Source organism: Hemiscyllium ocellatum, chromosome 26 (assembly GCF_020745735.1).
Source record: "Hemiscyllium ocellatum isolate sHemOce1 chromosome 26, sHemOce1.pat.X.cur, whole genome shotgun sequence".
Classification (NCBI taxonomy): domain Eukaryota; kingdom Metazoa; phylum Chordata; class Chondrichthyes; order Orectolobiformes; family Hemiscylliidae; genus Hemiscyllium; species Hemiscyllium ocellatum.
Window position 1 is genome coordinate 48,170,145 of NC_083426.1, and position 144,179 is coordinate 48,314,323.

General features: G+C 41.1%; 1 protein-coding gene across 1 annotated transcript; it reads left to right on the plus strand.

Annotated features, from left to right (window-relative positions):
• The first annotated feature begins 10,148 nt into the window (after window positions 1-10,148).
• On the plus strand, window positions 10,149-100,358 carry LOC132828233 (bile acid receptor-like). The gene is made up of 10 exons (XM_060845193.1): window positions 10,149-10,245; window positions 42,027-42,389; window positions 43,964-44,104; window positions 51,515-51,654; window positions 56,481-56,585; window positions 65,979-66,078; window positions 69,650-69,778; window positions 73,606-73,734; window positions 89,523-89,636; window positions 100,120-100,358. Exons 1-10 carry the CDS (start codon window positions 10,149-10,151, stop codon window positions 100,356-100,358), a joined length of 1,557 nt encoding a protein of 518 aa, XP_060701176.1.
• The last annotated feature ends 43,821 nt before the right edge of the window (window positions 100,359-144,179 follow it).

The window sequence follows — 144,179 nt, forward strand, 5'->3', positions numbered from 1 at the left end:
GGAAAGGCACCGGGCCCAGATGGTTTTCAAGCTGAATTCTATAAAGAATTTACAGAAATATTGGCTGATCCACTTATGGACATGTATAACTATGCATATAGTCAGGGCTGTCTCCCGCCTTCGCTGAAAGAGGCAAATATCTCTCTTATCCTTAAAAAAATAAAAGATCCAGAAGACTGTACATCATATAGACCAATATCCTTGCTAAATGTAGATTTTAAAATCCTCTCTAAAATGTTAGCACTGAGATTAGAAAGGGTACTGCCATATATTACAAAGGAGGATCAGACGGGATTTATTAAGGGCCGTAGATCATCCAATAATATTAGAAGGGTTTTGAACATGATCCAAGCCTGCCATCAGGGAAAGATACCAGGAGTAGTAGTCTCATTAGACGCGGAAAAGGCATTCGATAGGGTTGAATGGTCATATTTGTTTTACACATTGGAAAGGTTTGGCATTGGACAGGTGTTTACCAAATGGGTCTCAACATTGTATAGTGATCCCAAAGCAGTTGTGGTTACCAATGGATTAGGTTCTGATAGCTTCAATGTGGGTAGGGGCTGCCGTCAAGGATGTCCTCTCTCGCCATTGTTATTTACGCTAATAATTGAACCACTAGCAGAAGCTATATGGACTGATCCTAATATAACGGCCCCGAGGATTGGTACAGGTAAACACAAAATTACCCTTTATGCAGATGATGTTCTTTTATTCCTCAATAATCCTCTGATGTCCGTACCTCGTCTAATTCAAGTTATTAATGCATTTAGTGCATTCTCAGGCTATAAAATTAATTTTTCAAAATCGGAGGCTATGCCAATGGGTGGCCTGGTTATGACACCCCACTTAGTGAACGGATCCCTTTTTCCCTTTCGTTGGTCCCTGGAGGGTTTCTTATATTTAGGTATTTTTATTACTCCAGTATTTGGTCAGTTGTATAAGGCGAATTTTGTGCAATTACTGGAAAGGATAAGGCAGGACCTCCAGCGATGGGAGACCTTCCAATTTCCTGGTTGGGTAGAATAGCACTAATTAAAATGAATGTTCTGCCCTGTCTCCTATATCCTATGAGAATGCTCCCGGTGATGCTGCCAAGGATGGCCCTACGTAAATTATATGGCTGGCTGGGTTCCTTTATTTGGAATCATAGACGGCCCCTCATTAAGCTGAAGAAGCTACAGCTTCCACAGGCAAGGGGAGGATTGGACTTCCCAGACTTTAGGAAATATCAGTTAAGTTCCCTATTAAGTTACATAGCTGATTGGGTCTTGTTCGACCCACAATCAATCTGGCTGGACATTGAGGCCTCTCAAGTAAAATACCCACTTATTAACCTTTTATTTTCAGACAAGAGGAAAATCATTACAGATCACTGTAAAAACCCCATAATACTAAACACAATTAAGGCCTGGAATATAATGCGGCAAAATGAGGGTAATTTACATAAAACATCCCCCTATGCACCGATAGTAGGGGCATGGGGATTCCAACCAGGGTTTACAGATGCCACTTTTAAACTCTGGAGATCCAGAGGTATCTCATGTTTAGGGGACCTATTTAAAGATGGGGTCCTGATGTCTTTTGAACAGCTGCGTCAGAAATTCGGATTACCCAATAGAGACCTCTTTCGATACTTCCAAATTCGAGATTATATACAGAAGAAGACTACGTTAATAGATAGTCTTTATAAATCAGATAGAGAATGTAATGTCCTACGACCAGTGGGGGTATCCTCCGTCAGTACTATTTATCATTTACTACATGATGAACTATCGGGAGATATGGACAATCTGCTTAAAACATGGGATCAAGATTTGGGACTAGAAATCTCTATAGAAATGTGGAATGATATTTGGGAAAATGCTAGAAGAATTACTATCTGTAACAGAACCCAGGCTATCCAGCTGATGATACTTCATAGGGCCCTTATAGCACCGGCTCGATTGGCAAAATTTAAGGCAGGAGCATCTCCAATGTGTCCCAAATGCAAAATAGAGGTGGGCACTCTTGTACATTGCCTATGGACTTGTCATAAGATCCGTAGATATTGGATTAAAGTAGCAAGTACCCTGACAGAAATTTTAGGAACAGAAATTAGAGTGGACCCTGTATCTCTCCTTTTGGGCTTTTCGAACTTTTCCTCCCTGGATACGCACGGGAAGAGACTAATTTCTATTCTCTCTTTCTGTGCAAGGAAAAATATTTTGGTGAACTGGGTGGCTGAGGGCCCCCCTGGACTTTCAAATTGGCACAGATTAATGATGGAATGTATTCCCCTTGACTTCCTTACAAATATGGTGCACCGAAAGACTGAATTATTTTATAAAATATGGCAGCCCTTTTTGAATTACATAAATGCAGATATTTCGGCCATCCTAACAAGGGCTTTTATTTAATGAAGATCACAAACCTGGCTGGTCCGGGGCCCCTTGGGAGAGGAATCCCGCACGAATACGGGTTTTATTACATTTGATGTTATTACATTCTGAGCATGTAAGAGACTTAAGTATGCACTCTGGTTAGTTATAGGTTAGATTAGTAGAAAGTTGAGTTTTGTTTTTTTTTTATTTTTGTAATTTTTTCTTTTCCTTTGTTAAATTTTTATTGTATATTTGATTTAATTGTACATCAATGTTTGTATTTGAGAGTTTTGTTTATTTTTGTAAACTTGTAAAAATTTTAAATTTCTAATAAAAATATCTTTAAAAGAAAAGACATTTAGATAAGTACATGATTAAGAAATGTTTGGAAGGACATAGGTCAATTGCAGGCAGGTGGGACTAGTTTATATTGGGATTATGGCTGGTATAGACTGTTGGACCGCAGGGTCTGTTTCCGTCCTGTATGGCTGTATGATAGTGGAGGTGAATCTGTGTGACAGGTAGTGGGGATGGCACTTCACTATGAGATATTGTAGGTCTGGGGAACAGTAACTTGCCAAGGTTGCCATGTCTGAGGACCAGGAGGTGTTGATTCAGAGGCAGATCCCACCTTACCCAAGGAGCAGTGTGTGAGGTTAGTGGTGCAGTTAATGGGATATGAAAATATATTCATCAACCTTGGCAACTTACGTGCTATCACTAGACTTTTTGTATCCAGTATCCAGGTTCTAGGCTGCTCAGGTTAATTACTGCAGTTCTCTGGGCCCATTGTATTTTCAAAATTTATCTGAAAGGCCCTTGGATAGATGATATTCCTCTGTTCTTTAACCCCCATAGCAAAGTTTTCAATGTGGTACAGGAAAATCTTGTGGCCTACTCTCTGCCATGTTATGCAATTACTGTTTCCCATATCAGATTCATAACTTCCAGAATCTGCTTCAGCCACAAAGCACCTCTCCCAGAAGAGGTGAGGACTGCCTTTAAGTTGTACTGGTTAGCGATAGTTCATTCCAGCCTCTCACATTCTGCACCCTCTGTTTAGGCGTATAACCACTGAACAGCACACTTATCACTGGCTGCATACTGCTATCATTTAAATTGTGTGTTCCTTCTTCCACACAAACAGAGATAGCATCTTTTAAAAAAAAACTATTACCATTACTTGAGTAAACAGTTGAACTCTGTCTTCTAGATTCTCTCCAAGAAAGGACAAGGAACTGAATTAAAATAACTCAATAACTCATCTATTAAGTATGTCCAGAGAATTTGGTTCTACTCCACAGTAAAAAATATTTAACCATTATTCTCTGAAACATGTTTACAATATTACTTTTTGAAAAGCCTTTTGGGGCTTTAAAAGTTCAAGATTTTCTGAAAAAATAGGGATCATAACTTTTTCAGAAATAGTTTTGACAGAGTTGATTGCAGCCTGATGTGCTGATCACTAAAACCGCGACGCCTAGAAAATAGGAGGAGGAATAGGCCATTTGGCCCTTTGTGCCTATCTTGCTCTTCAATGTGATCATAGATTATCATTCTATTTGGCAACCTGTTCCCACTTTCTCCCCATACAATTTGGTCTCTTTAGCTCTAAGAACAATAACTAATTTTTTTTTTAAAGTATTCAATATTTTGCCCTCAACCACGTTCTGTGACAGAGAATTCCCCATTCTCACCGTTATCTGGGTGAAGAAGTTTCTCCTCATCTCACTCCTAAATGGCTTACTACCATATTCATAGACTGTGACCCCTGGTTCAGGACTCCCCAGAAATCAGGAATGTCCTTCCTCATTTACCCTGTCCAGTCCTGTTAGAATTTTACAGGTTTCTATGAGATTCCTTCCCTTCACTTCGCAGTGAATATAAGTCCTAGCTGATCCAGTCCTAGCTGATCCAGTCCTAGCTGATCCAGTCCCTCTCCATACGTCGGTCCTGCCATCCCAGAAATCAGTCTGGTAAATCTTCATTACATTCCCTCCACAGCTGAACATCCTTCCTCAGAGAAGGAGACCAAAATGCACACAATACTTCAGGTGTGCTCTCACCAAGGCCCTGTGCAATTACAGCAAGACAACACTGCTCCTGTACTTGAATCCTCTCTCCATGAAGTCCAACATACCATTTGCCTTCTTCACTGCCTACTGCACCTACAATTATTTTAATGGACTGGTGCACAAGGATACCCAGGCCTTGCTGCACCTCCCATCCCCAGTCCCCAGTCCCTCGCCATTCAGATAATAATCTGCCTTCCTGTTTTTGCTAAAAATTTCATTTAATGGTGTCACCAGGAAATATAACGAGCCAGTGCAGATAATTTAATTTGAAATTCTTGACATAAATATGCAATCCATACAGCTTTTTCAATTTATTATTATTGATTCCAGTGGCTGGATAGTGGGATGAGTTTGTATATTGTTCATTCATTTAGTTCTGTAACCTGGCATGAAAGGTCGTTGGCATTCTCAGTCATGTGTATGTGTCAATGGGTATTAACCCACAACACAAAGGCGTTTCTAATTTTCCTTACCTACTCCTAAGTGGCATTCAGAGGCATAAAGGAAATAAATATGATGGCAAGTGTGGAAAACAAAAATATCACACTGGTACATCAATCTGTGCTGCTCTCAAACAGGATAATGAAAAGCTTGTACTGTACCTGACCTGACTGAGTGAGAAAAGAAATAGTTTTATTTATACAATTCCCATCAATGTTATCTATCACTATAATGAGGACAAAAATATAAATTTAGGAATGAACAGAGGGCATTTTGGGTGTAGTACTGGAACTGAGGACATTTATCACTGTGAGATTGTGAAATATAAACAGGGTCACTGGAGTAAGTAAGCAGAGTCCAGAAATAATTCTCAGTATCCTTTAGGGATTAATTAGTGCAATGCTTCAACTTTGCATAACAGTATCATGATTAGTGAATAATTGATCATTTCTGCACATAAACAGCTGAAGATATGCTTATGTGAGTGTCAAAGGGAGAATAAGAAACAGTAGGCTCCTTTTATGGCTGTTATTACAAGTAGTACAAGTGGTTAACATAGACCATGGGGAGAACTTGGATAGCAGAGGCTTAGCTGGTTAAACTGGGGAGCAGGAAGCAATGGATAGTTTTAATACATGCTCAGTATCTGACTTCAAAAGTACAGATAAATAATGCAGAAGGTTACTGTGCATACTGATGCAACTCACTGATAAAGATGACTTAAGTTTTAGGTCGCCCTGCTCCTGGAAATATTTCTCAGATAGGTGTTGAAAGGATGAGAGGCATGTGAGACAATCAGGAAGGCTGATCTGCAGATGGTGGGAGGTAATCAGAAGAGGATGGCAGGGGGACTGGGAGGAGGTAGCAAGAATGTAAGATGTACGATATGACCAGGAAGGCTGTGGATCCAGAAGGCATGCTGTTGCACCATTAAGACTCACATTCACGTATTCCTAGCTGTACCCTTGTGGAATTACTACAGATAGTTTGGTTATCCTGAATATAGCTGACCTGGAGTTCAGAGCAGCCTGCTTTCAGGAAATGGATTTGAAGCAGACATGGGGCCCCATATGTATAGATATCTATTCCAGGAATAAACTCTAGTGATCTTAAATTTTTCCCATATGACGTGCAGTGCATGACCAGTGCCCAATCAGATTGGACAGCTAAATATTTACTTTGCACCTGTAGAATGAAGTTATCATTAAAACAAATCCATGAGTTAACTGATCTCAGCTGAAGGGACAGGAGAAATATTACAACTGAATTGGTTCCACTTGATTAGAGGGGAAAAAAATTGACAATATTCAATCATCAGCAAAGGAGTGGAAAATATTGGTGACAAAGCAGCACTTTGGAATAGCATGTTTAAAAATGCTCCAATGGTTCCAACAGGACTTTGTTGTAGTCTTGGTATGAACATGGACAGAGATATGACTGTCTTCGACACCAAGACAGCATTTGACCTAGTGTGGCATTAAGGAAGCCTAGTAAAATTAAAGTCAGTGAAAATTGGAGAAAAGTTCTTCACTGCTTGGACTAACACAAAGGAATGTTTGAGGTTGCTAAATGATAATCATCAGTTTGGATACTGCAACAGGAGTGGCAATTTCCCAATATAAACCATTTCCATATACTCATTATAAGTTTAGAAATGTGGATATTTGCTGATGATTGGACAATATTCAGTTATATTCAGAATTACTTGGAGAATAAAGCAATGGGGCATATGGCGGGGTGTTAGCAACATTCATTTTGAGCTGAGGAATGGCCAGTAGCATTCATGCTACACAAGTTCCAGGTCACAACCATCTCCATCTAACAGAATTTCTTTTACATGCAATAATGTTATGCGTCAAATCTCATATACTTGTGCTTGTGGAGTCTACTATTAACTATAAATATAACTGCACCAGTCACATAAATAGTTTGACTAGAGAGCAGGTAAGAGACTGGGTATTCTGCCAGAATTGATTCACATACCTACTGCTCAAAGCCTGTCCGCCAACTACAAGGCACAAATCGGGGCACAATGGATACTTTACATGTGTCTAGACAATAAGATCATCAGAAATATGAGTTGTTTGGTCTATCAAAACTGTTCTATGATTCAACAAGATCAGGCTGTCCTGTTTGTAGCTTTAATTTCACTGAATTGCCTGTCTCCCATAACATCTAACTCGTTCATCAGTCAAAAACCCAGCCTTCAATGCATTCAATAAGTCAACCTTTATTGGTCTCTATGGACACGATGGACATCCAGTCCCTGTACACCTCTATCCCCCATCACAAAGGACTCAAAGCCCTCCGGTTCTTCCTTTCCCGCCATACCAACCAGTATCCTTCCACTGTCACCCTCCTTCGACTGACTGAACTGGTCCTCACCCTGAAAAACTTCTCTTTCCAATCCTCCCACTTCCTCCAAACTAAAGGAGTTGCCATGGGCACCCGCATGGGCCCCAGCTATGCCTGTCTCTTCGTAGGATATGTGGAACAGTCCATCTTCCGCAACTACACTGGCACCACCCCCCACCTTTTTCTCTGCTACATTGATGACTGTATCGGCGCTGCCTCGTGCTCCCACGAGGAGGTTGAACAGTTCATCAACTTTACTAACACCTTCCATCCCGACCTCAAATTCACCTGGACTGTCTCAGACTCCTCCCTTCCCTTCCTAGACCTTTCCATTTCTATCTCGGGCGACTGAATCAACACAGACATCTACTATAAACTGACTGACTCCCACAGCTACCTAGACTACACCTCCTCCCATCCTGCCCCCTGTAAAAACGCCATCCCATATTCCCAATTCCTTTGTCTCCGCCGCATCTGCTCCCAGGAGGACCAGTTCCAACACCGCACAGCCCAGATGGCCTCCTTCTTCAAGGACCACAGATTCTCCCCAGATGTGATCAACGATGCCCTCCACCGCATCTCCTCCACTTCCCGCTCCTCCGCCCTTGAGCCCCGCCCCTCTAACCACCACCAGGACAGAACCCCACTGGTTCTCACCTACCACCCCACCAACCTCCGTATACAATGTATCATCCGCTGTCATTTCCGCCACCTCCAAACGGACCCCACCACCAGGGATATATTTCCCTCCCCTCCTCTATCAGCGTTCCGAAAAGACCACTCCCTCCGTGACTCCCTTGTTAGGTCCACACCCCCCCACCAACCCAACCTCCACTCCCGGCACCTTCCCCTGCAACCGCAAGAAATGCAAAACTTGCGCCCACACCTCCTCCCTTACTTCTCTCCAAGGCCCCAAGGGATCCTTTCATATCCGCCACAAATTCACCTGCACCTCCACACACATCATCTATTGCATCCGGTGCACCCGATGTGGCCTCCTCTATATTGGGGAGACAGGCCGCCTACTTGCGGAACGCTTCAGAGAACACCTCTGGGACACCCGGACCAACCAACCCAACCACCCCGTGGCTCAGCACTTTAACTCCCCCTCCCACTCCACCAAGGACATGCAGGTCCTTGGACTCCTCCAGAACATAACAACATGACGGTTGGAGGAAGAGCGTCTCATCTTCTGCCTGGGAACCCTCCAACCACAAGGGATGAACTCAGATTTCTCCAGTTTCCTCATTTCCCCTCCCCTCACCTTGTCTCAGTCGATTCCCTCGAACTCAGCACCGCCCTCCTTCCTGATCATACTATGATTTTCTAAATGTCCTGCTGCAATCTCCCTAGTAATGGATGAGTTCAACTCCAACAAAACTCAAGAAGCTTGAGACCACTCAAGTCAGGTCTGGTGGCACCTCTGGAGATATATATATATATATATATACACACACACACATATATATATATATATAGAGAGAGAGAGAGAGAGAGAGAGAATTAATGTTTCAAATCTGATATGACCCTTCTTTAGAGCAGTTCTGATAAAGAGTCATACTGGGCTCAAAACATTAGCTTTATTTCCTGTTAATTTGCTGAGTTTCTCCATCATTATCTTTTTATTTACTTCAGATTTCAAGCATCCACAGTATCTGCTTTTATCATTCAAGGCAGAGCAGCCTGCTTAAGCAACAACCAGTCTACCACCTTAAACACTCCCTCCCTCCATCATTGACACACAGTTGCAGCATCAACAAGATGAACTGCAGCTACTTACAAATGCACCTCAAACAACACTCTGCAAACCCTTGACCACGGTAACCAAGGAGGGTAAGGGCAGCAAGAGCACCACCACCTGCAAATTCCCTTTGATGTCATGATCTGTTCTGATGTTGAACTACCTTACCATTTCTTCACTGTCATGAGATCAAAATCCTGGAATTCTCTCCCTAACAGTGGTGTGATTGTTGCTACGCACCACATGTTTGAAGCAATTCATGAAGTGGATCACCAAAATCTTCTGTAGAGTAATTAGGGGTGGCTATTAATTGCTGGTCTTGCAAGAACCCTCACATCCTGTGAATTGGTATGTTTTTTAAATACATTCCATGTTATAACTTGTGGTATTTTTATGGTGACCATGTCAAATTGGAATGTAACCAAATCCGTAATCAGTTAGAAGTACAAAATAAAGAAGACTGTTTACTTGTAAAAGTATGGAGCTGTACAAAACACATGGAAAATATAAATAGGAAAAAGTAAATCTAATCTGATTATTGCAATGGTTAAAATTCGCCATTGAGAGGAAACACAAAATGATTCATAATTATGAATGTAATAAATTGATAGATTTACATACAGCGATAGGAGAAAGTGAGGACTTCAGATGCTGGAGATCAGAGCTGAAAATGTGTTGCTGGAAAAGTGCAGCAGGTCAGGCAGCATCTAAGGAGCAGGAGAATTGATGTTTCGGGCATGAGCCCTTCTTCAGGAATCCTGAAGTTTCCTGAAGAAGGGCTCATGCCCGAAACGTTGATTCTCCTGCTCCTTGCATGCTGCCTGACCTGCTGTGCTTTTCCAGCAACACATTTTCAGCTACATACAGCGTTATTTTGTTTTAGTCGAATAATTTCTGATGAAAGATATGCTTCATTATGTTATGTTTTTATTTGTAGGTTCGGAGAATAAGAAGGTACAACTATTACTAATTTCTTACTACTGTGTGCCACTTACATCTAGGTAAGTATGGAGCAGGTATACAGCCTGAACCTTTTTTGATGATAATGCTCATATCTTTATTGTTGCCATATTTCATACTTGTATAATTAACTTTTGTTATGACTGATATTCTTTTTTATTCAGCCCATTTCAAGGAATTTGTTTTCAAACTCAAACAATAAACGGTACACGAATGAAACACTGGACAGGGTCAGAGGCCAACATGGCTGCACACAACCACTTAGCTCTCTCAGATGGATACTGCCTTGCAGAGCCACCCCAGCTTTATGGTATGTATAAATTCATCATTGTTTGACTATACATCTTATAAATGGAAGGTAGGAGGTCAGATAGGTCCATCAAGGGGTACATAATATACCTGTTTAAACCAATTCTCCTGAATATTTTTAGACAAAATTCCTGCAACCGAATTCTTTTGTTGTTGAGGACACACTAATGTTAAAAAACAGTAGGAGAAAAGACTGGCATCTATCATAATTAGTAATGAAAAGCAAGAAGTGTCCTTTATTTATACTAATAAACAGTTTGAAGTCAGCTTTAGGTGCACTCTCCAAGACTGAGTTTCCCTCAGACAGCCATTTCCATCATTGTCACCAAGTGGGACTCAGGGTTATCTAGCCTGGAGATTGCCTGTCAACCAAAAACCTATGTAACTCCATTGAATATGGTGCTAGGAGGTGCAGAAATGTTCCCCCCATTTAACCACTCTCCCAATCAGTGTGGCTCCTAAGCCCTGAACTTTTATCCAGTGAATTACTCCCCATTTTGAGTCTAATTCCAACCCTTGTAACTCCAAACTCCTAAAATGATTGCTACCTCTGAGCCCCACTGCACTAGGCTTCGTACTTGCTTCTGACTCCAGCAGTTCCAGGCCCTCCAACCAGATTACAACCTCTTTCACCTATCAAGCCACATCCCTCATCCCAAGCATGACTCCTTTTGGGAGGTAGTCAGATTTCCACTATGATGGGAATAATAGAAGAGCAGAATATTATTTAAATGGAGAGAGTCTGCAGAATTCTGTGGAACAGAGGAATCTGGGTCTCCTTATATGTGAATCATAAAAGGTAAGCATGAATGTAAAACAAGGAATTAGGAAGACAATTGGAATGTAGACATCTATGGCAAGAGGAGTGAAGTTTAAAAGTAAGAAGGTCTTGCTGCAATTATACAGGGCAACATTCAGAGTACTGTGTACAATTTTCTTCTCCTTACTTCAGGAAGGATATACTTGCATTGGAAATTGTGCTTACAAGATTCACTAGGTTCATTTGAGGATTGAAGGCATTGTCTTATGAGGAAAGACTGAGTAGGTTGGATCTGTAAGCATTGGATTTCAAAGAATGAAAGTTGGTCTTATTAAAACATGCAAGATTCTGAGGGGCCTGGTTGCTGAGGGGCCTGAAGGGTGGTTGCTGAGATTATTTCCCCTCATGTAGTAAGCTGGAACTGGGGTTCACTGTTTATAATGGAGGCTTTCCATTTAAGATGGAGATGAGGAGGAATTTCTTCCCTGAAGGTCAAGAAATGTCTACCCTGGGGAGCAATGAAAACTGGTTATTGAATGTATTTAAGACTGAGTTAATTGGATTATTTGATCTACATGGGTGTCAAGATCAATGTGGGGGAAGACAAGAAAATGGAGTTAAGGCTACAATCAGATAAGCAATGAATGGCCAAAAAGATTCAAAGGGTCAATTGGCATGTTCCTGTCCTTATTTCTAATGTTCTTTTGAAATACTTATTAATTCCTGACTGATCTTTCTTCTGCTGGAACTAGCAACAAGGCTATGAAATGAAGGAGAGGCCAACTTCACAAAACTTTGCAACATCAACCTCTAGCCATGGGCGCACCTCAGGCATTAATTTTGATGGCATCATAAAATTGGTGTAATAATGAATTGTCGTTACTTTCTAACATTAACAATAAATTAAGTACAGTACAAATGTGCTAACACAATGAAAGATCTTTTCACTAAGATTTTGTTTGAATACAGAGTGCTTTGTCTTTTAAAATGCATTTTCATACTTCAACAAGTAAGGCCCTCATTCACAGTCATTATTTTTCAAACATACCAGTCCTGCAGTTTGTGAGAAAAGAGTAGCTTCTGACAGCAACTTGGAAAAACTGAGAGAATTTGCAGCATCAGTTAAGTCCATTTTTGGATAACTTGGCATTCTAACAGAAACCATTGCATTTACCAACTCCCCTATTGTTGTAAGCAAAAGTCATGCGTGGTCAGTTGATTGCAACAAGTTTAAATTAAAAAGGATCCCTTCTTTTGTGAAGACTTTCTTCGAGACCAAAATTAACCAACTTAACCAGGCTTTCTTGAATGAACAAAAAAAAGTGAATCCAATGACTAAATATAAGATGAATTAGTATGCAACATATGCACACAGATTAGAAATAAGAGGTGAGTCCAAATAGATAAAACTTAATAAGCCAGACATACAAATCAGTTTCTGAGTTATTCACAAAGAGTGAATAGTTGAATATTGCGAACATTGCAGTGGAGGGTACCTGTAGCGTGACATTGATAGTTGAACAGCCATTCTTTTTTACGATTCTGGAATTTGTAGTCATTTTGAAGTTCCTTTGTTCCATTTCCTTGTTCTAACTGGATTACAGCACTTAGAGTGAGAGAGAGCATTTCCTGGCAACACAGGAGTAACTGGGCAATAACTCTTTGACTGTGATGTTTACAGCAGGTTAATACTTCAATCCAGGTTGGTACAGGGAAACACAAATTATGTCTGAAGTCTGGAAGATAATCCAAGGGGGTTGACTTGCTACTGAACAGGAAATGGTCAAACCCTCCTTATCTTTGTAGTCAGAAGAGATCACAATTCTGTCAGTTGGAAGCATTTTTGAAACTTTGAAGTATTGTATCCCAATACTCACTACCAGAGTATTTTTAGTATTTTCATTATATTCCCCACAGCGGACTTCTTAATAAAATCATATGAATTGAATTGAATTTATTGTCATGTGTACTGAGGCACAGTGAAAAGCTTTATCTTGCGAGCAATACAAGCAGATCACATAGTTAAGTAGCATAGATAAGTAAATAGTAGGTAAACAGTGGCAAAAAAAAACACAGGTACAGGCAAATGTTAAGAGTTTTTGAGTCCATTCGGTATTCTAACAACAGCAGGGTAGAAACTGTTTTGAAACCGGCTGGTGCATGTTCAGGCTTCTGTACCTTCTCCCCGATGGTAGAGGTTATAGAGAAACATCGTCAGGGTGGGATGAATCTTTGAGAATGCTGGCGGCCTTTCCTTGACAGCGGGCCTAGTAGATGGATTCTATAGATGGGAGGTTGGCCTTTGTGATTGTCCGGGCTGAGTTCACTACTTTCTGCAACCATCTCCAGTCTTCAATGATACAGTTGCCTACCAGGTTATGATACATCCAGACAGAATGCTCTCAATGGTGCACCTATAAACATTGGCAAGGATACTCACTGTCATGCCAAATTTCCTCAGCTGCCTTTGTAACCAGTGCGTCCACATGAAGAGTCCAAGAAAGCTTGTTGTTGATGACCACTCCCAGGACCTTGACACTCTCCACTTGTTCCACCTCTGTGCTGTTAATGTGTAGGGGGGCATGAGTAACATCCGCCGAAAGTCAATAATGAATTCCTTGGTTTTGCCGGCATTGAGAGCCACGTTGCTCTCAGTGCACCATTTTCCAGGTCTTCCACCTCCCGACTTTCGTCACCACCTGAGATTCGTCCGACTATATTGGTGTCATCAGCGAACTTGTAGTGTGGTTTGGAATTAAGGGCTAAAAACGCCTGACATATTTGGGTTCCAACCAGATGTGATAACATTTGCCCTGCCAGACAAAGTAAATGAGAGTCACACACACACAAATTCATTCTCTTAGACTCGGTCAATATTAAATGTTCAGTTCAAATTGAGTCTCTTTAAGTTCTGGACAGGATATCCTCAATTACCTTTGTTTTCCTGGCAATGTGTTTTTTAAATGGTATAGTTCAAGGAACAAACTCCAACAGATTAACCTGATTTTCTGGTTGTTAAATGTTTCCACAAAAACTAATGCGCTGTCATCAGTGTAAAGTATAGTCTTTCTATATCCATATTGATCATATATCTCAATGCGTTTGAGGTCCAGTAATAAACCAAGAGTTTTCTTCTCTGTGGTAGAGTACCATCTTAGATCAAAAGAGAAAATGCTAGAAAATCTCAGCAGGTCTGGCAGCATCTGTAAGGAGAGGAAAGGGCTGATATTTCGAGCCGAGCTTTGACAAAGGGTCAGTTAGACTCGAAACATCAGCTCTTTTCTCTCCATACAGATGCTGCCAGACCTGCTGAGATTTTCCAGCAGTTTCTCTTTTGGTTTCAGATTCCAGCATCTGCAGTAATTTGTTTTTATTTTGTACCATCTTAGATGTTTGTTTAACTTTTTTGAGAAGTACCAAGTTGGACTCTCCATTCCAGATTCATCTCCTGAAGGAGAATAGCCCCTACCCAATGTCACTCACATTGATATCTACTTTAAATGTTTGTAGAAGGTTTTAAGCTGTAAGAACAGACTTGAGTGACTGAAATTGTCTTCAGCTTTTCTGAAGCAGTTTGGCATTTGTCAGTTAAAATTACTTCTGCTTTTTACTGTATTAGCTGTGTTAGCAGCTCAGCTATACAGCTGTAGTTTGCAACAAACTTTCAGGAGCACACATATATGCCCAAGAATATCATGCTTTCCTGTTTTGTTGTGTGAATGAGTAACTGTGCTACTGTTTCTACCTTTGCTGCGCTACACCGTACTTTTCCTTGCCCGAATTCCATGTCCTAGGTAAATCATTTGGGTCTTAGAAATTCTCTTTTTGTGAGATTAACCAACCAGTCAGTTGACTGTATTTTCTATGAGAAATTTCCATTTACTCGAAATGCAGTTCCCAGGTGTCTCTGTCCACTCAGAGGTTAATGAGATACATTACGCAATGAGATGGACCAGTTGTAATCTGGATCATCGGCTTTTGAAGTGTGGCTGGGGCATTTCAGAGTCCAAATAGTATTACAAGAAATCATATATCACTGGGAAAACCAGTTTGGAGTTACAAAGCAGAGACTTCCTTCATTTGGGGAGTCAAGGGAATCTTCCAGCATCCATTGAATAAATCTATGTTGGAAATAAAGTTGGTTTACCTGCCCTATCTAAGCAATTTTCCAGCTGAGGTATTAGGTAGGAATCTGTTCTGGTCACTACATCAACTACTCAGGCAGTAAAATAGATCCTTGTGGAAGTGTCCAGCTTGGAGACAAGCAGCATTGAATGGCACAAGCTGGGCGCAATATTAATCCATGGTACCTCAGTATCGCAGTCTGCTTCTCATCTGTAAGACTGTGAGGGGGGCTTTACATTTGCTCCTCAGCACCTTTTTAATACAGAAGCATCTGGGGACTGCTCAGTCTCAGTTGCAGTGTGAACAGTCTGAACTAAGCTTTTTACCACTAGGCTACTTGATGGCTTGCTACAATTGCCTCCTTGGGTGTCTTCAATGCTCATTGAAAAAGGTTAAAGGTAACTAAACCAGAGAGTCTTCAACTTGCCATGTCACCTTAGCCTCCACAAGCTAAGCTTGTATGGTTGTGGACCAAGTGAGCCCACAGTCAGGGAAAAGGTCACACACACTTTCTCCAGTAGCTGTTTAGCCCTCCTGGCCTCAGTGAGCGTCTCAGAAACTACTGGAGATGCACAAAGCCATTTGCACTTTTGATAATCATTTTACTCCCTTAGAATCAGTGGCATTTTCTTCAGGAAAGTGCCTTTCTCCAAATGCTTACCATGCAATAAAAAGATCCAATATTGGACTGGTCACTTCAACTGCGTTGCAACTTATTGTAAAGACATAAAGAAAACTTTTATATCTGCTTCTTGAAACTTAAGAACGAAATGAGCAAACCAGTTGCCCCCACGCTTAAATCTGAACCAGCGCTCAGACCTAAGAGTGGAGGCAACTGTTTGCTCATTTAATTCATCATTGGAAATAGTAAGGTACTTATTCCTCAGCTCAAACCATCTTGCTTCAAATTCCTTTTCCTTCAGTTTTCATAAAAGCTTTTCTCTCCACTAATTGCTCTTTCTCTTTCCCATTGCGCTCTGTCTCTTTCTCATTGCTTTTCCTGACAGTCTATTTTCCACCATTAAGTTTCACTTACTAAGGAAGCCTTAATTTTGCTAGAAATGCACTTGCATCAAATGCAGAAATTTCTACGCAATAACAATGCAAATTCAAAAATGTCTTTTGCAGATTTTCTTTAAAATTGGTTACAAAGTGACAATTTACCCAGTCTAGTTCTTATGTTTTGTCTGTGGGTTCAAATCATGGCAAGAGTCTACAGTTTATTACAAGCAATCTCTAGGTGAAATCCCCAATTAATTAGCATTCCATTCAGGATACCCTGAACTGTTAGGCTGCCGAGTGAGGAGGGATAAACTGCCCCCCCTTTTTTCACTCATCTTCTTTGGTTAGTTGCAATAACATTAATTTAAAAGGGGTATTGTAAAGGATATGATTACCGTTGGCATTTTTTTCAGTGTCATGTAATCATATTCAGAAACAAGGAAGTCATATGACAACTGTACAGGGTCTTGATGAAGCCACACTTGGAATATTGTGTGTAATTATGATCGTCTTACCTAAGAAAATATAAACTCACTATCGAGGGAGTGCAGTGAAGGTTCACCAGACTGATTCCTGGCATGGCTGTTCTATTTTAATGAGGAGAGATTGGGTCGATTAGTCGTGTGTTCGCTAGAGTTTAGAAGAATGATCAGGATTTCATTGACACATACGAAATTCAGACAGGCCTGAACAGACTGTATGTAGGGCTGATGTTTCTCCAACCCAAGCAGGAAACCCAAAACAAATGGTCAATGCCTCGGGATAAAGGGTAGGACATTCTGAGATGAGGAGAAATGTCTTCACTCACAGAGTGGGGAATCTAGGGAATTCTCTAGCACAGAAGGTTGTGGAGATAAAGTCTCTGAGTATATTTAAGAAACAATTAAATAGATTTCTAGAAGGTGAAGGTATCAAGGGATATGGAAAGAGAGTGGGAGCATGGCAATTACACAAAGGGTCAACCATGATCATGCTGAATGGTGGTGCAGGCACAAAGTCCTACTATTGACATTATTGTCTTTGTTTTTTTTTGTTTGTTTCAAAGAGCTTTTTTTTCCTGTATTTTTGATTGTGGACTGAAATGGGAAATGAACTGTTTTAAAAAATAAGGAATGTTGAAGGAATGTTGCATTTTTATTGTAAGTAATGTCCATACAGCAATTTGTTTCAAGCAGTAGTGGAAACCTGGTTTGCAGCTGAGCTGGTCCAAGAGGTGTGCACAAATGGAGCTTTGTCTGACAAAAACTAGCTGATTGGTCTGTGGCCTAGTGATCAGTTATTAATGACAGATGTTGTGCCTGCCAACAACTTTGTGATTGGCTCCCAGGTAGCTGAACACAGCTGGGGGCTGTGAACGTTTTGGCAGAAACCACCGGAGCTCTAAAGGAGGAGGAGCTGTTTTCGCTCTGCAGTGAAAAACATTTCAAACCTAAAGACAGCCAGTTTATTTCCCCTTTACAGTTGCTGTAAGCTCTGACTTTTAATTGGTAATTACAGAAGTGTTATGACACAGAAGAAAGTTTTTGGCCCATTTTTGTCTGCAACAACTCTCAAACAAGCATTACCTGCTGCCAATTTCCTGCTTTTTCCTCATACATTTGGACATTATTTCCATCCAAATTATCAACCAGCGCATCATACAGATCAATATCCTTGCTAAATGTAGATTTTAAAATCCTTTCTAAAACGTTAGCATTGAGACTAGAAAAGGTATTGCCACATATCATAAAGGAGGATCAGACGGGGTTTATTAAGGGCCGTAGATCATCCAATAATATTAGAAGGGTTTTGAATATGATTCAAGCCTGTCATCAGGGAAAGATACCAGGAGTAGTAGTCTCATTAGATGCGGAATTTGACAGGGTTGAATGGTCATATTTGTTTTACACATTGGAAAGGTTTGGCATTGGAAAGGTGTTTACCAAATGGGTCTCAACATTGTATAGTGATCCCAAAGCAGTTGTGGTTACCAATGGATTAGGTTCGGACAGCTTCAGTGTGGGTAGGGGCTGCTGTCAGAGATGTCCTCTCTTGCCATTGTTATTTACGCTAATAATTGAACCACTAGCAGAAGCTATATGGGCTGATCCAAATATAACAGCCCCGAGGATTGGTACAGGTAAACATAAAATCACCCTTTGTGCAGATGATGTTCTTCGATTCCTCAGTAATCCTCTGATGTCCGTGCCTCACTTAATCCAAGTTATTAATACATTTAGTGCATTCTCAGGCTATAAAATTAATTCCTCAAAATCGGAGGCTATACCAATGGGTGGCCTTGCTATGATACCCCACTTAGTGGACGGATCCCATTTTCCCTCTCGGTGGTCCCTGGAGGGTTTCTTATATTTAGGCATTTTTATTACCCCAGTATTTGGTCAGTTATACAAGGCTAACTTTGTGCATTTACTGGAAAGGGTAAGGCAGGACCTCCAGCGATGGGGAGACCTTCCAATTTCCTGGCTGGGTAGGATAGCAGTAATTAAAATGAATGTTCTGCCCCGTCTCCTATACCCTATGAGAATGCTCCTGGTGAGGCTGGCATTACGTAAATTATATGGCTGGTTGGGTTCCTTTATCTGGAAATCATAGATGGCCCCTCATTAAGCTGAAGAAGCTACAGCTTCCACAGGCAAGGGGAGGATTGGACTTCCCAGATTTTAGGAAATATCAGTTAAGTTCCCTATTAAGTTACATAGCTGATTGGGTCTTGTCTGACCCGCAATCAATCTGGCTGGACATCGAGGCTTCTTAAGTAAAATGCCCACTTATTTACCTTTTATTTTCAGACAAGAGGAAAATCATTGCGGATCACTGTAAAAACCCTGTAATACTAAACACAATTAAAGCTTGGAATATAATGTGGCAAAATGAGGGCAACTCACATAAAACATCCCCCTATGCTCCAATAGTGGGAGCATGGGGATTTCAACCAGGGTTTACAGATGCCACTTTTAAACTCTGGAGATCCAGGGGTATCTTATGTATAGGGGACCTATTTAAAGAAGGGGTCCTGATGTTTTTTGAACAGCTGTGTCAGAAATTCGGATTACCTCATGGAGACCTCTTTCGATACTTCCAAATTCGAGATTACGTATAGAAGAAGACTATGTTATTAGATAGTCTTTATAAATCAGATAGAGAATGTAGACTGCTACGGCCAATGGGGGTATCTTCCGTCAGTACTATTTATCATTTACTACATGACAAAGTATCGGGAGATATGGACAATCTGCTTAAAACATGGAATCAGGATTTGTGACTAGAAATCTCTATAGAAACGTGGAATGAGATTTGGGAAAACGCTAGAAGAATCACCATCTGCAACAGAACTCAGGCTATCCAGCTGAAGATACTCTATAGGGCCCATATAGCACCGGATCGATTGGCAAAATTTAAGGCCAGAGCATCTCCAATGTGTCTCAAGTGTAAAATAGAGGTGAGCACTCTTGTACATTGCCTATGGACTTGTCATAAGATCCGTAGATACTGGGCTAAAGTAGCAAGTACCCCGACAGAAATTTTAGGAACGGAAATTAAAGTGGACCCTATATCTCTCCTTTTGGGCTTTTCGAACTTACCCTCCCTGGATATACACGGGAATAGACTATTTTCTATTCTCTCTTTCTGTGCAAGGAAAAATATTTTGGTAAACTGGGTGGCTGAGGGCCCCCCCGGACTTTCAAATTGGCACAGATTAATGATGGAATGTATTCCCCTTGACTTCCTTACAAATATGGCGCACTATTTCATAAAATATGGCAGCCCTTCTTGAATTATACAAATACAGATATTTTGGCCATCCTAACAAGGGCTTTTATTTAATTGAAATGGCGAACCTGGCTAGTCCGAGGCCCCTTGGGAGAGGAATCCCGCACGAATACGGGTTTTGTTACATTTGATGTTCACACATTCCGAGCATGTATCTCACTACCCAATTTCTGTGTTATCTATTGGTTTTTTTTTCTCTTATTTGAATAATGTAAGAGACTTAATTATACTCTCTGGTTAGTTGTAAGTTAGATTAGTAGTTAGTTGAGTTTTGTTGTTTTGTCTCTTGGTATTTTTCTTTTGTTAAATTTTGGTTATTATTTATGTAAGATTTAATTGTATATCATTGTTTGTACTTGAGAGTTTTGTTTATTTTTGTAAATTTGTAAAAATGTTAAATTTCCAATAAAAATATCTATGAAAAAAGTCTGTGAGAAGTTTTGGAGCTCGGGTGCTCGTTGTTGTGGTTCTGTTCGCCGAGCTGGGAATTTGTGTTGCAGACGTTTCGTCCCCTGTCTAGGTGACATCCTCAGTGCTTGGGAGCCTCCTGTGAGCACTTCTGTGATCTTTCCTCCGGTATTTGTAGTGGTTTGAATCTGCCGCTTCTGGTTGTCAGTTCCAGTTGTCCTCTGCAGTGGTGGGTATATTGGGTCCAGGTCAATGTGCTTATTGATTGAATCTGTGGATGAGTGCCATGCCTCATGGCATAGAGAGATGGCACTCATCCACAGATTCAATCAATAAGCACATTGACCTGGACCCAATATACCGGCCACTGCAGCGGACAACTGGAACTGACAACTGGAAGCGACAGTTCCAAATCACTATAAATGCCGGAGGAAAGATCACAGAAGTGCTTCACAGGAGGCTCCCAAGCACTGAGGATGTCACCTAGACAGGGGACGAAATGTCTGCAACACAAATTCTCAGCTCGGCGAACAGAACCACAACATCTATTAAAAAAATTTCCGGACTGTTTAGATGGAGCTTGTTGTTACAGCCATTCAGTTTGTAAATTGTGCATGTGGCAGGACAAGAAAAGGTGATTGCCGTTGCTTTGTCAAGACTGGGATGATATATGGAGACGTTCGGTGGCAGGAGTAAATGGACTGAAGCAGAATGTAGTAGAGAATGTTTGCATGTTTATAGTCAATGTAATGTATATGTGTGTTGTAGTGTACTAACAATTTATGATTAAGGGGTGTTAAAATGAAGCCATCTTTGGATATCGATAGGTTTTTTTAGGGGGATGTGTGATGATGCTGCTCTTTTAACCAGGTTAGCTGTTCTTGGTGTTTCTTTCAGAGCGGCCATAAAGGCAGTGGTTTTCTTATGTTTGGGTTTATCTACTTGAAGAAGCTTTTTAGTGTTTTTTTTAAACACTTTAGATTAGATTAGATTACTTACAGTGTGGAAACAGGCCCTTCGGCCCAACAAGTCCACACCGACCCGTCGAAGCGCAATCCACCTATACCCCTACATTTACCCCTTACCTAACACTACGGGCAATTTAGCATGGCCAATTCACCTGACCCGCACATCTTTGGACTGTGGGAGGAAACCAACGCAGACACGGGGAGAACGTGCAAACTCCACACAGTCAGTCGCCTGAGTCGGGAATTGAACCCTGGTCTCAGGCACTGTGAGGCAGCAGTGCTAATCACTGTGCCACCGTGCCACCCACACTTGTGCAATGAAAGGGGAGTGGCCAGTTCTCCCAGTTCAGGCTTTGGTTTGGTTTTAGCAGTCTCTTTTGTTTGCAGACACTGGTCAGGTTTTAGCTGGGGACCCAGAGAAGCAGTTCCATGCTGATCCTCTAGCTCTCTGACATCTCTCCTGTGTTTGAAATTACGTTTTTGCCAAGGGGCTGTTTATGAGGATGTTGCAAGTATTTAGAACAGCATCATTAAGTTGTGATGGAGTCAATTGGATTTTCAGAAAAGTTATGTTAATCTATATTCTGTTCTCTTTTTCTCTTGTGTTAATATATTGTGTTTTGTTTAAAACTAAGCTGCATTACTCCTGGCGTGTCCATTTCACACCTGCTTAAAATAACTGGAAAGTTAGGGTCTGGGCTACTTTCTTAAAATATTTTGAGGGGTTTGGTCTGGTCCATAACAGCAACTTGACGGTAATGACATTCCCATGTATCTGCTGCCCTTTTGCTTTGAGATAGAAATGGTCATAGGTTTGGAAGGTGCTGTTGAAGGATCGTTGGTGAATTTCTGCAGTGCATCTTGTAGATAGCATATACTGCTACTACTCAGATTGTTGGTGGAGTGTGTGGGTGCTTGTGGGTGTGGTGTCAATCAAGCGAGCTGCTTTATCCTAAATGGTGTCAAGTTTCTTGAGTGTTGTTGGAGCTGCACCCACCCAGTGATGTGGGGAGTACGCCATTGAATCTTATTGTGTGCCTTGCAGATTGGTGGATAGGCGCTGGGGAGTCGGGAGCTGAGTTACTTGCCACAGTTTTACTAGTTTCTGATCTGCTCTTGTAGTCACTGTGTATATGTGGTGAATCCATTTCAGTTTCTGGTGAATAGTAACTGCCAGGATGTTGATCATGGGGGATTCAGTGATGGTAACATCATTGAATATCACGTGGTTAGATTCTCTTTTAATGGTGGTGTCATAGTCTGGCCTTTGTTTGGCAAGAATGTTCGAGTAAAAGGTGAGGTCTGCAGATGCTGGAGATCAGAGCTGAAAATGTGTTGCTGGTTAAAGCACAGCAGGTTAGGCAGCATCCAAGGAACAGGAAATTCGACGTTTCGGGCCAGAGCCCTTCATCAGCCCTTCAGCATTCCTGATGAAGGGCTCTGGCCTGAAACGTCGAATTTCCTGTTCCTTGGATGCTGCCTAACCTGCTGTGCTTTAACCAGCAACACATTTTCAGCTCTTGGCAAGAATGTTACTTGCCACATATCAGGCCAATCCTAGATATTGTCCAGATCTTGCTGCATTTGAACATGCAATGTGTCAGTGTTTGAGGAGTCACGAATGGTGCTGAACATTATGCATTTATCGGTGACCCATCCCCACTTCTGACCTTATGATGGAGGGAAGATCGTTGATGAATCAGCTGAAGGTGGTTAGACCCAGGATGCTGCCCTGTGGAGCACCTACAGAGATGTCCTGAAGGTGAGATGACTGACGGCCAGCAACTGCAACTATCTTCCTGTGTCAAGTATGACTCTAACCACCACGGAGTTTTCCTCCTGATACCCATTCACTTCATTTTTGCTAGGGCTAGATGATGCCACACTCGGTTGAATAGACCTTTCTTGTCAAGGGCTGTCACTCTCACCTCACCACTGGAATTCAGCTCCTTTGTCCAAGTTTGAATGAAGGCTGTAATGAAATCGGGAGCTGAGTGTCATTGGCAGAACCCACATTGTGCATCACTGAACAGGTTATTGCTGAGCAGGTGCTACTTGGTATCACTTTACTAACAATCAAGAGGAGACATTTAGGGCAGTAATTGGCTGTTTTGGATTTGTCCTGCTTTTTATGCACAGGTTATACTTGGTTATATTTGTGGAGCCTTCTCCTCCAGTGAGTTGTTTAACTGTCCACCACCATTCACGACTGGAGGTGGCAAGACTGCGGATTTTAAATCTAATCCAAAAACAGAAATTGCTAGAAAAGCTCTGCAAGTCTGGCAGTATCTGTGAAGGGAAATCAGTTTTAACGTGTCAGGTCCGGTGACCCTTTTTCAGAACTTAGATCCTTAGACCTGATCCATTTGTTTTGGGTTCACTTAGCTTTGTTCATCACTTGCTGCTCATGGTGTTTGGTACACAAGTTGTCATATCTGGTGGCTTCACTAGGTTGACAGCTTATCTTCAGGTATGCTACTTCTGGCAAGCTGTCCTGCACTGTCCATTGAACCAGGGTTGATCCCCTGGATTGATGGTAATGATTGAGTGGGGGATATGTTGGGCCATAAGCACAATTGTGCCAGGGTTCAGTTCTCCTGGAGTTGATGGCCCACAGCCTCTCATGGATGCCCAGTTATGAGTTGCTAGAAGTCTTCTGTTCAAAGTCTATCCCATTTAGCACAGTTACAGTGCCATGCAACACAATGGAGGTTATTCTCAATGTATTATTAATAGCCACAGATATGGTGCGAGAAGAGTAAAATTTTGCTAACTTGGTGCCACTATTTAAGAAAGGTGGTAAGGAACAGCAAAGAAACTATAAACCAGTGAGCCTGACATCAGTAGTGAGAAAGTTGTTGTGGTTCTGTTCGCCGAGCTGGAAGTTTTTGTTGCAAACGTTTCGTCCCCTGGCTAGGCGACATCATCAGTGCTCTGGAGCCTCCAGCGAAGCGCTTCTTTGATGTTTCTTCCGGTATTTATAGTGGTCTGTCCTTGCTGTTTCAGGGTCGATGTGTTTGTTGATGGAGTTTGTGGATGAATGCCATGCCTCTAGGAATTCCCTGGTTGTTCCCTGTCTGGCTTGCCCTATGATAGTAGTGTTTTTCCAGTCGAATTCATGTTGCTTGTTGTCTGCGTGTGTGGCTACTAGGGATAGCTGGTCGTGTCGTTTTGTGGCTAGTTGAAACATTTGCAACAAAAATTTCCAGCTAGGCGAACAGAACCACAACAACGTGCACCTGAGCTACAAATCTTCGCACAAACCTTGAAGTGAGAAAGTTGTTGGAGGGAATCCTGAGGGACAGGATGGACATATATTTGGAAGGGAAAGGACTGATTAGGGATAATCAACATGGCTTTGCATTTGGCAAATCGTGTCTCGCGAATTTGCTTGAGTTTTTTGAAGAGGATTGATGAGGGCAGAGTGGTAGACATCATCTATATGGACCTCAGTAAGGCATTCAACAAGATTCCTCATAGTAGACTGGTTAGCAAGGCTAGATCACATGGAATACAGGAAGAATTAGCCATTTGGATACAGAACTGGCTGATAGATAGAAAGTAGAGGGTGGTGGTGGAGGGTTGTTTTTCAGATTGTGACCAGCAGGGTGTGGCAAGGATCGATACTGGGTCCATTGCTTTTCATCATTTATATAAATGATTTGAATATGAACATAGATGGTATGGTTCGTAGGTTTGCAAATGACACTAAAACTGGAGGTGCATCCAAGGAGCAGCGAAATCGACGTTTCGGTCAAAAGCCCTTGATGAAGGGCTTTTGCCCGAAACGTCAATTTCGCTGCTCCTTGGATGCTGCTTGAACTGCTGTGCTCTTCCAGCACCACTAATCCAGAATCTGGTTTCCAGCATTTGCAGTCATTGTTTTTACCAAAATTGGAGGTGCAGTGGTCAGCAAAGAAGGTTACCTCAAAGTACAAGGAACTTAATCAGATGGGCAAATGGGCTGAGAAGTGGCAGATAGAGTTTAATTTAGACAAATGTGAGGTGTTGTGTTTTGATAAGACAAATCAGGGCATGACCTATACATGGGATAGGTCCTGGGGAGTGTTGCTAAACAAAGAGACCTTGGAGTGCAGGTTCATAGTTTCTGAAAGTGGAGTTGCAGGTAGACAAGATAGTGAAAAAATTATTTGGTCTGCTTGCCTTTTTGGTCAGTGGATTGAATATAGAAGTTGGGAGGCCATGTTGCGACTGTACTGTACATTGGTTAGGCCACTTCACTGCATGAAATTCTGGTCACCCTGCTATAGGATGGATGTTGTGAAACGTGAAAAGAAATTCATTAAAAAATTACAAGTATGCTGCCAGGGTTGGAGGGATTGAGCTATAGGGAGAGACTGAAAAGGCTGGGGCTGTTTTCCCTGGAGCATCAGAGGCTGAGGGTTGACATTCTCGAGGTTTACAAAACATGAGGGGCATGGATAGGGTAAATTGACAAGGTCTTTTCCCTGGGTTGGGCAAGTCCAGAACATTGGTTTAGGATGAGATGGGAAAAAGTTGAAAGGGACCTAAGGGGCAATTTATTCATACAGAGGGTGGTGCATGTATGGAATGGGTTGCCAGAGGAAGTGGTGGAACCTGGTACAATTAAAACATTTAAAAGGCACCTGGGTGGGTATTTTAATAGGAAGAGTTTAGAGGGATATAGGTTTAGATCAAAGTGGTGCTGGAAAAGCACAACAGGTTAGGCAACATCTGAGGAGCAGGAAAATCGACATTTCTGGCAAAAGCCCTTCATGTGGAATAGAGGCAGGAAGCCTCTAGGGTGGAGAGATTCTCCACCCCGGAGGCTTCCTGCCTCTATTCCTGATGAAGGACTTATTCCCAAAATGTCGATTTTCCTGCTCCTCGGATGCTGCCTGACCTGCTGTGCTTTTCCAGCACCACTTTGATCTAAACTCTGGTTTCCAGCATCTGCAGTCCTCACTTTTGCCTTAGACGGATATGGGCCAAATGCTGGCAAATGGGACTAGAGTTATTTAGGCTACAAGAGATATACAAGATAATGAGAGGAATGGATAGAGTTAATAGCCAGAGACTTTTCCCCAGGGCAGGATTGATTGGCACGAAGGGTCATAGTTTTAAGGTATTAGGAGAAAGTTATAGAGGGCATGTTAAAGGTAGGTTCTTTATGCAGAGATTTGTGAATGCATGGAATGCGTTGCCAGCGGTGGAGATGGAAGCAGAGTCAATAGGGACATTTAAGGGACTGCTGGACATGCACATGGATAGCAGTGAATTGAAGGGTACATAGGTTAAGTTATTTTATTTTACTTTCGGATTAATCCTCAGCACAACATTGTGGGCCAACAGGCTTGTCCTGTGCTGTACTTTAATATGTTCTATGTTCTGTGTTCGATGTTTTATAACTGGTTGGCATGGATGAGTTGGACCGAAGGTCTGTTTCCATGCTGTATATCTCTGTGACTCTGTGGCTATGACTACAGAAGCTTGGCCTTTGAGTATTTCAAGTGGAGATTGATAGATCTCCGATAACCAGTGACATGCAGGTTTATGGGGATGGCATAAGTAAAGGGCATTGTCGTGTTTGATCAGCCATGATTGTATTGCATGGCAGGCTGGCTCGATGGGCTGAATAGTCCTATCATTAAGAATTTTAATTTGAAAGATTATTACTGCCCCAAAATTAATCTATTTTAATTGAAACAATATTTATTCAGTGTTCTCACATTGTGAGGCTCAGTAATTTAACCAGCTAATGACTCCATGTTATCATCAAAACTAAACTTAAAATTATTTCTGATGACTCAAGCTGTCTTTTCAGTAATTTAATTTGAAGTGTTTTATTTTGTTTGTCAAAAATTGTTGAAATTATTTCAGTATATCATTTTTCCAAGCACTGCTTTCTTTTAAAATGAATAGTATTTTGGCAGGCTGCTACGCTACAAATTGAATTTGTTTTGAAGGGTAGGGCTAGATGCTTATCCTGTTTATACAGCAGGAATGCCATTCTTGAAGGCTAATGTGCAATTATTGGCTTTAGAAACAATCAGATGAGTGGGTTCTTCAGCTTATAGCCAAACAGTCATCACAGGGATCTGTAGAGAAGCGTCCAAAGAAGGAACCGACTTGGACCCCACCGGAGGGCCACTGTCCTGGGCTCGACATGTATGCTCAAACCGTCAGGAAATATATAAATGCCAGATTCATCAGCCGTACCCTCAAGGTAGAGCAAAACATCACCCGTTCACAGCGCAATACCATCCAGGCTCTCAAAACCAATCACAACATTGTCATCAAACCAGCAGATAAAGGAGGAGCTATCGTCATTCAGAATAGAACAGATTACTGCAAGGAAGTGTACTGATAACTGAACAGCCAGGAACACTACAGGCATCTACCAGGTAATCCAATCAAACAGCATACCTGTGAACTGAACACATTGATCAGGACTTTGGATCCAGTCCTTCAGAGTTCCCTACACACCCTTATCCCATGTACTTCTCATGTAGATGAATTCTACTGCCTTCCAAAGATACTCAAAGCCAATACACCAAGACATCCCATCATATCAGGCAATGGACCCTATCTGAGAACATCTCTGACTATGTTGAAGGCATCTTGAAACCCATTGTACAGGGGATCCCCAGCTTCTATCACAATACTATGGACCAAGCAAATTGGGAACATTCCTTGTCACAACAGACGTTTCCGCACTCTACACCAGCATCCCCCACAATGATGGCATCATGGCAACAGCCTCAGTACTCAACACCAACACCTGCCAATCTCCAAACACCATCCTAAAACTCATCTGCTTTGTCCTCGATCACAACGTCTTCACCTTTGACAACCAGTTCTTCATCCAGATGCATGGACCAAATTTTCACCCCAATATGCCAACATCTTTATGCACAGGTTCGAACAGGACTTCTTCTCTATGCAGGATCTCCAACCAACATTATACACCAGGTACATTGATGACATTTTCTTCCTCTGGACCCAGGGCGAGGAGTCACTAATAAAACGACACAGTGATGTCAACAAGTTTCATCCCACCATCAAAATCACCATGGACTACTCTCTACTATCTGTCTAATTCTTGGACACATGCATCTCCATCAAGGATGGAGCACCACACTCTACCGCAAACCCACAGACAACCTCACAATGCTACACTTCTCCAGCCTCCACCCAAAACATATCAAAAACAGCTTTCCCCAATGGACAAGCCCTACGCGTACACCGAATGTATTCAGATGAGGAGGAACGTGACGGGCACCTGGAAGTACTTAGGAATGCCCTCATAAGAATGGGGTATGATGTTCAACTCATCGACCGCTAGTTCCAACATGCCACAGCAAGGAACCGTAATGACCTCTTCAGGAGACACACAGGAGCTGCAACCGACAGGGTATCCTTCATTGTTCAGTACTTCCCAGGAGCCCGAAACACTACACCATGTTCTTCACAGCCTGCAACACATTATCAATGAGGATGAGCACTTCGCCAAGACCTTACCCACACCTCCACTGCTTTCCTTTAAAAATCCACCAAACCTCAAACAGATCATTGTTCATTGCAAGCTGCCCGGCTCTCAGGACAACTCCATGCAACTGTGTTACAGTAGGCGCTGCAAGACATGTCAGAGTGTGGACATGGATACCACCATTACACATGGGGACACCTTCCATCATGTACGTGGCAGGTACTCATGTGACTCAGCCAACATTGTCTAACTCATATGCTGCAAGCAAGGATACCCTGAGGCATTGTACATTGGTGAAACTGATCAGAGGTTACGGCAATGGGTGAGTGGGCACCGCACAACAATCAACAGACAGGAGTGTTCCCTCCCAGTTAGAGAACACTTCAGCGGTCCAGGACATTCGACCTGGACCTTTGGGTGACCATCCTCCAAGGCAGACTCCAGGACAGGCAGCAGTGAAAAGTGGCCAAGCAGAGGCTGATAGCTAAGTTTGGTACCCATAGGGAGGGCCTCAACTGGAACCTTGGAATTCATGTCACACTACAGGTGACCATCATTGCATTATACCCACACACAGACACTCCTACACACATGCACATACACATACACACACAGACACAGGCACTCCCATACACAGACACGCACATAGACACTCTCTCACATGCCTACAGACACACACTTTCCCACACTCACACATGCACCCTCTCACAGACTTAGACTGCTTTACATTCACACATGCACATAAACACTCTCTCTCACAGACACTCACAACCCCCCCACCCCACACGTGCACACATACACATATATGTTTGTGGGGTGATTTTGTACTTGCAGAGTTACATTGTACTTTGCTCAAAAACTGCATGAATCCATGTAAGACCCTGTTGACTCATTTTTTAGATTAGAATCAGTCTAAACAGTATAGCACAGAACAGTATAGCATAGACAACAGCACACAGGGGGCTTAACACCTTCAACATATTATCTAGGCTGACACCAATTGTTAAAGTTAACCTAAGAATGTAACTAAAAAAAGTTTTGTGATTTACATTTGAAATGAAACTAACATGGTCACTCTAACAAATGAGAGACTTAACAAGCAATCAAGGTATTTTTAAATGTATAATTTCAGTTACATCATAGTGTAAACTTTTGCTGTAAATTCTGTGTCTTACAATTGTGTACTCCACAACCACCCGATGAAGGAGCAGCACTCCGAAAGCGAGTGCTTCCAATTAAACCACCAGGACTATAACCTGGTGTTGTGTGATTTTTAACCAAACAGCTGTTATTATAAAGGGCCTGTGAAAAGTTTTCTCTCACCTCCCAGCATGTGTCCAAGACATAAGGAGCCGACATGAGCTGACTGTGAATCATTACTTTTATCCTATAACTCAGAAAGTTTTCCCAATTCAAAAGCTTCTGAACATTCACTTTAAGCTAAATAGGCAATATTGGAAGATTGCTAATATTTACAAAACTTGTATTTAAAAACGGGTTGAATTTTACCAAACATCAGCTAAGTATCAATGTCAAAGGAGTCTCATGGAGAATTTCCCTCTGATAAATTTTCTTATGAAATTTTATACTACTTATCTTGTCATGTGTGTATCACACCTCTACCAGTGGAAGTACTCACCACTAATGGAACTTTCTGGCATTCCTGTTGGTAGCAGGATATTTAAAGCCCAGCTGTGCAGCAGGTCACTTGCTGACAACCAGGAACTTCACTTGACAATACACAAAGTGTGAGGGAAGCAAAAATCTTCTGATAGGAAGTAGGTGGCATAGGTGACGCTGTGTTGGAAGTACAAGCTCACATTCATAAATGTATTGCCTCTTTACATCATTACCTGTCTGAGTGACTGACATAGTAATTGCAGCTTCAAGCATTAAGCTACCAAAGCTACCCATACCTTGTACAATATTATGTTATAAGCCGTGTAAATTCTTCTCAAATAATCAATTACAATAGGGTGTAAAAAGCAAGGGATTCTTCAAGGCTAAAGAATAGAGATACTATGATCACGAATTAAGAACTTAAATTAAAAGTACAATAGTGATGGTAGGATGAGTGAGGGATTGCTGCTGCAACATATGGGAACCACTAGACAAAGATAGACACAAGGTATGATATGATACACGACAAGCTATCCTTAGTAGCCACACACACAGACGACAAACAACATGAATTTGACTGGGACAACACTACTATTATAACGCAAGCCAAACAGAGAACAGCCAGGGAATTCCTAGAGGCATAGCACTCATCCACTGATTCTATCAACAAACACATCGACCTGGACCCAATATACCGGCCACTGCAGCAGACAGCAACTGACAACTGGAAGCGGCAGAGACAAGCGACTATAAATGTCGAAGGAAACATGACAGAAGCGCTTCACAGGAGGCTCCCAAGCACTGAGGATGTCACCTAGAAAGGGGATGAAACGTTTGCAACAAGAACTCCCAGCTTGGCGAACAGAACCACAACAACGAGCACCCGAGCTACAAATCTTCTCCCAAACTTTGAGGTATGATATAAGATACACACAAGGTGTGATGCATGATTAATCTTCACAACAACCTCAATAGAAACAACAGCTATAGGTACTTAGTTAGTGTCTTCAGTGGAATAAATGTTCGAAGTTACTTCGAAGTGGTACTGCAAAAGAAGATATAACACCAAGCCACAAAAGCAGATATTAAGGAAAATGGATTCAAAGCTTTAAGAGGTGGACTTAACGGACCATCTTCAAGCAAGAAAGTGTAGTGAAGAGACAGAAAAGTGGAGAGAGGAAATTCAATAATTTAGAGTCTAGGATAGTTAGAAGTACAACCAAAATACTGGAATAACTTAAACAGAGGATGCTCGGGAGGCTGGAATATAGGATGCAGATATTTCAGAGGGTTGTCGAGTCAGAGGAGATTTGAAGAGCGAGTGAAAAAGGGGTCTTTTGAGGGAATAAGAAAACAAAGATTAAATTATTAAAATAGAGGCATTGCTTTATTGGCAGACATGTAGTTCAACAAGCACAGGAACACAAGAGTGTACTGTATTTGATGCAGTGGGGCACAGGCAGCAATTTGGATGACCTCGAGTTCATACAGAATTGAATGTGGAAGTTGATCAGGAATGCAGTTGAATGGTCAAGTGTAGAGCTAAGAAAGCATGGATAAGAGTTCCAGCAGAAAAGGAGCTGAGGCAAGTTCAGACTTGGGCAATGTTACAGAAATGAAGATAGATGGTATTAATGATGATGCAGATACTTGGCTGTAAACTTAACTTGGGGGTCAAATATTACACAGCATTCAGATAGTATAGCTCAGTCTGTAACAGTTGTCAAGGAGGTGAGTGGAACTAATGGTGTCACGAAGCTGGTCCTTTTTTCTAAAAGCTGTTCCTTTTCTCAAGAATATTGTGTCCTCGATTTTTTTCAGAGGGTCATAAAACACTCTGGGCTCCAGAATGGCTGGGCTTGGTACAGACATGAAAGGACTTTTTGTTTATATGAAAACAGATGAGCCTTTAGGCCAAAGTTTTTATGGTTTTAGAAGCAACTTGTATAAATCAAGGGGGCATGGCCAACTCTCTAGCTGAGCAGTTTAGTCCAGAACTAGTTAGAGAGTTCAGCTGTGGGCTATGTGGAATCAGGCTGCTAAACTCTCTCTCCTTCTGCCCTTCTAACATCAACCTGTAAACCTTTGTTTCATTTTACTGTATTTAAGGGAGTTTGTTTATTGGGACTGTTGTCTGCATTCAGAACAATTTGGATAGATTGGGTTCTGTAGATATTCTATGTTCTGTTCTTTGTGTTTCATTGTGTAATTTTGTGAATACATTTTTGTCTGTTTTAAAACCTGGTAGTCAACCTAGTTAACTTAATCCAGCTAACTTTCACTGTACACTTACTGAAACAAATTGCAAAGTTAAAGTTTGGGCAGCCTGCTTAAGAATGTTTTGAGTGGTCTGGACTAGTCCATAACAGACTGGGGGCTCTTTGCAGGATTTTAAACAGTGAGTGGTAGGTGCTTGTGTCTTTATTTCAGGTGTTGGTTTGGTTAGGTTGACAAAGCTTGGGATAGTAATGGCTCTTTCAGTCACCAAAAGCTTTCTGGAAGTGGATGCAGTGACTTTGGAAGTTTTTCAAAAGGTGAATAAGACCAAGCTGCAGGAATTAGCAGACAAGCTGGATTTGGAGCTGGCTCCTGCTGTAGGAAAGGAGAGATAACTTCAGCAGTGGCTCAGCATTTAAACTTGCTGGAAACACCACCAGAATCTGTGGAAATGGTAAAAATTCAATTGCAAATGAAGCAGCTTGAGTTAGAGGCAAAAGATAAGGAAAGGGCAGCAGAAATGAAACAGTTTGAATTACAGTTAAAAGCAGAAGAGAAAGTAAAAGAGAGAGCTTTTGAACTCCAGAAATTGACCCTTGCTTGTGAAATTCTCTAGCACAGGAAAAGTTGAAGCCTAAACATCAAATATTTTCAAGAAAGAGTTAGCTATAGTTCTTAGGACTAAATGGCTTGGAAGTGGGAAAAATAACAGATTGAAAACAATAGTCTCAGTTTTTCCAATAGTTAGTTGCAAGAAAGTTTTGCTGATTTACTATTAGATGTTGGACAAACAACCTGAGAAGTTATAACAGTGATGGAGTCAAGAGAGGTGGTGGTGAGGTAAAGCCCAGAGTCATCAGCGTACATATGTTAACCAACTTCAGGTGATGTCACTGATGGAAAAACGTGCAGATCAGGCATGGTAGATGATCAATAAAAAAACCTTTGCTTCAACCACAATTAATTATGCAGGTTTCACAGGAACAAAATACCATAGGAAGATGAGATGCATATTTGACCCCTCAATCTGGTTCCAAATGAGTGGGATATCAATGGACCAAATGAGTTTTCACACAGTTTTTTGAGGTTTCAATCCTGCTATGTAAGATAGAATTAAAACAGTTGTCAAAATGCATGAACACAGAACTATCATAGGAGAGCCTTGGGCAGATAGGTTGATGATATCCATGATTTCAGTATTGCAAATTCAGCCATCAAGCTAACTAAAAAATTGAGAAGAAATGAGCAAACAACTGGCTTTCAAAAAATGATTGTCATTTTTATTATGTTCACTCAAGAGAGATAATCATTGTTGGTAAGACCAGTATCTGTTGCCCACCCATAACTGTCCTTGAGAAAGTGATGGAGAGCCAATTCCTTAAACTGACAAGACAATGTGATGTAGATCAGCATAAAATATTGTTAGGAAGTGAATTCTAGATTGTTCACCTAGCAACACTGAAGGAACAGTGATGTATTTGAAAGTCTAGATATTTACTGGCTTGGAGGGAAACTTGCAGGTGCTGATGTGCCCATATATCTGCAGTACTTGTCCTTCCAGATATTAGACGCTGCAGTTTGGAATTAACTGTGAAAGGAGCCTTGGTGGGTTCTTGCATTTTATTGATGCTACACACTGCTGCTGATAGTGGGGAGAGTGAATATTTCACGTATTGGAAATGGCTACTGATCACTCTGGCTGCTGTGTCCTGGATGATGTTGAGCTTCTTGAATTTTGTTAGAGTTGCACTCATCTAGGCATGTAAAACATATTCCATGACCCCCAACCTATGCATTGGAGATGGTGGACAGGCACTGGTGAGACAGGAGAAGAGTGATTGCTGCAGTATTTCCAGCTTCTGACCTACACAGTAGGTGCAATATTTATCTGGTTGATAGAGGTCAGTTTCTAATCAATGCGAACACAAAGTATGCTGATGGTGGAAGAAATCAGTCATTAATATGCCAGTGAATGTTCAAGGCAAATGGGGTTAGATTTTCTCTTGGAGATGATCAATTGTGGGCGGCATAGTGGCACAGTGGTTAGCACTGCTGCCTCACAGCGCCTGAGACCCTGGTTCAATTCCCGACTCAGACGACTGACCGTGTGGAGTTTGCACGTTCTCCCCGTGTCTGCGTGGGTTTCCTCCGGGTATTCCGGTTTCCTCGACAGTCCAAAGATGTGCGGGTCAGGTGAATTGGCCATCTAAATTGTCCGTAGTGTTAGGTAAGGGGTAAATGTAGGGGTATGGGTGGGTTGCGCTTCAGCGGGTCGGTGTGGACTTGTTGGGCCGAAGGGCCTGTTTCCACACTGTAAGTAATCTAATCTAATTCCTGGCTCTGTGCAACATGAGTATTACTCAACTCAAGCAAATCTTGTTCAATCTCTTGTGAGGTATTCTTACAATGTTGTCTTGGATTATTTTTGATCTGTCATATTAATGTTTGTGTGGAGTCACATCAGGCTACATCAAGTAAAGATAGGAGGTTTTCTTTTCAGATTCATTTTCCCATTCCTGTAATTTGTTTTTATTTAGTGATCAAAGAGGTGATGGCCTAGCAGTATTACTGCTAGGTTCTTAATCCAGAAACTCAGCTAATGTTCTAGGGAGCTGCATTTGAATCCCATGAGGGCAGATGATGGAATTTGAATTCAATAAAAAAAAAGCCAGAATTATGATGACCATGAAACCATTGTCGATTGTCAGAAAACCTATCTGGCTCATTAACGTCCTCCAAGAAATAAAATCTGCCTCACCTTGTTTGGCTTTCATGTGACGTAAGCAGCAAGTGATAGACAGAGCAAAGTGATGTCACAACCAACAGATCTAAGCCCTGCAGTCCTGCCACATCCAGCCATGAATTGTGATAAACAATTAAAAAGCTTACTGGAGGAGTCAGAGCCAATTTCCAGGCTTGTGATGACAAGTTGCAAGTAACATTCACACCATACAAATGCCTCGCCATCTCCATTAAGAGACAATCTAACCCCTGTCCCTTGATATTCAATTGTGTTACCGTCACTGAAATCCCCCACTATTAACTTCCTAGGGTTATCATTGACCAGAAAATCAACTGGACACACCATACAAATACAGTGACTATAACAGCAGGTCAGAGGCTGAGAATGCTGCAGCCAGTAAGTCACCTCCTGACTTACCAAAGCCAGTCCAGCATTGACAAACTGAAAATGTGTTGCTGGTTAAAGCACAGCAGGTCAGGCAGCATCCAAGGAACAGGAAATTCGACGTTTCGGGCCAGAGCCTGATGAAGGGCTCTGGCCCGAAACGTCGAATTTCCTGTTCCTTGGATGCTGCCTGACCTGCTGTGCTTTAACCAGCAACACATTTTCAGCTCTGATCTCCAGCATCTGCAGACCTCACTTTTTACTCCAGCATTGACAAAGCACAAGCCAGGAATATGATGGAATACTCCTGAATTTCCTGTATCAGTGCAGCTCCAGCAACATAGAGCTTGACACTATCCAGGATAAAGCAACTCACTTGATTGGCATCACATCCACAAATAGAACATAGAACATAGAACATAGAAAAATACAGCGCAGTACAGGCCCTTTGGCCCTCGATGTTGCGCCGACCAAAGCCTACCTAACCTACACTAGCCCAATAACCTCCATATGCTTATCCAATGCCCGCTTAAATGACCATAAAGAGGGAGAGTCCACCACTGCTACTGGCAGGGCATTCCATGAACTCACAACCCGCTGAGTAAAGAATCTACCTCTAACATCTGTTCTATACCTACCACCCTTTAATTTAAAGCTGTGTCCCCTAGTAACAGCTGACTCCATTAGCGGAAAAAGGTTCTCACTGTCAACCCTATCTAAACCCCTAACCATCTTGTACACCTCTATCAAATCTCCCCTAAACCTTCTTTTCTCCAATGAGAACAGCCCCAAGTGCCTCAGCCTTTCCTCATACGATCTTCCTACCATGCCAGGCAACATCCTGGTAAACCTCCTCTGCACTCGTTCCAATGCCTCCACATCCTTCCTATAGTATGGCGACCAAAACTGCACACAATACTCCAGATGAGGCCGCACCAGAGTCTTATACAACTGCAACATGACCTCAGGACTCCGGAACTCAGTTCCTCTACCAATAAAGCTCAGTACACCATATGCCTTCCTCACAGCACTATTTACCTGGGTGGCAACTTTCAGAGATCTGTGTACATGGACACCAAGATCCCTCTGCTCATCCACACTACCAAGTAGCCTACCATTAGCCCAGTACTCCATCTTCTTGTTAGTCCTACCAAAGTGAATGACTTCACACTTAGCTACATTGAACTCCACTTTCTCCCTTACCCTAAGTCTTCCACCAAAGTTCAATAGCAGCAGTGAGTACCATTTATAAGATGTACTACAGAAATACACCAAAGATGCATAGACAGCCCTTTCCACACCTATAACCACTTCCATGTATAAGGACAAGGGCAGCATATACATGGGGACACCACCTACAAGCTATTCACCATCCTGACTTGGAAATATATCACTTCAGTGTCACTGGGTCAAGATCCTAGAATTTTCTCCCTCAAGGTGTTGTGAGTAACTACAGCACAGAACCTACAGTGGTTCAAGAAGGCAGCTCACCACCCCCTTCTCAACAATAAATAAATGCTGGCCAGCCAACAATGTCCATGTGCCACAAAAAAAATTGAAGAATACGATAGATTTTATATCTCATGCAAGAAATTAAACCATTAGGAATTATTGACAATTAAAGATGAACATTTAACATAAATGAATTTACTCTGCTATTTTATTGATACATATTATCCCATTTATTTTGAATAAGATTACCTCACTCCGTATCTTTATTTTGAGATACTCCACGATTATCTTGAATTGATGGTTCCACATGACTTGAACGCTAAAACATCAGAAGTCTTTTCTCAATTCATTTAAGGAGGATATAGAAAGGGCACTTGTAGGAAACCCGGCCATCTGGAAGAAAAGCTCTTAGCTGGCGGTTCTGTGGCTCCCTGTGGAAGTGACTATATTTAATCAGGTTGGAAAATAGTGCAAAAACGTTTTGTCAATGTATTGATCCATGCAAACTAGCAGATATTGGTATTATTTTTGTCAAAGCTCCCTGATATCGCTTAAGTAATTAAAGTTCAGGCCATAGTAACCAGCCTCAAATATAGCTGAAGAATGAGCAAAATTCCACAATCTCTCTGCTGAACTTGAGGCAGTGAAGGAACAGCACCTCCAAATTCAGAAGATGGATGTAAGAAGGTCTTCTGGGGATGAATTTTTTTTCCATGTGTCTCTCTACCTCTGCTGATTTTGGGCTCTTCAGCATCCAAACTGGGGACTCCTCCTCTTCCTCCAAATATGTGGGTCTTGGGAAATTACAAAATAAATTTGCAGATGTTGTTTAAAACACAGATTTCCACAAACTGGGCCACAGGTCAGAAAAGCCAATCATGTTTCCAACATCAAAACTTCTAATGAATTGAAGCAGTTACTTTAAATAGGGACTGATAGTATCTGGCCTGTGATCAATAGACACACAGAAAAGAAAAGTACAATCATGATGTCACTTGGTCTTGTTTCGTGTCTGTATTAAATTTGAACTCTGTAGAGCCTGATAAAAGATCCCAAGGCATTCCAATTGAATCCCTGAACATAGTCTTTTTAGAATGTGAGACAAAGAGAAGTTAACCTGATGATCTTGCTTGTTTTTGAATATTATCTAACAAAACTATACACTCCACAGCTGGATCAACATACATTACATCATTTATTCCAGTTTACTAACTTCATGGATGCTTGAGAAGAGTTTGACCATTATTGCAGGTGTGTCACAATTGGCTGATATCTCTTCTAAAAAGTGTTCTTTAATATAGGAATACATATATCATTTCTGTGCATTTTTACTTAATTGGCAAAAAATGTAATTTTCATGGAAGAGCAACAATGAGAAATCTCACTCACGTATCATGTAATGTTTTTAATTTCTTCATGGAATATGGTGTTGCTGGTATGACAAGCATTTAATGTCCATGTCTAGTGGACAGCTGGTGGTAAGCCATCTTCTCGAATTGCTATGATCCATGTGGGGTAAGAAGAATCATAATGTGTTTAAGGAGGAAGTTTCAGAAAGTTGACCAAGTTACAGTGACCAGGCTGGAATATAGCTCCAGCTGAGGATGAGATATGACTTGAAAGGAAATTGCGAGTAGTGGTTTCAATGTGCCTGTTAGACTAGTCATTCTTTATGATAGAAGTTGTGGGATTTGAATTTGATGTCAAAGGAGCTGATTGATTGCTGCATCTTGTAGAGTTACACACTGTAGTAATGTTGCACTGGTGGTGAGGTTAATGAATGTGGCAGTAGGAGTAGCAAATAGCTAAGCTAATGAGGGTGTAGTGATGGCCTATTGGTATTATTGCTAGACTATTAATCCAGAGACAAGTAAGGTTCTGGGGTCCCATGCTTGAATCCCATTAGGCAGATGTTGGAATTTGAAGTCAGTAGTAAAACTGGAATTAATCATATAATGTTGACAATGAAGTTATTGTTGATTGTCATAAAAATCCATCTGGTTCATTAATGTCCTTTCGGGAAGGAAATTGGTCTTTACCTAGTCTGACCCACATATGTCTCCAGACTTACAACAATGTAGTTGCCTCTTAACTACATCATGGGCTATTAGGGATGGATAATAAATGCTGGCCTAGCCAGAGATGTCCAGATCATTGATTGAAAAGCTGAAGGTGATTGGACGTACTTCATTGTGTGGGACTCCTTTAGCAGGAAGACTGAGATGGTGGACTGCCAACAGCTAAAACTAACCCTTGCCCTAACCCTAACCTTAACCTTATCTTAACCATCTTGCTTAATACTTTGCAGCCAGAGGAAAGTTTTCACAGATTCCTGTTGGCTCAAATTCTACTTGTGCTTCTTGAAGCCAAACTGAGTCAAATACTGACTTGATGTCAAGGCTGTCACTCTTTTCTCACCTTTGGAATTCAACTTCTATGTCGATGATTGGACCAAGACCCTGTTGAACCCAAAATGAGCATCAATGAGCAGGTTACTGTTGAGTATGTGCTGTTTGATAGTGTTGAGAAGGGCACCTTGTATTACTTACCTAATGATCAAGAATACACTGACTGGGTGGTAATAACCCAGATTTGCCTAGCATTTTATCACCAGGTTGACATTTTATTTTTAGGTATGTCTGTTGCTGTTCCAGACACTCCTTTGTGAACACTGGTTGGTCACCTGACTTAATAATAATGGTAAAGTGAAGGATATGCTGAGCCATGAGTTTCTGGACTATGAATACAATTCTGCTGCTGCTGAGAGCTCACAGCATCTCATGGGTGTCCAGTTTTCAGCTGCCAGATTTGTTTGGAAACTATCCAATTAATTACAATGGTAAGGTTGCACAACAAGACTGATGATGTCCTCACTGTGAAGGATTGTGCAGTGGTTACTCTTACTAATACTGTAATGGATACATGCATCTGTGACAAGCAGTTTGATGAGGACAATTGAAGTAGGTTTCTCCTTTATTTTCATCCTCACACCGCCTGCCTCAAGTCACCAACAAGTATGCCTTTAGGATCTGGCCTGCTCCATCAGTAGTGATGTGATCTTTGTGATAGACATTTTAGTTCTCCACCCAGATTACATTCTGTCTTTGCTTCTCTTAGTGTTTCCTCCAAGTTATGTTGAACACGAAGGTATATTGATTGTTCAGCTCAAGGAATGCAGTAAGTGGTAAACTGCAGGAGATTTCCTTGTTCATAGAATCACTGAGTCATAGAGACAAACAGCATGGAAACAGACCCTTCAATCCAACTCGTCTATGAAATCTAAGTTTCCCAAACAATACTAGTTCCACTTGCCTGTATTTTTGGCCCATATCCCTCTAAACCTTTCCTATTCATGTACCTATTCAAATGTCTTTTAAAAGTTGTAACTGTACCTGCATCTACCACTTCCTCTGGCAGTTCATCATGTTTGACCAAATGCAATGAGATGTCATGAGGCCCGGAGTCAATGTTAGAGACCCTGTAAATCACTGACAGGTTGGTCTGTCTTACTGGTGAAACAGTATTTACCCAGGGTGGTGATGGTGATGTCTGTACATTGGCTGTATATATGATTCTGTGAGCATGACTCTTTCAGGCTGTTGCCCATCGTTGATATGTCAGTTCTTCTCATTGTGACATAAGTCTTCCAATGTTAGTGAGAAAGATTTTGCAGGCTGTCCCTCTGACCTTTCCAGTCCCTAAGTTACTGTTGCATAGTCCATTTAATTTTATTCTTATTCCATATTTCATTAGTGATTTGGTACAACAGAGTGACTGCAAGGCTATTAGAGGCTAGGAAAGATGATGGTGAAGTGGTGATATCATTAGTCTGGTAATCTAAAAGCCCAAACTAATTCTCTGGTGATATGGCAGTTGGTGGAATTTAAATTTAATTAATAAACCTGGGATTATAAAACCTAACTCATTAATAGTAGCAACGAAACTATCATCACTTGTTGTATAAACCCAACTCATTTACTTACTGGTATGGTTTAACTGGTATGGTGCAACTCCAGAGCATAGCTGGTCTCTCCCGAGGTTGGAAGAAATCAGTCCATGACTTGTCAAGATGTAAAAAACCATTTAATCTTCCAACAATCATAATCCAATTGGTTACCAGAGTGAGTTCTATCAGAGTTTATGCCTGGGATAAGGAAGTCCTGGCCACCAAAAACTGCTGGCCATGGCAGCTTTGGCCTCAAACTCAGCAGCACCACAGTGGACACTGCGGCTGCTGTTGATACAGTACTCCCACGATGGAGAATTTTCCACAGGACAGGTAAGTGAAACTTTGGGGAGAGTGGTTCCCACAGGGTGGTGCACCTGTGGAGGCTGGATCATGGGGTTCAGAAGCAACAGCAAGGGGTAGCTTTAAGCAACCTTCAATCTGATTAGTGCAGTTTGAGGGACACTTCCAAACTCTCAACTGTTCCTCCCCCACTCAAATCAACAGTTTGCCTGCCTCGATTAAACAGTCAGGTGGAATGATTCCATATTTTCTTGACTGGAAATATAATAGTTGATCGCTCTCGTTTTCCCAGTGTATAGGTTCAAGCCTCTTGATGACTAGTCCAGTACCATTATGACCATGCTGTGCCAGGGAATGAAGTATCTTATTGCTGTTGTACATTGTGCTGTTTATGTACCAATGCTGAATATGTGTCATTTTAAAGATAGCCTTTTTTTTATTTAGTAAACTGTTTTCTCTAAAATCAATAATACCAAAATTTTGCATCACTATGACATTTCCACTGAAGTAACAATTAATCCCTTTAAGCTGATGTGAATAGCTTCAAAATACTAATAGATTCATGTTAAGATTTATTACCAAACAATAATTTCTAGTTTGTTTTAAATGCAGAAGTTCTGACAGATCAGATCAGCTACCCACTTCAAGATCCAGATCTGCAGATGACTCCATACAACCAGTATCCCAGCATGCAATTCTCTCCAATGGCAGCACCCCAGCCACAAACACACTATTCTGCCCACAATTATTATCCACAGTATTCAGCTGAAGGGCATTATTCACCTAACTCGTATGAATTAAACAAATCACAGTTCCTGGGCCCCAGTGATGCTGATACAGGAATACCTGTAATGAAAAGACCTCGACTCAATCATTCATCTTTGCGAATAAAGGGTGAGGAGGAGCTATGTGTGGTGTGTGGAGACAAAGCCTCTGGGTATCACTATAATGCACTAACCTGTGAAGGATGCAAAGGTAAGAATGCCATTTATATGTCACAATGTTTTATCTTCATTTATCATTCATGAGATATGTCTGGATTCATGACTGTAATAGAGTTTTCACCCATTGTATGCCCAATTGTATATAATTTGAAGATATTCAGATTTAAAAGTATGCAATATTGTACATAATAAGAACTATGTTTCACAATTTAAGTATATTATCAAATAGGTATTACTATTTTGTAACTGCAACAACTATTAAAAGAAACAGTCCTAAACCATGTTCAAATTTGATAACCTTACAAATTGGATGTGAAGATCATGTGTTTCAGGAAGTAAGTTGTGATTCAGGAAGTACACATATTTCTGCTGCATGTCTATATGATTGCTTTATGCAGTCTGTACTACTTCTTTTGTCGATTGGCTACACACAGCAGAGGACTCTGTTATGAATTGTAGCCTCCACAACCAAAAGTTCAGACAGCCAGGATGTGCACCTCTATTCTGAGGTTAGGTGAGATTGTCATTGGTAGCTATAGAACATTGATAGTGTAGACTAATCTGTCTGAAGTCCTTCCATTGATCTTCATCTTCTATCTATAGAAGAACATAAGGAAACTGGCTCCTTTTAGAGCTTCAAAACACTCAAAATGCATTGCATGAAGTACTTTTGAATCGTATTGCCACTGTTATCTAGTGTGAAACCCAGAAGCCAATTTGTGTACAGCAGGTTCCCACAAATGTATTAATCTGCTCTTACGCTATTGGTTGGGCGATACACATTGGCTAGAATGACAATATTTAATCTGTTCTTGTTCAACATACCATATGTTCAACTGAGAAGGTAGACCTGCTTTAATGTATCAATTGAAAGAAAACACAGCATTCCCTCCACACTGTGCTGTACTATTAGCTTTGATTTTTGAGCTCATGTTTAAAAGCAAGACTTGAATTTGCAACCTCATGATTCAGAGGTGAGAGGGCAACTCAATAAGCTAGAGTGGTACCAAAGTGTAGCAGAAGAATGATTTATTGGGAAATTATTGCTGACAAAATTTGATGGCTATAAGGTAAATGAAACATTAAAACAGTTGTCAGAAACACTAATGAGAACTTATGTAACAGCTGAAGTAATAAAGAATCGGGGAAAATAAACAGCCTGACTATATTGGATCTTCTTAGTAGGTTTATTAAACAACTTTTGTATTATGGTGGTTGCCTAACAACCATTCTGGAGACAATGTTATATTGGACAGAATCCTTGCACATGTGCATCTTAAAAAATAGCCAATGAAACAAAATTATACCACCTACTCATTTTTAATATTACAGTGACATTCCTGCACCCGATTGTTTGCCATTCATAAATTACCACTAAATTTTTAATTCTGTGCTTTTCAATTAGGAGGTAAATCATTTGTATTATCATTAGATTTGATCTGATAAACATATTTTGCTCTGTTCCCTGATTTTCATAAAGATACAGGGGGGTTTCAAAACAGAAAGGAGCAAAAAATGTCACAAATTAGTTAAAAAAAAGGAAAGAAAGATTGGTTTACTTAACTAATTAACCATTTATGTGAGACTGTCTCATTTTCCAACTAGGATTCTTCCGCAGGAGTATCACCAAGAATGCTGTGTATAAATGTAAGACTGGTGGGAATTGTGAAATGGATATGTACATGAGGAGGAAATGTCAGGAATGTCGACTGAAGAAATGCAAAGCTGTAGGAATGTTGGCAGAATGTAAGTAATTAAGATACACACACAAAAAAAGTCATAAAACTATAACAACCATAGTTTTCTGATACTCCATTGGCATCAACTTGAATTTTGAAGGTTCAGAGATCCTTTCAAGATATTACAAGGAATTGATAGGACAAATAAAGAGAAATCATTTCTGCTGGTTGAGGGCATACAGTTTTTAGCTTTTTAAAAATATTAGAGCCTGTTCTTTTGGAATAGACATTATAAACACATGTAAAGTAAATCATGAGGGGAGTTTGAAATTTTTCTGTAAATTGCATTTGATGCTAAAATACATGTCAGTTTTAACTTTGCAGATTTGTAGATTTTTGTTATTCAGTAGTATCCAATGATGTGGGGAAATAACAGGCATTAGGAGCCAGTTTTGATCTTAGATTTGGGAATTGTTCATTGGGCAATTTCCAACAACATGCTCCTGCCTCATGCCCAACAGTGCCACTTTAATAGTGAGGTGGGGGAGTAGGGACAAACTGGAGCCAGGGTGTAGCCTCCATAGCTTGTCCAAGGTAGAAATGGATGTAGATGGAGCCTGAAATATTCATGTTTGAAAACTTGTCTCTATTCTGACCGAACAACCCAAATGGCCTCCTTCTTCAAAGACCGCAATTTCCCCTCTGACGTGGTCGACGATGCTCTCCTCCGCATCTCCTCCACTTCCCGCACCTCTGCTCTTGAACCAATCGCCACCAGGACAGAAACCCACTGGTCCTCACCTTCCACCCCACCAACCTCCGGATACATCGTATCTTCCTCCATCATTTCCGCCATCTCCAAACAGACCCCACCATCAGGGATATATTTCCCTTCTCACCCCTATCAGCGTTCCGGAGAGACCACTCTCTCCGCGACTCCCTCGTCAGGTCCACACCCCCCATCAACACATCCTCCACTCCCAGCACCTTCCCCTGCAAGCGCTAGAAGTGCAAAACTTGCGTCCACACTTCCCCCCTCACCTCCCTCCAAGGCCACAGTGGATCCTTCCATATCCGTTGCAAATTCACCTGCACCTCCACACACATCATTTAGTGTATCTGCTGCACCCAATGTTGTCTCCTCTACATTGGGCAGACAGGCCGCCTACTTGCAGAACGTTTCAGGGAACACCTCTGGGACACCCGCACCAACCAACCCAACTGCCCCCTGACTGAACACTTTAACTCCCCCTCCCACTCTGCCAAGGACATGCAGGTCCTTGGCCTCCTCCATTGCCAGACTCTGACCACACGACGACGCCTGGAGGAAGAGCGCCTCATCTTCTGCCTAGGAACCCTCCAACCACACGGGATGAATATAGATTTCCCCAGTTTCCTTATTTCCCCTCCCCCCATCTTATCTCAGTCCCAACCCCCGGATTGAGCACCACTGTCTTGACCTGCAATCTTCTTCCCAACCTCTCCGCCCCCACCCCTTCTCCAGCCTATCACCCTCACCCTCACCTCCTTCCACCTATTGTATTCCCAGTGTCCCTCCCCCAAATTCCCTCCCCCCTATTTTATCTCAGCCCGCTAGGCACATCAGCCTCATTCCTGAAGATGGGCTTATGCCCAAAACGTCGATTCTCCTGCTCCTCAGATGCTGCCTGGCCTGCTGTGTTTTTCCAGCACCACATTCTTCAACTCTGATTTCTGGGATGGCATGACAGATATATGAAGAGGAACTGGATTGGTTAGGACAATATTCACTGGAGTTTAGAATAATTAGGGGGGCTCTTCTCATCGACATTCTAATATTACTACTAGGGTAAATGCAGAAACGATGTTCCTGATGACTGGGGAGTCCAGAACCATGGATAATAGTCTAAGGATAGGGGGTACACTATTTAGGACCAAGGTGAGGAGAAATGTCTTCATCTAGAGAGTGGCGAGCTTGTGAAATTGTTTAACACAGAAAGCAGTAGATGCCACAACACCAAGTATTTTCAGCAAAGAATTAGATATAGTTCTTAGGACTAAAGGAATCAGAAGGTATGGGGAGAAAGCCGGAACAGGCTATTGAGTTGGATGATCAGTCATGATCATATTGAATGGTGGAGTGGGAAAAATGACCGATTCCTGCTCCTCTTTTCTATGTTTCTATGTATATTATTCTATTTCACATTGCAAGTTCACAATGACTGAGTCTCCATGGCCTTCTAAGTTTGAGAATTCCACAGGCTCCCTACTCTTTGAACTAGGAAATGTTTCCTCATCTCAGTCCTAAATTGTCTATTCCATATCCTGAGACTGTGTGCCCTGATTCTGGACTTCCCAGACAGGAAAAAGATTCCCTTTGCATCTAGTCTGTCTATCTCTGTTAGAATTTTATATGTTTCAATCATATTCTGTCTCATCCTTCTAAGCTCTAATCATTACAGGTCCAATCAGACCCATATCTCTTCATATGACAGTACTGACATCCCTGGCAGTGCCTAGTGAACCTCCTCTGCACCTTCTCTAATGATAAGTATATCCTTTCTTACGTAGGGAGACCAAAACTGCATGGTGTTGATCATATCTTCACTAAGGCCTTTTATAACTGCAGTAAGATACCCTGTTCTGAACACAGACCCTCATGCCATGAAGGCTAAAATACCATTTGCCTCCCAGTTCTTGATGCACCTGCCTGGCTACTTTAATTGACTAGTGTACAAGGACACACAATATATACCTCCCAATATATCACCATTTACATAATTACTGTTGCTTTCTTTTTTTCAGACTAAGATACATAACTTCACGTTTAGCCACATTATAATATACCTGCCAGATGCTTGTCCACACAAGTCTCCTTGCATTCTCCTCATAATCCCACCTATTTTTATGTCATCAGCAAACTTGAAAGTGTTGCATTTGATTCCTTTATTTATGTATATAATGAATAACTGGGGTAAAAGCACTGATCCCTGAGGTAGCCTACTAGCCACTGATTGCCTCTTGGATTGAATACTATCCCTAATTTATTTTGTAAACCATGATTGAGCCACGTTTCATATTTTATTCATTCCAGACAGGAATGAATAATTGTTGTAATCCATACACACCTTCTTCAAGTATGAACCATAGTCTATTCACTGTCAACTCTTTTAGTAAGTTTCCCCAAATTATCCTTGTAAATTCACTCTTCATACCTTTCCTTTATTTAGCTACAGATTTTACAGCATCAATCTCTACCTTGATGATGAATTCTATCATATTATAGTTGCTCTTCCTGAAGGACTGCACACAAGATTGTTAATTAATCCTTTCTTATTGTCTTTCTAGAATAGACTATTCTCTGTTTGGCTCCTCAACTTATTGGTCCATTAAACCATCACAAGTACACTTCAGAAAATCTTCCTCCACAATACCATTGCTAGTTTGTTTCACCCTAACTATATGTAAACTAAAGTCATCCATGGTTACAGTTCCATGTCTGGGAAACAGACATCCAAATCCTAGACTTTCATCTTCCATTTGCTGCAGTTGCTAATTAACTAATCTTTTCCCTTACCTTCACCTTTGATACTTCTGTCCTCAGCAAAATCTCCAATAGTCTTTTAATTATTAAACTGAATACAGGCCTACTTTGTTCTATTATTTTCAGAGTTCAAATTGAGTAAATGGCTGGCTGGACAATCCAACACCATAGTCAACTACACTATATTAACACCACCAGACCCAATTGTCTTCTGCCAAAATTATCCAGTAACCTAAATCATCCCGGAGAACTAAGATTACATGTGTCTTCTTATCTTCACTATCTCAGATTTCCTAAAACCCTTTTCCCTTTCCACCTGCATTCCAACTTCCAACAATGTGCACAAAATAAAGACAGTCTGAATTTCATAACATTTGTCTAAGTATCAGGTTCATAGAATTCTCGAAATGTTTTTCACTCTGAGGCCTAGCAAATTTTATATCCACATCTTACCAAACTCATCTCGTTAACTACCAACCCTGCTTCTATGGAACCTCCCCTTGCCTGTTTCTATCACTCACTGTATTCACAATAGCTCTCTACTTGCAGGATTTTTAAGAATGAACAGGCAGCCCTGGCACTGGCACAGGTACAACCTTTAAAAGTTGGTTGTGCGCCAGACAAGCGCAATTAGTTCAGAGCTGCCCAGCTCAGTTCCTGACGTTTGCTCATGTCATGCCAGAGAGGGGAGAATTCATGCCCTGCATTTTGGCCAGGAACCTGGACGTTCTGCTGGATGGGATGGTGGCAAGGAAGAATATTCAATTTCTCTAGCACCAAAAGTAAGAGCAAAGACACCAGACCACGCCAATTAGATCTGAGATTGCTACCCAGGTCAGTGCAATCCCATCCTTCTGGAGGAATGCGCAGTGCTGTGGGAAGAAGGTCAGTGATCTTCTCCATTCCACTAGTGTGCCACCATCATTTCTCAATGCCACACACTCACTTGGGCTCTGCTCCTGTCATCACCTCCCACAAAGTCCCATCCTTTGCCACTTTCACTATATCCTGGAAGATCTCCCCCTGCTCACTCACACATAAAACTGTTTCAAGTGTAGTATTGTACCAGCTAATGCAGTGCTAGAACTTGACACAAAAAATCTTTTTAATCAGAGAATCATGGTACCACTTTCATTGATCTGATCAATGTAAGAACTCATGGTAATTAGTTTGGTGCATTATACAACCTTTGAAAAGCCCAGTACTCCTGCGCCTATATTGTTTTTGCTGTCCCTTTACATGGAAGATGATGGTTGCCGCATTTAAACTACTGAATCAACTCAGAAGATCATCTGACTCACTGTCACTCACACACACACACACACACACACACACACACACACACACACACACACACAGACACACAGTCTATCAGTTCAGTCTGAGGTGTGGTATTTAAAATGTATGCACATTCTATAAATCTGTGTCCTGTGAGGGATATTAGAGCCTGCAATGTCAGATGCCAACGTCTGTGGATGTGGGATTCATGTGGGCCAGTGCCCATGGAGTGCAACCTGAGGTGTCCAACATGGAGGTCCTTCAGAGCAAGTGGCGAGCTGAATTCGCCAGATACCCACCCTGATGACCATGTCAAGGTTTTCAGTACCCAGATTTCTCAGTGATAGGATAGGAAGCTGCATATTAATGAAGTCAGATGTGCAGTTAATAATGTCATTAACAAGTAATAATCTCTCCTTTGCAGGCAACTTTTCATTGCCTAGTGAGAATTGCACTTCAGCGCCCAGTACCTGGTTAAAAGATGCAGCAAAAAGCTAAATGATCTACAACAACAGGAAGGACAGTCTGAGGAAGGGTCACTGGGCCTGAAACATTAACTCTGGTTTCTCTCCACAGCTGCTGCCAGAAATGCTGAATGTATTTATTCCAGCAATTTTTTTTTTGTTTGTAAAAGATGCAGCAAGTTGTTCTCAATTTCAAATTAGGCCTCACAGGAGGTCTCACATGATTATGCCACTTGACAGTCCACACCGTTCAAGGCCCTACTCAATTCTGCCCTTCAGGGGGACTGATTCTAAATCCATACAAGTAAATGGATTAATTAAAATATTGTACCTTATAAGTTCAGCTGCTACTTCTCTTCTTGTTCACCGAAACAGGGAATGGTATAACCATCTCTATACTCCCAGAGCATCCTATAAACATCTCTGTACTCTCAAATCTCTTACCTTTCTTCCCCAAATCTTCCAAACTCACAATTGGTCAAACTCCTCCTCACTCCTTTGATCCCATTCTCAGTAAACTAATATCCACCCAGCTTCCATTTTGGATCCACACGTTAACTGATTCTCCAAATGGTAGTTGGACTTTGGTACTGTGCCTGTGCTTATAAATTGGAGAGGGTTCAAAAAAGATTTACCAGGATGTTGCTGGGACTGGAGGATTTGAGTGAGAAGGAGAGGCTGGATGGCTGGGACATTTTTCACCAGACTGTAAGAGGTTGAGGGGTGATCTTATCAAGGTTTATAAAGTTATGAGGGGCAGAGACAAGGTGAATAACAAAGGTCCTTTCCCAGAGTGGGTTGGTTCAAAACTAAGCGACATATTTTTAAGGTGAGAGAGGAAAGATTTAAAATGGACCTAATGGGTAACATTTTCACAAAGTGGGAGATTCATATGTGGAATGAACTGCCAGATGAAGTGGTATATGCAGGTACAGTCACAACACTGAAAAGGTAGGATAGGTACGTGAATAGGAAAGATTTAGAGGGACATGGGCGAAACGCAAGCAAGTGGGACCAGCTTAGTTTGGGAAACTTGGTTGGCATGAACTTGGTTGGACTGAAGAATCTGTTTCTGTGCTGTGTGAGTTTATGATTGCATGAGTACACCCTTGCTCACGAAGTTCATCCTTAAATTCCCCAGCACTCTTCTCCTTCAACATAGTTCCTCTATTATTTAGCATGATGGGCTGCCTTCTGTTATTTCAGAATATCTCTACAAATGAATGTCTCTGAACGTCTGCACCCATCATTCTTGGAGATCCCTACAGATTTAACCCGTAAACGTATTTCTGCATGGTTAGATGGAAAAGATCCCATAGCACTATTTTGAAGGAGGGCATGAGGAATTAATTTAAATCATTTTATTTATTCCTTGCTTTCTTGCTTTGCTTGTGTGTTTTCACATTGTTTGTCTTAGAAGGGCTACAGTTTACTTCAGTGAATAAAGGTATAGGAAAGGTTGAGAATTATGGTAAGGGAAAAGCCTTAGTGCTTGGATTCACTACAAACTCTATTCTTATGCCACTGTCTCCATCCACAAAATACCCAATATCTCAGGTTCATGTAGAATTTTCCCAACCTCAGGATCCCATTTATCCACATGCTGAGTTTCCAATCCCATGTTCTTTTCAGGAGAAAGATTGCCTATTTTCACCTCAGTATCATTGTATGTTTGAGCAAATTCTATAGATTTTATCCTTAATATTCAAAAAGGCAACTTTGGGGAGGAGTTAAACTTTAAGTTGAAAGGAAGAATGTAAAAACCAATAAGCCTCAAACTAGGGTATGGAAGAAGTAGAAAGATCTGAAAGAAAGTCAGACAAGTGATCTAAATTGAAGGAAAGAACTAGAGGCTAAAGAAGACCTACAAAAAGGGGAAAGAATTATTGTGAAAGAAATAGGTAATCATTTTTGCAATACTTGCTGGATAGAATGCAAGGAAGTACCACAATTTCCACATAAGTCTCTCTCTTACTCTATTCAGTGTCCTACAGAGACTCCATGGTATTATTATCTCTTCAGCAACCTAGAAAGATGCTGCTGAGTAAGAAAGGGAAGAAGCCGGGTTTCTGGGGGTCAAGTTCCCAGTTCTGGATAATGGAGAAGGATTGGCTCACCACAATAAAATGCAAAGAAAACGTTAGTTATTCTTCATGACAAAATTTGAACTTGTTATTGTAGGTCTTTTAAAATATATATTAAATTTTTATAGGTTTGTTGACAGAAATTCAGTGTAAATCTAAGCGTTTGCGGAAAAACACCAAGCAAGTCATGGACCTATTGTGTAACATAAAGATGGAAGAAGAAGGAGTTGACAGTAAACAGGTTTCATCCACAACCAAGGCTGGGAAGGTAAAATGATTTGGGTTTAGTGTGAGAAAACTCTCTGTCTGAAGATTACTTTTAACAACATTCCTTATTTTGAAAGGATAATGGCTTCATGGCAAGGATTTCTTTTATATAGCGGAGTCAGAGGAATTGTGAATTATTTGCCTGTTATTCAAATTTTCACACATTCATCAAATACCCAACTCTATTGTCAGAACTGAAATGTGAACTTTGACGTCATTTGAAATGTGTCATTCAAATATTGTACACTGTCTTATGCATACTTTTATGGTTGCATTGCAGTTGTTTGACTCAACCTTCATATTTAGATTTCATTTCAGTGAAATGCTTAGGAACATTTTTCTATGGCAACTAGCTCTGTAAATGCCTGATGTTGCTGCCCATGTGTTGCTGTTGTTGTTTCCAAAAAGGGAATTTACTATTAGCTTTGGCTAGTATAACAGTATTCTAACTGCATAATAGTTCGTCTGAAGTTCTGGCTTGTTCATCCAATGCTGTCAGTGCTGTATCCTTTATTGAACTGGCTGCAAGATGAAGCTTCCCAGTACCTTGTGAAATAGGTCATATGTCTATGGCAAGCCAGGAGGCACATTGGTAAAGTAATGCATTTCTATCCCATATTTCTGATAAGTTCATAGACAGATTCTCATTGTGAGATTTAACAAGTTATTTTGTGCAAATTATCCACTGTTCACTTCATTAATAATGCACCATATCCTACGGCATTACTCCCATGCTATCTTGCACTCAGCAGAGTTGAAATGTTTACTGGTGCAAGTACCTTCTGGTCCTCATGTAACGGGCACCATATTTAAATCCCAGCTGCACATAATGTCAAATCTGGTCTGAAGGAGCATTTGGGTCAGTGAGGTCCAGAAGAACACTCCAAGAGTAAAACCTCTCCACAAACTACTGTTTACTCTTTCCTGCCTCACACTTTGCCATTTCATCCACATCTCTAACCAATGCACATGATCTATTACTCTCAATCAACAGCAGGCAGCAACTTGTCTCAGTAGCTCTCATCTACCTCATCTCCCAAACTGCTAACCTTCCTTGTTCTCTGCACTTCCTACTCAGTCACTTTGGGACACCTCAACTTTTCTAACTGATGAAGGACCAGCCTCCTGACTGATCATAGACCCTCTTCAGTGTTTGTTGCTGCCAAACACGACAAGCTGCCTTGCTATCTGAATGTGCTAAAAGGCAAGGCAAGGCAGGGATGCTGTGAACATCCAAATGAGTGATCACTAAGAAAACAAGTTAAGAACCATGATATTCATTCAGTTCAATGCAGTATTGAAGTGCTGAATTGTGTTAGAAGTGAGCCCAAAATGTGATCTGATGATTTGGTGAGGTTTGTCCTTTGCCAATGCCAATCTACATGGAAAGAGGATGGAGGCGGTCACTGCTCAGTAGCATGCCCTGAGGTATTGGGGATTGCTGGATAAAATGAATGGCTGGATAAGAATTTGGTGAGCTGCAGCAGACCACCAACTAACCACTCAGACTTTCACATCAGGAATTGTCATCTTCTAATTTCTCCTCACTGTCTGGACAAGTAGCAAACTGCATATAGGTGAGGCAAGGTTAGGAAGCAACAAGACCTTAGTGCATGCAAATTGATTCATGACTTACTATTTTCATCTTGCTATCTTGCCTGGAAAATTGGACTTTTCTTCTCAATTTTGAGATTCTCACTTTCCCAATCTTGCCATATTTTCACCACTGACTCGCCACTGCCCACCTTGTTCAGGGGTTAGGAAGATTCCACACATGGTCTTTAAATTACTGTATACTGTCTTTTTAATTGGACATATGTGAATTGTCATTGACTGTTCTTTTGGGTGATATTCCTTCCCCAGACAGTCTGTTCACATAGCATTTGCAGTTGCTGGAGTACCTGTATTTATTCAGTTTCCATTACTGGACAGCTGTGGATGGTTGGGTCTGATGGTCATCTGTGGGCTGCACAGCTACTGAGTTCATTTCTCCATGGTCAGCTGCCTGCAGCTGAGGAACAGCTTCTCTAGTTTTACATATATGCTGAAAATTGTTATGGCATATCTGGTTGTTCACTTCCACCCTACATGATCAAGCTGATAATAATAATTGAAGAGAGCATTGAAGGTTTGAACTCTCCAATGTCAACTCTGAAAACGGTTCGGTAGCCTCATCAAATTAAAATGTCTTTCTCCCCCTCTTTCTCCTTGATTTTCCACACAAACCTGCCTGGATTCAGTAGCATTTTTGTTATGGAAAAGCAAGTTCAGGTGCACTACGACATTAATCTTTGTATTGGACTATTTCCCGTGCCTTCAGTTGGTGTGTTTCTCCACTCAAGGATTGCCTTGTTTGCATCTGTGCGGGATTTGCTTGATTACTGTGTGATCGCTTTGATGACTTTCAGTGCTGCCTCAGCCTTCCTATTTGACTGGGGTTCTTATGGAAATGATGTATGGTGTTGAATTTCCCAATCCTTTATGAAGCAGCTTGTGAACTAAGGGTAATTATCCCTCATCACTATGTTATGAATATTGTAGCAGCTAACGAATGAACTCAGCTGGCCCATCTCCCTGTAGCTAAAATGGCAATCTGCAATTCCTGCAAAAGTAAAAAGGTCAATTCCCTATTTTATCAATGGTCTATCGGGGGTGTCATGAGCTATCAGCAACTCTCTAGATTGGTTAGCTTGGTACTCATTACAAACACAGCTCTGTCTATAAATTTCAATCCCCTCTCATTCTAGTGAACTCCGAGTACATATCCAAAGTCCTCAACTACTCATATGACAAGCCTTTCATCCCTGGGATCATTCTTGTGAACCCCCTCTAAACACCCTTCAAGGCCCAAACCTGCTCACAATATTCCAAATGTGGCCTTACCAGAGCATTATGCAGCCTCAGCAGTTCATCCCAGCTCTTGTAGTCTAGTCATCTCGAAATGAATGCTAACAATGCAATTGCAATTGGGTATGTTCGCCAAGCTGGGAAGTTGATTTGTAGATGTTTCATTCCCTTCTAGGTGACATCTTCAGTGCTTTGGAGCCTTCTGTGAAGCGTTGCTGTACTGTGTCTTCTGGAATTTATTTGGTTCTGTTCCTGCTGCTTATGGTTGCAGGTTCTGCTGGTTTGTTGTAGTGCTGGGGACGAATCATCTGCAAATCAACTTCCCAGCTCAGAAAACAAACCAGAACTATGGAAATTGGCACCAAAGCTACAAATCTTTACACAAACCTTGAATTGCATTTGCCTCCCTAACTGCCAATTTCCTAACTGCAATTCCTACCAATATCTGCTAATACCTGTTCTTCCATATAGCTTTTCAATCCTTAATCTGGCTCCAATCTGACAATATATTATGAATTCAGTCTAGTACTATATTGTCTGTACTATGTCTTATATTGAATCTGTTGTTGATGGATTTCCTAGTCAGTACTGCATGGTAAAGTTCGTATCATTATGGCAATTCAGAGGGCACATTGCATTTATAGTGTTGCATTTGTATTTCAAAGAATTACACTCTTCTGTTCAGTCCACCTCCTACTCATCCAGATGGTTGCCTATATCAATTGCTTGGCTATCAAGCATACAGCAGGTCTGTGTGACCCTGTGCACATTTGCTGGATGACTTTATTTTTAGAAATTGATATATAGTGAACTGGTGAAGTGTTATATTGATGTGCACAAGATAAATTGTTGTTCACCACTGTGATTGTGTTTTGACCCTGCCAATTAATCAGAATTCTAACTCTCTGAATTAATAAAATAAAACCATCAAGGCATTATAACATACCATACATCAACAAATCAAATTAAAATACACAGCAAATCTAATTCCGTGACTCTCCACAATGTATCTATTTAGGTAAGGACTGATAAACTGGATTAAGTGAAATGATATGACAATAAGATGCAGGAGCAAAAGTAGGCAATTCAGCCTATTGAATCTGCTCCACCATTCAATAATATCATGGCTAATCTGATAATCTTCAATTCCTCTTTCCCACCTTATTCCATTAACCTTTGATTCCCTTAATGTTTTAAAAATCTGTATATCTCAGCTTGCACTTAACAAACCAGTCTTGACAGCCTCTGTGGTAAAGAGTTCCAAAGATTCACCACCCTCTGAGAGAAACATTTCCTCCTCATCTCTGTCTTAAATAGGCAAACACTTACTCTGAGACAATGCTGTCTGATCTTAGACTCCCCCATAAGCAGAAAACAACTTCTCTGTATCTACATTAAGGCCCTAAAGTCTTATATGTTTCAATAACATCACCTCTCATTCTTCTCAGCTCTAATGATAATTGTCTCAAGCTACTCAACCTCGCCTCATAAGAAAATCCCTTCATACCTTAGGATCAACTGAGTGAAATTTCTCCGATGCCAGTACATCTTTTCTTAGGTACGGGACACAAATCTGTTCACAATATTGTGGATATGGTCTGATTAATGCCTTACACGGTTTTAGCAAGGCTTCCTATTTTTCTAACTTAATTTCCCTTGAAAGAAAGGGAAACATTCCATTTGCCTTCCCTTTTACCGATTGAACCTGGATACTAGGTTTTCATGATTCATGCACAAGGACTTTCAAATACCTCTGTGCTGCAGTCTTCTGCCATACTGTCCTATTTGTATAATATTCAGCTCCTCTATTCTTCCTATCAACATGCATAACCTCCCAATTCCTCATATTTTAATCTACCTGACAAGTTTTTGTCCACTGTTGACTTTTTATGTCATCCAATTTGCCTTCCCACCTATTATTCACAGACATTGTGGCAGAACATTCATTTCCATTTAAATACTTTCCATTCTTTTGTACAGATACAGGAGAGAGTTGAGTTCACACCTGAACAACAACAACTTCTGGATTATATTGTGGAAGCTCATCACAAGTATCGAATACCCCAAGAAGCAGCAAGAAAATTTGTATGTATTGGAAATAACACAAACAGCAAATATACATTCCAATTTAAATATTAAAGCTGGTTTTTAATGTCGTTTTAACAGAATCAAAGGTAATCTGGTTTAGATTCATCTGTGTTTTTACCCTTAGCCCAAAAGTGGTACAGTATCACATGCTTTGGTTGCGTGAAGATTACATAAGTGTGCAATAAATTTTAATATTTTGATCATCTTTATATGCATGCTTATATATGTAAAGTTGCTTATATAATTGAGTTTAGTTTGTTGCTATCTTGAGATGGTTTGAATATAGGCACAGGAAACAGTATGCGGGATTACAGCACAAACTTCACGTAGTCAATTAATTTCACTGATTGTATTGTGTAGCCAGTATGAACGTTATTGAATGGCTGTGCACCTGAGCAGGGTATGCACAATTGTGAAAGACTACTGCCACAAATAACTTGTTACAATACATTAGATAGGAAGCTAATCTGCCTTCAATATAGTTTCCAGATGTCACATGACTACTTGTGTTTTCAGCCAGAAGACGCTGAAAGGAGCTTTTGAAATTCAAATAACTTTTCCAAGGGTGAACAGAAACTCATTAACAATGGTATCTATGGAGGTGTGATTAACTTTACATGTCTCTCCAAAATCCTGAAAGAAAGAGGTCTTTCAAAGTTAATGACTGAGATAATGAATAAGTTAATCACTTACTTCAATTAAAAACCAATGGATGTGTCACTTTTGCAGACCTGAACTAACCCAATACTTAGTATGGAAACATGATTCTGTAGTTTGGATAGCAGCCATTTTTAAAGTTTTGAACTGTTAGTAGGTCTGGATATGAGCAATAATTTTGTCAAGATCTGAGGAGAAACATCTCAACACCAACGAGGAGGTATCACAGACTGCTGTACTGAAGCAGGTTACTATGAACTAAGAGCTGCAGTCACACCAAAGGAGTCAGCACTCACTCCCAGGATCTGTTCTGTTTAATGGGAGCAACATCTAACCACTCAATTAAAGAAAGCATCATAGGTACTGAAACTGACTTCAAATTTTTCAACCACTTCACTTTGGAAAGAGAATCTTCAAGCAAGTCAAATCTGCAATGATAGTAAAAATTGACCTCAATATCATCTTCATTTGTATGATCTGTCCTTGATTATTTTAAAACTTTGTGCCTGCAGGTTAGGCATTAGTGTTATCATTTCTTAATTAAATACTTTGCAGCAATAGTTAACTAATCTTTTTTTTCTTCACTTGTGGGACATTGGCATTGCTGGCTGGGCCAGCACTTATTACCTAGAGAAGGTGGTGGTGAGTTGCCTTCTTGAACCATTGCAGTCCATGTGCTGTGGGCAGAGCAACAATGCCATTGGGCATTATTCTTTGATCTTGTTTAAAACATAAATCATGCTTCTGGTTATTTTTAATTTGAAATACTTAAAAATGAAAAGAGAACTATGTGTGAACTTACATAGAACATAAAACATAGAACAGTCCAGGCCCTTCAGCCCTCGGTGTTGTGCCGATCTTTTATCTTACTCTAAGATCAAACTAACCTCCGTACTCTTCATTTTACTATCATCTATGTGCATATCCAAGAGTTGCTTAAATTGTCCCTAATATATCTGACTCTACTACCACTGCATTCCACTCACCCACTGCTGTCTACTCTGACATCTCCCCGAAATATTCCTTCAATCGCCTTAAAATTATGCCCCCTTGTGATAGCCTTTTCCACCCTGGGAATAAGTCACTGGCTATCCATTCCATCTATGCCTCTTGTCATCTTGTACATCTCTATCAAGTCACCTCTCATCCTTTTTCACTCCAATAAGTAAAACCCTAGCTCCCTCAACCTTCCTTCATAAGACATTCCCTTCAGTCTAGGCAGCACCCTCGTAAATCTCCTCTGTATCCTCTCTAAAACTTTCTCATCCTTCCTATAATGAGACAATCAGAACTGAACACAATATTTCAAGTGTGATCTAACCAGGGCTTTATAGAGCTGCAGCATAACCTTGTGGCTCTAAAACTCAATCCTCCTGCTAATAAAAGCCAACACACCGTATGCTTTCTTAACAATCCTATTAATCTGGGTGGCAACTTTGAGGGATCTGTCGATGTAAAGTCCAAGATCCCACTGTTCCTCCACATTGCCAAGAATCCTGTCTTTATCCCTATCATCTGCATTCAAATTCGATTTACCAAAGTGAATCACTTCACACTTTTCCAGGTTGAATTCCATCTGCCACTCTCAGCCCAGTTCTGCATCCTGTCAAAGTCCCTTTGCAACACCTTCCACACTATTCACAACTCCACCGACCTTCATGTCATTAGCAAACTTACTAACCCACCCTTTCACTTTGTCATCCAAGTCATTTATAATAATCACAAAGAGCAAAGGTCCCAGAACAGATCCCTGCAGAACACCACTGGTTACCAAGCTCTAGGCTGAATACTTTCCATCTACTACCACTCTCTGTCTTCTGTAAGCCAGCCAATTCTGTATCCAGACAACCAAATTTCCCTGTATCCCATGCCTCCTTAATTTCTGAATGAGCCTACCATGGAGAACCTTATCAAACACCTTGCTAAAATCCATGTACATTTCACCCATTGCTCTACCTTCATCAATGAATTTTGTCACATCCTCAAAGAATTAAATAAGGCTTGAGAGACATGTCCTGGCCCTCACAAAGCCATGCTTCCTATCTCTAATCAAACTTTGCTTTTCCAGATAATCATAAATCCTACCTCTCAGAATCCTCTTCAATAATTTGCTCACCACCGACATAAGACTGACTGGTCTGTAATTTCCAGGGTTATCTCTATTACCCTTCTTGAACAAGGAAATAAATAACATTTGTCACCCTCCAATCATCCATTACTATTCCAGTGGACAGTGAGGATGCAAAGATCCTTGCCAAAGGTGCAGCAATCGCTTCCCTTACTTCCCATAGGAACCTTGGGTATAATCTGTCTGGTTCAGGAGACTTATCTATCATCATTTGTTTCAAAATTTTCAGCACATCCTCCTTCTTGACATCAACCTGTTTGAGCATATCAGCCAGTTTCATTGTCCTCACAAACGACAAGGTCCCTCTCACTAGTGAATATTGAAGCAAAGTATTCACTAAGGACCTCCCCTACATTCTCTACTCCAGGCACAAGTTCCCTCCACTATCCCTGTTCAGCTCTATCCTCACTCTGGCCATCCTCTTGTTCCTCACGTAAGTGTAGAATGCCTTAGGGTTTTCCTTAATCCTACCCATCAACTCTTCTAAGTCCATTCTTCAGTACCTTCCTGGGTGCCTTGTAACCTTCTAGAGCCCTGTTTGATACTTGCCTCGTCAACCTTAAATAAATTTCCTTCTTCCTGTTGACTAGATGTTCCACATCCCTTATCCTCCAAGGTTCCTTCACCCTATCATCCTTTCTTTGCCTCAGTGGGACAAACCTATTCAGCACTCCTTAAACAACCTTCACCTCTCTGCCATGAATTTCCCTGAGAACATCTGTTCCCAATTTATGCTCCACAGTTCCTGCTTAATAGTATTGTATTTCTCCCTCCCCAATTAAATAATTACCCATACCATCTGTTCCTATTGCTCTTCATGACTATGGTAAAGATCAGGGAGTTGTGATCGCTATCACTGAAATACTCTCCCATTGAGAGATCTGACACCTAGCTTCTAGCACCAAGCCTAATGTGGCCTCCATTCTTGTCAGCCCATCTACATAATGTGTCAGGAATCCTTCCTGGGCACACCTAACAAAATCTGCGCCATCCATACTATTTGCACTAAGGAGGTTCCAATCAGTAATAGGAAAGTTGAAGTCACCCATGACAACAACCCTGTAACTTCTGCACCTTTCCAAAATCTGCTTCCCAATCTGCTCCTCCATATCTCTGTTGCTATTGGGGAGTCTGCAGAAAACTCCCAATAAAGTGACTGCTTCCTTCCTGTTTCTGACTTCCACCCACACTGACTCAGCAGACAAACTCTCCTTGATGACTTATTCCTGATTATCCCTGATACTATCCTGATTAGTTCCCCCACCTTTTTTTTACCTTACCCTTGTTCCTTTTGAAACATCTAAATCCCAGAACATCAAAGCTATACAAAGGTTTTGTTCATGGACCACTAAGAGTCCATGCTTGGTGTAAGGTTGCAAGATCAACATGGATTAAAATGAGTTTGTTTTACTTAAAATGCAGGTGCAATATGGCAAGTTCAGGTTCTGGAATCATATTAAAATTGATTTTGACCTAGGGATTACTCAAATGGCACAAATTGACAGAGAGTGAACCCCCAAACAATCCATTGTTGCATTGGAGACTTGAATTGAATTGGAGAGGGAGATGGTGCCAACAATCTGGAAGGTCCTCCAGAGAAACTTTGCTTAGACAATGGACCTCTTAACTCATGTAGATAAATCATATCTCTTCTTCTTTCCAGCTTCTGCTTTAAGGACTCTTGTGGGATCAGATAGATGTGGCAGCCACTGCCTGAGTTTTAACGCTGAGGACCTGAATGTAGTATTGTAAAAAGTTTCACAACTTCACACAAGTGATCAAGTTCATTCAATGTATGTTTAAATGTTATATCTTTCAACCACACTATCGTATCTCACACAGCTCAATTCACCATCATTTTACCATGCTAACCAATAATCTCTATAACATCACATTTTTTAAAAACCTTATCCATGGAATGTGGGTATTGTTAGCAAGGCCTGTATTTGTGTCCATCCTATTGCTCTTGAAACAGAGTGGCTTGTGGGCCAAGTAAATGAAAACAACATTGCTTTGAGTCTGGGGTCACATGCAGACCAAAGTGGATAAAGATGACAGATTTCTTTCCCGAAAGGATATTAGTGAACCTAATGAATTTTATAACAACCAATGATAGGGGTCAGGATCACCTTCACTGACACTGGCCTTCAATTTGAGATTCATTAACTACCCTAAATTCCACCAGCTGCTGGCGGTGGGATTTGACATGGTGTGCCCCCTGGGCAACTGGATTATTAAGCCAATGACATTATCACTATGTCATGATTTTTTTTTTCAATTCCTTCATGGGAATGGTAAACACCCACCTGTAGTGCCCAGGAGAATGTGGTGGTAAGCTGTTTTCTTGAACCACTGCAGTTTTTCAGAGTCTTCTTTGCTTTTAGACATGTTGCCGTGAGGTTTCATGGGACCTATATTCAAAGTTGATGATTCTCAGGAGAACTCCCTCCCCATTGGATATCACTGCCCATGGTCTAAGACATAAACAAGGAAGGGATGGTTGTATATGGGTCAGTGCGTAAGTTACGATTCCATGATTATGACTGTGTCAGCCTATTTCTTGACTAGTCTGTGAGATAGCTATCCTAAGTTTGGTCCAAGTCCTCAGAGATTAGATCTACCCCACTTTGCACTGCTGGAAGCCCCACACTGTAGCATGGTGGCTCAGTTGTTGGCGCTGTTGTCTCACAGTGCCAGGGATCTGAGTTTGATTCCTGCCTTGGGCAACTGTCTGTGTGGAGTTTGCACATTCTCCCTATGTCAATGTGGGTTTCCTCTGGGTGCTCTAGTTTTCTCCCACAATCCAAAGAAGTGCAGGTTAGGTGAATTGGCCCAATTAAAATTGCCCAGTGTTCAGGGATGTGTAATTTAAGTGTATTAGTCTGGGGTAAATGTACAACAGTAGGGTAATGTATCTGGATGGATTACTCTTTGGAGGGTCACTGTGGACTTGTTGGGCCAAAGGGTCAGTTTCCACACTGTAGGGATTCTATATCATTCTAAAATCTCACAGCATGCATGCACTGTACATTTTCAAACATAACAGTTAAATCTACCAAATGCTTTGCATCACATTCACTGTAATACATCTCTCTCTCTCTCTTCCTCTCTGGCTGGACATGTTGGCACATATTTGGGGGAAATGGAAGCTAACTCATGGGGATAGGTATAGTTGCATGCCACATTCATGCTCTCATCATCTTTTGAGTAGTTGTGGCTGAAACTGTTAATCGTGATGGGGCTGAGACAATTAAAGAAAATTTTATCCTTGTGTTTAATCCTTCTCCTCACATTGTACTACTCTCTTCTTCCATAATTTCTTTTGATTTTCAAACTGTAGTCAGTGCAAACCCAAAACAGAAAATTCTGGGAATCATCTGCAGATTTGGCAGTATCTGTGAATCGAAAAATAGAGTTAGAACTTCAGGTCAATGATTTTTTTAGCTAACTTCTGGCACCTGCAAGTACTTTGCTGTTTTATTAGTGAAAACATATACTTCTTCCTTTCCCTTGCATACTTTCAATACAACTCTACCCTTGTACCATTCTCCTTTCTGATACCTAAGCCAAACAGCGGTGGAATAACAAGAGATGGGAGAACAGAAAGACAGTGATGAAGACGAAACTATAGAAGTTTATTATTTGGTTCCAGAGAAATACTAGTCTCATAAGATACCAGAAAACCTACTTAAAAAAGAAAGAAAGTTTTGCTTATCTAGTTTGTATTGGTTTAATTACAAAGCAATGTATTCCAAGCACAAAAGTTCATAACAAGACTTTTCATCGTTTAAAAGAAATAAGTCAATGTTTAAGCATTTACCTTTTATTCAATGTCCATGTAATGATATTGCTTTAAAAGTGATGACACTTTAAGAAGTTCAACATTGCAGATAAACCAAATATCTAAATGTCATGAGCAGAAGTCAAGGTCATTCAACATTATAGCACGATAGGCAAGGAGATTGCTCTGTATGGTCTGGCCTAAATTAGCTGCAAGTAAACCTACTAGAGATCTCCACTTAAGTGGAATCCACTGTCTCGTTTGTGTTGCATAAACAAAACACAGGTAATTATTGCATAGTGTTCACCTGGGATTGTCTCTTTCAAATCAGAACAAAGAAGGTGGTAATGCAGGCTTGAACAGCAAACAACATACAGCAAACAACCAGTAATACATACAGGTCAGAAAACAGTAGAAAATAAGTACAAAAAAAACAGAAGATTGGGTGCTTTGAGCTGGACAAAACAGTCAGGCAGTCAACCAATTCAAAACTAACCTATTTAAGTCTATGTAAAATTTGAAGGATCATCAAGAGTCAAGTGTGCCTGAATTCAAGCATAGGAAAGAATGGGCTGCATCCAGGAATTGCACCAAGTCACCCTAAGAATCTCTAAAATAGACATTAAATAAAATTAAGCCAAAAACAGAAAAACTACTTAGAGTGCTGATAATACATTGAATGCACCAAAAAAAAGCTGAAATCCATCAGAAGTACTGCTGCAGGCACATAAGGAGTGTCTTACAAGAACAGGATTATAAAAACAATGAATCTTGTACATAAAGTGTCTGAAAAGACCCAAAAGAACAGCAGAAGGTTGAATTCTAAACCCCCAACATTAATTGGAAGTCCACAGATCTTCTATTCAAGATTTTTGAACAAGAATGCAACAATAGGTCAAACCATTGAAGAATCAATTAATCATGCTGTGAAAATTTTGAGTTGTTGTATTACATGAAATTAATGCCTCAAACTTTTCTGAAAAAGGCAGAAAGATCCCATAAATATACAGAAAGTGTTAGAAGGTCAACTACCTGAAAAGAATCAATTTTACAATTAAATGCTTAGAATTTATCTAAGATAAATGTCCAAGATACAACAGTCATGGGAATCAATGGATCGGTTTGATCTTTAAGCAAGATATAAATCTTCCACTAGATCTACAAATAGACAGAATGGACATTGAGATAATAAATCTGCTCAAAATTGACATATTGCACTTTCGCTACTATAAATGCAACTAAAATCAAACACATACAGCTAATGACCCACAGTTGAAAGCATTATGGAATGTTGTTGTTGAAGTGTAACCTGACACGATCAGAGGTGCCAGACACTTTTAGATGCTTTTGGCCTGACAGAGATGATTTCAGGAACTCCAGAAATGACATCTGAAAAAACAAACAATATTTATGCCTGAAGCTCTCTCTGCCACAACTACAACAGAGACATAAGGCCATAGATGAATAAAACAAAGGGTGTGTGACATTGGCCAGCAACCAATGATGTCACAGAGACATTAGTGAGGGTGTGCAAAGCATGCTAGAACCACCAGCCACAGTGATGTAAAGAACCTCTATACCCTCATGAGAATCTGTCAGTCTTTTAGTTTATAATCATCACTGATCTATTTAACATGTATGGAGGTAGTTTCATCTTAATCACCAACTCATTTCTCCAAATTTTGAATCAGTCAAGTAAAGAATACATCAAATAAACTTGTGGCAGACACATTGAATGATATATTCAGTTTGTTAATTCATTCGAAGAAATTATTTTTGACAGGCTGCAGTAAATGAGGAAACATTTCAGGGATATAAGTGTCAATTGGGATGTGAAGTATGTGATGTCCTCACCACATTAGCCAAGATCAAGTCATCTCACTGAGCGAATGGTTCACATCACTAAATCATTTATCCGGAAGGACAATGAAATAATACTTTGGTGTCACACTTCAGAACAACAATCTGAATATAGATTGTTATTATCAGCAGAGAACATATTCAGCAAGCATATGAAAATGATTTTACCACCAATCCAAATTCTCTGAGATGTAGAATGCACATCAATGACAACAAGGAAGGATGAAGATGTTACACAACTGACATGCAAGAATGAAGTTATCTCAACTACATGTAGAACAAAATGTTAGAATCATACTCCTCACAATGGATGGGGTTACCTGCAGAGATATTTAAAGTGTACATGGAACCCAGGTTTTACAATACCATAATATCCAATGGATCAATGTTGAGGAGAAACGGAAGCCAGCCAGGGGAAACAACATTCCAATTGTGGACAGGTGAATGCAAAAAAAGGACAACAATAAACATACTGATAGCATGCCTGTGAATAAACAAAAAGTCAAGGATGAAATCCACAACATCAGAAGATCACACCACAACAAGCTTTGCAAGAGTTGTTAAACCACTAAAATGACAGGTGGATTATTTGACTTAAGTACTGATACATTTTATAAGCATTGGGCCAAATATTCAGAGGAATGGTAATATCACATAGATTGTCAAACTATTCCTTGTTTTTGACAAAATGAAAGAGCTCCACATTTCTGACTGGTCCCTCATAGCACAGAACAGTTGAGGGAAGGCAAAGCCCAACCTCTCTCTCGCAGCAGTCATTTGTTATGTTCTATAATTTGAAGGTATAGCATCACAAGTAACTACCAAGTCAGCTCCTATGAATTATTGTGGGAAAATATTTAATTCCCATTATGTTTTTCTAATGAAATTATGATGATTAATTCATCCCATTTTTAAATAAAACATTCTGTTCAGTTTCTGATATCACTTTATCTTTATGATTCAGTTGCTGGAACTTTCAAATCCTGTGGAGAATCTTCTCCGACTGACAGAGAATGCGACACTTCATGTTGAAGTATTAGTGGAGTTTACCAAACGATTGCCAGGTGAGAAGTGCTCAAATTTTCTGTGTTACACTGATTATTTGTAGGCCATGCCACATGTTCCCATTGTATAAATTTCAACAGTTCGTGCAACAAGAGTGCTACACGTTTGTTGCAATGTGGGAATCAGAATAAATGAACAAATTAGTTTAACATCCATCTACAGCGCCTTAAAAATTTCTGACTAGGAGCTACAACATAAAATCTTGAACTAAGCTGATATGCATCTTCATTTCTTATCACATATCCAGTCAATATACATCTCTTATTGATTCTCCCAATGTGTGCTTTCTTCTGTTATAATAGCATCATTTAATTTATTTATACAAATAATTTTAAAATGCTATTTTATTCAGGTGAAAAAAACATTTGTACTTCAGAGTATGTAATGGAGAAGCAAATACTGACAATTAGGAAGGCAAATGCTTTACCATAAGATTGCAATTCAAAACAACTTTTTATATAAGAAAATATATTAAATTTTCACAGTGAAAACCATTGGAGACCTATAAAAAGTGCCCCATTGAGGCCATTTGCTTCATTTATGTATTGTTTGTACCTGAGCTCCCGAGAATTTCCTGTGTAGCAACATAGAAGATTGGAGAGGAGGAGGCCATTCGGCCCTTCAAGCATTGTTCCACGATTCATTACGCTCATGGCTGATTGCCCAACTCAATAGACAAATTCTGCTTTCTCCCCAAAACCTTTGATCCCATTTGTCAATGTTTTGGCATCAACTACTTCCTGTGGTAATGAATTTCACAGGCTCACCACTCTTTGGCTGAAGAAATATCTCCTCATGTCCATCCTAAATGGTCTACCCAAATCCTCAGACTGTGATCCCTGGTTCTGGACACACCCTCCATTGGGATCATCTTCCCTGTATTTACCCTTTCTAGTCCTGTTAGAATTGTTCATTTGTCTGAACGCCAGCAAAAACAATCCTCACCTAGTCAATCTCTCCTCATAAGTCAGTTCTGCCATCCCCAAAATAAGCCTGGTAAACCTTCCCTTTCCTCCCTTGAGACCAAGAGCATCCTTTCTCAGAAAAGGAGACCAAAACTGCACACAGTATTCCAGGTGTGGCCTCACCATTGCTCTGTATAACTGCAACAACATATCCCTGGTCCTGTATCGAAACCTCTCATAATGAGGGTCAACATATAAGTTGCCTTCTTTACCACCTGCTGCACATGCATGCTCACCTTCAGTGACTAGTGAACAAGAACACCCAAGTCCTGCTGCACACATCCCTCTTCCATTTACATTCATTCCGGTAGTAATCTGCCTTATTGCTTTCACTTCTAAAGTGAATAATTACATTAGGCAGCATGGTGGTTCAGTGGTTAGCACTGCTGCCTCACAGCACTAGGGACCCGGGTTTGATTCCAGCCTCGGGTGACTGTCTGTGTGGATTTTGCACATTCTTCCCATGTTTGTGTGGATTTCCTCCCACAGTCCAAAGATGTGCAGTTTAGGTGAACTGGCAGCGCTAAATTGCCCATAGTGTTCAGGGATTTGTAGGTTAGGAGTATTAGGGATAAATATATGGTAGGGGAATGGGTCTGGGTGGATTAATCTTCAGAGGATCGGTGTGGACTTGATGGGCTTAAGGGCCTGTTCCCATACTGTAGGGATTTTATGATTTATCCAAGTTGCACTGCTTCTGCCATTGATTTGCCCACACACCCAACCTGTTCAGATCATGTTGAAGGATCATTGTCATCACAATTCACTCTCCCAGCCAACTTGGTATCATCTTTAAACTTTGAGATGTTACATTTTGGTCCCGCAACCAAATTATTAATATGTGTTGTGAGTAGCTGGGGTCACAGCACTGATCCCTGTAGCATCCCACTAGTTACTGCTTGCCAATTTGGAAAGGACACATTAATTCCTACTCTTTGATTCCTCTCTGACAAGCAGTTTTCAATCCATCTGAATACACTTACTCCAGTCCCATGTGTTTTAATCTTGCACAATAATCCCTTATGTGGGACTTTGTCAAATGCTTTCTGAAAGTCCAAACATTGACTGTTTCCCCCTTGTTCAACTCTACTGGTTACACCATCATAAAATTCCAATAGATTTGTCAAGCATGATTTCCCCTTCATGAATCCATGCCATCTCTGTCCGATCCTGTCCGAGGGCTTTCTAAACACTCTGCTATAAAGTCCTTGATAATGAATTCGAGAATTTTCCCCACCACCAATATTAGGTGCTGGTCTCTAATTATCTGTTTTCTCTCTACCTCCCTTTTTGAATATTAAAGTGACGTTAGCTACCCTCCAATCTGCAGAGACTGTTCCAGAATCTACAGAATCCTGGAAGATGGCCACAAATGCAACTATTATTTCTAGAGCCACTTCTTTAAATACTCTGGGACATAGGTTATCAGGCACGGAGGATTTATCCACCTTCATTCCCATCGATTTTCCCAGCACCACTTCTCTAGTAATATTGATTTCCCTCAGTTTTCCCCCTCACGAAATCTTGCATTCTCCAACATTTCTGGTATCTGATTTGTGTCATTTTTTGTGAAGACAGAACCAAAGTATGTATTCAGTTGCTCAGCCATTTCTTTTTCCCCTATTATACATTTCCCCATTTCTGTCCGTTCGGGATCTTACATTTGTCACCACCAATCTCTTTCACTTAGCATATATATAGTGTCAGTCTTTATGTTCCCTGCAAGCTTACTTTTGTATGGTATTTCCCCATCAAATCAATCCTTGGTCCTTCTTTGCTGCATTCTAAACTGCTCCCAATCCTCAGACCTATTATTTTTCTTGGCCAATCTGTATGCTTCTTCCTTGGATTAGATACTATCTCCAATTTCCTTTGTAAGCCATAGATTGGCCCTCTTACTGATTTTGCTTTTGTGCCAGACAGGAATAAACAATTGTTGCAGTTCACCTATGCGTTAGCCATTGCCTATCCACTTTAAGTAACTCTCCCCAATCTATCAAGACCAACTCATGCCTTATATCTTCATAGTTTCTTTTATTAAGATTCAGCACCATAGTCTTCATATCAACTACCTCACTCTCCATCTTGATAATAAATTCTATCATGTCATGGTCGCTTATCCCCAAGGGGTCTCACACAGCTAGTTTGGCAATGATTGCCCAGTAGCCAGTTTAAGATGGTCTGCTCTCTAGTTGGTTGCTCCACATACTGGTCAAGAAAACCACTGCAGTGTAAAGTGTTCAGGACTTTCAATCAATTTTCTCTTTATTCATCGAGAAAAATAGAAAACTAAACATTTCTCAGGTTCATAGTTAAAACAGTCTGGTCCTACTTATTTTTATTTTGCCTTGCGTTCTTTACCTTGTTGAAAAAAATTCATGTAGAGGGAAGGAAATGTATGATTTAGTTTGAAAAATGGAAATGATTTTGACAGATTAAAAAAAAGTATTTGAATTGTATTAAATGTTAGATAATACAAACCATTTTCAATGCAGTATTTTTGTTATATTGTTTATGATTATATACTTGTGATTTATTCTGAAAAGAGTAAATAAGAGGTTGAATATTACATTCTGGAAAGTCAGAAGCGTATGTATTGTTTAAGGATTCCAGACATTAGACCATGAAGACCAGATTGCATTGCTAAAAGGTTCCACTGTGGAAGTCATGTTCCTTCGGTCTGCGCAACTGTATAACCAGCGCTTCACACAGATTAGTCACCAATTTATCCAAGGTGAGTAATAAGTAACTCAAATAAAGACTGACTGCTCCATCACTAACTCAGGTTACACTCCCCTGACCTTGGCTTAGTGAAAAAATCATTTTAGGAAGTACAGAAAATACAGTTCAAGGACTGGAACAAGCTGCATCTTTGAACTCTTCCTTTTCTATCATAATAAAGAAATGGTGGGAGAAATAGCAAGTGCAGTTGTGGAAATTTTCCAAAATTTGCTGGACTCTGGGCAGTTCCAGCAGACTGGAAAACAGCAGACATGAAGCTACTGTTTAAAAAGGGAGGTAGACAAAAGATATGGAATTATAGATATGTTAGCTTAATCTCTATAATGGGGGAGATGCTTGAGTTTATTATCAAGTAAGAAATAGCAAGGCTTCCAGATAGAAATTATCCAGTTGGGCAGATGCAACATGGGCTCATGAAGGGCAGGCCTTGCTTAACTAATCTTTTGGAATTCTATGAAGACATTATGAGCATGGTGGACAACAAGGACCCAGTAGATGTGGTGTACCTAGATTTCCAAAAAGGCTTCAACAAGGTTGCTGGATAAAATAAAGATGCCTGGTGTTAGGGGTGAAGTATTACCCCTAAGAGGATTGGTTGACTAACAGGAAGCAAAGAGTGGGGATAAATGAGTAATATTCTGGCTGGCAACCAGTGAGTACTCGTGTGCCTCAGGGATCAGTGTTGGGAGGACAATTGTTCACAATTTATATTAAAGATTTGGAGTTGGGGACCACGTGTAGAGTGTCAAAGTTTGCAGATGACACTAAGATGAGTGGCAGAGCAAAGTGTGCAGAGGACTATGAGATTTTGCAGAGGAATGTAGACACTTTAAGTGAGTGTGGAAAGGTCTGGAAATGAAATACGGTGTTAATAAATGTGAAATCATCCATTTTGTAGGAGTAACAGTAAAAAGGATTATTACTTGAACGATAAAAAGTTGCAGCACACTGCTATGCAGAGGGACCTGGGTGTCCTTATGCATGAATCACAGTTGGTTGGTCTGCAGGTATAACAAGTAATTAAGAAGGCAAATGGATTGTGTCCTTCATTGTGAAAGGGCTTGGGCTTAAAATAATGGAGGTTATGTTACAGCTGTACAGGATGCTGGTGAGGTCACACCTGGAGTACTGCATGCAGTTTTGGTCTCCTTACTCAAGAAAGGATGTACTGGCACTAGAGGGGGGTACAGAGGAGGTTTATGAGGTTGATTCCGGAGTTGAGGGGGTTGGCTTATGAGGAGACACTGAGTAGACTGGGATTACATTCTTGGAATTTAGAAGAATGGTTGTGGGGAGGGGGGGATCTTATAGAAACATATAAAATTATTAAGGGAATAGATAAGATTGAAGAAGAGAGGATGTTTCCACTGGCAGGTGCAACTAGGACAAGAGGGTATAGCCTCAAAATTACAGGCAGCAGATTTAGGACTGAATTGAGAAGGAATTTCTTCACACAGAGCGTTGGAAATCTATAGAATTTCCTGCCCAGTGAAGTAGTTGACGCTACGTCAGTAAATGTCTTTAAAGCTAAGATAGATTTTTTTTAAACAATATAAGAATTAAGGAATACGGCAAGAGGGCGGGTAAGTGGAACTGAGGCCACGAACAGGTTAGCCATGATCGTATTGAATAGCGGAGCAGGCCTGAAGGGCCAGATGGCTTACTCCTGCTCTGAGTTCTCATGTTCTTTATGTTCTTATACTTACTCTGCATCCACATAGATTCTGTTATGCCTCACTGGGGTAGTGAACTAAAAATCATGCCCTCCTATTCCTGGAGTCAATACAAAAGTTAAAGATTTTCTAAAGTATTCAAAATTCTCCAATTTTATCTGTCTTTTTGACCTAGGTTGACAGAAAACAATTACTACTTATTACAAATAAATAGATTCAAGCTAAAGATAAACAATTATGAACTATCAAATTCTAACATCCCTATAAAACTTTCTCTTCTCACAAATACGGACACAAACAAACATGGGTGTTATGGGCAGAGAGAAAGACTACGAAAGCAATTCAGTCTACTAGAGTTGCTTTGGGATGACCCTTTTGGTTTGGCAGAGCCTGCTCCTCGATTTTCATTCTCCAGGTACTTTCACTTGCTTGAAGGAGGAACAAGGCAACTGGTTTCTTATAGTCTCTGACTTATTGATTGAAAGCTCCAGATTAAAGCAACTGATGAGAGAAATAAAAAGGCCAGTAGATTATGACCAATGTAAATTAGTGTATCCTTGTTAGATTCATGAGATTTGAAAAATGTGGTGCTGGAAAAGCACTGCAGGTCAGGCAGTATCTGAGGAGCAAGAGAGTCGATGTTTTGGGCATAAAGCCCTTCTGTGCTTTTCCAGTGCCAGACTTTTTGATTCTGACTCTCCAGCATCTGCAGCCCTCACTTTCTCCTTTCTTTGTTATCATGTCAGACCATAGATTTTAAAGCGCTGAATAGCCAACAATCTCCCATTTCTTTTTCTACAGTATTTTCTTTCAGGAATACCTGTCTTTTCCATTCTGAACTCATCAAGCTAAAACAAGCCAGCACTTACACATCTCTGGCATCAATGATGATTTTGAAATTTAAAAATCACACAACACAAGGTTATAGTCCAACAGGTTTATTTGGAAGTACTAACTTTAGGAGCATTGCTCCTTTGTCAAATAACTAGTGGAGCAGAATCATAGGGCACAGAATTTATAGCAAAAGATCATATTGTCATACAACTGATGCAAATCAACAAAAAAGTGGGGAGGTGGCCTGAGTGAGTGGGTAGACAGCGGAGAGAGCAAACAGCATTGTGGTGTCAGGGCTGAGGATGGGTGACAATAAGTGAGAGAAAATATTGCAGGCAATAGTGAGGATGGTAGAGCATTAGCATTGGTAGGAGGGTCAGTCACAGAGACAGAGTGAGTGTGAGGTATTGGAGAGAAAATGATGTCACGTAGACTGATGGAGAGGAGAAGGACATTGACCTTCTCCCTACTGTGCTGGGCATTCCTCCAGTTGGCTGTGACTGCTTTATTCGAGGTGGCAATATCAGACTAGACTGGTTTAGTTTGGTGCTGCGGCCTCCATTGCTGGTCCTGAGGGAGGAGGAAGCTCTGTGTTAATACCAGCCTATCCAGCAGGATCTCCAGCATCCTGCTACAAATTAGAGCACTGTTTTCTTCTTATCTGCCATGTCTGGGACAAATATCAGCAAACATGCTGGTCATCTCTGGACTGACAGCTCTTCTCCAGGTGAATACTGGGTTTCTGAAGATGATGGGGGTGTAAGGAATGTCAGTGAATTCTGGGATATCTGCTGAGTGGCAAATTGCTCCAGGATCAGCTTGTGGTAAAATTGAACAGAAATCAGACTGAAGAAATGTAAAAGAGGTGAGGTTGATAGTTAATGAGGTGAATTTGGGAAGATAGGGCAAGAAAACTCATGAGGCCTCCCAGTGACACATCCTCCAAAAAATTTTATATAATTTGGACTTAACCAAGAATCATAAGGTTCGATCCATATTGCTTACTTTGCAGTCCAAGCTGCCTGACAATTCTCAACACCTTCTTATTTGAAACAGTAGGGAGGATTTTTATATATAATAATAACAACATTAATTTGTGACTTATTGTTTGAGTTTGATACTTAATTTTAACATTTTGCATTAATTAATTAATTTTATTCCTCTTCTGAACTGCTTTGCTTTTACTAATGTACGAATGTGTAGTGGAGACTATGTTTGTGGATAGTATTTTGTCAAATAGTTATTATATAACATTGGGCTATACCTGATTGAAACTCCCTCTTTCCAAATGATTCTTTCCTCTGTTTTGCAGACACTGATCACTATTCCACATTCTCTGGGTGCTGTCATAACCAGTGTTTTGAGGAGCATGTTCCAGCTGTTATGATGGAGCAGTCCCATCTGGATGAAGTTTCAATTATTGTTCCAAATTGTGCATTAGGTACCATCTTCTCATACAGCTATCATTTGCAATTATTGTGGTGAAGGCAATTATAAACCATATAATTTGCTTCTTCTTTCAAATGCAAACAGAAGTTATATAGGACTGAGATGCATATATTATTTGGGAATGATAAGTACAAGTAAGTTTAATATTCTCAATGCTTTCAAGGTAGTACATATGCCACAAATAAGGAATCGTTTATATTCACAGCAATGGGATTCAAGGAACAACAAATCATCTTTTATTCATTGGTGCACTATAGTCTTCATTCCTCAATACTGAGTCAACAAAATCAGTAACCTCTGCCTTCATTCTACTCCTTCTAAGTCTTCATTTTTCTTTGCCGACTTGCTTCTTTGGTTTTATCCCTTTATACTTAATTCAGGTGGCTGCTGTACAACCATTAGTACCTCGTCTGCACATAGTCTTTGGCTCTTCACTATACTCATCACACTCAATGACTTTGCATCGTGATTCTTTTTAGCATGGAGGGTAGGAATGATTACAGCAGCAGGAGTTAGGAGAATAAATGAGATTGTGTAATCTATATGGATTTTTACAAGGCTCCTAGGTGCCATATGTCAAACTTATCAGAGAAGTAAAAACTCATTGAATTCACAACAAAATGACAAGTAAAATCTAATATTGTCTCAGTGGCTAGAACTGAAAATGTGTTGCTGGAAAGGCGCAGCAGGTCAGGCAGCATCCAAGGAACAGGAGATTCGACGTTTCAGGCATAAGCCCTTCTTCAGGAATCTGAATTCCTGAAGAAGGGCTTATGCCCGAAACGTCGAATCTCCTGTTCCTTGGATGCTGCCTGACCTGCTGCGCTTTTCCAGCAACACATTTTCAGCTCTGATCTCCAGCATCTGCAGACCTCACTTTCTCCTCAGTGGCTAGAAATAAATTATCATAGTCAAAGGGTGTTTTTGTGAATGGGAGACTCTGTTTTCTGTGTGATCTGTAGGGCCCAGCAGATTGTTCTTTGATTTTTGTACTTTATATCAATGATTTGGATAATGATTAAGATGATTCAAAGCTTGTGCCTATGATGGATAGTAAGAAAGGAAGCATAAAGTTACAGATAGATGGCAATGGATATCAGATGAAAAATGGATTGAGCAGTAAACGATCAAATGGAATATAATTCAGAGAAGAATGAGAAAATGCATGACAAAGAAACATATTCTTGTCTTTTATTCATACATCACACTAAATCTCATTGAATTATGATCACTACCACGAGAAGACATTATAACCAACATGCTTTTCACCAGTCCCAATCCATTTACCAAACCTAATATGGACTGGATAAAAAATGAACTGAATGAACTGAATGAATAACTAGCCAAACAAAGTAGAAAACCAATTTTTTCTAGAATAAAATCATAAAGTCATAGAGTTATACAGCACAGAAACAGACCCTTTGGCCCAACTTATTCCTGCCTATCAGCTGACCCCAAACTGATCTCGTCTCTTTTGCCAGCGTTTGGCCCATTTCCTCCTAAATCACTCCTATTCATGTACCCATCTAGATGCCTTTTCAATGCTGTAATTGTACCCGGTTCCACTGCCTTCTCTGCCTCCTCTGGCAGCTCATTCCATACACGCACCATCGTCTGTGTGAAAAGGTTGCCCCCAGGTCACTTTTCAACCTTCCCCCTTACTTTTGGACTCCACTGCCTTGGGAAAACAACCTTGGCTATTCGCTCTATCCATGCTCCTCATGGTTTTATAAACCTCTATAAGATTCTGATGCTCCAAGGGGAAAAAACCTAGTCTAATCAGCCTCTCCCTATAACTCAAACCTCTAATCCTGGCCACATCCTTGTAAATCTTGCTGAACCCTTTCAAGTTAACAACATCTTTCCGCTAGGCAGGGAGAACAGAATTGAACATAGTATTGCAAAAGTGGCCTAACCAATGTCCTGTACAAGCACAACATGACATCCCAACTCCTATACTCAATGCACTGTCCAATAAAAGCAAGCCTGCCAAACATCTTCTTCACCTAGAAAAATGAAATCTAGAAAATTGATCTTTAGATTATTTCCATTTAAAGGTTCTAATTATCAGAACTACCATCCCAGCTGGTCATGTTTAGTTTGGCTACACATTTAAATTTTGAATACTGGTACAATTAAGCCAGGCCTGGTGCAAGAGTACCAGGTCTCCCAGGCAAATCTCTGCCAACATTGCACAAACAAACAAATAAAGGAAATAACACAGAGAAATTTAAAGTTCCTTTAGAGTGGAATTTAATGGAAAAGCAATTTAATGGAAGAGCACAAGGAATATTCATGAAGTAAGTTATTCAACTTTACTTGAAAATAAGTGGACCAGAGGACAGCCACTGCCATTGCCAGCTTGGATTAGGAGAGAACAAGCTGCAAGTCTCCTGGGAACAGCTTTCAGATACAGAATTTTTGATTAGAGATACAGCAGCAAATTTTACAGAGATGGAACCTGTAATTGGGTAAAACAATTCTGTCGTTGGTGCACTTGCCTGCTCTTCCAGACATAACTTTGTAGTCATTTCCCTAACTCACCAACAGTCAGTTCAGCTGACAATATTTTTAAAAATAAACCGACTGTTGCTGAAAACAAAAAGATCTTCAGCAGCTTTATGGTTTGATGGCTGGTTTGGAGATCAGAGGATTGGAATATAGAGTATGGTGAGGCAGATATTGAAGTCAAGAGCAACTCTATTGTTGTTTTGAGGAAGAGTTGAAGGGGTGAATGTGAAAGTGCAAAATGGAATGGTCACTATATCAGCCCTTGTCAACCTCCAGCAATAACCTTTGGCTGAGAAAAGAAAATCCTTGTTGGAAGCAATGGTATGGAAAATTGCATGATTTTAATAGATATGAAGGAGACAGAATAAAAATGGAATAGAGTTCAAATGAAAATATGAGGAAATATTGTCAACAATTAATCTATGTAAGTCTGTGAGTTTATAGTGAAATTTGAATATCTGAGTATTTGGGGCAGCACGGTGGTTCAGTGGATAGCACTGCTCCCTCACAGCGCCAGGGACCCAGTTTGATTCCAGCCTCAGGCAAGTGTCTGTGTGGAGTTTGCACATCACATGTCTGCATGGGTTTCCTCCGGGTGCTCCAGTTTCCTTCCATAGCCCTAAGATGTGTTGGTCAGGTGAATTGGCCATGCTAAATTGTCCATAGTGTTCAAGGATGTGTAGGTTAGTTACTTTAGTCAGGAGTAAAATGTAGAGTAATAAGGGTAAGGGAATGGGTTTGGGTGGGATGCTTTTTGGAGGGTCTGTGTGGATTTCTTAGGCCAAAGGGCCTGTTTCCACACTGTAGGAATTCTATGATTTTATATATATATTACTAGAAAATGGAAACAGTGAAATCGAGGTAGGCAATGGAAGAGCTGAAAATAGATTATATGATTACAAGGGAGGAATGCAAATTAGAAGTAAAAGCCTGGACTTTTGCCACAATGAAAGCCACTCATATTTATCAGAAATTTAGATATGATAAAATCTCAACTCTGAACACTGCACCCACAATTTTCATAGAGATAGAAATGGTGTCAGGTTACATTTTGCATATGTGTGAGCTGCGGACGAAATTGCCAATAGGAATGAATAGCTAACTCAGCTCCCATATGATTTTGGTAACCTGGGTATCTGAAACACAATGTTCAACATTGATATGATAGAGGAAGGTCTGAACTTTGTGGAAACATTAGGTAAATTGTGCCTTTGGATGTGATTCAGGGACATTTTGGAGGATGTCATGTACACTTCAGAAAATGTCAGACTTTCTTTGGATTTATTAAACGTAGTGTAAAAACAAATAAAGCTATTAACTGCTAAGCTGGATGGAATTGTCAACAGCTCTGTCAACATCAACTGCCGAAAATGTATCAAAAGCAGCTGCCACAGGACCTATCACAGCAAACTATCGAGTGTATCTGCCAAGAGAAACTGTCAAGTGGAAATGCAAGAGCAGCTTTTCAGAGGAACTGTCAAAAACACCTGTCAAAGGGAGCTGTGAAACTGTCAAGGCATTTAAAAGCAAATTAACAAAACAGTAAACAGTAAAAAAGTAAACGATACAGTGACACTTGACCAGCCCATTTACTGACATAAATTAGAGACCTATTTCCTTCTCCTGAAATAATAGCGCAGTGATGAGAAAAATAGTGCTGTTTAAATGTTTGATGAAAATTTGAAATGTTAAAAAATACGCTAATGATGTTACTCTTCTGACCTAGGATGGAGAGAGTTTCATTATTGGATTACTGCTGCAAGACTGATTTCATAACCATCAATTATAAGTAGATTGTATACAGTAGAGTGTCTGCCATTTTTTCAGTTTGATAGATCCAAATGGTTGTGGACTACAATGCCAGTGTTTGTTGTTGAATGTGATTTTTTGTTTTTATCGCACATTATATAGCAAAATAAAAATAAACATGTTTCCACTCATAGAGACATAGAGATGTACAGCAAGGAAAGAGAACCTTCAGTCCAACTCATCCATGCTGACCAGATATCCCAACCTAATTTAGTCTCACCTGCCAGCACCTGCCCCATATCCCTCCAAACCCTTCCTATTCACTTACCCATCCAAATGCCTTTTAAATGTTGCAATTGTACCAGCCTCCACTACTTCCTCTGGAAGCACATTCCATACACGTACCATTCTCTGTGTGAAAAAGTTGCCCCTTAGGTCTCTTTTATATCTTCCCCTCTCACCCTAAATCCATGTCCTCTATTTCTGGACTCCCCAACCCCAGGAAAAGGGGTCTATTTATCCTATCCATGCCCCTCATGATTTTATAAACCTCTATAAGGTCACCCCTCAGCCTCCGATGCTCCAGGGAAAACAGCCCCAGCCTGTTCAGCCTCTCCCTATAGCTCAAATCCTCCAACCCGAGCAACATCCTTGTAAATCTTTTTTGAACCCTTTCAAGTTTCACAACATCTTTCTGATAGGAAGGAGACCAGAATTGCATGCAATATTCCAATAGTGGCCTAACCAATGTCCTGTATAGCCGCAACATGACCTCCCAACTCCTGTACTCAATACTCTGACCAATAAAGGAAAGCATACCAAATGCCTTCTTCACTATCCTATCTACCTGTGACTCCACTTTCAAGGAGCTATGAATCTGCACTCCAAGGTCTCCTTGTTCAGCAACACTCCCGAGGACCTTACCACTAAGTGTATAAGTCCTGCTAAGATTTGCTTTCCCAAAATGCAGCACCTCGTATTCATTTGAATTAAACGCCATCTGCCACTTCTCAGCCCATTGGTCCATCTGGTCAAGATCATGTTGCAATCTGAGGTAACCCTCTTCGCTGTCCACTACACCTTCAATTTTGGTGTCATCTGCAAACTTACTAATTGTACCTCTTATGCTCGCTTCCAAATCATTTATATAAGTGACAAAAAGTAAAGGATCCTTGTGGCACTCCACTGGTCACAGGCCTCCAGTCTGAAAAACAATTCTCCACCACCACTCTCTGTCTTTTACCTTTGAGCCAGTTCTGTATCCAAATGGCTAGTTCTCTCTGTATTCTTTGAGATCTAACCTTGCTAATCAGTCTTCCATGGGAGCCTTGTCGAATGTCTTACTGAAGTCCATATAGATCACATCTACAGCTCTGCCCTCATCAATCCTCTTTGTTACTTCTTCAATAAACTTAATCAAGTTTGTGAGACATGATTTCCCAAGCACAAAGTCATGTTGACTATCCCTAAGCAGTCCTTGCCTTTCCATGCACATGCACATCCTGTTCCTCAGGATTCCCTCCGACAACTTGCCCACCACCGATGTCAGGCTCACTGGTCTATAGTTGCCTGGCTTGTCCTAATCACCCTTCTTAAACAGTGGCACCACGTTTGCCAACCTCCAGTCTTCCGGCACCTCACCTGTGACTATTGATGATACAAATATCTCAGCAAGAGGCCCAGTAATCACTTCTCTAGCTTACCACAGGATTCTCAGGTACACCTGATCTGGTACTGGGGATTTATCCACCTTTATGCGCTTCAAGACATCCAGCACTTCCTCCTCTGTAATATGGGCATTTTGCAACGTGTCACCACCTATTTCCCTACATTCTATATCTTCCATATCCTTTTCCACAGTAAATATTGATGCACAATACTTGTTTACTATCTCCCCCATTTTCTGTGGATCCACACAAAGGCTGCCTTGCTGATCTGGGAGTGGAAAAAGTGAGGACTGCAGATGCTGGAGATCAGAGCTGAAAATGTGTTGCTGGAAAAGCGCAGCAGGTCAGGCAGCATCCAAGGAACAGGAGATTCGATGTTTCGGGCATAAGCCCTTCTTCAGGAATGAGGAAACCCTATTCTCTCCCTATTTACCCTTTTGTCCTTAATGTATTTGTAAAAACCCTTTGGATTCTCCTTAATTCTATTTGCCAAAGCTATCTCATGTCCCCTTTTTGCCCTCCTGATTCCCCTCTTAAGTATACTCTTACAGCCTTTATTCTCTTCTATGGATTCACTCCATCTATCCTATCTATACCTGACATAATTTGGAGATGCCGGTGTTGGACTGGGGTGTACAAAGTTAAAAATCACACAACACCAGGTTATAGTTAAACAGGTTTAATTGGAAGCACACTAGCTTTTGGACCGATGCTTCTTCATAAGGTGATAGTGGAGGGCTCGATTGTAACACAGAATTTATGCAAAAATTTGCAGTGTGATGTAACTGAAATTATACATTGAAAAATTGATTGTCTGTTAAGCCTTTCATCTGTTAGAATACAGTGATAGTTTCACTTCTTTCATATGTAAATCACAAAACCTTTTTTTAAAAGTTGCATTCTCAGGTTAGCTGTTAACAATGGTGATAGCTAGACAATATGCTGAAAGTGTTAGCCCTCTGTGTTCTCTGTCTATGACCTGATGTTTAGATTGATTCTAATCTAAAAAGTGAGAAAACAGAGTTTTACATAAATTCATGCAGTTTTTGAGCTCAGAGTTCTACATGAATGTATGCAGTTTTTGAGCAAAGTGCAATGTAACTCTGCAAGTACAAATTCACCCCACAAAACATATGTGTGCATGTGGGTCTTTGTCTGTGTGTGTGTCTGTCTGGGGTGGGGGTTGTGAGTGTGAGAAAGTGTGTGTGTGTGTGTGTGTGTGTGTGTGTGTGTGTGTGTGTGTGTGTGTGTGTGTGTGTGTAGTGAGTGCAGAGTGTCTTAAGTCTGTGAGGGAGTGCATGTGTGAGTGTGGGAGTGTGCGTGTCTATAAGGGTGTGTGTGTGTGCCTGTGTGCGCGTCTGTATGTACCTGTGTCCGTGTGTATGTAAGAGTGTGTGTGTGTGTAGGAATATCTGTGTGTGTGTGTAGTGCAATGGTGGTCACCTGTAATGTGACATGAACCCAAGGTCCCAGTTGAGGCCCTCCCTATGGGTGCCGAACTTAGCTATCAGCCTCTGCTCGGCCACTTTCCTCTGCTGCCTGTCCCGAAGTCCACCTTGGAAGATGGTCACCTGAAGCTCCGAGGCTGAATGTCCTGGACCACTGAAGTGTTCCCCAACTGGGAGGGAACCCTCCTGTCTGTTGATTGTTGTGCGGTGCCCATTCATCAAAGGCTACGACAACGGATGAATGGGCACCGCACAACAATCAACAGACAGGAGGGTTCCCTCCCAGTTGGGGAACACTTCAGTGGTCCAGGACATTCAGCCTCAGACCTTCGGGTGACCATCCTCCAAGGTGGACTTCGGGACAGGCAGCAGAGGAAAGTGGCTGAGCAGAGGCTGATAGCTAAGTTCGGTACCCATAGGGAGGGCTTCAACCGGGAACTTGAGTTCATGTCACATTACAAGTGATCACCATTGCACTACACCCACATACTCTCACATACACACGGACACAGGTACACACAGACACGCACACAGACACCCACACACACCCTTATAGACACACACACTCCCACACTCCCACATGTACCCCCTCACAGACTTAAGACACTCTGCACTCACTACACACACACACACACACACACACACACACACACACACACACACACACACACACACACACACACACACACACCCACATGCACACATATATTTTGTGGGGTGAATTTGTACTTGCAGAGTTACATTGCACTTTGCTCAAAAATTGCATACATTCATGTAGAACTCTGAGCTCAAAAACTGCATGAATTTATGTAAAACTCTGTTTTCTCACTTTTTAGATTAGAATCAATCTAAACATCAGGTCATAGACAAAGAACACAGGGGGCTAACACCTTCAACATATTGTCTAGCTATCACCATTGTTAACAGCTAACCTGAGAATGCAACTTTTAAAAAAAAGGTTTTGTGATTTACATATGAAAGAAGTGAAACTATCACTGTATTCTAACAGATGAAAGGCTTAACAGACAATCAATTTTTCAATGTATAATTTCAGTTACATCACACTGCAAATTTTTGCTATAAATTCTGTGTTACAATCGAGCCCTCCACTCTCACCTGATGAAGGAGTGTTGCTCCGAAAGCTAGTGTGCTTCCAATTAAACCTGTTGGACTATAACCTGGTGTTGTGTGATTTTTAACTTTATACCTGACATATGCTTCCTTCTTTTTCTTCACCAAACCCTCAATTTCTTTACCGCACCAATCAACCACACCACCCTGTGGCCCAACATTTCAACTCCCCCTCCCACTTTGCCGAGGTCATGGAGGTCCTGGGCCTCCTTCACCGCCGCTCCCTCACCACCAGACGCCTGGAGGAAGAACGTCTCATCTTCCGCCTTGGAACACTTCAATCCCAGGGCATCAATGTGAACTTCAACAGTTTCTTCATTTCCCTTTCCCCCACCTTACCCCAGTTCCAAACTTCCAGCTCAGCACTGTCCCCATGACTTGTCCTACCTGCCTATCTTCTTTTCCACCTATCCACTCCACCCTCCCCCCTCGACCTATCACCTTCATCCCCTCCCCGACTCACCTATTGTACTCTATGCTACTTTCTCCTCACCCCCACCCTCCTCTCACTTATCTCTCCACCCTTCAGACTCTCTGCCTGTATTCCTGATGAAGGGCTTTTGCCTGAAATGTCGATTTTACTGCTCTCAGATGCTTCCTGAACTGCTGTGCTCTTCCAGCACTACTAATCCAGAATCTGGTTTCCAGCATCTGCAGTCATTGTTTTTACCTCAATTCCTTTAGTCATTCAGCATTCCCTATACCTACCAGCCTTTCCTTTCACCCTAACAGGAATATACTTTCTCTGGATTCTCATCATCTCATTTCTGAAGGCTTCCCATTTACCAGCCATCCCTTTACCTGCAAACATCTATCCCCAATCAGCTTTTCAAAGTTCTTGCCTAATACCGTCAAAATTGGCCTTTCTCCAATTTAGAACTTCAACTTTTAGATCTGGTCTATCCTTTTCCATCACTATTTTAAATCCAGTAGAATTATGGTCGCTGGCCCCAAAGTGCTCCCCCACTGACACCTCAGTCACCTGCCCTGCCTTATTTCCCAAGAGTAGGTCAAGTTTTGCACCTTCTCTAGTAGGTTCATCCACATACTGAATCAAAAAATTGTTCTTGTACACACTTAACAAATTCCTCTCCAACTAAACCCTTAACACTTTGACAGTCCCAGTCTATGTTTGAAAAGTTAAAATCCCTGACCATTACCACCCTATTATCCTTACAGATGGCTGAGATCCCCTTACAAGTTTGTTTCTCAAATTCCCTCTGACTATTAGGCGGTCTATAATACAATCCCAGTAGGGTGATCATCCCTTTCTTATTTCTCACTTCCACCCAAATAACCTCCCTGGATGTATTTCCAGGAATATCCTCCCTCAGCACAGCTGTAATGCTATTCCTTATCAAAAACACCACTCCCTCTCCTCTCTTGCCTCCCTTTCTATCCTTCCTGTAGCATTTGTATCTTGTAACATTAAGCTGCCAGTCCTGCCCACCCCTGAGCCATGTTTCTGTAATTACAATGACAGTTTATAACTAAATTAATGCCTTATGCTAAAGAAATATTGATTTGATGCTGATTTGACAATATTTTTAATGATTTAAACCTTTTTTTGATTTCCACAGAAAACCCCACGATACAAATTACATACCAGTATAGGTAGATTAAGAAGCAATTTTGAAATGTTGCAAACTCTATTGAGATTGTACACTTCATTATTTTTTTCATCATTGGATTACTATTTTGTGAGAAGGGAATAGGACTCCAATTTATAGAACATAGAACATAGAATAGTACAGCACAGTACAGGCCCTTTGGCCCACGATGTTGTGCCGAGCATGAATCTTAACCTAAGATCAACCCAACCTACACGCCCCTCAACTTACTGCCATCCATGTACTTGTCCAGCAGCTGCTTAAATGCCCCGAATGTCTCTGACTCCACTCCCACTGCTGGCAGTGCATTCAATGCACTCTCTGTGTAATGAACCTACCTCTGACATCTCCCCTGTACCTTCCTCCAATCACCTTATAATTATGTCCACTCGTGATAGCTATTTCTGCCCTGGGGAAAAGTCTCTGGCTATCTACTCTGTCTATGTCTCTCATTACCTTGTACACCTCTATCAAGTCACCTCTCTTCCTTCTTCTCTCCATTGTGAATAACCCTAGCTCACTCAACCTCTCTTCATAAGACAAGCCCTCCAATCCAGGCATCATTCTGGTAAATCTGCTCTGCACCGTTTCTAAAGCATCTGTATCTTCCTATAAATGAGGCAACCGGAACTGGTAACAATATTCCAAGTGTGGTCAAACCAGTGTTTTATGGCGCTGCAGCAAAACCTCGTGGCTCTTAAACTCAATTTCCCTGTTAATGAAAGCCAAAACACCATACACCTTCTTAATAACCCAATCAACTTGGGTGGCAACTTTGAAAGATCTATGTACATGGACCCCCAAGATCCCGCTGTTCCTCCACACTGCCGAGAATCCTGTTTAGCCCTGTGCATTTAAATTCAACCTTCCAAAATGGTCACCGAATTCCAGGTAGAATACTTTCCAACTACTATCACTTGCTGTCTTCTTTCGGCCAGCCAATTCTGTATGCAGACAGACAAATTTCTCTGTATCCCTTACCTCCTATCTTTCTGAATGAACCGACTGTGGGGAACCTTATCAAATACCTAAATGAAATCCATATACATCACATCCACTGCTCAACCTTGGTCAACTTTTCAAAAATTCATTTGTGGGACTTGGATGTTGCTGGCTGACCAGCATTGATAGCCCATTCCTATTTGCCCTTGAGAAGGTGGTGAGCTGCCTTGAATTGCTATAGTCTACTTGCTGTGAGTTGACCCACAATGCCGGTAGGGAGAGAATTCCAGGTTTTTGACCCAATGACTGTGACACAGCTACTGTATATTGCCACGTCAGTGTAGTGAGTGGCTTGAAGGGGAGCAGGCAGGTGATAGTACTCCCAAGTACCTGCTGTCCTTCTAGATGGAAGTGGTCATGTGTTCAAAAGATGTTATCTAAGGATCTTTGGTGAATTTCTGCAGTGCATCTTGTAGATAGTGCACATTGCTGCTACTGAGTGTCAGTGGTGGGGGGATTGAATGTTTGTAGATGTGGTGCCAATCAAGTGGGTGGCTTTGTCTTGGATAGTATCAAGCTTCTTGAGTGTTGTTGAAGCTGCGCCCATCCAGGCAAGTTGGGAATATTCCATCACACTCCTGATTCATGTTTGTCGATAGTGCATAGACTTTGGGGTGTCATGAGGTGAGTTACTCGCCACAGCATCCCTGGTCTCTGACCTGTTCTGGTCACCACTGTGTCCATGTGGTGAGTCCAGTTGAGTTTCTGTTCAGTGGTAACTCATAGGATGTTAATAGTGGGGGTTTCGGTGATGGTAATACCATTAAATGCCAAGGAGCAGTGGTTAGAATGTCTCCTATTGGTCATTGTCTGGCATTTGTATGACGTGAATGTTAGTTGCCACTTGTCGGCCAAAGCCTTAATATTGTCCAGATCTTGTTGTGTTTGAGCAAGGACTGCTTCAGTATCTGAGGAGTCACGAATGGTGTTGAACACTGTGCAATCATCGGTGAACATCCACACTTCTGACCTTATGACAGAGGAAAGGTCATAGTTGAAGCAGCTGAAGATCGTTGGACCTAGGACACTACCCTGAGGGACTTCTGCAGAGATGTCCTGGAGCTGAGATGTCTGACCCTCCACATCCGCAACTATCTTCCTTTGTGCCGGGTATTACTCTAACCAGCGGAGTGTTTTCCCTCTGAAACCCATTGATTCCAGTTTTGCCAGGACTCCTTGATGCCATACTCAGGTAAATGCAGCCTTGATGACAAGGGCTGTCACTTTCACCTCACCTCTGGAATTCAGCACTTTGTCCATGTTTGAACCAAGGCTGTAATGACATCAGAAGTTGAGTGACCCTGGGAAAAACCCAAACTGGGTGTCACTGAGCAGCTTATTGATGAGCAGGTCTGCTTGATAGCACCGTTGATGACCCCTTCTATCACTTTACTTTTGATGGAGAGTAGATTGATTGGGCGATAATTGGGTATGTTGGATCTGTCCTGCCTTTTGTGTACAAGACATACCTGGGCAGTATTCCACATTGTCGGGTAGATGCCAATGTTGTAACTAGTTAAAAATCACACAACACCAGGTTATAGTCCAACAGGTTTAATTGGAAGCACACTAGCTTTCGGAGCGACGCTCCTTCATCAGGTGTTGTAACTGTACTAGAAGAGCTTGGCTAGTGGAGTGGCAAGTTCTGGAGCACACATCTTCAGTACTTTTGCTGGAATGTTATCAGGGCCCATTGCCTCCAGCCATTTCTTGATGTCATGTGGAGTGAATCGAATTGGCTGCTGGCTGGTTTCTGAGATGCTGGGGACCACTGGTGGAGTACAAGATGGATCATCTACTCCGCATTTCTTACTGAAGATTGATGCGGACGCATCAGCCTTATCTTTTGCACTCATTGAGGATGGGGATATTTGTGGAGCCTCCTCCTCCAGTGAATTGTTTAATTGTCCGCCATCATTCATGACTGGATGTGGAAGGACTGCAGAGCTTAATTCTAATCCATTTGTTGGGGGATCACTTAGCTCTGTTTATCACTTGCTGTTTGGCATGCAAGTATTCCTGTTTGATAGCTTCACCAGGTTGACACTCATTTTTAGGTATATCTGATGCCCTCCTGCACTTTCCATTGAACCTGGATTGATTCCCTGGCTTGATGGTAATGGTTGAGTGAGGATATGCCGGGTTATGAGATTGCAGATTGTGTTGGAATGTAGTTCTGCTGCAGTTGAAGGCCCACAGTGCCTTATGGATGCCCAGCCTTGAGCTGCTGGATTATGTCAAAGTCTGCCGCATTTAGCACGGTGATAGTGCCACTCAACACAATGGAGGTTGTTCTCAATGTGAAGGCAGGACTTCATTTCCACAGGGACAGTGCAATGGTCACTTTTACCTGTACTGTCATGGACAGATGCTTCTCTAGCCGGCAGATTAGTAAGGATGAGGTCAAGTATGTTTTTTCCCTTTGTTTGGTTCCTTCACCACCCGCCAGAGACCTAGTCTAGCAGTTATATCCTTTAGGACCTGAACAGCTCGATTAGTACTCTTAGTGATGGACATTGAAATCCTTCACCCAGGGTACATTTTGCGCCCTTGCTACCCTCAGTGCTTCCTCCAAGTGCTGTTCAAAATGGAGGAGTATTGATTCATCAGCCGAAGGAGGACAGTATGTGGTAACCAGTAAGAGGTTTCTTTGCCCATATTTAACCTGAAGCCATGAGACTTCATGGAGTCTAGAGTTGATATCAAAGACTTCCAGGACAACTCCCTCCCAACTGTATGCCACTGCGCCATCACCTCTGCTGGATCTGTCCTGCCGGTGGGACAGGAGATATCCAGGGATGGTAATGATGGTGTTTAGGGTGTTATCTGTAAGGTATGATTCCATAAGAAGTCTATGTCAGACTGTTGCTTGACTACTCTGTGACACAGCTTTCCCAATTTTGACACTAGTGCCCAGATGTTGGTAAGGAGGACTTTGCATGGTCGACATGGCTGTTTGCGTTTTTGCTGTTGCCTTTTCCGGTTCCAAGGTCGATGCCAGCTGGTCCATCCAGTTTCATTTCTTTGTTGTGACTTTCTAGCGAACTAAGTATTTGGCTTGCGAGGCCATTTCAGAGGGCAGTTGAGAGTCAACCGCATTGCTGTGGCTCTGGAATCACATGTAGGCCAGACCAGGTAAGGATGGCAGATTTCATTCCTTAAGGACATCTGAACCAGATGGGTTTTTCTGACAATTGACAATGTTTGTCTCATCATGTTGTCAAATAACTCAATAAGGCTTATGAGGCATGACCTGACCCTTACAAAGCCATGCTGACTATCTTTAATCAAATTATGTTTTTCGAAATAGTCATAAATCCTATATCTCAGAATCCTTTCCAGTACCTTGTTTATTACAGACATAAGACTGACTGGTCTGTATTTCCTAGGAATTTTCCTATTCTCTTTCTTGAACAGAGGAACAACATTCATCTTCCTTCAATCAGCCAATACTATTACCGTGGAGAGTGAGGATACAAAGATCATTGCCAGAGGCACAACAATCTCATTCCTCGCTTCCTTAATAACCTTGGATATACCTGGTTCAGCCCTGGGGATTTATATATCTTGATGCTTCCCACAATTTCCAGCATATCCACTTCTTAGTATCAATCTGTTCAAGTCTATTAACCTGGTCCAAGGTATTCTCACTATCAACAAGATCCCTCTCTCTAGTGAATACTGAAGCAAAAAAAACTCATTTAGGGCCTTCCCTATCTCTTCAGACTCCAGGCACAAGTTCCTCCCATTATTCTACCCTCTGATCATTCTCTTATTCCCCATGCATGTGCAGAATGTCTTTGGGTTTTCCCTAATCCTTCCCACCAAGACTTTTTCCTGCCCCCCCCCAACTCTTCTCAGTCCATTTTTGAGTTATTTCCAATGTACCCTGTAATCCTTTAAAACTGTGCCAGATCCTTACTTCCTTAGCCTTAAGTGAGCTTCCTTTTTCCTCTTGACAAGAAGCTCCTCTGCTCTTGTCATCTGAGGCTCCTTCACCTTCCCATTCCTTGCCTGTCTCAGTAGGGCAAAGCTATCAAAACTCACAAGAAGTGCTCCTAAAACAGCCACCACATTTTTGTTATGCATTTCCCATAGAACAATTGTTCCCAATTTACACTTCACAGCTCCAATCAAATAGCAATATAATTTCCCATCCCCCAATTAAATATCTTCCCATACTGTCTATTTCTATCTCTCACCATAGCTATGGTAAAGGTGAGGCAGTTGTGGTCACTGTCACTGAAATGCTCTCCCACCAAGAGATCTGACACCTGGTCTGGCTCGTTGCCTAGCACTAAATCCAATATGACCTCCCCAGTAGTCGGCCTATCTATATATTGAGCCAAGAATCCCTCCTGGACACACCTGACAAAATCGGTTCAACCAGACCACCTGCACTAAGGAAGTTCCAATCAATATTGTGGAAGTTGAAGTCACCCTTAATAACAACTCTGTTGCATCTGCACCTTTCCAAGATCTGCTGTTCAATCTGTTCCTCCATCTGTCAGTAAATGAGTTCTTCAAGTGTCATTGTTTGCCTTTTTACTTCTGTTGCTAAAATATTTACACATATGCATCATAATTCAGCTATCATTCATATTGTGCTTTTTTTTGACAAGTGAATTGGGAAAGTTTAATTTTGCTCCTCTATATGACCAGGTACAACTGAAGAATTTATAACACCAATGTTCGACTTCTACAGAAGTATGGGAGAAATGAATGTGACAGATACTGAATATGCCTTACTTTCTGCAACCACAATCCTTTTCTCAGGTAAAAAAAATAATAACTTATGGCATTAATTTAATTTAATTAGGGAAATTCAACCCAATCATACACATATTTTGTTTGAGATTATCTCCGGGAAGGAAAGTTGAAACGGTCTGGGAACTGATCTGTTGTTTAAAGGGATTTGCATGCACGATGGACAGAATTTTCAATGAATAGTCTGATATACTTGTGAAATTTTAGTAGAAAAGTTTACTTCTCAGTTAATTTAGTTCGAAGTCGATGTTACGATATGGAGACAGGCAATTGAAGCAAAACAGTCTTTCTACTGTTGTATTTGCAACATGGTAAAATTAAAATCTTCAAAGATCCTCAAAATTGACCCCAATGGTTCCGAACCAAACTTCTGAATAACCAATGTCACGCTTTGCGAACAATCAATTCCACACATTGATCCCTATGTTAAATATAAGACATCGTAATTTATTAATAATATAGTAACATACAAGAGCAAAATTTAATAACAAAGTGATCTGATTGTCTATACCATAAACCCAAATATCTTTATTTTCAGCCCTTAACACAGTTATGGGATAAATAGAAGCAAATAACAAAACTGGCCAGATTATTTAAGTGGCTTTCATGTTTTGTTGTTTCACAATCATAGAAAATGGCTTTTTGGTTGATTCTCTGAAAATGTCATTGGGTCACTTTTTTCGTTCACTCAGGCAAAGGTAGTAATTCTTAAAACTTAATTTTCTATTCTCTAAACTTCTAAGAGCTGCTCATGAGAGGTTAGGCAGGGAGCTTTCAAATCTTCATGCCAGACTCTTTCTCACAGAAACCACCATTCAAAAGCCAATTCCAACTTGAGGCACACCCTGAATGACTAACCATCTGCCCCATGAGATCCCAGTTACATTCAACATCTGCCATCTGTTTGAGTATTAGTCCTCTCCCAGACTTGCTGTAACCGATGCCCAGGTATTACCCTTGTTAGTAGCCACCTTCTGCTATCTGTTTAACGAAATGCACTTCCCTGGTGATGAAGCATCTCCAGAATGTTTTGATCAGAAACCAACCTGCAATTAATGCCCAGACCTGTCCTCACAAATAAACAAAAATTTATTTAGTCTGTTTTTCTTTTAACATTAACTCTTATCGACATTCCAAGAGTTATCTTTAGCTCACAGTTCCCAATTCCAAACCAAATTTATAAGAGTCAGGATGAAGAGCCTATGCTTGAAATATCTACTCTCCTGCTCCTCGGACGCTTCTTGTCTGGCTGTACCTTTCCAGCACCACACTTTTTGACTTTGATCTCCAGCATCTGCGGTCCTCACTTTCTCCAAACTTATAAAAGAGTAAAGTAAAACTAATGAAAAATCAGTGACGGCTCTAACATGTACAGCAATAATTTATATTTATATAGCATATTTAATAGTGTAAGGTATCACACTTTGCATCAGACTTATTGCTGTTTCTTGTTGGTGTAGCCTGAGACCATTAAACTGTTGAAAATTTGATAGTAGATGATAAATATCCTCAAGAATGGAAACATTTTGGAAATTAAAACTGCAGTGGTGAGGTACAACACAGATTCTGAAGCTAGGTTAAGTTATAATGTTATAGCTCTTCAGGGAGAGTTTTCCTTTTGTTAGGACGGGCTACCATCCCCGTGTTCGTTTGAAGGAGAGAAACACTGGATCTGATTCAAAATATAAGCTGGTTTAATGAGAGAGAGCCGTACAAAATACAGTGAGGTTTGCTGCTCACTTGAGAAAGCGCCTTCTGACTATTTTTTAAATTTGTCTATCCTTTTGTTCTCTCACATTCCAGAGTTACATCCTTATTTGGTAAAACTCAGAATTTTCATATGTGATTGGGTCTCGCCTGATAACGTTCTATTACCTCAGTTTGAGCTACGTGTATCTAGACACGGCTCTAATGTCCTGTTATCTCTCACCCTGGGGCCTCTTCAGGCTATGCCATCAGCTTTTCAGTCTGTTCTTAGTGTAACATAATGGCTTACTGTTGTCTAGTGAAGCTAACAAGTTCCAGACTTGCTAATACTACCTTACGTGAGCACTACCTAACAATAAAGTTTCTTACACTGCCTAACTTTAATAATGGATCCCAACACTCCCTCCCTTGGCCTCGAAAGAGGCCACACAAAATACAACAGTTCGCGCGCAGCAGTCAGGACCCGGACGGTCGGTGAGCGCCCCTCCGTCGCTCCTTTGCAAGGCCGACCATTTAGCTAAACCCGGCTTGTCTGACTCTAGGGAGACATAGTTATAGGGGATAGGAGTCCCAAAGCAGCATACAACTACACAAAGCATTCCGCGCCGCAAAATCCCTACTCTATGCGCCTCTCCAGTTCGCATACAATCGTTAAGGCACGAGAAGCAGTGAAATAATACATAACAGACATAAGCACTCAAAAGTTGTAAACATATACAAAAAGCCACCTCAAAACCAACGAAACGATTACTGAGTATGATAACAAAAGCGAAGAGAACCAGAGGAAAACACAAAGTGGATGAGTTAGGACGCCTGCAGAATGAAGGTCTGCTGTCCAAAGAACACCCTCCCAGTACAACCTCCCAGTAAAATCGGTCGTATTATACCATGACATCTTAAAATAAATTTTCAAACTACTGACATAGTGTCAAATCTTTTTTGCAATAGGATTCAATGAGCTCTCCTTCCTTCCCAAAGGTTTGTTGTTAAGTCGGTTCTGGAAGATGACACAAAACTGGCATTTTCCTTTGTCAAAAATACAGTGAATACAATGTCAAACTGCTGGGTCCATGATTTTCCTTATATCAAGCTGCTTTGCAAGCCAGAAACTTGACCAGATTCCCGACACGGATACAAAAGCCAGGCATCTGTTAAAACCACGTGCCCACAGGCCATTATTCTGAAGGTCAATGCACGACTGTGCCTGTCTTAGGTTGTCCCTCGCTCGAGGAATCTTACCCGTCATTGGCTAACCAGTCACCTTCACTTGACCAATAAAAACCCACATCCATTTTACAGCTGTCAAGTACGGACACGGGCAGTGGTAACTGGCTTATCATTGTGAACAGTGGCCATCGAGACCAATCGAAGCCATTTAGGAATACCAGATGATGGCTAGGAATCTCTTGAGTGAACAATAGTCTGTTGAGTCTCGAGGCATATAGCACTTCACAATCTCTAACTGCAGCATAAAAGCACAAATTTACCTGTTGTCAATTTGAACGGGAAAGAGAGAAAAAAAAATACACAACCAGGGGGTCTCTGCACCTCAGCCCTCACATTCTGAGGCCCTAATATGGGAAGGATTAGAAATGAGAGATACAGTTATAAAGTAAAATCATAAGTTGTCCCGCGCTTCTCTCTCAGGCATATCTCCTCCATTCCCTCTGATACCGATCCCGTAATCTTTCCTTGGGGTGCCCCCATCACAGGCTCCTCCAGCACCGCTGCCTGGTATGCGGGTGGGGGGTTATCCTTTCCCGTCAGGGCATGGTCGATTGTTCGTGTCACAAGCGTCCTGATACATGGTATACAACAACAACCACAGGTAATAAAGATAGCAACAGAGATGCATAAACCAAGGGCCAGCTGTCCCAGCACAGTTCCCTATCTACCGAATGTGCTATTCAGCCAATCTATGACTGGGTTTTTTTAACCCCTGACTGCTCAGAAATGATGCCAGTTGTTGTTCTCCTCCCTGTCGTTATCAAAATCATAAGCGGAATGGCTCTTTCTTCCCTTTATAGATCAGGACACTCCCGCCCAAAATGCCCTATCCTTCCACAATAATGGCATCCTGCCTGTGGAGACCTTCGTCTCTGCCCCTGTCGCTCAAACTCTCTATCAAATGCTCCTCCATGTCTCTCCCTACTCCCTTTCTTCTCTGCCCTACATGCTATCACTCGCCGCTCCGGTTGCTCACTTTTGGCTGCATTCTTCTCCTAATTACCTCATCAACCGCAGCTACCATCATTTACGCATTCTGCTCCTGTCACTCGCCCTTTCTCTCTTTACAAACACTTTCTGTGCCCCTCCTAACAATTCATTTAATGGATTTATCCCACTTCACCCTTCTATCTTACGTATCTTTCCCTATCCAGCATCCCCATATAAGTCTCCTTTCTCCCACAGTAAATAGTATATTCAAAATAGACATTAACTCAGCCCACAAATACAGACTGGGCCTCAAAAATAAATTAATTTGTTCTGACAATCCTATCGGATTCTCAACCAGGACCGTCATTTCCCTTTAAATGTTCCGACCTCCCCACTGGTGAGGGGGTCACACACAAACCCAATCTCCTTGTCCCCTATCGGCACTTTAGTCGTTACGTTCTTCCTTTTTTTTTAAGAAATATTGCAATGTTCTTAGCTTCTCATATCCTCAAACACCAATTTATTAATTCATGCTTGACTAACTTTAAAGCCTGTTCCTAACATGTAAACATATTTATATATTTACGTCCATTTATTCAGTATTTAATATTTAAAATGTAAAATGCATACAGTTCCCAATTTTGAAATCCACTGTAATCGTCCAGATTTAGTACCCTAATTTAGATCCAAAATTAGTTTTCTTATGTACTCCTGACCAATCATTTCTCAATTACAATACTTTAGGTCGTAAAAATAATCAGAGCTGTCTTACAACAATTTGTCAATTCAAGTTAAAAACTTCTAACGCATGCACAATGGTCGAACCCAAGGTCACAGATAATAACCATGGAAACTTTCGTTTTTTACAATTACCCACTGTCGAACGAAACTTCGACTGTCCTTCATATATTGCTTTTATGTAAAAATAAAAGAGGTTAGTAAGAAAAGTAGTTAGGGAGTCATGACTCATAAAAGAACAGAAGTTATTAGCCTTAAAAAATCATGTTAAGCTCACATAAAAAGAAATCACTTTAAACAGCAGTCCCGGAACTCAAGCTCTAGAAACAAAAAACAAGAATTCAATCACCAAGCAAACAGATGCATCTAAATCATGTTAAGTTAACATAAAACGAAATCACTTTAAACAGCAGTCCTGGAACTCAAGCTCTAGAAACAAAACTTACTCATTCAATCACCAACAAACCAATGTGCATTCAAACCAAATCACAAAGGGTTAAATGTTTTGCTAGCTATACACGCGCTGTCTCTCTGTTTGCACAGTCCTTTGTGAATCCCCTTACCCCTAACCCTTATTTCTCGCAATCCTTCTATCCGTCCTTCTCTTGGTTCCTCTTCCCTTTGTCTCCTTCACCTTCCCTTTTGCTTTATCTATCTCTGTTTGTTCTGAAGCTTCAGTTTGTTATTTTGGTTAAAAGAAAAATTAACTCTGTCTGCAACTTGACCATGAAGTCACTGTCAACATAATACTGGGTCCAGGGCACTACATATTTTGGCTCTATATTGTTTTAATTTTAAAAATATCTCAATGTTGCTTATACAACTGTGAATTAAACTCAATGGGAGTTCCCTAGCCAATCAGAGCCCTCCATTGCTGAATGGGAGTTCCTCGTCCAATAGAAAAAACACACATACACACCTGGCTGCCCCAGTCCATTGGGAAAAAAAATCACAGAAATTCACACCCACTTGAGAAAAGCAATCAAACTGCCGGCTGTGCAAACAGAAACCCCTTGAAAAAAAATCATTATAAACCACAAGCAATTTCACCCCGGTGGCAATGGAAACCAGAGAGAAAAAAATTGGAAGTCAATGACTGCCCAGACCATGCAGTATTTATACATTAAAACATATTCACAATTTATTTGGAAGTTGTACTTGCTATGAACTGACACAGGGAGGACATAAAAGGGAACTTTATAGGTTCAGGAATTATACCAAAGTTCAAAGGTTTTTTTTTCTTGTAATATTTTAAAAACTTTACTCACGCAAAATAGAGCGTCTGAGCTATAGCCAAATCCCACAATACAAATACTCTAATCTCTGGACTAGAAATTGCTTCGCTTATAATCCTTATCTGCAGTGACTGCAGCTTTAATATTTTATTTTGAAATTGAATCAACAATTAGTAATTTAGAACATTAATTATGAAAATCAGTTTGTATTTCATCACAGATTACTAAATTCCATATTAATTTAGTTGCATTATTGTCTTTATTCCTACAATATAGATATTGTAAGCTTTTTGGACCCTATCCAATAAGATGCACTCTAAACAAGATTTTTTTTTTGAATATTAATTTGTTTTCCGACGTGTTACCTGGTGTGATAAATTTTGAGCACGATTACCTGCTGTTTCTTCTATATTTATAAGAACATTGGAAGAGTTGGATGGAAAACTCTTTTTCTACTAGAACATATTCAAATTCACAAAAATTGCCAATACAAATAGTAATAAGTTTTACTTGGTATTTACATCATTTGTTATTCTAAATATGTACATTATGTATATCTGTATTTACAAGAAGGTTTATACAAAGTGCATAAACCGCATCTCATCAGGCTTTTTCAAAAAAATGCATAATCTTAGGGTCATGGAAATGAGAGATTCCTCGCAATCCCCACCTGTACTCCTCGGAGTACAATAAATCTAGTATTCCTTACATTTTTTATATTCTTTGCCGAGATCCAAAAACTCTTTTCTGCCTCTCCTGCCCTCTGGGGTCTTCTTTCATAACACCTCATTACTCTTTCACTTGCATAGTTGATTTAAAAGCCTGCCCCCCCTTGTTTCTGTTTCTATCTTTCTTTGTCACTATCTCCGTCGTTTCCCACTGTAAGCTGTTGTCAAAAATAAATTTTCCTGCTGTCCACCTTTTAATACCTTCATTTAAACATAAAAATTTCTCCCAAAAAAAAGGGGATCAACCTTATCAGATACCACCTAATCTTTTCTCCCTCTCTCAATATCTATTAAAATTCTATCCTGAAAGAAAATCACGTTAAGCATTCATGAAATTATAATCAAAAACAGCACACTGAATCAAATGACAGACAAGAAGTTTTAAACATAAAACTATTACCAAACAGATGAATTCAAGCCAAAGCACAAAGTGTTAAACTGCTTGTTAGCTGAGAATGCCTTCAGCCAGTCTCTCTCTTTCACACAGACACACTGCCGGCGCACGCAGCATTCACTCTCTCTCTCTCTCTCTCTAGGGCAACAATGCAAACTTCTCCCACAGCCTTTCACACACTCATCTTCTCTCACAAACTTTTACAAACACAGAAATACTTATACACACATACAGACGTTTACACACCCAGAGACTCTATCTTTCTCACAAACAAAGTCCCTCTCACACACACATACACACACACACAGTCACTCTGTCCGTAACTCTGTGCCTGTCTCTGTCCCCGGTCCTCTGTCTTTTGTCTCTCTCTCTCTCCACCACGGCACTCCTGGGTGTCGGGCGCACGAATGCACTACCTCGACTCCTGACAAAGCCTGTCCCGATCAGCGCTGTCCTCTGGTCAAGGGAAGTATATACTTTACTCCCCAGTCATTAGTGCAGGAGGGAAGCCTACGCTTTACCCGACAGCGTCTTGCGCGGGGGAAGCCTACGCTTTACCCGAGATCGTCTTGCGCAGGGGGAAGCCTACGCTTTACCTGAGATCGTCTTGTGCGGGGGGAAGCCTACGCTTTACCCGAGATCGTCTTGCGTGGGGGATTATACGTTTTACCCCTAACAATACTTTCAGCGCCCACCTAGAGCACTTTTTTCTTCTTCTTCAACACACTACCCACCTCTAGGACTTTCAGCGCCCACCTAGAGGACTTTTTTTCTACAAAACACTACCCACCTCTAGGACTTTCAGTGCCCACCTAGAGGACTTTTTCTCTTCAAAACAATAATACTCACCACCCCTAGGACTTTCAGAAACCGCGTGGCCGGGATGACCCTTCACCTAGGGGACTTTTCTTCATAAATAAACGGTCCGACTCTCTCTCGGGCTGCCAAGCCCACAATTTCGGTTGGCAAAGAGTTGTGAGACGCCGAGCAAATAAGAATTTAGCATATTCAAATCCCTACTGGAGATCTTTTTTGAAAAAGGCGTCTCCGAGCCTGATTAGAAGTGGCCGGCCATTCGGCGACCTCTCAATCCCTGCCAACAGGCGTGTCTCCACTCCCTCCACACGTTCGGGGTCACCAAATCTGTTAGGATGGGCTACCGTCCCCGTGTTCGTTTGAAGGAGAGAAACACTGGATCTGATTCAAAATATAAGCTGGTTTAATGAGAGAGAGCCGTACAAAATACAGTGAGGTTTGCTGCTCACTGGAGAAAGCGCCTTCTGACTATTTTTAAAATTTGTCTATCCTTTTGTTCTCTCACATTCCAAAGTTACATCCTTATTTGGTAAAACTCAGAATTTTCATATGTGATTGGGTCTCGCCTGATAACGTTCTATTACCTCAGTTTGAGCTATGTGTATCTAGACACGGCTCTAATGTCCTGTTATCTCTCACCCTCCCTGGGGCCTCTTCAGGCTATGCCATCAGCTTTTCAGTCTGTTCTTAGTGTAACATAATGGCTTACTGTTGTCTAGTGAAGCTAACAAGTTCCAGACTTGCTAATACTACCTTACGTGAGCACTACCTAACAATAAAGTTTCTTACACTGCCTAACCTTAATAATGGATCCCAACACTTTCTATCACACTGAGCTTGAGTGAAAAACAAATCAGACATTACAGGGAATATTCAACAGGTAAGTTAGCATCTTTTGAAAGAAAAACTGATGGTGAGATCATACCTTATTCAAAACCAATCCACTTACACTGAGTTAAAATCAGGCCTTATAGAGAGTTAACATTTCATCAGTTATGGAAGAAGCTGGAGACCTAACGGTATTTAAACAAGTACAAATACAGGGAATGATGATTGAAAGTGTCAGAGAAGGGGAGAAAATAATAAAATAGCAGGTCTGTACTAGAGTGGAAAGCGGTAGTAATTAAATGATTAAAAAACAACGGTTTGTAGCAAAATGGATGAAATAGGACAAGTAGAAATGTGTAATCCTATAGGAGATATTAAAGGCAAAGCAGAATTATTACAGCATCTGTTGTCTAAAGTTGTAGGAGCAGTCGTCATAAGTCATTGAAATAAATGTCAGGCTGAATTTCAGGCAGGGTGTGGCTATTTGGCCCTTAGTTAGTTCATCATGGTCCTTCTGTCCTGAGAAGAGAAGAAATTCTGCTTCTAAGAACAGGTGACTCATCAAATTGCTGGCATTTCTGGTCCCAGAAGTGGATGGAGTATTAGCCATTAACAGGATTACAAACAGCCCTTACACTGAGTAACCAGGATGCAGACTGGGTTTGATAGGCTAGGTTGAAAAGAGGAAACATGAGAAGAAAGAGTTAACTTGGAAGGGCCTTCTAGCTGTTGTAACCAGAAGGTGGTAAAGTGAATAATCAAGAAGATAAGAAAGCTTAATTGTGGACATGAAAAGGTTTCATTCCACCTTCCTTTACCTTAATGAACACAAAAATGCACACAAACTAATGATATGATATTCAATTACTCTCATATCAAATTCAGAAGTGCATCTTAAGATACAAATTTTTAAAGCACTATCTTGTCTAAAGTGTTCCTTAGCCAACAAATGAACTTCAATCAAAACAGTTTTGAATATTTTGATAAAGGAAATTACCAAAATTTGTAACTCTCACTGCTTAATCATGTACTTATGTGTGCTCTGGCACAAAGCATACTATCTACAATCCAATGACATTTCAGTTATTAATTCTACTACAAATTATTCAATAATTTAAATTAAGCAATTCAATTAACATAATTAAGTAGATAATACAACACAGAAGTCCCTGTCATTATTAAAAAAATCAAATTATTTCATAGCTTTAATTAATAAAAGTAGACTTGTGTGCCAAATGGTTTGCCAGTAGGAAGCAGTAAATATGAAACAACCAAGAATCATGGTAAGCCAACTGCATTTATATGTGGTTAAAAAGCAAAAGGCATGGGTATGCATTCAATAACTGCTTCAAATGAAGCAAGAAGATATAGTCAATCAGGGTAATAACAATTATAATTTTGAATGGCTTTGCTTTCATTAATGATAGAAAAATGAAGGCACATATTGGAATCCACAAAAAATGGATTTTGTTTTATCTGCTCTTTGGAATTTTCAACATTTGTGGTCCACTTACTTGAACACTTCCATTGGAATACTGCTACTGCAAGGGATTAGATTTTTGTACTTACTGAATGATTGATCAACATTGGAAAAAAGTGAAGACTGCAGATGCTGGGGATCAGAGTCAAAAAGTGTAGGTCAAAAACCTTTTGACTCTGGTTGGTCAACATTACCTAGCTAGAGTGCAGGAAGAAGGTTTGCATACCACTAATAGAATTTGGCATCACTTAAATGCAGGAAAAAATTCCTACCTAATTATATTTTCAATGCTATATACAGGCAAGACTTAATATTTTGGCTGAAAGTTAAAAATCAACCCATGTACTTTAATATTTGTAATTCAATTATACCATATTTGGTTGTTCACTTTTCTTTTGTTGATCTGCAGATCGACCCTATATAAAGAATAAACTACATGTAGAAAAGTTACAGGAGCCTCTTTTGGAGATTTTATACAAGTATTCGAAGATCCATCATCCGGAAAGTCCACAGCGCTTTGCTCGGCTGTTGGGTCGTCTTACTCAACTTAGAACCCTTAACCACAACCATTCGGAGGTACTGATGTCATGGAAAACAAAGGATCAGAAACTCACACCCTTGCTGTGTGAAATTTGGGATGTACAGTGAGGATTACCATAAAATCTGATAACCGTTTTTGGACTGGTCAGCTCAACTGCAAGTCGGGCTTTTTTTGTATAGTCCAAAACCACAGAGAATGATTTACGTAAGATCCAATTTAATTTTCATCAGTCTGCAGCTACCAAGTCAGAATATATCAAAGGCAAATCAATTGTCATGGTAGTAACTACAGTAACTGAAACTTTTGTTTTTATATTCATCTTTGGTTTATTATTTGACCAACAGCTCTTATTTGGTTTCTTACAGACCATTTGGTCATTATATTTTTATTTTATAAAGTACTTGCTCTCAATGAATGTGAGACTGACTACTAGTAATTAAGTCATTTTGTAATTCACATTCCTGAAATAAGACCAGATTCAAATTTTCATCGTGAGTTGGGTGCACTCAGTTCAGAACCTTCCTGGCTTTATGAACATAACTTGGGAGAAATTACACTGAACTGCCAGAAGCTTGCTCAGGTAGAGGGCTTGTGCACTGGAGTTGGGTCTTGCCACTCCTTTGAACAGTGCGGTGGAAGTCAGGAGCCTGCTGAAGTGGGTTTTTTAAAAAACCCACCTTGTCTCTATCCCAGATTTAATAATAACGGTAATTCTCTATCTCTCGTCAATCACACACGCCCCATGAGGCGAAATCATGCAACCTCAAGTACACCATCTCCCCATGACCCTTATTCCCTCAAAGCCAATTAATGTCTCTAAGAAACGATCATAATCCCTTATAGTCCCTATGTCAACTGAGTGCCAACACATGTCTCCTCACCCACCCTCCTTCATTGTTCAGTCTTAGACTATCCATGACAACTCACTCAGTATCTATCATGACAGTGCTCAGGAACCATGCTGAAATGAAATAAATAATGCTTTAAGTATTTATAGAGACTTCACTGTCTTAAAGTTGTTGGTACTCATTACAAGAAACCCATTCAATACATTTAAAATTCTTCAAGTACTCAATCCCTTATTGTACTATTTATATTCATAGCCCCCTATCAAAGACAGTGAATCCCTGTATGATCACATGGAGCTGTCATTCAAAATGTGAATCTACAAAAATCATATTATAATTATGACAGATTGTTGAAGTCATAAAGCTGTACTAATACTATAATGAAAACGCTTAGCCTTATGGCAACAAACAGCCATTGATATTGAAAGCACCAAATCTTCTAAACTTAGAGTCACAGCAGGTTTTTGTTTTCAAATTTTATACAGTAGGGGATTTAAATAAATTGACAAATTGTTAGTTCCAAAGACTTTTTCCACCTTTCACACACATTCGCATCTACTCTTAATAATCGTTAATCACACATTTTGTGCTATAAATTCCTCTCAAGGAAAATTAGGCCTCTTTGAACTCGGCACTGAATTCAAATAAGCCTGCTGGATTTGAGTTTCCTATATGTGTGAATCACAATCTGACCCTTTTGCCCTGGCAAAAATAACATTTGTGAGGAATAGGGGCTTGATTTTCAATTTGGCTGAGGCATAAATTTTCCATGAAAATTCAGGCTCAGGAATTTGCTGGGAAAATTGCAGATAAAAACCAGCTGGAAAAGCAACTTTTTAGAATTTATTTTATCCAAATGTACCAAATTCCTAAATGATCTGTTTTTAATTTTGACATGAATTTTCATAAAATATTACAAAATATAGGAGGTTACAACATCACCAAACTGCATTTCAAATTGTTTCAATTATCTGTGAATGTTTGCAGAAGAGAATGCAAAATCTCTTGAAATGTTAGACATTAAGAACATTCAATAAAATGTCATGTTATACAGTACTTGTGAATTTTAATTTAAAACAATGGAACAATTAATAGAATTTATTATAAATGAGGACCTTTAATGGCTTTCATTTAGGGGATCATTAACAATATGGCATTTTCATAAGACAATACTAAAATAATATCTTTATTTATAACCATTCCCCATCGACTCCAGACAATATTCAGATGTCTCAATTTGGACCTGCTAGTCCTGGTGAAAGGTCTTAATCTGAAACGTTAACTCCTCTCTTCCTCTGATGCTGCTTGACCTGCTATGCTTTTTCCAGCTCCATTCTTTTCCACTTCAACTTTATGTTGTAAGACAAACTAACTGAATAGTTAGACATGACACTACAATGTGGGCTATAATTGTCATTAGATTCTAATGCTTTCTGCACATTTCAAATCTATATTTAATAATTGCATGGTGACACCTGTAATGGATAACCAAATCTGATACATAATGGAAAAATTCATTTGAAAAATTCAAGTACTTGATAGACATTGATCCTACGTAAATGTCTGTAACTACCTGACTGCTTAAAAGTCTCTCACGTCATCATGATACAGTAACACTTGGTGATGCTATGATTATTCATTGAATAAAATCAATCTTAATGTAATCAGGATATATTACTAGATATTCTGGCCTCAAAATTAACACCTCTGTTTGACAATATGACTGACTTTCTACATTGGGGATCACAAGCACAAAACCTATGTTTCATATCACTCCATGCACAAGGCACTGGACTGCTTATATATTTGCTTGTTGAATTATTGAAAATAAATGACTGAAGTCTCAAAATTCAATTATATGTTGTCTGATGTATTAGCTTACAGGTATAACTTCGCTATGTGGTAATGTGCAACAATATACTAATATTTCCTGTTAACCATAATATTACACAAATGTCAAGTGGAATTGGTTCATTGTACATAGTTGTGAATTTAGGGGAAGCTCTTCTCATGAAATTTGTAGCAGATGAGAAAGTATGGAGCAAATTCCTTATACAGATAATGGAGTATAATGCAGAGAAATATTGGCCTAGATCTTCCAGTCTCCGAATAATTGGAGACCAGGCATGTATATCGCAAAAGTTGTGTTTCAGGATCTCTCAGAAATTCTAACCCACTGACTATGAAGTTATCTCTTGGGAAGTTTAAACATCTAATAGGTGATTATCTAGTGAAAAGGAGCATATTGCAGTGTTAGGGTTGGAGGGCTTCAGAGTGTTCTGATTTACATATCCTTATAGGTAGCCAAAAATATTCAAGGATTATCATAGAATCTCTAGGTTCATCTACTAGCTAACTATAAAGCTAACCCCTAATCACTCACATTGATTCCCTGTTCGCTAACATTGACCCTGTCTGAACACTAAATCTGACTTCCAATAGCTACTCCCTCAATATTCAATCCCAAGCTCGGCATATGCATGCTCCCAGCACCTGCCCTTATCACAACAATTGATGCATCACACACCCTGACTCCCAACCAGTGACACCCTTACCTGATATGCCAACCCTGATATCAGACTCTTTCATCCATTTAATTTCCACATATATACACACTATCTTCTTACTTGGCACTATCTCTATACACTTACCTTCTACACTTATCTATATCCCTTCATCCTTTACCTATCTGGCAACATATCACTTCACCAACACTACTTACTAACTTACCCTCCCACCCATTCATATGACACATTTACTTTCTTTCAGTAACTTTTAAGGAAGTTCTGGGACCTTGAAACTGTTTTTACTTGCCAGAATATGGCAACTATTGCCATAAAAATAGGGCATAGCTTCTGAAATGCTGCTTGCAACAAGTTTTCTTAGACTGTATTGATTGGAAAGGATCCTGCATTAAAGTCTAAAAAGTTAAGGACACAACCTATTGTCTAATGTGCATCAAAAATAAGAGTTTGGAATGTTTGGGCTATTGAAAAAATAGAAGAAAAGGATTGGAAAAAAACAAACAATACCTCAAAGCTTAAAAAATTGAACCCATGCAATATGTTGGCACTCAGAGTAAAATCCTACTGCATGAAAATTACTCTAATTTGTTTCTTGATAGATTATTCTAAATTCTCAATGCTTTTAGAGACAATTTCTAACATAGAGATAGTTCATCATATTATAGGGAAAGAATGAACAGTCAGCACAAGATAATTACGTGTTTTACCTGTAAAGGAATACTGAAAAGGAGAAGGCAAGTATAAGGGAAGTAAAAGAATCAAAGAAATCACAGCCACTCAGCAGGCCATCAAGCATGAGTCAAGACATCAGCTTTTCTGTTCTATTAAGGGTGCTTGGATTGTTTCTCAGAATAAAGCTCCAAGCAATTGGCATTATGCTGTTACAGTCCTTTCATTGGTCTTCACTGAGGTAATAAAATTGATCAGGATTATTTCTCAGGTTAATGAGGAAGCATATGCCAGAAGTCCTGAGCTGAATCAATGGATCCTATACACCACATAGGAAAATCTTAAAAAAATAGTGTTGTCAAAGTTTGAAGATTATAAATTCATAAGGGAGCAGCACAGTGACTCAGTGGTTAGCACTGCTGCCACACAGTGCCAGGGACCAGGGTTCAATTCTAGCACTGAGCAATTGTCTGTGTGGAGTTTGCACATTCTCCCCCACAGTCCAAAGATGTGCAGATTAGGCAAACTACCCACGATAAATTACCCATAGTGTTCAGGGATGTGTAGGTTAGGTGCATTATTGAGGGGAAATGTAGAGTAATAGGGTAGGGGAATGGACCTGGGTGGGTTACTCTTCAGAGGATTGGTGCAGACTTCTTGGGCCCAATGGCCTGTTTCTACAATGTATGGGATTCTATGATAAGGCTAGATCTAGGATCAGTCTAATGGTGAAGGTTCATCATATATTGTTACTATTATCATTTGGAAACTTGTGTCCAAGTTAAATGTAACCATGTTTATGTTGAAATTTATGTTGCATTGCTATTGAACCTTTGTTATATGGGGAGATACAATTTTATTTCATTTTTGAGTTCTGTGAATACTGCAGGCGTCTGGAAAATTGCTTACTCACTTGAGGTGAGTATTTATGTGCCTTAAGGGTAGAAAACTGGAAAATAATTGGTTGCAAAAAGGTATCTTATATCACAAGCTAATGGAGACAGAAACAAGTTAGAAAAACAGAACTCAAAGGGCCACTGAATGTGCAGTCTTCTTTCGGAGAGAGAAGCAGCTCACTTAGAGATATAAGACCTGTATCAGAAGCAGTGCAATTTATCAGTGTCTAAACTGCCTGGCTTTTATTTCGGCTTTTGCCCGAAACGTCGATTTTACTGCTCCTCGGATGCTGCCTGAACTGCTGTGCTCTTCCAGCACCACAAATCCAGAATCTGGTTTCCAGCATCTGCAGTCATTGTTTTTACCTAGAATAAAAATGTGGTAAAAACAATGACTGCAGATGCTGGAAACCAGATTCTGGATTAGTGGTGCTGGAAGAGCTCAGCAGTTCAGGAAGCATCCAAAGTGCAGCAAAATTGACGTTTTGGGCAAAAGCCCTTCATCAAGAATAAAAATGTGCTGAGTGGCTTAGAAGAATGTGTGGTGACCTTATTAAAGCATAAGATTCTTAGGAGGCCTGACAGAGTAGACGTGGAAAGATTGTTTCAGTGTCATAAAGTTGTACAGCATGGACACAGAGCCTTTGGTCCAACTCGTCTATGCCAATCAGATATCCTGAATTAATCTAATCCCATTTGCTATCGTTTGACCTATATCCATCTAAACCCTTTCTTCATGTACCTATCCAGATGCATTTTAAATGTTGTAATTGTATCAGCCTCCACTACTTCTTTCAGCTGCTCATTCCATACACGCACCACCCTCCGTGTGAAAAAATGGCCCCTTCGGTCCCTTTTATATCTTTCTCATCTGACCTTAAAATTGCCCTCTAGATTTGGACTCCCCCATGCTGGAAAAATATCTTGGATTTTATAAACCTCTATAAGGTCACCCCACAGCCTCCTATGCTCCAGGTAATATAGTCCTCAAAGGTGTTCAGGAGGCGAGAGAGAGGAGGGCAAAATTGTCCAACTCCAGAAAAGTATGCAAAACCTGCTCCTGCTGCAGACGTTGGGGTTGATGTCACGGAGGACCTCAAGGAGGTGAAGGGCCAGCAAGCCTCGCTCTTTGCCTCGGAGGCCTCCAAGATAATCTTCCGGTCCAGGGTCCGCTCGGTAGAGCAGGACGAGACGTGCTCACGTTTCTTCTTCCAGAAGGTGCACAAAGAGAGCTCCGTGCTCAGCAGCCTGAAGGAAGAAGATGGCTCGGTAATGTCATCTCAGGTTGACATCATGAGGATCAGCAAATCCTTCTATGCCAGCCTGTATGACGCGAAGCCAACCGACAGCGCGGCCTCCCAGTCGTTCCTGTCCTCTATCACGGAGGTCCTAGATGACGGAACACGAGAGAGGCTGGACCAGCCGTTATCTCTGGATGAGCTGACCAGGGCCCTCGAGTCCTTCGAAAAGAATAAAACTCCCGGAAGCGACGGCTTACCGGTCGAGATCTATTCCGCTCTTTGGGACTTGATCAGCTGGGACCTGCTGGAGGTGTATGTCAGTATGCTTCAGGCAGGTACCATGAGTGAATCCATGAGGAAAGGCATCATCACCCTCATCTACAAGCAGAAGGGGGAGAGGGACGAAATTAGAAATTGGAGACCGATCTCACTGTTAAACACAGACTACAAAATCTTGTCAAAGGTCATCGCCTACCGGGTCAGGTCTGCTCTGGGAGCGGTGATCCACCCGACCAAACCTGTGCTGTACCGGGCAGGAAGATCTCTGAGAGTCTTGCACTCCTCAGAGATACGATCGCCTAGTGCAGGACAGGGGGGTGGACACCTGCCTCATCAGCCTGGACCAGGAGAAAGCCTTTGACAGGATATCGCATACATATATGAGGGATGTCCTCTCCAAAATGGGCTTTGGAGAGGGAATCGGAAATTGGACCAGACTGCTCTACACCAACATTGTCAGTGAAGTCTTAATCAATGGGTGGGAATCAGATAGCTTCCCTGTAAGATCTGGAGTCAGGCAGGGCTGCCCACTCTCTCCTGCCTTGTTTGTGTGTTGCATAGAGCCATTTGCCGAATCCATCAGGAAGGATGTGAGCCTGAGAGGGGTGACTATTCCTGGCAGTGGGGGTCTACAGGTTAAGGCCTCCCTGTACATGGATGACGTCACCGTTTTCTGCTCGGATCCGCTGTCCGTGTACAGACTCCTGTGCACCTGTGACCAGTTCGAACGGGCCTCGGGGGCCAAGGTAAACCAAGGCAAAAGAGAGGCCATGCTCTTCGGGAACTGGGCCGACCAATCCTATATCCCCTTCACCGTCAGGACTGACCACCTGAAGGTGCTGGGTATTTGGTTCGGGGGGGGGCTGGGGCTTGCGCCAAGACCTGGGAGGAGCGGATCAGGAAGATGAGACAGAAACTAGACTGATGGGAGCAACGGTCACTCTCCATCGAGGGAAAAAACCTGGTCATCAGGTGTGAGGTACTCTCAGTATTGTTATATGTGGCACAGGTCTGGCCTATCCCCAGAACCTGTGCTGCTGCAGTCACCCGGGCCATCTTCCACTTCATGTGGAGATCAAAGATGGACCGAGTCCAAAGAGACACCATGTACAAAGACCGGTGCAATGGGGGAGAAAAACACTCCCAATGCCACCCTCACCCTGATGGCCACCTTTGTGTGTGGCTGCATCAAGCTGTGCGTGGATTCCCGGTACGCAAACACCAAGTGTCACTACGTACTGAAGTTCTACCTGTCCCCGGTGTTGCGAAGGATGGGCCTGGCCTCGCTGCCGCGGAATGCTCCGAGTAGTTGGACCGTTCCGTACCACCTGTCCTTCGTGGAGAAATTTTTGAAGAAAAACACCTTTGACCACAAGTCCATCAGGAAGTGGTCAGCACGTAGCGTCCTTGAGACCCTTCGGGAAAAGGAGAGGGCGGATCCTGTTAAGTGGTTCCCTGAGCAGACTATCAAAGCCATTTGGCAGAATGCCTCATTGCCAGAATTTTCCAACAAGCACCAAGACATGGCTTGGCTGGTGGTGAGAAGGGCTCTGCCTGTGAGATCATTTATGCACGCCCGGACTCTCTGCCGCACTGCACGCTGCCCTCGAAGCGGCTGCGGGGGGGACAAGACTGTCACACACCTCCTTCTGGAATGTGCCTATGCAGATGAAGTCTGCATAGTGGTATTTGTCGAGGTTCGTTCCGAGCAGCGCTGTGACGCAGGACTCCGTGCTCTACGGCCTGTTCCCCGGGACGCACACCGAGACGAACATCAACTGCGCCTGGAGGATCATCAACTTGGTGAAGGACGCTCTCTGGGTGGTCTGAAACCTGTTGATCTTCCAGCTGAAGGAGTTGACCCCGACTGAGTGTTGCAGACTGGCACATTCCAAGGTCCAGGACTACGTGTTGAGGGACGCGCTGAAGCTTGGGGCAGCTGCCGCCAAGGCGCGGTGGGGAAAGACCACCGTTTTACATCTGCCTGTCTAAAGAAGAACAGGGGACCCATGCAGTCATTTGGGCTCTGCTGATGCCTCAGCTCAATATATGGGCATAGGAGCAAGAAATGCACAGACCTGTATATAATAATAATTCTGAGCTGTGTATGTAAATGTTGACATATGTATGGCATTACCTAATGTACAGTGTATCAAATTATTTTATGATTATTTTACGAATAAAGTATATTTTTGAAATAAAAAAAATATAGCCTTAATCTATTCATCCTCTCCCAAAAGCTCAAACTCTCCAACCCTGACAACATTCTTGTAAATCTTTTCTGCATCCTTTCAAGTTTAACAATATCTTTCATATAGCAGGGAGACCAGAATTGAATGCAGTATTCCAAACGGGCCCTAACCAATAGCTAGCACAATCACAACATGACATCCCAACTCCTATACTTAGTACACTGACCAGTCAAGGCAAGCGTACCAAATACCTTCTTTACCCTGTTTACTGATGACTCCACTTCAAGGAACTATGAACCTGCATCCCAAAGCTTATTTTGTTTGGCAACACTCTCTTATGTATACAGTCCTGCCCTGATTTGCCTTACCAAAACACAATATCTCATATTTATCTAAATTAAACTCCTTCTGCCATTCCTCGGCCCATCTGATCAAGGTCCCATTGTATTCTGAGGTAATCGTCTTCACTGTCCACTACACCATCGATTTTGGTGTCATCCGCAAACTTTCTAACCATTCCTCCTATATTCACATCCAAATCATGTATAGAAATGATGAAAGGTAGTGCACCCAGCACCAATCGATGTAGCACATTACTGATCACAGGCCTCCAGTGCAAAAAACAAGACTCCACCACCACCTCCTGTCTCCTACATTCAAACCAATTTTCTATCAAAATGGTGAGCTCACCCTGGATTCCAAATGACCTAACCTTGTTAATGGGTCTACCATAGCAAACCTTGTCGAATGTCTTACTAAAATTCATATACACAAGTCCAGCACTCTGCCTTCACAATCTTCTTTCCTAGTTCTCAATCGTTAGTGGGTCATGATTTCCCAGCCACAACTATCCCTAATTAGTGCTTGCCTTTCCAAATACATGTAGATCATGTCCCTCAGAATCCCTTCCAAACACTGAAGTCAGGCTGACCAGGCTATAGTTCCTTGGCTTTTTCTTACCATCTTTATTAAATAATGACACCACATCAGCCACCCTGCAGTCTTCTGGCACCTCAGCCTTGGCTATTCATGATCCAAGTATATCAACAAAAGATCCAAGCAACCACTTCCCCAGCTTCCCACAAAGTTCTGGGATACATCTGATCAGGTCCTGGGAATTTATCCATCTTTATGTGTTTTAAAATGTCCAGCTCCACCCTGCTCTGTTATATGAACACTTTCCAAGATATCATTGTTTATTTCTCCAAGTTCTCTGGCTTCCATATCCTTTTCCCCAATATATGCTAACACAAAATACTTGTTTAGTATCTCACCCATCTCCTGCTGCTTCATTCTTAGACTGCCTTGTTGATCTTCAAGAGGTCCTATTCTCTCCCTAGTTATTCTTTTGCCTTTAATGTTTTTTTTGGATTCTCCTTAACCCTATTTGCCAAAGCTATATCATGTCCCCTTTGTGTCTTCCTGATTTCCCTCTTTATTATATTCCTACTATTCTTATACTCCTTGAGGGATTCACTTGATCTCAGCTGTCTATACCTGCCACATGCCTCCTTCTTTTTCTCAATCATAGCCTCAGTTTCTCTAGTCATCCAGCATTCCCTACACCTAATAGCCTTGCTGTTTATGCTAATAGGAACATATTGCCTTTAAGCTCTCATTATCTCATTTTTGAAGACCTCTCACTTTCCAGCCGTCCCTTTACCTGTGAACAGCCATCCCTTTACCTGTGAACAGCCATCCCTTTATCTGTGAATAGCCGTACCCATTAAAGTTAAAGTTAGATTAGATTATTTACAGTGTGGAAACAGGCCCTTTGGCCCAACAAGTCCACACCGACCCGCCGAAGCGCAACCCACCCATACCCCTACATATACCCCTTACCTAACACTACAGGCAATTTAGCATGGCCAATTCACCTGACCTGCACATCTTTGGACTGTGGGAGGAAACCGGAGCACCCGGAGGAAACCCACGCAGACACGGGGAGAACGTGCAAACTCCACACAGTCAGTCGCCTGAGGCGGGAATTGAACCCAGGTCCCTGGCGCTGTGAGGCAGCAGTGCTAACCACTGTGCCACCGTGCCGCCCCTTCTTGTCTAACACCATCAAAATTGACCTTCCTCCAATTGAAAACTTTAACTTTTAGTTCAGGTCTATCCTTTTCCATAACTGTTTTAAAACTAATAGAATTATGACCATTGGCCCCCACTGATGCCTCAGTCACCTGCCCTGCCTTATTTCCCAAAAGAAGGTCAATGTTTGCTCCATCTCTAGTAGATTCATCCTTATACTGAATAAGAATATTTTCTTGTATACACTTAACAAATTCCTCTCCATCCAAACTCTTAACACCATGACAATCTCAGTCTATGTTTGGAAAGTCTGAGGGCCTATAGCACAATCCCAATAAAGTGATCAGCCCCTTTTTTTTCTCAGTTCCACCCAAACATTTCCCTGGATGAACTCCCAGGAATATGCTCCCTAAGTAAAGTCATAATGTTGTTCCTAACCAAAAATGCCATTCCTCCTATTGTCTTGCCACCCCCACTTCCTACCTTCCCTATAGCATCTAAACCCTGGAACATGAAGCCCTTCCCCGAGTCACATTTCTATAATAGCTTTGAGATCTCAGTTCCATGTTCTCAATCAATGACCTGAGTTCATCTACCTTACCTATCTGGTCTCTTGCAGTAAAATAAATGCAGTTTAATTTATCAGTTTTACCTCATTCTCTGCCTTGCTTTTGCCTGTCTTGAGTGTTTGACTTGCTCCTCTTTTCAACTATAGTTGCTTCAGATTTATCTCTTTTCTTTCCTTCTCTCCCTCCCCCCTTCCTAGTTTAAAGCTTCCTGAGTAGCAATAGCAAATCTCCCTGTCAGGATATTTGTTCCTTTCCAATTTAAGTGCAAACTGTCACTTCTACTCCAGAAGACATCCCAATGATTCAAAAGTGTGAATCCCTGTCCCCGACATCAGCACCTCAGCCATGCATTCACTTGCTGTATCCTTTTATTCCTATTCTCACTAGTATGTGGCACCAGGAGTAATCCAAATATTACTACCCTTGAGGAGCTCCTTTTTAGCCTTCTGCCTAATTGTTTGTATTCTCTTTCAGGACCGTGTCTATTTCTCTAGTCCCAATGTGTACAACAACCTCCAGCTGGTGACTCTTAACTTTGAGAATATTCTGCACTCTGTCTGAGACATTCTTGATCCTGGCACCAGAGAGGCACTACACCATTCTGATATCTCATTACTGGTCACAGAAACATCTATTTGTGCTCCTGACTAGAAAGTCCTCTATCATAATCAACTGCTTGAAACCTGATGCATCCTCGTTATTGTAAAGCCAGTTTCCGTATCTGGCTGTCAGTGTGACATTCCTCTGAGAGACCATCACCCTTACATTTTTCAAAACAGTACACTTGCATGAGATGCAGATAGCCACAGGAGATTCCTGCATTACCAGCCTACTTCTCCAATCTTTCCTAGACATAACCCATCCACTTTCTATATTTGCAGTTTTTCTACTTTCCCAAAACTTCCATCTATCACATCCCTGCTTCCTGTAAATTCCTCATTGTTGCTAACTGCTGCTCCATGGCCTCCTGGCTGACTTGGCATCTCTCATCCTCAGTGCTTGGGAGCCTCCTGTGAAGCGCTTCTGTGATGTCTCCTTCGGCATTTATAGTGGTTTGTCTCTGCCGTTTCCAGTTGTCAGTTCCAGCTGTCCGCTGCAGTGGCCGGTATATTGGGTCCAGGTCGATGTGTTTGTTGATAGAATCTGTGGATGAGTGCCATGCCTCTAGGAATTCCCTGGCTATCAGATTCTATCAACAAACACATCGACCTGGACCCAATATACCGGCCACTGCAGCGGACAGCTGGAACTGACAACCAGAAGCGGCAAAGACAAACCACTATAAATGCCGGAGGAAATATCACAGAAGCGCTTCACAAGAGGCTCCCAAGCACTGAGGATGTCACCTAGACAGGGGACGAAACGTTTGCAACACAAATTCCCAGCTCGGCGAACAGAACCACAACAATGAGCACCCGAGCTACAAATCTTCTCCCAAACTTTGGCATCTCTCAGCCTGGCATGGCATCCTGTCGGCCCGGTGTGGTGATCTCTCAGTGGCTCAGTATGGCTGTTTCTTGGCCGGGCATGGTGGTCTCTCAGCAGCCCATCGTTGTGCTCTTTCAGCCCAGTGTGTAGGTCCATGGTCCATGATGGTCTTTCAACCTGATGTGGCCTCAGCATGGACAACTGGTCTTGAGGTGATTTCAGAGTGGTCTCCTGGCCTTGAGAACCTCAATGAGAAGCCTGGTGCATTCTGAAGTCAAGGACTGGTGTGGATTGCAGGCTAGGTGTCAATGTGGACTAGGTTAGAATGACAATTGTTCTAGGAAATAGTGAGGACTGAAGATGCTGGAGAACCAGAATTGATAAAGTATGGCACTGGAAAAAGCAGAGCAGATCAGGCAGCACCTGAGGAAGAAAACAGTCGTTGTTTCAGGTATAGCCCTTCATTGGGACCATTGTTCTGAACATTTTATTTCTCTGTTTTCTAATTTATTACTACAATCTACAATGCTGGACTTTTTATTTTCTTATTTTTTAATAATTTTTTTTCCTTAAGGACTTGTACTGAAGAATCTGTACCTTTGTACCTCAGATGGCGCCTTAAATGGTGACTTGTAAACTTTTCACTGTACTCATTTGAGTGCATGTGACAATAAAGCTAATTAAATTAAACTAAATTCAATTCAATACAGGACATTGCTGCAACTTAATCTCCAGACCCAGGAAGTGGCAACAATCTTACTGCTCTAAAAACACTTCTCTAGGATTACTTAATACCCATATTTTATATTAAAAAAATTAATCAACAGATAGATCTCAGTAAAACATATGTTACAAAGGGGAAAAGGCTGAACCCCTCTGATGATTAATCCAAAACACCAGCCCCAATCTGTTATGGCGGGAATAGAGGTTCCCTTCTAATAATTAAATGTGAAACACCCAGAGAAGCTTGCTTTGCCCTTCGTAATCTGTAAAACATGTGAATAAATGAAAGGAATCCCTGATCTCCAGTTTATAAGTAACAAGTAACAATTTATTTATTTTATCCTAACACTGAACAAATTAACAGAATTACTAACAAACGGAACAAACCCCACTAACTACTAACTATTCTCTTGCTGACTTAAATTCTACTGGTATGCTGTTTCAATAAACACATGCCCCACTTGTATAAATCCAAATAATAAGAAAGCAATAAATTAAAACTTAGTTTCTCAAAGTTCATACAGAATGGGTCTTCCCAAATGCTCTGCCTTTTTCTCTGTCTCTTCAACTTTCTTCTGCTGATCCTGCTGTCAGGGATGTTTCCTCTGTAATTTCCATTCTGAATGCCTCTCCTTTGAACTTTGATGTCAGGAATATTACCTCAGAGTGCCCTGTACCTTTACGAATAGATGATGCTCCTTTAGAGAGCATGGAGATTTCTGTGTGAGAGAAATATTTTCTTCAGATTGTGGGTGTGCTTTCTCCACTCTGCCCAGTTAGCCCCTTCTTTATATTTGTGATGGCAAAACAATTTTCTGACAAACAATTTTCACAGCCAATTGTTACACGTTTCCATTTTACAACTGTCTGTACTGTAGCTGCTTACAGACACTTTTTTGTTTAAATCGCCAATCTCCCCACTTCTGAAAAGGGCTCTTTCCTTTTGTCCTTTTTGCAACAAATTCTCGTTTCCTGCCTTCCACTTAATGAGTACTCTGTACAGCTTTATAATGCATACAAAAACCTCACCCTACTCACTATTATAGATTTACAAAAAAATTATAAATTTTATAAATTGTAAGGTGGAATTCTTTACTACAGAGGAATGTCAGAGCTGTGTTATCAAATATATTCAATTCTGAGCTGAGATAGACATATTTAATTAGTAAAAGAATCAAGGTCTGTGAGGCAGGAAAGTGAAATTGAACATTATCAAAGTAGGAGAAAGTGAGGACTGCAGATTCTGGAGATCAGAGCTGAAAATGTGTTGCTGGAAAAGCGCAGCAGGTCAGGCAGCATCCAAGGAACAGGAGAATCGACGTTTCGGGCATAAGCTCTTCTTCAGGAATCTTCAGGATTCCTGAAGAAGGGCTTATGCCCGAAACGTCAATTGTCCTGTTCCTTGGATGCTGCCTGACCTGCTGCGCTTTTCCAGCAACACATTTTCAGCTCATTATCAAAGGAGCCATGATCTCATTGAATGATAAACAGATTTGATGGGTTGAGTGGTCTTATTCTTCTAAATGGATTTGAGTCCACCTTAGGTGAGGTCATGGTTCTTAAGATAAGGGGTAGCCGATTTAAACCGGAGAGAAATATTTTCCTTTAAAGTATCGTGAATCTGTGGAATTCACGACCCCAGACTGCAGCGGATGCTGGGACATGGTTTAAGGATAATGAAGAGCTGGCAGCAAAGTGGAGTTGAGGCCGAATGAGAGCAACCATGATTTTATTAAACGGTGAAGCAGGCTGAATTGTCAACTCCCGCTTCTAGTCCTTGTGTTCGTCCGTCGTTTCAACTTTAAAGTGTCATGTGATGTTCTTCTCTCAAAATAGTTTTGAAAGCAAAATCTCCAAAAGCAAACAACACAGGTAAAGGAAGTTCTAGGTGATATAGTTAAGGTAAAGGAGGAAAAAGCAAAGCCAGCGTGAAGTATGTTCATTAATGTTTGTGTTGGTCACAATACTGCTGCATTTTTTTGGGCGGGTGGAAGTGAAGTTTGAAAAGATTCTTCAGGAGATGAGGGAGCTTCACGCGGACATATGAGATGCCATTTTGCACGTGCTGAGTCACAACTCGCGCCCTCAGTGACCGTTGGGTCGCTTCGCTCCGCGCGCATTGTCGGTTGAGGCGGTTTTGGAGCGCGGGCTTCTGCCTCACGCACTGACCAGTCAGTGTTTTCCTCCCGGTCGCATTCGGACAGTGACCTGAGAGATAGACAGCTCTCCTGTCAGCGCCTTAACGCCTGAAGTAAGTTATTGAACCAATGCTGAGCGATAAGGAGATGGTCATTTCCTCTGAAAGTATAGTTAGTCAAGAACTGGCAGGGATATTTTCATTGCGTTGCGTCGAGTTCGTATCTTAAAATTCATAATTAGTGAAGTACAGTTTAGATCTATATCTCCGTCTGAAGTCCTCAGGTGTCTTTAGGGAGAAAAAAATGTATCAAGCATACCCCATTACCACAAATTATGTATGATTTGGGAATTTACTCTGCATTTATGCCCATTTACTTTGCAAATTGCACCCACATCTTCTGAGAATCATATTACTATTTGTATGCATATGCATAAAAAAGCAAAGCTACAGAATCAGAAAAGAAGGAATATACAGCATCTTTGTTAATTTTATCGACGTGAACTTCGTTTAACGCCACAAAAACGATGATTATCCACATTAAACACAACTACCAAAAATGAAATTTTGTAAGTTTTTTCTATTTCAAGCTAACAATGTCATAAAAGTGTGAAGAGATATGGAAACGGGCAGGTCTTAAAAGGAGACTGTTGTAAAAAAGTGACCACCAGAAAGTTGAATTGCTGCTATAGGATATGTATACATTTTAATATGAATGTTTGCTCTTTCAATGTTACCCTCTGCTAGGAGGAACATTAACTTGCTACTGGCAGATTTCAAAGTGCAAATCTTATCTTAAGGTTGCACGTTAGCTTGGGCAGCTTCTCCCAATATCTGGACTGAGGACTTGGAAAGCAAATTGTAGATTTTGCTCCTAGCATTTTTTTTTACTGGATATGCCTAAATATAAATACCACATCAGCAGTACCAAGATTGTTAGGAGCCATGTTGGATCTTCTGGAAAGAACTCCTCTGAAAGGGTAAACACAGTTCAGGAGAATAGAGAGATTTCCAGTGTGTACATAGTTTTCACAGATTTTTCCATTTTAAAAAAAATAGTTACAGTGGCTACATTCTTGAAATCCCTGGGCATGTCCCAGAAATAGGATAGTCTAACAAAGTCAGGATGTGAGCCAATAGCCACCAGCATGGTTGACTTCAGGTGATATAATCATCTGGCTCACAAGATTTGTTGCTTTTCATCTGTTGGAAAGCCCACTTAAGCTCTTCGATGGTTGGTAGGTCAACAGAGGAATCCTCCACAAAATATTAATGGATGTGTAGATGCACTGCAGTCCTATGATGCAGTGGACTCAGTTGAAGAGGAATGCAAAGTGCTTTTTCCACTGCTGAAGGATAGCATTATTGACTTCCAAGCCAGGAACTGTCCCGTGTTCAGACAAGATTTTCAGGTTGATAGATTGCCTCCAGAGCCTGGAAAAAGTGACACATCTCATGCGCTTTCACCACCCACTGATTGCTCTTCATATCACAAATGAGTTGCCAGATCTGTCTTAAGTTTGTGATACACTACCATTGTTTGTCAAGAGTATGGATGATGATGGCTGCTCATTTCCTTTCAAGAAGCTCTGGAAAATGGACTCATCAGTCCTAATTTTGTCATTGAATGAAACCAAAAATCTGTATATAAATGTCCATAAGACATAAGAACAGTAATTAGGCTATTCAGTCCATTGAAACTGCTCTGCCATTCAACCATGGCTGATAAGTTTCTCAACCCATTCTCCTGCTTTCTCCCTGTAATCTTTGATACTCAAGATCCTATCTGTCTCAGTCTTAAATATACTCAATGACCTGGCCTCCATAGTCTTCTGTGGAAACAAATTCCATAGATTCTCCACTCTCTGGCTGAAAACATTTCTCCTTATCTCCATTCTAAAAGGCCTTCCCTTTACTGTAATGTTGTGCCCTCTGGTCCTAGTCTCTCCTACCAATGGAGACATCTTGCCAACATCCACACTGTCCAGGCCATTAAGTATTCTGTATGTTTCAATTAGATTCCCCATCATCCTTTTAAACTCCATTGAGTATAGAGCCAGAGTCCTCAAACATTCCTCATATGTTAAGCTTTTCATTCCTGGGACCATTCTTGTGAAGATTCTCTGAACATGCTCCAGGGCCAGTACATTCTTCCCGATATGAGGCCTAAAACTGTGCACAATACTCCAAATGTGGTCTGATCAGAGCTTTAAAGAGCCTTAGAAGTATATCACTGCTTTTATATTCAAGTCCTCTCAAAATAAATACCAACATTGCATTTGCCTTCCTAACTACTGACTCAACCTGTAAGTTCACCTTGAGAGAATCCTGAATTAGAACTCCCAAGTCTCTTTGCGCTTCAGACTTCAGAATTTTCTCTCCATTCAGAAAATAGTCCATCCCTCTATTCTTCCTACCACTGCCTTGGTACTTTAAGGGACATCTTTGCTCACCAGCCTTCTCATTTCCCCCACATCCCCACCAACAACTACGCAAATGGCCACCCCATCTCCCTTTCCATCCTTGCAGCTCCCAGTCCCCCAATACCCTTTGCAAAAGTGGAGAATGAAACTATCCTTTTTTAATTTGCTGTGACCTTTTAATATTGCATAATTGGTGACACAGCTCTGACCTATGCCCTACTCCAATTCACTGGTCATTAATTCATCCTCAAAAGGTTTTTTCCTGTTTGAAATAACTCTACAGAGGCTAGTGTCCCATCACCAAGTCACTCTTTATTTACACATGAACAGTCCTTGACTATAGTACTATCTCATATAGAGTCAGCAATTGAATCCCTGGCACACAACCTTTTTATGTTAGCCAGGTGTTCCTGATTGGACCTAATTAACAACCCCAATCAGGGAACTCACATTCTATGAGGTCCAGCTGGTTGACTTTGTTACAATCACCACATCCCTCCCCCTCTGGAGTTCATGGACAGAGACTTATTCTCTTTCTTTGCAAGCCTCCTGGGATGTTTTAGTATTGGGTCATGCTCCTCTGAATCAGTATCTGACACGGTGCATGGGAGCTGGCTTCTTAGGCCAGGAGTGTCTGTAGAGACATTCATTCTTTCTAGTGGCAAATGTGTTGAGGTGGTATTTCTGTCAAGTCCATATCTGATTCAGAGGACTCAACAACATTTGACAAAAGGGGTGAATCCATGGACTCCAGCAGGGATAGGACATGTTTTGCTCCTGCACTGTTTGCGAATTCATGGCTTTCATTTGGTCCACGTGCTTATTCAGAACTAGTTCTTCTACTTAAACTTTGTGTCAGTGGTCCTGACTTTGTGTTGACCATGCCTCTTACGAAAGTGGGCCATTTCCTTGATTCTTACACCAAACTTTGCAACCAGTATCAAACTGTCTCTCTCGCTTGGTGGAGGCTTGAATCCTGATGCCAATTCACTCTCCTACCCGAGGTCCAGGAATATCTGACTTAACCTGATACGAGGTCATCTATCCATTAGCAACTCTACGGGTGCTATTCTTTTGGTTGGATTTGGGATGGGTGGGTGGAGTTCATCAGTATTTGATGGTGATTTTTGCTCAAGGCAATCACTCTTGCTCCCCATAATAATATGTCTTCCACTATCATGAAATGGTCTCACTGAGTCCAAAAAGGTTTTAATTTTAGTTGTGATGGCCCTTTGGTTTGTCCCATTGATACCAATTGTTTCAGTTTGGAAAGAACTGAATATGTCTATTCAAAGTCTGATATTGTTAGCTGTAACTGGGAGATGTCCTGAAAATTTAATGTCATTACAGACTCTTCCATTGGGAGTACCACGGGTGGCGTATCTGCTAACGGGAGGTGGCTCAATGCATCAGTATTCCCTACCAAACCTCCCAGAGGTATTCTAACTTATAGGCATTTAGTATTAAAGCCTACTATTAAATTGGCCCGAAGCTATGGGCAGCACTACCTTGTTCATTTTAAGCAGACTAAGTAGGCATTTATGTTCTGATTATCACAAATTTTTGTCCATAAAAAGGTATTGATGGAACATCGTAACTCTAAATATGACCACCAGTACTACTTTTTATATCTGGGCATATTTACAGTCTGCATTAGCCAGAGTCCTGAATTTCTTAAACCGTTGGGCATTCCTCTCCATTGGTCCACCTACAAGTTAATATCCCCCGATGCCATGTTGACTCCACGTCAATATTAGATCTTTCTTGGGTTCATAATAGTGCCAACACATTAGAAAATGATAGCTGTTTCTTTACTTCATTGAAAGCTAGGATTTGTCTATGAGACCATTTCCAAACCTGACCCCTTTTTTAGGATTTGATGCAAAGATACCACGATGGGTGCAAGATTATGTATGAACTTTCCATAATTTACCAGCCCAAGATATGGCATAAGATCCTGGACAGACATGAGAACCAGGGCACCTTTAATCGCCCTCACTGTATCTTCCAACAGGTATAGCCCGGTGTTGTCTTCGCAGCCCGTGCAGCGCACTTGGGGGGCCTGGAACATCGTTGTATGCTTGCTTTGGAAAAATGCCTAGGACTATATTCAAATTCTCAAAGTGTTCCTTATGTTTTCCCTGTTATAAGGATGTCGTCAAGCTAATCGGCGACCTGACCTTGCAAAATGCTCTCCATTATCCTGTGAAAAATTGAACAGGCTGACAATACCCCAAATAGCAGTCTGGTGTATTGATACAAGCCCTTGTGTATAATGATGGTAGCCTACTTCTGGGAGTCCTGGTTAAATGCATTCGCAAGTAGGTGTCGCTCATGTCCAGCTTCATGAAGGACAGATCTCCTATCAGTTTTGGGTAAAATTTTCTATCCCGGGATTAGGTATTTATCCACCTATGGAAAACAGTTTACCATTTATTTAAAATCCCACAAAGGGAAATGAACCCATCAGGTTTCAAGACTGGTATGACTGGTGCTGCCCATTCTCCGAATTGGACTGATTTGATCATTCTTTGACTTTCCAGCCTTCTGATTTTGGCTTCTACTTTTGCCCTTCAGTCAAGTGGCACTGGATTGGCCTTGCAGAATCAGGGAATTGCTTCTTGGATAAGTGGCATTGACTTCTCTGATAGTCCCCAGACCTTCCAGGAAGACTAATGGGTATTTAATTAGGACTTCACTCAGGCAGCCATTTTCTAATTGAAATATGTTGAGCCAATGTAGGTGAAGCTCACCAATAAGCTTGGATCAAGCCTTTTACTACAATCATTGTAATTGAAACAGCTACCTTTCATAAGAGATGGGAATCAAAGTTGTCCCCTAAAAGTTCGCTGGTACAGGTTTTCAGCCTAGCAGAGGTCTTGTGCAAATTCAAGGGCTGGAATCCAGCACAAATTATATTAAAAATTGGTTCTGTGATCACTTATGGCTGTGGTGGCATCGACCTCCATTAAAACCAGATGACCATTTAACCAGATATTTCTTTTGATCGGTTCTGATTTAGATGTTGCTAAGCAATTGACCTGTTCCAAATGAGATACAAGTGGAGTTTCCAGGGTATGAACTCCCCTGGACACTTTCCTGGATACTAGCCTATGATTTATCTAACTCAGTTCAGATCTAGTAGAAGTTCACTAATGTCCTTTAGGGAAGAAAACTGCCATTCTTACTTGGTGCAGCCTACATGTAACTCCACATCTACAGTAATGTGGTTGACTCTTAATTATCCATGAGCAATTAGGGATGGGCAATAAATGCTGGCCTACATCCCATGAGTGAATGAGAAAAAAAGGGCTTTTTTTTGCAGTCTTGAGTGCACATACTAGCAATAACTATAATGGCTTACCACCCAGGATCCTGAAGAAAAGTTTAACTGTTTGGCTGAAGCTTGGGATTTGAAGTGGGCTAGCCTAGAGTCACTGTGATCAGGATATATCCTGAGAGAGGCTGTGTGATTACCTGCACTCAAGTGGAGTTCCTCAAGCCGTCTCAGGTCAGTGAGGGTGTCCAGTTCCATCGAATACCTTTGATTCTTGAGTTGCAAAGTAAAAGCGATATCATCTCAGAATTTGCAGAGGCTTGGGTCATAATATTCCTTAATATGTCAGTTAGTTTTTGAAAGGTTTTAGTACAGAGTCGTACATCACGGAAGCAGACCCTTCGGTCCAACGAGTGCTTGCTGTCTATATTCCCAAACTAAACTAGTCCCACTTGCCTGTGCTTGGCCATATCCCTCCAAAATTTAGAGTCATAGAGATGGACAGCACGGAAACAGACCTTTCGGTCCAATTCCTCCATGTCAATCAAATATCCCAACCCAGTCTAGTCCCACCTGCCACCACTCAGCCCGTATCCCTCCAAACCCTTCATATAACTAATTCAGATACCCATCCAGATGCCTTTTAAATGTTGCAACTGTACTAGCCTCCACCACTTCCTCTGGCAGCTCATTCCATACACATACCACCCTCTGCGTGAAAAAAGTTGCCTCTTAGGTCTCTTTTATATCGTCCCCCTCTCACCCTAAACCGATACCCTCTAGTTCTGGATTCCCCCACCCCAGGGAAATGACTTTGTCTATTTATCTTATTCATGCCCCTCATGATTTTATAAATCTCTATAAGGTCACCCCTCAGCTTCTGACACTCCAGGGAAAACAGCCCCAGCCTACTTAACCTCTTCCAATAGCTCATATCCTCCAACCCTGGCAACATTCTTGTAAATCTTTTCTGAACCCTTTCAAGTTTCACAACATCTTTCCGATAGGAAAGAGACCAAAATTACATGCAATATTCCAACAGTGGCCTAACCAATGTCATGTACAGCCGCAACATGACCTCTCAACTCCTATACTCAGTACTCTGTCCAATAAAGGAAAGTATACCAAATGCCTTTTTCACTATCCTATCTAGCTACAACCCCACTTTCAAGGAGCTATGAACCTGCACTCCAAGGTCTCTTTGTTCAGCAACACTCCCTAGGACCTTACCATTATGTGTATAAGTCCTGCTAAGATTTGCTTTCCCAAAATGCAGCACCTCACATTTATCTGAATTAAACTCCATCTGTCACTTCTCAGCCCATTGGCCCATCTGATCAAGATCCTGTTGTAATCTGAGGGAACCGTCTTTGCTGTCCAATACACTTCCAGTTTTGATGTCATCTGCAAACTTACTAACTATACCTCTTATGCTCATATCCAAATCATTTATGTAAATGACAAAAAGTAATGGACCCGGCACCGATCCTTGTGGTCACAGGCCTCCAGTCTGAAAAACAACTCTCCAACACCACTGTCTGTCTTCTACTTTTGAGCCAGTTCTGTATCCAAATGGATAGTTCTCCTTGTATTCCATGAGAACTAACCTTGCTAATAAGTCTCCCATGGAGAACCTTGACGCATGCCTTACTGAAGTCCATATAGATCACATCTACCGCTCTGCCCTCATCAATCCTCTTTGTTACTTCTTCAAAAAACTAAATCAAGTTTGTGAGACATGATTTCCCTAGCACAAAGCCATGTTGACTAACCCAAATCAGTCCTCGCCTTTCCAAATACATGGATATCCTGTCCCTCAGGATTCCCTCCCACAACTTCCTAATCACTGACATCAGGCTGACCGGTCTATAGTTCCCTGGCTTGTCCTTACCACCTTAAGCAGTGACACCACGTTGGCCAATCTCCAGTCTTCCGGCACCTCACCTGTGACTATCGATGATACAAATGTCTCGGCAAGAGGCCCAGCAATCACTACCCTAGCTTCTCACAGAGTTCTTGGGTATACCTGATCAGGTTCTGGGGATTTGTCCACTTTTATGTGTTTGAAGACATCCAGCACTTCCTCCTGTGTATTATGGACAATTTTCAAGATGTCACCATCCAGTTCCCTACATTCTATATCTTCCATGACCTTTTCCACAGTAAACACTGATGCAAAATACTCGTTTAGTATCTCCCCCATCTCCCGTGGCTCCACACAAAGACCGCCTTGCTGATCTTTGAAGAGCCCTATTCTCTTCCTAGTTACCCTTTGGTACTTAATGTATTTATAAAACCCTGTTGGATTCTCCTTATTTGCCAAAAATATCTTATGTTCCCTTTTTGCCCTCCTGATTTCCTTCTTATGTATACTCCTACTGCCTTTATACTCTTCAAAGTATTCATTGATCTATCTTGTCTTTACCTGACATATCATTCCTTCTTTTTCTTAACCAAACCCTCAATTTATCTAGTTATCCAGCATTCCCTACACCTACCAGCCTTCCTTACACGCTAACTGGAATATACTGTCTCTAGATTATTGTTATCATTTCTGAAGGCTTTCCATTTTCCAGCCGTCCCTTTACCTGCGAATATCTGTCCCCAGTTGGCTTTTGAAAGTTCTTGCCTAATACCGTCAAAACTATCCTTTGTCCAATTTAGAACTTCACCTTTAAGATCTGGTCTATCCTTTTCCATCACTATTCTAAAACTAATAGAATTATGGTCGCTGGCCCCCAAAGTGATCCCCCACTGACACCTCAGTCACCTGCCCTGCTTTATTTCCTAAGAGTAGGTCAAGTTTTGCACCTTCTCTAGTAGGTACGTCCACATACCGAATCAGAAAATTTTCTTGTACGCACTTAATATATTCTTCTCCATCTAAACCATTAACACTATGGCAGTCCCAGTCTATTTTTGCAAAATTAAAATCCCCTACCATAACCACCCTATTATTCTTGCAGATAACTGAAAGGTCCTTACAAATTTGTTTCTCAATTTCCCTCTGACTATTAGGGGGTCAATAATACAATGCCAGTAAGGTATTCATCCCTTTCTTATTTCTCAATTCAACCCAAATAACTTTCTGGATGTATTTCTGGGAGTATCTTCCATCAGGGGAAGCTGTAATGCTGTCCCTTTTCAAAAAATGATACTCCCCCTATCTCTCTTGCCTCCCTTTCTGTCCTTTCTATAGCATTTGTATCATGGAACATTAAGCTGCCAATCCTGTCCATCCCTGAGCCATGTTTCTGTAATTACTACAATATCCCAGTTCCATGTTCCTAACCATGCCTTGAGTTCATCAGCCTTCCCTGATGGGCCTCTTGCATTGAAATAAATGCAGTTTAATTTATCAGTCCTGTCTTGTTCTCTGCTTTGTCCCTACCAGCCCTGACAGTTTGACTCTTCTTTTATCAACTGTACCAGTCTCAGATTGATCTCTTTCCTCACTATGTCCCTGGGTCCCACCCCCACCGTACTAGTTTAAATCCTCCTGAGCAGCTCTAGCAAATCTCCCTGCTAGTATATTAGTCCTCTTCCAATTCAGGTGCAATCCATCCTTCTTGTACAGGCAATGTTCCAAAAATGTGAACCCTTCTCCCATACACCAGCTCCTCAGCCGTGCATTCATCTGCTCCATTCTCCTATTCTTACCCTCACTAGCTCACACCACCAGGAGTAATCTAGATATTGCTACTCTCGAGGACCTCCTTTATAAATTCCTGCCTAACTCTCTATGTTCTCCCTTCAGAATCTTATCCTTCGGTTCCAATGTGTAAAATGACCTACTGCTGGTCCCTCTCCTCATTGAGAACATTCTGCACCCTCACTGAGACATCCTTGATCCTAGCACCAGGGAGGCAAACCACCGTTCTGATTTTTCGCTGCTGACCACAGAAACGTCTGACTGTGCCTCGGACTAGCGAGTCCTGTAACACAATTGAACTCTTGAAACCCGACGCATCCCTCATTGCATTACAGCCAGTTTCAATACTAGAAACTTGGCTGTTCATTCCTACGTTCCCCGGTGAATCCATCAACCCGTACATTGTTCAAAACAGCTATTCGTTTGAAATGGGGATAGCCACAGAAGACTCCTACATTACCTGCCTACCTCTATTACCTTTCCTGGAGTTAACCCATCTGTGTGACTGTATCTGCAACTTTTCTCCCTTCCTCTAACTGCCACCCATCACATCCCCTTGCTCTTGTAAATTCATCATTGCCTCTAACTGTGTCTCTAACCAATCCATTCGATCTGATAAGATTTGCAACTTACTTAATGTGTTTTAAGCATTGTAACTGTACCCGTGCCCACTGCTACCTCTGAAAGTTCATTCCACGTGCGAACCACTCTGCAAATGAATTGTCCCTCATGTCTTTTTAAAATCTTTCTCCCCTCGCCTTTAATATAGTCCCTTTAGTCTTGAAATCCCCAACCCTAGTGAAAAGACACTTGCTATTCACCTTATTGTCATTGCTCATCTTTTTTTATAAACCTCTTTAAGGTCACCTCTCAACCTCCTACATGCTAGTGAAAAAGGTCGCAACCTATCCAGCCACACCTTATAACTCAAACCCTCCAATTCCAGCAATATCCTGGTAAATCTCTTCTGAAGCATTTCCAGCTTAATAATATCCTTCCAGTAACAGGGAGACCAGAACTGTACACAGTACTCCAGAAGGGGCCTCACCAACATCTTGGATAACCTCAATTCGATGTCCCAACTCGTATACTCAAAATTCTGAGCAATGAAGGCAAGCATGCTGAACACCTTAACCACCCTATCTATATGTGATACAAACTTCAAAGAATTATGTACTGAACACCTAGATCTGTCTTATATAACACTGATCAAGGCTCCACTTTTAGTTGTATAAGTCTTGTCTTTGTTTGTTTTACCAAAATGCAATACCTCCAAATTGTCCAAATTAAACTCCATTTGCCACTCTTTAACCCATTGATCCAATAGATAACTTTCTTCACTGTCCACTATACCTCCAATGTTGATGACGTTTGCAAACTTATGATCCATTCTATATATAATTTCATACAACACATAGCTGTGCAACAGTGCTGGTCACAGGCGTCCAGTACGAAAAGCAACCATCCATCATCACTCTTCGTCTTGTTGATAAGCCAATTTTTGTATACAATTGACAAGCTCACCCTGAATCCCATGTGATCTAACTTTAACAATTAGTCTACAATGCGGAACCTTGTGAAAGGCTTTACTAAAGTCCAAATGAGTAATGTCTACCACTTTGCCCTCATTTATTATTAAATATCTGGTTCCGCAGGGAAAGTTAGGCTCTTAATGACAACCTGTGCAGCTTCAGCTTTTTCTGTCCAGAGAATTACTCACTTTTTCATCTGCCACAATGTCTTTTCACCAGAAAAAATAATACATTCTTTCCACATATTGGACCTAGTCCTTGACAGCAGGGTCGAAGGAATCAAGCTTCCCAAGCAAACTCATGTAAGAAAATGCTTACTCCAACTCTAAAGATCACTGTTGTGAATGATTTTCTTCAGGATCACAATCTTCTCTTGCTGCCACTAAACCAACTCACAGAGGCCACTATCCTGTCATCAGGTCAGCCTTTATTTACACATGAACAGTACTTGGCAATGGTATTGCCTCATACAGAATCAGGCACTAGAGTGGCCGTATCCCTGACACTCAACCTTTGTATCAACCAGATTAACAGCCCCACTCAGGGAAGTCATTACACAAGGCCCAATTGGCTGACCTCGTTACATTCGCTACAGTGTTGTCTTTAAAATTTGCCTTTCAACTCCTCAGTATAGACAGTGGGAGACACTGTTCAAGTTAACATACACCTTAAAACAAAAGTTGCACATTAACTTGCGACTGGCCTAGCACAGTACTCCCTGATCCTTCAAGTTATAAAGTCTCAACCAGAGTGGATAGAGGGGAATCAGTAGATGTGTTGCATTTGGACTTCTAGAAGGCATTCGATAAAGTACTCAAAAAGATAATGTCATAATATACAAACCTACTGTGTTGGATGTAATATATTGGCATAATAGAGAATTGGCTCACAAGTAAGAAATAGTGAGTGGGAATAAGGTGTTCTTTTTCAGGTTTGCGACATGTGACCAGTGGGTTTCTACAGGAATCAGTGCTGGAATGCAACTTAACAATATATATTAATGACTTGGAGGAAGGAAGTGAATGTATTATAGCCAGATTTGCAGACAATATTGAAATAGGTGGAAAGGTGGGTTATGAGAAGTTTACAGAGAAATACTAATGTGCTAAGTAAATGGGCAAAAGTTGGTAAATGTAGTACACTGTGGGAAGCTGTGAATTGTTCATCCTAGAAAGGAGAACAAAACGAATGGACTATTATTTAAATGGAGAGAAACTGCAGAAAGTTGCAACTGAACAGGCCTTGGTGGTACTTGTGCACAAAACAAAAAGCTAGCACACAGGTAATCAAGAATGTTAATGGAATGTTGAGTTTTATTTCAAGGGAGTTGGAGTATAAGAGTAGTGGAGTCTTACTGAAGCCAGACTACATCTGGTGTATACTATGAACTGTTTTGGTCTTCTTATTGACGGAAAGATATTGTTTCAATGGGGGCAGTTCAGAGATGGTTCACTAGGATGATCCCTGGTATGGCTTAAATAGTGCTGCTATCACACGATTTTCTTATGACACATAATTGCATGGGAACGGAATTACCACGCTATATCAGAACAGACTGTGTGGGGAAAGTGCAAGGAAGTGTATGTGGGAAATATTAGATCAGCCTTAATCCCAATGAATGACGAAGCAGGCTTGAGGGGCTGAACAACCAACTCTTATTCCTATTTATTATGGTCTTACATACATTTCACAGGATTCTTGGACATTGCAGTCAACCTGGAGTGATGACCAGTTGAATTTTCAGCTTTTCAATGATGCGGGATACTTATTTGAATTGTTTCTCATGACACGACTTTATAATTCAGCCACTCTCTGTAAAACCAACTGTTAGTAAACCATATGCAAGTGATTCGGGTCTACTTAATGTAACCATTTGATTTGTCATGGTTGTAGTAATAGCAGCAGTAGTATGGAAAGTGGAATAAAGTATTGTACAAAAGTGTATGAGTTTTGACCAGTAGTAGGTGATTGCCCTTTAAAAGTGGCCTTTATATTCAATTTCTTCTTCATGAAACTATTTTCGAAACAGAAAACTGCATGTGAACAATAGCATCAGTTTGAATTTATATAAAACCTTTAGCTCACAAATACATTCTAACTTAACAGTAGTCTTATAAACTGAGATTTATCGCTACCCTGTAGGGAGATACTAGGTAACATGCTAAGTTGTATGAGACTGGCAGGAGTCAACACCACAAGAACTCAGACACAGATGAGTGTGCAGCAAGCCAGCTTTGTTGTGAAGCAGACTGAGCAAGAGAGAGAAAAAAGCTGTTTCTGAAATAATGCGAGAGATATGAAGTCAGCATCTTCTCCAACGATGAGAGAGAATGGATCAGCATCTTTGTAAAGTGCAAAATGATCATGTGTTAGGAGGACAGTGAAAACAGGAGTGAAAAAAAAATTGGCAGAATGAGCCTTGAACTCGTTAGTTTTTATAAGAGCCAAAGTGTGATATCTGGTTCCTGAAATAGGTGGGTAACTGGTGGTCTCTTTTCTGCATCTTTTGATTAGCCAATTATTTTAAATTGGGAGACATTATTACAGCTGAAGATTATTATTAAGACATTTATCTCTGAAATATTTAACATCTAATATTAATAAATAGATTATAGATGGCTGGCAAGCATTGTGTGCAGTTGTGTGTCGGAACTGGTGGATGCTGGTGCAGTCCATGTTGGCCACATCTTTAACAAGTGTTGGATGCTTGAGGGATGTTGGTTCAGAGTTGATTAGCTGAAATCTGAGCTACGAACAAGGAACTAGGAGAAGATGTATTTGGGCACTGTTTCAGGAGACTGTCAAACCCCTGAAATTAGTTACGTCAGTTTTCATCAGTAGTCAGGGGTGGAATAATGTGACTGTGAGTGAAGCAGTAGTGGGGATCCAGAATTTAGCATTGGAGGAGACTGAACTAGTATCCTTATCCTAAAGGTACAATACTCATGCTTCTGGTAAGGATGAGGGCACTAACCACAGGGAGGAGAATGAAATAACCACAAAACTGTGGTCTAGAATGCCATTCAAAGTGGGGTGAGGAAAGAGAAATGTAGCAAAAAGAGGTTGCATAGTTTGGCAAATAAATACTGTTAGCTGCAGCAGAGACAGTTCTGAAGATGATGTTGCCGATCTGGTGCCAAGGTTTAGGATTACTCTTCTGCGCTTGAGAGGAACTTGGAGCGGGAAGTGAAGTACCCAGTTGTGATGGTCTACACCTGTACTAATGATGAAAGTAAGTGTAGGAAAGAGATTCTGCTTTGGGATTGTGAACAGCTTAGTGCTAAATATAAAAAGCAGAACCACAAAAGTAGTAATTTCAGGATTGCTTCCTGAGCCATACAAGAATTGGTTCAGATTAATAAAATTAGGGGTAAATTTATGGGAGAAAAGGTTTCAGACTCATCAGTCACTGACACCAGTACTAGGAAAAGGGAGAGCTGTCCTATAAGCATGAGCTTTATTTGGACTGTGCTGGGACCAGTGTCTTTAAGCAAATTGGTAATGGGGATGTTAATTGATTTAGTTGAACGTAAGGATTGAAATTCAATTTAAAATAAAATTAAAGAAGTGGAAGTGCGGAGATAAAAGATAGTGAAGAGACAAATGATAATCAGTGCAATGGGAAAAGGCAAGGAATAAAGGCAGATGAGTGCAGCAGAAATTAGAACCATGTAATAATGGTAAAAAGTCAAAGCTTAAGCTTCTTTGTCTGAATGCTGTCAGCATTTGTAACAAGATAGCTAGGTTGATAGCACAAATAGAAATAAATGAATATGACTTGATTGCTATTACAGAGATGCAGTTAGGTATAGTGAAAACAATGACCTTGTAGTATTATTGCTAGCCTATTAATCCAGGCACTCAGCTAATGTTCTGGAAATGTGATGGCAGATGGTGGAATTTTAATTAATTTTTTTAAAAAATCTGGAATTAAGAATCTATTGATGACCATGAAACCATTGTCAATTGTCAGAAAAACCTATCTGGCTCACTTCCGTCCTTCAGGGAAGGAAAGCCGCCAACCTCCTCTGATCTGGCTGGGATGTGACTCCAGACCCACCTCAATGTGGATGACCCTCAGCTGCCCTCTGAAATGGCCTAGCAAGCCACTCAATTGTTTCAGTTGCTGTAAAGTTTCAATGAAGGAATGAAACTAGACAGAACACACAGCGTTGACATAGCCACCAGAAAGGACAACAGCAGAAACAACCCTGTCAACTCTGCAAAGTCCTCCTTGGGGGTTAGTGCCAAAATTGGGAGAGTGGTCTCGCAGAGTAGTCAAAGAATAGCCTGACAGTCATACTCATGGAATCAACCCTTACAGAAAATGTCCCAGACACCACCATTGAAATCCCTGGATATGTCTTTCCCACCAGCAAGACACATCCAGCAGTGGTGGTGGCACAGTGGTATACAGTTGGGAGTGGATTGTTTGTAGGTCCTCAAAATTGACTCCAGACCCCATGAAGTTTTATGGCTTTCTGTTAAACATTGGCAAGGAAACCTGTTAATTGCCACGTACTGTCCTCCCTTGACTGATGAATCCGTACTCCTCCATGTTGAACAACATTTAGAGAAAGCAGTCAGAGTGGCAAGGGTTCAAAATATGCTCTGAGTAGAGGATTTCAAGAGCAGCAGCACTACTGATTGAGTTGGCTGGGTCCTAAAGGACATAGCTGCTACACTGGATCTGCTGAAGGTGGTGAGGGATCTGACGAGGGAAAAACATATTTAGTTTCATCCTTACCAATCTGCTGGCTGCAGATGCATCTGTCCATGATCGTATTTAAGAGTGGGAGAAAGTGAGGACTGCAGATGCTGGAGATCAGAGCTGAAAATGTGTTGCTGGAAAAGCGCAGCAAGTCAGGCAGCATCCAAGGAGCAGGAGAATCGACGCTTTGGGCATGAGCCTTTCTTCAGATCAAGTCACAGGACAGTCCTTGTGGGCATGAAAGTTCCACCTTCACATTGAGAATATTTTCCATTGTGTTATGTGGCATTATCATTTGTGCTAAATTTGACAAACTTCAATTAGAGATACTGAAGATTGTGGACCTTTAATAGTAGCAGAATTGTACACCAATACAATCTGCAACCTTCTCGCCCCACATATCCCCCACTGAACCATACCATCAAACCAATGAATCAATCCTGGTTCAATAGAGATCACGGGAGCCATGCCCAGAGCAGCACCAGGCATACCTAAAAACTAGGCTTCAACCTGGTGAAACTACCAAAACAGGACTACCTGTATGCCAGACAACATGAGCAGCAAGTGATAGAGGAAACTAAGTGATCCCACAACCAAAAGATCAGATCTAGGCTCTACTGTCATGCCACCTCCACTCATGAATGGTGGTAGACAGTTAACCAACATACTGGAGGAGATGGCTCCACAAATATCCCCATTCTCTATGAGAGAAAAGCTCAACATATCAATGTAAAAGAGAAGGCTGAAGCAGAATTGCCAACTGGATGATCTATCTCCGCCTCCTCCAGTAGTCCCTCACAAATACAGATACCAGTCTTCAGCCAAATGGACGAAAGACTTGGAGGTACTGGATGCAGTAAAGGCCATAGGACCTTCTGGCATTAATACTGAACACTTGTGTTCCATAATTTGATGCACGCGCTCCCCCCCCCCCCCCCCCCCCCCCCCCCAGTCCGGCTCTTCCAGTCTAATTACAACACTGGCATATAGCTGACAATTTGTAAAGTTGCCCAGGTATATCCTGTACATAAGAAATGGAACAAATCCAACCCAACCAATTACCGCCCTGTCGGTCTAGAATGCCTACAGTGTGAAAGCAGGCCATTCAGCCCATCAACTCCACACTGACCGTCTGAAGAGCATCCCACCCGACCCCTATAACCCCGTATTCCCCACGGCTAACCCACCTAGCCTGTACATCCCTGGACACAGTGGGCAATTTAGCATGGGCAATCCACTTAACCTGCACATCTTTGGACCGTGGAAGGAAACTGGAGCACCTGGAGGAAACCCACGCAAACATGGGGAGAGCGTGCAAACACCACACAGACAGTTGCCTGAGGCTGGAATCAAACATGGCTTCTTGAAGCTTTCCGGCAGCACTGCTAACCACTGGTTCACTGTGCCATACCAGTGATGAAAGATGTCATCAACAGTGCTATCAGGCAACACCTGCTTGGAATCGTGATGCTCAGTTTGGGTTCTGTCAGGGCCACTTTGTTCCTGACCTCATTACAGTTTTGGTTTGAACTTGGACAAAAGAGCTGAATTCTAGAGGTGAGATGAGACTGACATCCCTTGACATCAAGGGTACATTCAACCAAGTTCCATTAAGGGGGGGCTAGCAAAACTGGAATCAATTCATATTGGGGCAAATCATGTTGAATTCATACCTGACAAACAAATGGCTGTGGTTGTTGGAGGTCAGTCATCTTAATTCCAGGACATCTCTGGAGAGTTGTGTCCTCGACATAATCGTCTTCAGCTGCTTCAATGACTTCCCTCCGTTGTAAGGTTAGAAGTGGGGATGTTCACTGATGATGCTTAATATTTGTGACTCTTCAGATATTGAAGCAGTCCATGTTCAAATGCACCAAGATCTGGACAATATCCAGGCATGGGCTGACAAGTAGCAAGTTACATTCATGCCATACAAATGCCAGGCAATGACCATCTCCAATAAGATGTAATCTAGTCACTGACCCTTAATGTTCAGTGGTGTTACGGTTACTGAATCACCCACTATATAACATCCATCCTTTACCATTTACCAGAAACTCATTTGGAGTCAGCACAAATACAGTGGCTACAGGAGCACGTCAGAGGCTAGGAATATTGTGCTGGGTACCCTCCCCTCTTGATTCACTATATCCTGTCCATCATGTACAAGACATAATTCAGGGGTGTGATGGAATGCTCCCCACTTGCCTGGATGAGTATAGCTCCAACAATGCTCAAGAAGCTTGACACCATCCAAGGCAAAGCAGCCTGGTGATTGGCAACATACCCACAAGCATCCATTCCTTCCACCACCCATGCTGAAGAGCAACTGTGTGTACTATCTACAACATGCACTGTAAAACTTTCCCAAAAATTCCTAGACAGCACCTTCTAAACCTATGACAATATCCTTCTAGAAGGGCAAAGTTTGTAGATGCTTGGGAATATCACCACTTGCAAATTCATCACGCTCAGCTAAAAAGTCATCATCTCAAAAAAAAGCTTTAATGAGAAGGAGTAACAAACTTTGTTAAAAAAGATCATCAAGAAGAGTATTCAATAAAAACCGTAGGTATACAAAGCTCATGGTCGGCTAGAGAATTGGAAATTTCTTTTCAGAGCCTGTAGTGGATGATTAACAAGTTATATATAAGCATTAAGAGCCTCTACTGGCTGACTTCAACCCTTAGTTTCCTTTTTTTTAGCGAACATCTAATACATGCTGTCAAGGATTCATCAATCCAAATATTTCTAATTTGCTAACCAACTTGCCACATGGCACCATATCAAATTCTTTCTGGAAGTCCAAATATACAATATCCACAGTACTACCCTCATCTACAGCCTGTGTCACCTTTTGAAAGAACTTAATTAGATTTGTCACACATGGCCTATTCTTGACAGAGCAATTTTGACTGTCTAGTATGAACTTATTTTTCTGTATGTGTGTTCATCTTACTCTGGATTATGTCCTCCTTAGTTTTCCCACTATTGATTTCAAGCTGACAGGTCTGTAGTTTCCTGTGTTATCCTTTGCCCCTTTCTTAAACAATGAGGGATGTCACATTTGCAAGCCTGTAGTTCCCTGGGGCAAATCCTATGTTCAGAGAGGCCTAGAAAATTTCTGTCAATGGCAAAATGTCTGTCAACCACTATTTGCTCCCTTAACACTCTCAGCAATCTAGGATACATCCTCTCTGGGCCTGGTGACTTTTCTGCCTGGAGTGCTGCCAGTCTTTTTAGCACCTCATCTTTATCTATCACTATATTGTTCAGTTCCACATTTTCAATGCAGTCATTGTCACCATCTTCTAATTTGGTAAAGATAAAAGCAAAGTACTCATTTTTTACCTCTGCTTCAGTCAGCAGCTTAACGTGCTTGTTCTTTATGGGTCCACCCAATCCTTCACTAATCTTTTACTATTATATGTTTGAACATTTTACTCCTTGTTTTAGTATAGCCTATCACCCTTTCCTCATGCTTCCTCCTGGCCATCCTTATTCCAGCCTTAGCCTCTCTCCTGTATTTGAGATACTCCTCCTGATTTCTATTTCTATTATTATTCTAGTATGCATCATATGCCTCCTTTTTCTTCTTTATTTTCTTATCAGTATCTTTAGTTATACAGGGTAATTTAGCTTGGATACCCCATATTTATTTTTCATGGGTTTGTACTGAATTTGCACCTTTTTAGTCCCCAGTTTAAAATTCTCCCATTTTTCATCTAGTATTTTATCCAGCTAAAAGTGTTTCCCATCCACGTGCTCCAGTTTAATTTTTAGATTATTAAAATTTGCCCTTTCCTGGTCTGGGATCTTAATCATTGGCTGTTTTTATTTTTTCCAGCTTTATATTGAACCTTATTATGTTAAGTTCGCTATTTTCCAAATGCTCGCCCATTCTGACTGTTTCCACTTGACCTGCCTCATTTCCTAGGACGAGATCCAGCACAGCCCCCGTCTGGTAGGACTAGAGTGGAAACAGGATTTGTTGGAAAAACTCAGCAGGTCTGGCAGCATATGAAGAGAAATCAGAATTCATATTTTGGATCCGGTGAACTAAGGAAGGGTCACTGCACCTGAAATGTTAATTCTGATGTATCTTCACTGATGCTGCCAGACTTGCTGAGCTTTTCCAGCAACTTCTGTCTTTGTTTCTGATTTAGAGCATCCGCAGTTCATTTAGGACTATAAGTGTACTCTTCCAGAAACTTTTCCGGCACACATTGCAGGACTCTCCCCTTCTGTGTTCCACATGCTGCCTTTTTTCTAGTCTACCCTAGGGTAATTGATATCACCAAGTATCACAACCCTACTTGTCCTGCAGATTTTCATAACCTGCCTACAAATGTTCTCCTTTACCATCTCCCCACTATTTGGAAGTTTGTAGTAAACATCCAACAATGTCACTGCTCCCTTCCTGTTTCTCACCTCCAATTAGATTCTAATTCAGGAACTGTATCTCACTAAAGGGCAATGATTCTATCTATGACTAAGACTGCTACATCTCTTCCCCTTTCACTGACTCTGTTTCTGCTAAAAGCCATATGACCTGGAATATTAAGTATCTAGTCTTGTTCTGGCTTGAGCCATGTTTCTGGCAGTGCTGCTCTGTCATGTTCTTTGGACCGATTTCTGCTTCCAGTACCCCCAGTTTTGTTGACTATGCTCTGTGCATTGATATGCATACAATTTAACTTGCCCTTATCTCTTTCCTGTCCATTTGATGGTAATCATTTCTTTGTTCACTGTCAACACTAAAGCTTTGTCTCATTTCCATTGGGGAGACAAGCATTTGGAAAAGTGTAATTAGCAAGATAAGCATACAAAGGCAAACAACAACAGAATCCTTTTGAAATGTCTAAATATTAAACTTAGTCGGAAAAAACAAACCCTATTCGAGAAATAAATACAAACCTCATTGCAACAGTTTCATTCTGGACATTAGCGCTTGCTTGATTACAACATTGTCTAAACAAGGGGATGCGGAATTTTGCATCACTCTTTCCGTGACTGGCTGACGACTGCTGGATGAACCATTGATTAACCTACTATCTCCATCAGCCTGATTTAAAAGCAACAATGTCAGATGAAGTGCTGCCACAAGAATTTCCTCTTCTTGGATTGGAGAACTGTAAAGAAATTCCTACTCGGTCAGTGCCAGGCTCAACAAACAGGAACTATGATGTCCACTGCACTCAGTCTGCTCTCAAACCCATCATAATTAGCTCTTGCAAGGATAGTGCAGGTTCATCTACCAGAAGATATCAAGACTGATTTGATGAGAATGACTGACTAAGAGATCCAGAAGCTACTACATTGTAAGAGCAAGGATATTTTTGAAGTAGAAGCATATAAAATTTTCGGGTTCCCCTTAAAATATAATTGAAAGAATTTCATCATTTGTAGTTATAATTGTTTTAAATCAATTTGTTCAGACAGATCTCTAGAGCAGATGTGCATTGAACATTGGACATTACCACTTCACCAAAAGCATCCTTTAATTACAATTATATACTGAGTTCGAGAGATCCAATCTAAAGTTTACTAGACCTGATTTAGTTTTCAAGTACAAATTGTTTTCATAAGTTTCACAGAATTAATAGAGTTTATCATGACAAATATGAAATAAACAAAACATAATAAAAGGTGTGGCTTTGCAGTCCATCCAATTGGAGATACTGGTTTGTGGCTCTGGTTGACTGGGCACAGTTCTCGTGTGCAGTTTTGTTAACGGAAGTTCTCTTCTGTCTTTAGTCTACCTTCCTAGGCATCAAATTACTAAAACCTAGGCCTTATTTGCACTAACTAGCCACAACTTCCTATGCCAGATTAAGGACATGCTAATTGACTCATTAATGCTTGAACAGTTCATCAGTAATCTTGGATTGGCTAGACAGAATATGCCCAATTCCTAATTGGTTTCTTTAAAAGTAGTGGTCATCTTAGCAATATTACAGTCTCATGATTCATTCTTTGACACGTCAATCATTTTTACAATCCTCCCTTTGTAAAATAGCTTGTTTCTGTTCGATTGTTAATTCCAATTGACATTGATGAGTAATCTGTGTCTGTTTAGAGTTCAGGTGGTCGCCAATTTACAAATGTCCGATTTACAAATGTGATCCCATACAGGGATGTTTTAACTTTAATTTTCAAGATCAGTTATCAGTTAAGTTTCCTCATATTCATAAATTGTTGTTTTATATGGTATAACTAGAACCCCATACATTCCAAATGATACATTTAAGAATGTTAAAACAATTACAAGACTACAAAACTCACTACAGAACCTAATTCCAAAGTAATTATGTATATGCACACATACGTACACACTCATAGGCCTGTTACATATTTTGAATTATGCAACTAATCCATTTTATAAATAGCTATGTCTCAAAGCATTCTTGTGTTAGCTTGAGTTTACATTAATCTGGTGCATAAAATAAAAAAGTCTCCGAGACTAATAAGCTTTTTTTTCCATTTAGGACATACAGCTTCATCCCTCAGAGACAGTTTAATCACTAATCATTATTTAGGAAGGTATATTCTAATCCATCACTTGTTTAATCAAGTCAAAATGGTTAATTATAGAAAAAATAACAATTCACAATTGGCAAATCAAAACCCAAAAGAAAGATAGCAGGTTTACAGACAAATGAAGGCTGAGCTCTAACAACAAACATGTGACCTAAAGAACAGGAGGAGTGCAGGATATCCAGCAACACACTGCTAGACATGATATGCGTGGATTCTTCTGCACAGTCAAGAACATCTATGGTCCAAACATTGAATACTTTACCTCACTAAGAATGGAGTGGTGCTGATCAAGCAGATTGAGGTAGTGAGCATTATTTGAAGAAGCACTTTGAAAGTTTCCTCACTTGACAGTTAGGCATTGATGTAGGTGTCCTTGAGCACATCCCACGTCATGCTATAACTTGCGATTTCAATAAGCTTGAAAAGGCCATTCAACAACTGAGAACAACTAGGCCATTAGCACAGATGGAATACTGGCCAAAATACTGAAATATGGCAGAGAAGCATATTAATATGTGACTTTAGTTGCCTCATCTGGAAGAAGTTGTGCAACAAAGCAGATCTCTGAAATGTCATGTCATAATAGTGACCATCTTTAAGAATAGAGATAAGATGATTTGTGGTAACTACAGAAGATTGCATTTTGTTTGCGACTGCAAAGATCATTACAAAAATCCCCCTCAATTACAATCTCCTAGTGATGGAAGAGCTCCTGCCACAGTCACAATTTGGATTCCATCCATCAGGAAACAGTGAATGAGACCTCGACAACGAAGTGAGTCCAAGAAAAACATAGGTTGTAGCAATAACTTTTATACTTGACACTTTTAATCTCATTTATGCATTTGGATTATGGAGTGTTCTCAAATTTGGTTGTCAATTAGAAATTTGTCACCGTTCTCCACTTGCTGAATGACAGCATGCTAGTTGTGATCCTCACCAATACATCCCTCATAGATCCAATATGTGCACAAAATGAGGTCAAGCAATACTGTGTCCTTGCACCAACACTTTTGTCTTCCTTGTCACAACACTCCATCCTATATCCTGCTGGAATAAAGTCTGTTCAGAATGGTTAGGAAACTTAACTTGCGTTGCTTTCAGCCCTGAACCAAGACTATCCTGACTTCTGGCGTTGAGCTGCATCTGCTAGTTATACTTACGTAGGTGCTCACATTGTGGCAGAGTGATGTATTGTTGATATGTTCACAGCCACGTGGGAGAGAATAGACTTTAGGCTATGCATCTGCAAGACAGAGATCCTAAGCCCATTGCGCAACACTGACCCTAGACTGTCGAGATCCAAGGCAAGCCACTGGACAACACTGATCAATTCTCATATTTTGGGTGCCTTCTTTCAGCAAGGGTAGACAACAGTGGTTGAATTCAGCAACACCTTTAGTTTGCCAGAGTAGCCTTTGGACTTGCCATTGAGGAACAGTGTTTGATGACGAAGACCCCAAACCTAACACTAAGCTCATTTTATTCAGCGTAGTAGAGTTACATGTGTTTCAGTATATCGAGATTTGTAAAGTGTACAGCAGAAATCTCAAATAGCTACAGAAATGTCAGCAGTGCATCCTTAAAATCCAACAAATCAATGGGTGTTCCAATATCTGTGTCTACTTTTACTGCTTTCACCTCCTGTAGCAGCCTGTAGGTATCCAATTGCATAGAAGTTGAAATACACTGAAACCTTGACAGCCACAGACAGTGTAGTCCTTGCTTTCTTTTGAGGCTGGAGTTGTGATACAACATTTGGCCAATTTCAGTTAAGACCTCTTTGATGAAGCAAAGATGTTGAGCGTTGGTCTGTACTGAAGTTGAGGAAAAGGCCCAGCATTATAAAGAGTCATAGAGTCACAGAGATATACAGCACGGAAATGGACACACCGGTTGAATTTGTACATGCTGACTAGATATCCTAAACTAATCTAGTCCCATTTGCTAGCACTTTGCCATTATCTCTCTAAACTCTTCCTGTTCAAATACCCATTCAAATGCCTTTTAAGTGTTCTAATTATACACTTCCTCTGGCAGCTCATTCCATACACGCACCACCTTCTGTGTGAAAAGGTTGTCCCTTAGGTCCCTCTTAACTTTTTCCCCTCTCACCCCAAACCTATGCCGTCTAGTTGTGGACTTTCCCCATCCAAGGGAAAAGACCTTGTCTGTTTACCCTATCCATGCCCCTCGTGATCTTATAAACCTTTATGAGGTCACCTCTCAGCCTCCGACACTCAAGGGAACACCGGCCGGCATATTCAGCCTCTCCCTATCGCTCAAACCCTTGACCCTGACAACGGCCTTATAGATCTTTTCTGAACCCACTCAAGTTTGACAACATCCAAATAATAGGGAGACCAGAACTGCGCACAGTATTCCAAAAGTGGCCTAACCAATGTTCTGTAAAACCATAACATGACCTCCCAATTCTTACATACAGAATGCTCCAACCAATAAAGAAAAGCATTCCAAATGCCGCCGTTGCTATCCTATCTACCTGCGACTCCACTTTCAAAGAAGTATGAACTTACACTCCAAGGTCTGTTTGTTCAGCAACAGTGCCCAGGAACGTACCATTAAGTCTATAAGTCCTGCCCTGATTTGTCTTTCCAATATGCAGCACCTCACATTTACCTAAATTAAACTCTATCTGCCACTCCTCAGCCTACTGAACCCTCTGATCAAGATCTTGTTGTACTCTGAGTTTTTTGCTGTTCACAACACCTCCAATTTTGGTGTCATCTGCAAACTTACTAACAATACCTCCTATGTTCATATCCAAATCATTTATATACATGATGAAAAGTAGTGGACCCAGCACCGATCCTTGTGGCAAACCACTGGTCACAAGCCTCCAGCCTGAAAGGCAACCTTCCACCATGACCCCCTGTCTTTTATCTTTGAGCCAGTTCTGTATCCACATGGCTAGTCTCCCTGTATTCCATGTGATCTAACCATGCTAATCAGTCTACCTTGTTGAACGCCTTATTGAAATCCATATAGATCACATCCACTGCTCTGCCCTCAATCCTCTTTGTTACTTCAAAAGACTCAATCAAGTTGAGAGACATGATTTCCCATGCACAAAGGCATGGTGACTATCTCTAAATAGTCCTTGCCTTTCCAAATACATGTAAATCCTGTCCATCAGGATTCACTCCAACAACTTTACCCACCATTGATTTCAGGCTCACCAGTCTATACATCCCTGCTTTTCCTTACCACCTTTCCTAAATAGTGGCACCACATTAGCCAACCTCCAGTCTTCAGGCACCTCACCTGTGACAATCAATGATCCAAATTTCTCAGCAAAGGGTTCAGCAATCAGTTCCATAGCTTCCCACAGAATTCTAGGATACACCTGATCAGGTCCTAGGGATTTGAATACCTTTATGTGTTCTAAGACATCCAGCACCACCTCCTCTGTAATATGGATATTTCTATTCCACTTCTCCACAGTAAACACTGATTCAAAATACTCGTTTAGTATCTCCCCCATCTACTGCGTTTCCGCACACAAGCTGCCTTGCCGATCTTTGAGGCGCCCTTATCTCTCTATAGTTACCCGTTTGTCCTTAATGTATTTATAAAATCCCTTTGGATTCTTCTTAACCCTATTTGAGAAAGCTATCTCATGTCCCCTTTTTGCCCTCCTGACTTCCCTCTTAAGTATATTCCTCCTGCTGTCTGCACCTGACATATGCTTCCTTTTTTCTTGATCAGAACCTCAATTTCTCTATTCATCCAGCATTCCCTACACTTATCGGCCTCACCTTTCACCTTAACAGGAACATTCTTCTTGTTATCTCATTTTTTGAAGGCTTCCCATTTTCTAGCTGTCCATTGTAAAAGTCTAATACAACTGGCTTCACTGGATCAGTTGGGAGAAAGAGTTGATTGTTAAAGAGTTGGTCAACTGAGTCTTAATTGTTTTCTAAATGATTGGGAAATTGATTATATCCTCAATAAATTTGCAACTATTTATTCATTTTGTCAAAGTTTTTTTGACTTGTTTGTCAGAACAGTTTGCAGGAAATACAAAATAAAACCAAAAATAATAATTATAATGTGGAAGTAAAAGCGGCTGATGTATTGCCAAGTGAGCTGTGGTTGAGGTGTTGCCATGGCATATGGACTAATTAGATGATTGACTATTAATTGCCAATCTTTGTTTAAACAGCATACCCCTTCTATGCTGTATCAAAGAACAAATTCCTTTTTTTTGTAGAATAAAAAACAAGTTACAGACTGTGCCTAATCTCCCCGTGCTTTCAAAAGTCAAAACACATTGATGATATTAGATGTGATTCGGCAATTTGACAAGATTCTAAATAATTCTGAGTGTGACAAGTAATATTCTGACAACCAGTTTAGGATTGTCAGTTTTAGAGTATGGCGTGCTTGTGCATGCTAGAAACTATATTTATTCATACACAGTATGTTCTTTGCAGAGAATAAGAACATGGACATATGTATACATGCGTATTCTCCACCAAGAACTTCCACATATTGTTGTTGACAGGGCCCTCAGCCCTGTCCAACCCATCTCCACCACTTTGGCCCCAGACCTTCTTTTCCCTCCCACAATGGTGATGATGCCCCCCTCATCATCACTTCCCATCCCACCAGAATCCACAACCAAAGGAGTATTAGCCACCATTTCATCCATGCTCAGCAGATTACCACCACCAGATACATATCACTCCCTCTTCTTTGTCAGTCTCGCACAGGAACTCAGTTAACTCAACCACATTAGGAGGTTAAACAATCCTTGTATAAGCTGAAAATGTGTTGCTGGAAAAGCGCAGCAGGTCAGGCAGCATCCAAGGAACAGGAAATTCGACGTTTCGGGCATAAGCCCTTCATCAGGAATCCCTCATTCCTGATTCTCATTCCTGATGAAGGGCTCATGCCAGAAACGTCGAATTTCCGGTTCCTTGGATGCTGCCTGACCTGCTGCGCTTTTCCAGCAACACATTTTCAGCTCTGATCTCCAGCATCTGCAGACCTCATTTTTTCCTCGAATCCTTGTATAAGCACATGGTTGAGATGATGAGATAATGTCAGGGGTGGGGGCGGGGGAGGTGAGCTGAGAATAGTTCACAGGTTGGCGTGACATTGAGGGCTGAAGGGCCTGTTCTGAGCTGTGTTGTTCTATAACTGTTCCTTCTTGGGAACCTTAGTCCATTTGCAACATCTCCCCACATACCCATGCCATCATACCATGCAACTGTAGAAGCAATAACTGCCCGTTTACTTCCTCCCTTCTCATTATCCAAAGCCCAGAAACAAAACAGACACGGAAGCAGCAATTTACCTTCAGCTCAATCCAGTCAACTGTATTCACTGTTTACAATGTGGCCTCCTCTACGTGGGGAGATGCAGTGCAGACTGGATGACCTCTTTGTAGAACACCTATGGTTTGCAGAAATGACCCTATCTTTCAGTTGCCTGCCACTTCAACACACTACTGTGTTCTCTAGCCAGCATCTTGGTCTTGGGCTTGCTTTAGTACTTCAGCAAAGCTCAGCGCAAGCTAAAAGAACGATGCCAGTTTTACCGCATGGGAACCCTACATCTTTCTGGACTCAATACTGAGTTCAATAATATTGGGATTGTGCACCTTCTCCCATGAACTTACTCCAATCATCACACGCTAGGCCTTGTTATTATACAGCCAATTACCACAAACAATTTATGGTCAGCTTCTAATGGCCCTCATTAGCAGCTATTAATTCACCCAGTCTGGCCTTTACCCATTTCATAGGAATCATAGAATCCCTACAGTGTGGAAACAGAATCTTCAGCTCAACAAGTCCACACTGATCCTCTGAAGAGTAACCCACCCAGATCCATTCCCCTATATTAACCCCTGACTAATGCACCTAACCTACACATCTCTGAGCACTATAGGCAATTTAGCTTAGTCAATTCACCTAACGTGCACATTTGGATTGTGAAAGGAAACCAGAGCACACGAATGAAACCATACAGACATGGGTAGAATGTGCAAACTTCACACAGACAGTTGCCAGTTGCCTGAGCTTCGAATCGAATCCGGGTCCCTGGCGCTGTAAGCTACTGTGCTGCCTACACTGATTTCTTTGCACAACAGTTTTTCTGTCTGTCAAAAATAGCAATTGCTGGAAAAACTCAGCAGGTCTGACAGCATCTGTGGAGAGAAATCAAAGTTAACATTGCAGGTCCAGTGATCCTTCTTCATTTGCAAAGAACACTCATGAGATC

Coding starts and splice junctions, on each gene's coding strand:
- LOC132828233 (XM_060845193.1), top strand. CDS start 10,149: ATGAAACACTGGACAGGGTCAGAGGCCAACATGGCTGCACACAACCAC. Junction 44,105..51,514: donor TGTAGGAATGTTGGCAGAAT/GTAAGTAATTAA, acceptor AAATTTTTATAG/GTTTGTTGACAGAAATTCAG. Junction 73,735..89,522: donor TGTTCCAAATTGTGCATTAG/GTACCATCTTCT, acceptor CTATATGACCAG/GTACAACTGAAGAATTTATA.